The sequence below is a fragment of the Pristiophorus japonicus genome, chromosome 12, assembly GCF_044704955.1.
Source record: "Pristiophorus japonicus isolate sPriJap1 chromosome 12, sPriJap1.hap1, whole genome shotgun sequence".
NCBI lineage: Eukaryota > Metazoa > Chordata > Chondrichthyes > Pristiophoridae > Pristiophorus > Pristiophorus japonicus.
The window spans coordinates 144,738,741-144,882,919 of record NC_091988.1 but is presented as its reverse complement, the minus strand read 5'-3'; the positions used below and the strand labels follow the sequence as shown (position 1 = coordinate 144,882,919).

At 48.9% G+C, this 144,179-nt stretch overlaps 1 protein-coding gene across 1 annotated transcript; it reads left to right on the top strand.

The window, feature by feature from the left end:
- The first annotated feature begins 34,944 nt into the window (after positions 1 to 34,944).
- Positions 34,945 to 143,498, top strand: LOC139276876 (cadherin-like protein 26). The gene is made up of 17 exons (XM_070894874.1): positions 34,945 to 35,145; positions 39,057 to 39,185; positions 53,419 to 53,577; positions 56,283 to 56,427; positions 61,799 to 61,965; positions 64,815 to 64,946; positions 82,350 to 82,535; positions 83,587 to 83,849; positions 95,977 to 96,119; positions 103,161 to 103,394; positions 103,647 to 103,868; positions 106,029 to 106,144; positions 106,634 to 106,729; positions 118,784 to 118,840; positions 128,599 to 128,655; positions 135,617 to 135,673; positions 142,410 to 143,498. The coding sequence occupies exons 1-17, from the start codon at positions 34,945 to 34,947 to the stop codon at positions 142,623 to 142,625; spliced, it is 2,580 nt and encodes an 859-aa protein (XP_070750975.1). The 3' UTR covers positions 142,626 to 143,498.
- The last annotated feature ends 681 nt before the right edge of the window (positions 143,499 to 144,179 follow it).

The window sequence follows — 144,179 nt, the reverse complement described above, 5'->3', positions numbered from 1 at the left end:
TGCAATGGTGGAGCGGCTTCCCTTAAAGGGGAGGACCTATTTCCGCTGTCGCCATGTTTTATTTTTTGTCGGCCGACTGCCATGTCGGCCTGACAATTATGCCCCTGGGTTCGGCCGGGCCACCAACTGGCAGCCTGGCACCCCTCTTGAGTGCCAGGCCCCTGGCCCAGCTGAAACCCTCCCTGGTGGCCCAGTGGACCGAAGTTTTAATGTCGAGAATGCTCTCCCCTTGAAGTGAAGTGGAGAGCAGTGGTGACACGGCGCCGCAATGGCGTCATCACAGCGATGACTCTGCACCGCCCCCAACTTCCGCCCCTCAGGTGTTGCCACCGCCGCGTATTTGCCCCTCTCATGTACTCACCGCCCCCATTAAGAGCGACTTCCCGATCTGAATAAAAAAAAACAACGAAGAGCAGGATTATGTTCAAGAGGCGACCTCAATCACAGCTGCGGTAAAAGCCATTGAACCGGGATGCGTGCGTGCGCCCCATTTCGGGCGGGGGGGACAATATCTACCCCTCTGTTTTTCGCATGTGACCCCATGTGCTTCTGCAATCTTTCCAAAGCTGGAGTGAAACACTTTAGTTAAGCTACTTTATTTTATAGATACAAAGTGAACAGAGTAACAGATATTACCAAGATTCATCTAAAAATGATAAAAACTACACCACATGATCCTTATCAGTTGGCTCATTTAATTTTTCCTAGTTAGCCTTCTGATTCTGACTGAGTCTGGGCTTCAGATAGCTGAGTTACATCTCACTGGGCGATGGCTCCTCCCCAGACCAAGCTGACTGTTCCAGTGTTCTGTTGTCCTACACTTTGTGTTCCCAGCAAGTGGGAGAGCAGTCCCTTTGACTTCTCCCTGCACAGTGATTTGTAATTTGTCTTGTCAATAAAACTTCAGAGTGATTATTTGCAACAACTTTTTTGTGTCCTTCAACGATTGCGCATCTTGGACCCCGACCCCTTTGTGCGCATGCGCGCTCCTTCCGGCCACGCATGCACAGGGCGATATACGAGGAAGCAGGAAGTGGGGCTGAATCACAAACCACATGGAGCTCATTGCTGCTGGAGCTGGTTCTAGGGCTTTTATATTATCTCCAGGACTGTTGCCTAAACTAAAGCTGTGATTATCTGCACAAGGATTGTCACAGCCTTCTGTGGAAGAGAAAAAATCGGGGAGAGAGAGAGAGAAAGACTGGGAGGAGGGGGAGAGAGAGAGACTGGGGGGAGGGAGAGAGAGAGAGACTGGGGGGAGGGAGAGAGAGAGAGACTGGGGAAAGAGAGAGAGAGACTGGGGGGAGAGAGAGAGAGAGACTGGGGGGAGAGAGAGAGAGATACTGGGGAAAGAGAGAGAGAGAGTGGGGAGAGAGAGAGAGAGACTGGGGAGACAGAGAGAGACTGGGGGGAGAGAGAGAGAGAGAGAGAGACTGGGGAGAGAGCGAGAGACTTGGGGGGGGGGAGGGAGAGAGAGAAACTGGGGCAGAGAGAGAGAGAGACTGGGAGAGAGAGAGAGAGAGAGAGAGAGAGACTGGTTGAGAGAAACCTACCTGTTTGCTGCGATGTCTTGTCCTGTCCTGTCCAGCATTCCCTGCCCAACTGGAAACCAGCCTGTCAATCAGGCTCACTCACGGGCGGGGAATTTGTCCATGATGTCACACACTCGCTGGGGAAACCTGGATATTAGGGTCGGGGTTAGCTTTAGGGGCTTTTACCCGCAGTTTACCGCACCATCACCACCGCCCCTTCCCCTCCCCCCCTCCCACCCATTCCTCTCCCGCCCGTTTCGGGCGAGTCGGAAACTTCAAAATTCAGCCCAATGTTTTCGGTGACCTTTCATCAGAACGTGAAACGTTAACATAAGAACATATGAACATAAGAATTAGGAACAGGAGTAGGCCATCTAGCTCCTCGAGCCTGCTCCGCCATTCAACAAGATCATGGCTGATCTGGCCGTGGACTCAGCTTCACTTACCCGCCCGCTCCCCGTAACCCTTAATTCCCTTATTGGTTAAAAATCTATCTTTCTGTGATTTGAATACATTCAATGAGCTAGCCTCAACTGCTTCCTTGGGCAGAGAATTCCACAGATTCACAACCCTCTGGGAGAAGAAATTCCTTCTCAACTCAGTTTTAAATTGTCTCCCCCGTATTTTGAGGCTGTGCCCTCTAGTTCTAGTCTCCCCGACCAGTGGAAACAACCTCTCTGCCTCTATCTTGTCTATCCCTTTCATTATTTTAAAAGTTTCTGATTCTCTTTCTGTAAATGCTGCCTGTTTTTTAAAAATTTGTTCATGGAATGTGGGCGTTGCTGGCAAGGCCAGCTTTTATTGCCCATCGCTAACTGCCCTTGAGAAGGTGGTGCTTCCAGCAATTTATATCATTTTTCCAGCATCTGCAGTATTTGGCCCTGAAATTCTGGTCGGAGGCTTCCATCGGATGAACACCTCCGACCCATGTTCAAATAAGGGTTATGGGGAGCGTGCGGGTAAGTGGAGCTGAGTCCACGGCCAGATCAGCCATGATCTTGTTGAGTGGCGGAGCAGGCTCGAGGGGCTAGATGGCCTACTCCTGTTCCTAATTCTTATGTTCTTATGTTCTTATGTTAACGTTAATGTACCTGATGATCCCGGAGATGCCTTCGATTCTGGTCGGAGGCCACCTTTCCACGCGGATCGCAGGGCGCCCCTGTCTTCGAGGCACGCAAGTCCAAGTTGGAGTCACGTGGGCCTGGACAACCAATCACGATGCAGTATTCTCATTGAGCGTAATGGGAACTCCGTTTTTCCGAGTTCCCATTACTCTCAATGAGAAAACCCCCTAAAACACCTAAACACCACATAATAAATAAATAAAACACCTCACATATTTAAAATTAATTGAAATTAAAGTTAATTAAATGTTTTAAAAAATAAAGATTTTTTTTGAATTTTTTTAATGTGTTTTAATCGGGTTTAAAATAAACTTACCTTAATGGACAGAGTTTTTAACATAAAAATGTATGATTAAATTTAATTTTTATATGTTTTAAAACTCTTACGCTGGTAAAAGTAAGCCATGTGCCTGTTTTGACCAGGCGTAAAAGTTTCAAGGACATTTACTGGGCAAGACATGGGCAAATAGCCCAATCTTACCCGCGTGGATGTTCTTCCGAGGGGATGCTGAAAACCGGCTTTTGCGAGGTCTCGCTGGGTCCGTGCGTATTCCATATGGACCCAGCAAGGCTGGGATTTTATGGCCATTAAATCAGCAGAGTGATGGTGGGAATCAGTAATGGTGCCATCAGGCGACACCTGCACACTGCTGAGCTATTCACAAATGCTAAGTTCGAGTTGATTTGTGGGCCCCTTCAAAAATGAGACCCCATGAATGGGTGATGCAAGATCATGCAGAGTTCTATGGCCGTTTCTCTAAGGCTGAATTTGACACATCCACAGCATTGACTATTTTACATAATTTGAGCTGAAAGCTTGGTTTCGTGAGGCACATTTCATTCAACAAGAACAGGTGAGAGTGACATCATTCAAAGTGACATCACTTGCAGCATGGAAGATTTTTAGCATGCACTGAGAATGACATAATCAAGTGGCTTTGCTCCTGCACAGGACGGGTCACCAAAAACCGGAAGTACCCACACTGTCGCTAATCATTCCATCAAACTAAACATTCTGGGTGGTAGCTGCAGTGACTGATGGGGCACTGTGCGGGTCACGGATTGTTAACAGGTTTATCAGGTACGAAGCGAATAGTGACAGTGTCACGTCTTCAGGATTTTGTTCAGTCCAATGATGCCACTTGTCGCACATGGCAAGAAATCCAAGAAATCAACTCACTGCCGTTCATAGTCAAGAGCGTGAACCAGGTCGAGAGGGGAGGAGAGGGAGAATGTGGACGTGGCGGTGGGGTTGGAAGAACGTGATCCACGTCTAACAGAGGTGGAGAATGTGATCTTTCTTCCCATCTAGATCCTGTTCTCACTCTCATCTCCCCCGACCTTTTGACTTGGAAGGCGTTCTCCGCAATCCCAACTGTTCTCTCCATGCAACCCCCACCACATGTTCCTGACCTTCTCTCCCATGAGCTCCTGATCTCTCCCCCCGAGCTCCTGATCTCTCCCACTGAGCACCTGAACTTCTCTCCCCAGGAGCTCCTGACCTTCTCACCCCCCGAGGTCCTGACCTTCTCACCCCCCCGAGGTCCTGACCTCTCCGCGAGCTCCTGACCTTCTCTCCACCCGAGCTCTTGACCTCTCCCTGAGCTCCTGACCTTCTCTCCCCAGAAGCTCCTGATCTTCTCACCCCCCGAGGTCCTGACCTACTCACCCCCCGAGGTCCTGACCTCTCCCCCCGAGGTCCTGACCTCTCCCCCCGAGCTCCTGACCTCCCCTCCGAGCTCCTGACCTCTCCCCCCGAGCTCCTGACCTCCCCTCCGAGCTCCTGACCTCTCCCCCCGAGCTCCTGACATTTTCTCCCCCCGAGCTCCTGACCTCTCCCCGAGCTCCTAACCTCTCCCCCCGAGCTCCTGACCTTCTCTCCCCCTGAGCTCCTGACCTTCTATCCCCCCGAGCTCCTGACCTTCTTTCCCCCCGAGCTCCTGACTTTCTCTCACCCCGAGCTCCTGAACTTCTCTCCCCCCGAGCTCCTGACCTCCTCGCCCCCCGAGCTCCTGAAATTCTCTCCCCCCGAGCTCCTGACCTTCACTCCCACAAGCTCGTGATCTCTCCCCCTGAGCTCCTGACCTCTGCCCCATGATTTCCTGACCTTCTCTCCCCCGAGCTCCTGACCTCTCACCCCGAGCTCCTGACCTTCTCTCCCCCCGAGCTCCTGACCTCTCCCCCTGAGCTCCTGACCTTCTCTCCCCCCGAGCTCCTGATCTCTCACCCCGAGCTCCTGACCTCTGCCCCCTGAGCTCCTGACCTTCTATCCCCCCGAGCTCCTGACCTTCTCTCCCCCCGAGCTCCTGACCTCTCCCCGCGAGCTCCTGACCTTCTCTCCCCCACAGCTCCTGATCTCTCCCCCCGAGCTCCTGACCTCTGCCCCCTGAGCTCCTGTCATTCTCTCCCCCTGAGCTCCTGACCTTCTCTCCCCCCGAGCTCCTGACCTTCACACACCCCACAGCTCCTGACCTTCTCTCCCCCCGAGCTCCTGACCTTCTCTCCCCCGAGCTCCTGACCTCTGCCCCCTGAGCTCCTGACCTTCTCTCCCCCCGAGCTCCTGACCTTCTCTCCCCCCGAGCTCCTGACCTTCTCTCCCCGCCGAGCTCCTGACCTCTCCCCCGAACTCCTGACCTTCTCTCCCCACGAGCTCCTGATCTCTACCCCCTGAGCTCCTGACCTTCTCTCCCCCCGAGCTCCTGACCTTCTCTCCCCCCGAGCTTCTGACCTCTCCCCCCGAGCTCCTGACCTTCTCTCCCCCAGAGCTCCTGATCTCTCCCCCCGAGCTCCTGACCTCTGCCCCCTGAGCTCCTGACCTTCTCTCCCCCCGACTCCTGACCTTCTCTCCCCCCGAGCTCCTCACCTCTCCCCCCAAGCTCCTGACCTCTCCCCCCGAGCTCCTGACATTCTCTCCCCCTGAGCTCCTGACCTTTTCTCCCCCCGAGCTCCTGACCTTCTCTCCCCCTGAGCTCCTGACCTCTCCCCGAGCTCCTGACCTCTCCCACCGAGCTCCTGACCTTCTCTACCACCGAGCTCCTGACCTTCTCTCCTACGAGCTCCTGACCTCTCCCCCCGAGCTCCTGACCTTCTCTCCCCCCGAGCTCCTGACCTCCCCCACCGAGCTCCTGACCTTCTCTACCACCGAGCTCCTGACCTTCTCTCCCCCCGAGCTCCTGACCTCTCCCCACGAGCTCCTGACCTTCTCTCCCCCCGTGCTCCTGACCTCTCCCCCCGAGCTCCTGACCTTCTCTCCCCCCGAGCTCCTAACCATCTCCCATCCCGAGCTCCTGACCTCTCCCCCGGAGCTCCTGACCTTCTCTCCCCCAGAGCTCCTGATCTCTCCCCCCGAGTTCCTGAGCTCTCCCTGAGCTCCTGACCTTCTCTCCCCCCGAGCTCCTGCCCTTCTCTCCCCAGAAGCTACTGATCTTCTCACCCCCCCGAGATCCTGACCTTCTCTCCCCCCGAGCTCCTGATCTCTCCCCGCGAGCTCCTGACCTCTGCCCCCTGAGCACCTGACCTTCTCTCCCCCCGAGCTCCTGACCTTCTCTCCCCCCGAGCTCCTGACCTCTCCCCCCGAGCTCCTGACCTTCTCTCCCCCCGAGCTCCTGATCTCTCCCCCCGAGCTCCTGACCTCTGCCCGCTGAGCTCCTGACCTTCTCTCCCCCTGAGCTCCTGACCTTCTCTCCCCCCGAGCTCCTGACCTTCTCTTCCCCCGAGCTCCTGACCTTCTCACCCCCTACAGCTCCTGACCTTCTCTTCCCCCGAGCTCCTGACCTTCTCACCCCCCACAGCTCCTGACCTTCTCTCCCCCCGAGCTCCTGACCTCTCCTCCCGAGCTCCTGACCTTCTCTCCCCCCGAGCTCCTGACCTCTGCCCCCTGAGCCCCTGACCTTCTCTCCCCCCGAGCTCCTGACCTTCTCTCCCCCCGAGCTCCTGACCTCTCCCCCCGAGCTCCTGAGCTTCTCTCCCCCCGAGCTCCTGATCTCTCCCCCCGAGCACCTGACCTCTGCCCCCTGAGCTCCTGACCTTCTCTCCCCCCCGAGCTCCTGGCCTTCTTTTCCCCTGAGCTCCTGACCTTCTCACCCCCCACAGCTCCTGACCTTCTCTCCCCCCGAGCTCCTGACTTTCGCTCCCCCCGAGATCCTGACCTCTGCCCGCTGAGCTCCTGACCTTCTCTCCCCCCGAGCTCCTGACCTCTCCCCCCGAGCTCCTGACCTTCTCTCCCCCCGAGCTCCTGACCTCTCCCCACGAGCTCCTGACCTTCTCTGCCCCCGAGCTCCTGATCTCTCCCCCCGAGCTCCTGACCTCTGCCCCCTGAGCTCCTGCCTTCTCTCCCCCCGAGCTCCTGACCTTCTCTCCCCCCGAGCTCCTGACCTCTCCCCCCGAGCTCCTGAGCTTCTCTCCCCCAGAGCTCCTGATCTCTCCCCCCGAGCTCCTGACCTCTGCCCCCTGAGCTCCTGACCTCTGCCCCCTGAGCTCCTGACATTCTCTCCCCCTGAGCTCCTGACCTTCTCTCCCCCCGAGCTCCTGACCTTCTCTCCCCCCGAGCTCCTGACCTTCTCACCCCCCGAGGTCCTGACCTCTCCCCGAGCTCCTGACCTTCTCTCCCCAGAAGCTCCTGATCTTCTCACCCCCCGAGGTCCTGACCTTCTCACCCGCCGAGGTCCTGACCTCTCCCCCCGAGCTCCTGACCTGTCCCCCCGAGCTCCTGACCTCCCCCCCGAGCTCCTGACCTTCTCTCCCCCCGATATCCTGACCTCTCCCCGAGCTCCTGACCTCTCCAACCGAGCTCCTGACCTTCTCTCCCCCTGAGCTCCTGAACTTCTCTCCCCCTGAGCTCCTGACCTTCTCTCCCCCCGAGCTCCTGACCTCTCCCCCCGAGCTCCTGACCTCTGCCCCCTAAGCTCCTGACCTTCTCTCCCCCCGAGCTCCTGAACTTCTCTCCCCCCAAGCTCCTGACCTCTCCCCCCGAGCTCCTGACCTTCTCTCCCCCCGAGCTGCTGATCTCTCCCCCCGAGCTCCTGACCTCTGCCCCCTGAGCTCCTGACCTTCTCTTGCCCTGAGCTCCTGACCTTCTCTCCCCTCCGAGCTCCTGACCTTCTCTTCCCCCGAGCTCCTGTCCTTCTCTGCCCCTGAGCTCCTGACCTCTCCCCGAGCTCTTGACCTCTCCCCCCGAGCTCCTGACCTTCTCTACCACCGAGCTCCTGACCTTCTCTCCCCACGAGCTCCTAACCTTCTCTCCCCCCGAGCTCCTCACCTCTCCCCCTGAGCTCCTGACCTCTCCCCCGAGCTCCTGACCTTCTCTCCCCCTGAGCTCCTGACCTTCTCTCCCCCCGAGCTCCTGTCCTTCTCTCCCCCTGAGCTCCTGACCTCTCCCCGAGCTCTTGACCTCTCCCCCCGAGCTCCTGACCTTCTCTACCACCGAGCTCCTGACCTTCTCTCCCCCCGAGCTCCTGACCTTCTCTCCGCCCGAGCTCCTGATCTCTCCCCCCGAACTCCTGACGTCTGCCCCCTGAGCTCCTGACCTTCTCTCCCCGCCGAGCTCCTGACCTTCTCTCCCCCCGAGCTCCTGACCTCTCCCCCCGAGCTCCTGACCTTCTCTCCCCCAGAGCTCCTGACCTTCTCACCCCCCACAGCTCCTGACCTTCTCTCCCCCCGAGCTCCTGACTTTCGCTCCCCCCGAGATCCTGACCTCTGCCCGCTGAGCTCCTGACCTTCTCTCCCCCGGAGCTCCTGATCTCTCCCGCCGAGCTCCTGACCTCTGCCCCCTGAGCTCCTGACCTTCTCTCCACCCGAGCTCCTGACCTTCTCTCCCCCCGAGCTCCTGACCTCTCCCCCCGAGTTCCTGAGCTACTCTCCCCCAGAGCTCCTGATCTCTCCCCCCGAGCTCCTGAACTCTGCCCCCTGAGCTCCTGACCTTCTCTCCCCCCGAGCTCCTGACCTTCTCTCCCCCCGAGCTCCTGACCTTCTCTCCCCCCGAGCTCCTCACCTCTCCCCCCGAGCTCCTGACCTCTCCCCCCGAGCTCCTGACCTTCTCTCCCCCTGAGCTCCTGACCTTCTCTCCCCCCGAGCTCCTGTCCTTCTCTCCCCCTGAGCTCCTGACCTCTCCCCGAGCTCTTGACCTCTCCCCCCGAGCTCCTGACCTTCTCTACCACCGAGCTCCTGACATTCTCTCCCCCCGAGCTCCTGACCTTCTCCCCCCCCGAGCTCCTGATCTCAGCCCCCGAGCTCCTGACCTCTGCCCTCTGAGCTCCTGACCTTCTTTCCCACCGAGCTCCTGACCTTCTCTCCCCCCGAGCTCTTGACCTCTCCCCCTGAGCTCCTGACCTTCTCTCCCCAGAGCTCCTGATCTCTCCCCCCGAGCTCCTGACCTCTGCCCCCTGAGCTCCTTACCTTCTCTCCCCCCGAGCTCCTGACCTTCTCCCCCCCCGAGCTCCTGACCTTTTCTCCCCCCGAGCTCCTGACCTTCTCTCCCCCCGAGCTCCTTACCTTTTCTCCCCCTGAGCTCCTGACCTTCTCCCCCACGAGCTCATGTCCTTCTCACCCCCCGAGGTCCTGACCCTCCCCGAGCTCCTGACCTTCTCTCCCCAGAAACTCCTGATCTTCTCACCCCCCGAGGTCCTGACCTTCTCACCCCCCGAGGTCCTGACCTCGCCCCCCGAGCTCCTGACCTCTCCCCCCGAGCTCCTGACCTCCCTCCCCGAGCTCCTGACCTCTCCCCCCGAGCTCCTGACCTTCTCTTCCCCAGAGCTCCTGACCTTCTCTCCCCCCGAGCTCCTGACCTTCTCTCCCCCCGAGCTCCTGATCTCTCCCACCGAGCTCCTGACCTTCTCACCCCCCACAGCTCCTGACCTTCTCTCCCCCCGAGCTCCTGACTTTCGCTCCCCCCGAGATCCTGACCTCTGCCCGCTGAGCTCCTGACCTTCTCTCCCCCCGAGCTCCTTACCTCTCCCCCCGAGCTCCTGACCTTCTCTCCCCCCAAGCTCCTGACCTCTCCCCCCGAGCTCCTGACCTTCTCTTCCCCCGAGCTCCTGACCTTCTCACCCCCCACAGCTCCTGACCTTCTCTCCCCCCGAGCTCCTGACTTTCGCTCCCCCCGAGATCCTGACCTCTGCCCGCTGAGCTCCTGACCTTCTCTCCCCCCGAGCTCCTGACCTCTCCCCCCGAGCTCCTGACCTTCTCTCCCCCCGAGCTCCTGACCTTCTCTCCCCCCGAGCTCCTGACCTCTCCCCCCGAGCTCCTGAGCTTCTCTCCCCCCGAGCTCCTGATCTCTCCCCCCGAGCACCTGACCTCTCCCCGAGCTCCTGACCTCTCCCCCTGAGCTCCTCAACTTCTCTCCCCCCGACCTCCTGACCTTCTCTCCCCCCGAGCTCCAGACCTCTCACCCCGAGCTCCTGACCTCTGCCCCCTAAGCTCCTGACCTTCTCTCCCCCGAGCTCCTGAACTTCTCTCCCCCCGAGCTCCTGACCTCTCCCCCCGAGCTCCTGACCTTCTCTACCCCCGAGCTGCTGATCTCTCCCCCCGAGCTCCTGACCTCTGCCCCCTGAGCTCCTGACCTTCTCTCCCCCTGAGCTCCTGACCTTCTCTCCGCTCCGAGCTCCTGACCTTCTCTTCCCCCGAACTCCTGACCTTCTCTCCCTCCGAGCTCCTGACCTTCTCTCCCCCCGAGCTCCTGACCTTCTCTCCCCCCGAGTTCCTCACCTCTCCCCCTGAGCTCCTGACCTCTCCCCCGAGCTCCTGACCTTCTCTCCCCCAGAGCTCCGGACCTTCTCTCCCCCCGAGCTCCTGTCCTTCTCTCCCCCTGAGCTCCTGACCTCTCCCCGAGCTCTTGACCTCTCCCCCCGAGCTCCTGACCTTCTCTACCACCGAGCTCCTGACCTTCTCTCCCCCCGAGCTCCTGACCTTCTCTCCCCCCCGAGCTCCTGATCTCTCCCACCGAGCTCCTGACCTCTGCCCCCTGAGCTCCTGACCTTCTCTCCCCCCGAGCTCCTGACCTTCTCTTCCCCCGAGCTCCTGACCTTCTCACCCCCCACAGCTCCTGACCTTCTCTCCCCCCGAGCTCCTGACTTTCGCTCCCCCCGAGATCCTGACCTCTGCCCGCTGAGCTCCTGACCTTCTCTCCCCCCGAGCTCCTGACCTCTCCCCCCGAGCTCCTGACCTTCTCTCCCCCCGAGCTCCTGACCTCTCCCCCCGAGCTCCTGACCTTCTCTTCCCCCGAGCTCCTGACCTTCTCACCCCCCACAGCTCCTGACCTTCTCTCCCCCCGAGCTCCTGACCTCTCCCCCCGAGCTCCTGACCTTCTCTCCCCCCGAGCTCCTGACCTCTGCCCCCTGAGCTCCTGACCTTCTCTCCCCCCGAGCTCCTGACCTTCTCTCCCCCCGAGCTCCTGACCTCTCCCCCCGAGCTCCTGAGCTTCTCTCCCCCCGAGCTCCTGATCTCTCCCCCCGAGCACCTGACCTCTGCCCCCTGAGCTCCTGACCTTCTCTCCCCCCCGAGCTCCTGACCTTCTCTTCCCCTGAGCTCCTGACCTTCTCTCCCCCTGAGCTCCTGACCTTCTCTCCCCCCGAGCTCCTGACCTTCTCTCCCCCCGAGCTCCTGACCTTCTCTCCCCCCCGAGCTCCAGACCTTCTCTCCCCCTGAGCTCCTGACCTTCCCCCTCCCCGAGCTCCTGACCTTCTCACCCCCCGAGGTCCTGACCTCTCCCCGAGCTCCTGACCTTCTCTCCCCAGAAGCTCCTGATCTTCTCACCCCCCGAGGTCCTGACCTTCTCACCCGCCGAGGTCCTGACCTCTCCCCCCGAGCTCCTGACCTGTCCCCCCGAGCTCCTGACCTCCCCCCCGAGCTCCTGACCTCTCCCCCCGAGCTCCTGACCTTCTCTCCCCCCGAGATCCTGACCTCTCCCCGAGCTCCTGACCTCTCCCCCCGAGCTCCTGACCTTCTCTCCCCCCGAGCTCCTGAACTTCTCTCCCCCTGAGCTCCTGACCTTCTCTCCCCCCGAGCTCCTGACCTCTCCCCCCGAGCTCCTGACCTCTGCCCCCTAAGCTCCTGACCTTCTCTCCCCCCGAGCTCCTGAACTTCTCTCCCCCCGAGCTCCTGACCTCTCCCCCCGAGCTCCTGACCTTCTCTCCCCCCGAGCTGCTGATCTCTCCCCCCGAGCTCCTGACCTCTGCCCCCTGAGCTCCTGACCTTCTCTTGCCCTGAGCTCCTGACCTTCTCTCCCCTCCGAGCTCCTGACCTTCTCTTCTCCCGAGCTCCTGACCTTCTCTCCCCACGAGCTCCTAACCTTCTCTCCCCCCGAGCTCCTCACCTCTCCCCCTGAGCTCCTGACCTCTCCCCCGAGCTCCTGACCTTCTCTCCCCCTGAGCTCCTGACCTTCTCTCCCCCCGAGCTCCTGTCCTTCTCTCCCCCTGAGCTCCTGACCTCTCCCCGAGCTCTTGACCTCTCCCCCCGAGCTCCTGACCTTCTCTCCCCCTGAGCTCCTGACCTTCTCTCCGCTCCGAGCTCCTGACCTTCTCTTCCCCCGAACTCCTGACCTTCTCTCCCTCCGAGCTCCTGACCTTCTCTCCCCCCGAGCTCCTGACCTTCTCTCCCCCCGAGTTCCTCACCTCTCCCCCTGAGCTCCTGACCTCTCCCCCGAGCTCCTGACCTTCTCTCCCCCAGAGCTCCGGACCTTCTCTCCCCCCGAGCTCCTGTCCTTCTCTCCCCCTGAGCTCCTGACCTCTCCCCGAGCTCTTGACCTCTCCCCCCGAGCTCCTGACCTTCTCTACCACCGAGCTCCTGACCTTCTCTCCCCCCGAGCTCCTGACCTTCTCTCCCCCCGAGCTCCTGATCTCTCCCACCGAGCTCCTGACCTCTGCCCCCTGAGCTCCTGACCTTCTCTCCCCCCGAGCTCCTGACCTTCTCTTCCCCCGAGCTCCTGACCTTCTCACCCCCCACAGCTCCTGACCTTCTCTCCCCCCGAGCTCCTGACTTTCGCTCCCCCCGAGATCCTGACCTCTGCCCGCTGAGCTCCTGACCTTCTCTCCCCCCGAGCTCCTGACCTCTCCCCCCGAGCTCCTGACCTTCTCTCCCCCCGAGCTCCTGACCTCTCCCCCCGAGCTCCTGACCTTCTCTTCCCCCGAGCTCCTGACCTTCTCACCCCCCACAGCTCCTGACCTTCTCTCCCCCCGAGCTCCTGACCTCTCCCCCCGAGCTCCTGACCTTCTCTCCCCCCGAGCTCCTGACCTCTGCCCCCTGAGCTCCTGACCTTCTCTCCCCCCGAGCTCCTGACCTTCTCTCCCCCCGAGCTCCTGACCTCTCCCCCCGAGCTCCTGAGCTTCTCTCCCCCCGAGCTCCTGATCTCTCCCCCCGAGCACCTGACCTCTGCCCCCTGAGCTCCTGACCTTCTCTCCCCCCCGAGCTCCTGACCTTCTCTTCCCCTGAGCTCCTGACCTTCTCAACCCCCACAGCTCCTGACCTTCTCTCCCCCCGAGCTCCTGACTTTCGCTCCCCCCGAGATCCTGACCTCTGCCCGCTGAGCTCCTGACCTTCTCTCCCCCCGAGCTCCTGACCTCTCCCCCCGAGCTCCTGACCTTCTCTCCCCCCGAGCTCCTGACCTCTCCCCACGAGCTCCTGACCTTCTCTGCCCCCGAGGTCCTGATCTCTCCCCCCGAGCTCCTGACCTCTGCCCCCTGAGCTCCTGCCTTCTCTCCCCCCGAGCTCCTGACCTTCTCTCCCCCCGAGCTCCTGACCTCTCCCCCCGAGCTCCTGAGCTTCTCTCCCCCAGAGCTCCTGATCTCTCCCCCTGAGCTCCTGACCTCTGCCCCCTGAGCTCCTGACCTCTGCCCCCTGAGCTCCTGACCTTCTCTCCCCCTGAGCTCCTGACCTTCTCTCCCCCCGAGCTCCTGACCTTCTCTCCCCCCGAGCTCCTGACCTTCTCTCCCCCCCGAACTCCAGACCTTCTCTCCCCCTGAGCTCCTGACCTTCCCCCTCCCCGAGCTCCTGACCTTCTCACCCCCCGAGGTCCTGACCTCTCCCCGAGCTCCTGACCTTCTCTCCCCAGAAGCTCCTGATCTTCTCACCCCCCGAGGTCCTGACCTTCTCACCCGCCGAGGTCCTGACCTCTCCCCCCGAGCTCCTGACCTGTCCCCCCGAGCTCCTGACCTCCCCCCCGAGCTCCTGACCTCTCCCCCCGAGCTCCTGACCTTCTCTCCCCCCGAGATCCTGACCTCTCCCCGAGCTCCTGACCTCTCCCCCCGAGCTCCTGACCTTCTCTCCCCCCGAGCTCCTGAACTTCTCTCCCCCTGAGCTCCTGACCTTCTCTCCCCCCGAGCTCCTGACCTCTCCCCCCGAGCTCCTGACCTCTGCCCCCTAAGCTCCTGACCTTCTCTCCCCCCGAGCTCCTGAACTTCTCTCCCCCCGAGCTCCTGACCTCTCCCCCCGAGCTCCTGACCTTCTCTCCCCCCGAGCTGCTGATCTCTCCCCCCGAGCTCCTGACCTCTGCCCCCTGAGCTCCTGACCTTCTCTTGCCCTGAGCTCCTGACCTTCTCTCCCCTCCGAGCTCCTGACCTTCTCTTCCCCCGAGCTCCTGACCTTCTCTCCCCACGAGCTCCTAACCTTCTCTCCCCCCGAGCTCCTCACCTCTCCCCCTGAGCTCCTGACCTCTCCCCCGAGCTCCTGACCTTCTCTCCCCCTGAGCTCCTGACCTTCTCTCCCCCCGAGCTCCTGTCCTTCTCTCCCCCTGAGCTCCTGACCTCTCCCCGAGCTCTTGACCTCTCCCCCCGAGCTCCTGACCTTCTCTCCCCCTGAGCTCCTGACCTTCTCTCCGCTCCGAGCTCCTGACCTTCTCTTCCCCCGAACTCCTGACCTTCTCTCCCTCCGAGCTCCTGACCTTCTCTCCCCCCGAGCTCCTGACCTTCTCTCCCCCCGAGTTCCTCACCTCTCCCCCTGAGCTCCTGACCTCTCCCCCGAGCTCCTGACCTTCTCTCCCCCAGAGCTCCGGACCTTCTCTCCCCCCGAGCTCCTGGCTTCTCTCCCCCTGAGCTCCTGACCTCTCCCCGAGCTCTTGACCTCTCCCCCCGAGCTCCTGACCTTCTCTACCACCGAGCTCCTGACCTTCTCTCCCCCCGAGCTCCTGACCTTCTCTCCCCCCGAGCTCCTGATCTCTCCCACCGAGCTCCTGACCTCTGCCCCCTGAGCTCCTGACCTTCTCTCCCCCCGAGCTCCTGACCTTCTCTTCCCCCGAGCTCCTGACCTTCTCACCCCCCACAGCTCCTGACCTTCTCTCCCCCCGAGCTCCTGACTTTCGCTCCCCCCGAGATCCTGACCTCTGCCCGCTGAGCTCCTGACCTTCTCTCCCCCCGAGCTCCTGACCTCTCCCCCCGAGCTCCTGACCTTCTCTCCCCCCGAGCTCCTGACCTCTCCCCCCGAGCTCCTGACCTTCTCTTCCCCCGAGCTCCTGACCTTCTCACCCCCCACAGCTCCTGACCTTCTCTCCCCCCGAGCTCCTGACCTCTCCCCCCGAGCTCCTGACCTTCTCTCCCCCCGAGCTCCTGACCTCTGCCCCCTGAGCTCCTGACCTTCTCTCCCCCCGAGCTCCTGACCTTCTCTCCCCCCGAGCTCCTGACCTCTCCCCCCGAGCTCCTGAGCTTCTCTCCCCCCGAGCTCCTGATCTCTCCCCCCGAGCACCTGACCTCTGCCCCCTGAGCTCCTGACCTTCTCTCCCCCCCGAGCTCCTGACCTTCTCTTCCCCTGAGCTCCTGACCTTCTCAACCCCCACAGCTCCTGACCTTCTCTCCCCCCGAGCTCCTGACTTTCGCTCCCCCCGAGATCCTGACCTCTGCCCGCTGAGCTCCTGACCTTCTCTCCCCCCGAGCTCCTGACCTCTCCCCCCGAGCTCCTGACCTTCTCTCCCCCCGAGCTCCTGACCTCTCCCCACGAGCTCCTGACCTTCTCTGCCCCCGAGCTCCTGATCTCTCCCCCCGAGCTCCTGACCTCTGCCCCCTGAGCTCCTGCCTTCTCTCCCCCCGAGCTCCTGACCTTCTCTCCCCCCGAGCTCCTGACCTCTCCCCCCGAGCTCCTGAGCTTCTCTCCCCCAGAGCTCCTGATCTCTCCCCCTGAGCTCCTGACCTCTGCCCCCTGAGCTCCTGACCTCTGCCCCCTGAGCTCCTGACCTTCTCTCCCCCTGAGCTCCTGACCTTCTCTCCCCCCGAGCTCCTGACCTTCTCTCCCCCCGAGCTCCTGACCTTCTCTCCCCCCCGAGCTCCAGACCTTCTCTCCCCCTGAGCTCCTGACCTTCCCCCTCCCCGAGCTCCTGACCTTCTCACCCCCCGAGGTCCTGACCTCTCCCCGAGCTCCTGACCTTCTCTCCCCAGAAGCTCCTGATCTTCTCACCCCCCGAGGTCCTGACCTTCTCACCCGCCGAGGTCCTGACCTCTCCCCCCGAGCTCCTGACCTGTCCCCCCGAGCTCCTGACCTCCCCCCCGAGCTCCTGACCTCTCCCCCCGAGCTCCTGACCTTCTCTCCCCCCGAGATCCTGACCTCTCCCCGAGCTCCTGACCTCTCCCCCCGAGCTCCTGACCTTCTCTCCCCCCGAGCTCCTGAACTTCTCTCCCCCTGAGCTCCTGACCTTCTCTCCCCCCGAGCTCCTGACCTCTCCCCCCGAGCTCCTGACCTCTGCCCCCTAAGCTCCTGACCTTCTCTCACCCCGAGCTCCTGAACTTCTCTCCCCCCGAGCTCCTGACCACTCCCCCCGAGCTCCTGACCTTCTCTCCCCCCGAGCTGCTGATCTCTCCCCCCGAGCTCCTGACCTCTGCCCCCTGAGCTCCTGACCTTCTCTTGCCCTGAGCTCCTGACCTTCTCTCCCCTCCGAGCTCCTGACCTTCTCTTCCCCCGAGCTCCTGACCTTCTCTCCCCACGAGCTCCTAACCTTCTCTCCCCCCGAGCTCCTCACCTCTCCCCCTGAGCTCCTGACCTCTCCCCCGAGCTCCTGACCTTCTCTCCCCCCGAGCTCCTGTCCTTCTCTCCCCCTGAGCTCCTGACCTCTCCCCGAGCTCTTGACCTCTCCCCCCGAGCTCCTGACCTTCTCTACCACCGAGCTCCTGACCTTCTCTCCCCCCGAGCTCCTGACCTTCTCTCCGCCCGAGCTCCTGATCTCTCCCCCCGAACTCCTGACGTCTGCCCCCTGAGCTCCTGACCATCTCTCCCCGCCGAGCTCCTGACCTTCTCTCCCCCCGAGCTCCTGACCTCTCCCCCCGAGCTCCTGACCTTCTCTCCCCCAGAGCTCCTGACATTCTCACCTCCCACAGCTCCTGACCTTCTCTCCCCCCGAGCTCCTGACTTTCGCTCCCCCCGAGATCCTGACCTCTGCCCGCTGAGCTCCTGACCTTCTCTCCCCCGGAGCTCCTGATCTCTCCCGCCGAGCTCCTGACCTCTGCCCCCTGGGCTCCTGACCTTCTCTCCACCCGAGCTCCTGACCTTCTCTCCCCCCGAGCTCCTGACCTCTCCCCCCGAGTTCCTGAGCTACTCTCCCCCAGAGCTCCTGATCTCACCCCCCGAGCTCCTGAACTCTGCCCCCTGAGCTCCTGACCTTCTCTCCCCCCGAGCTCCTGACCTTCCCTCCCCCCGAGCTCCTGACCTTCTCTCCCCCCGAGCTCCTGACCTCTCCCCCCGAGCTCCTGACCTCTCCCCCCGAGCTCCTGACCTTCTCTCCCCCTGAGCTCCTGACCTTCTCTCCCCCCGAGCTCCTGTCCTTCCTCCCCCTGAGCTCCTGACCTCTCCCCGAGCTGTTGACCTCTCCCCCCCGAGCACCTGACCTTCTCTACCACCGAGCTCCTGACATTCTCTCCCCCCGAGCTCCTGACCTTCTCCCCCCCCGAGCTCCTGATCTCAGCCCCCGAGCTCCTGACCTCTGCCCCCTGAGTTCCTGACCTTCTTTCCCACCGAGCTCCTGACCTTCTCTCCCCCCGAGCTCTTGACCTCTCCCCCTGAGCTCCTGACCTTCTCTCCCCAGAGCTCCTGATCTCTCCCCCCGAGCTCCTGACCTCTGCCCCCTGAGCTCCTTACCTTCTCTCCCCCCGAGCTCCTGACCTTCTCCCCCCCCGAGCTCCTGACCTTTTCTCCCCCCGAGCTCCTGACCTTCTCTCCCCCCGAGCTCCTTACCTTTTCTCCCCCTGAGCTCCTGACCTTCTCCCCCACGAGCTCATGTCCTTCTCACCCCCCGAGGTCCTGACCCTCCCCGAGCTCCTGACCTTCTCTCCCCAGAAACTCCTGATCTTCTCACCCCCCCGAGGTCCTGACCTTCTCACCCCCCGAGGTCCTGACCTCGCCCCCCGAGCTCCTGACCTCTCCCCCCGAGCTCCTGACCTCCCTCCCCGAGCTCCTGATCTCTCCCCCCGAGCTCCTGACCTTCTCTCCCTTCGAGCTCCTGACCTCTCCCCGAGCTCCTGACCTCTCCCCCCGAGCTCCTGCCCTTCTCTCCCCTGAGCTCCTGACCTTCTTTCCCCCGAGCTCCTGACCTTCTCTCCCCCCGAGCTCCTGACCTCTCCCCCCGAGCTTCTGACCTTCTCTCCCCCCGAGATCCTGACCTCTCCCCGAATTCCTGACCTCTCCCCCCGAGCTCCTGACCTTCTCTCCCCCCGAGCTCCTGAACTTCTCTCCCCCTGAGCTCCTGACCTTCTCTCCCCCCGAGCTCCTGACCTCTCCCCCCGAGCTCCTGACCTCTGCCCCCTAAGCTCCTGACCTTCTCTCCCCCCGAGCTCCTGAACTTCTCTCCCCCCGAGCTCCTGACCTCTCCCCCCGAGCTCCTGACCTTCTCTCCCCCCGAGCTGCTGATCTCTCCCCCCGAGCTCCTGACCTCTGCCCCCTGAGCTCCTGACCTTCTCTTGCCCTGAGCTCCTGACCTTCTCTCCCCTCCGAGCTCCTGACCTTCTCTTCCCCCGAGCTCCTGACCTTCTCTCCCCACGAGCTCCTAACCTTCTCTCCCCCCGAGCTCCTCACCTCTCCCCCTGAGCTCCTGACCTCTCCCCCGAGCTCCTGACCTTCTCTCCCCCTGAGCTCCTGACCTTCTCTCCCCCCGAGCTCCTGTCCTTCTCTCCCCCTGAGCTCCTGACCTCTCCCCGAGCTCTTGACCTCTCCCCCCGAGCTCCTGACCTTCTCTACCACCGAGCTCCTGACCTTCTCTCCCCCCGAGCTCCTGACCTTCTCTCCGCCCGAGCTCCTGATCTCTCCCCCCGAACTCCTGACGTCTGCCCCCTGAGCTCCTGACCTTCTCTCCCCGCCGAGCTCCTGACCTTCTCTCCCTCCGAGCTCCTGACCTCTCCCCCCGAGCTCCTGACCTTCTCTCCCCCAGAGCTCCTGACCTTCTCACCCCCCACAGCTCCTGACCTTCTCTCCCCCCGAGCTCCTGACTTTCGCTCCCCCCGAGATCCTGACCTCTGCCCGCTGAGCTCCTGACCTTCTCTCCCCCGGAGCTCCTGATCTCTCCCGCCGAGCTCCTGACCTCTGCCCCCTGAGCTCCTGACCTTCTCTCCACCCGAGCTCCTGACCTTCTCTCCCCCCGAGCTCCTGACCTCTCCCCCCGAGTTCCTGAGCTACTCTCCCCCAGAGCTCCTGATCTCTCCCCCCGAGCTCCTGAACTCTGCCCCCTGAGCTCCTGACCTTCTCTCCCCCCGAGCTCCTGACCTTCTCTCCCCCCGAGCTCCTGACCTTCTCTCCCCCCGAGCTCCTGACCTCTCCCCCCGAGCTCCTGACCTCTGCCCCCGAGCTCCTGACCTCTCCCCCCGAGCTCCTGACCATCTCTCCCCCTGAGCTCCTGACCTTCTCTCCCCCCGAGCTCCTGTCCTTCCTCCCCCTGAGCTCCTGACCTCTCCCCGAGCTCTTGACCTCTCCCCCCGAGCTCCTGACCTTCTCTACCACCGAGCTCCTGACATTCTCTCCCCCCGAGCTCCTGACCTTCTCCCCCCCCGAGCTCCTGATCTCACCCCCCGAGCTCCTGACCTCTGCCCCCTGAGCTCCTGACCTTCTTTCCCACCGAGCTCCTGACCTTCTCTCCCCCTGAGCTCTTGACCTCTCCCCCTGAGCTCCTGACCTTCTCTCCCCAGAGCTCCTGATCTCTCCCCCCGAGATCCTGACCTCTGCCCCCTGAGCTCCTTACCTTCTCTCCCCCCGAGCTCCTGACCTTCTCCCCCCCCGAGCTCCTGACCTTTTCTCCCCCCGAGCTCCTGACCTTCTCTCCCCCCGAGCTCCTTACCTTTTCTCCCCCTGAGCTCCTGACCTTCTCCCCCACGAGCTCATGTCCTTCTCACCCCCCGAGGTCCTGACCCTCCCCGAGCTCCTGACCTTCTCTCCCCAGAAACTCCTGATCTTCTCACCCCCCGAGGTCCTGACCTTCTCACCCCCCGAGGTCCTGACCTCGCCCCCCGAGCTCCTGACCTCTCCCCCCGAGCTCCTGACCTCCCCCCCCGAGCTCCTGACCTCTCCCCCCGAGCTCCTGACCTTCTCTCTCTTCGAGCTCCTGACCTCTCCCCGAGCTCCTGACCTCTCCCCCCGAGCTCCTGCCCTTCTCTCCCCTGAGCTCCTGACCTTCTTTCCCCCGAGCTCCTGACCTTCTCTCCCCCCGAGCTCCTGACCTCTGCCCCCTGAGCTCCTGACCTTCTCTCACCCCGAGCACCTGACCTTCTCTCCCCCCGAGCCCCTGACCTCTCCCCCCGAGCTCCTGACCTTCTCTCCCCCTGAGCTGCTGATCTCTACCCCCGAGCTCCTGACATCTGCCCCCTGAGCTCCTGACCTTCTCTCCCCCTGAGCTCCTGACCTTCTCTCCCCCCGAGCTCCTGACCTTCTCTCCCCCCGAGCTCCTGACCTCTCCCCCCGAGCTCCTGACCTCCCCCCCGAGCTCCTGACCTCTCCCCCCGAGCTCCTGACCTTCTCTCCCTTCGAGCTCCTGACCTCTCCCCGAGCTCCTGACCTCTCCCCCCGAGCTCCTGCCCTTCTCTCCCCTGAGCTCCTGACCTTCTTTCCCCCGAGCTCCTGACCTTCTCTCCCCCCGAGCTCCTGACCTCTGCCCCCTGAGCTCCTGACCTTCTCTCACCCCAGCTCCTGACCTCTCCCCCCGAGCTCCTGAACTTCTCTCCCCCTGAGCTGCTGATCTCTACCCCCGAGCCCCTGACCTCTGCCCCCTGAGCTCCTGACCTTCTCTTCCCCTGAGCTCCTGACCTTCTCTCCCCCCCCGAGCTCCTGACCTTCTCTTCCCCCGAGCTCCTGACCTTCTCACCCCCCCCCCCAGCTCCTGACCTTCTCTCCCCCCGAGCTCCTGACCTTCTCTCCCCCCGAGCTCCTGATCTCTCCCCCCGAGCTCCTGACGTCTGCCCCCTGATTTCCTGAACTTCTCTCCCCCCGAGCTGCTGATCTCTCCCCCCGAGTTCCTGACCTCTGCACCCTGAGCTCCTGACCTTCTCTCCCCCCGAGCTCCTGACCTTCTCTCCCCCCGAGCTCCTGACTTTCGCTCCCCCTGAGATCCTGACCTCTGCCCGCTTAGCTCCTGACCTTCTCTCCCCCCGAGCTCCTGATCTCTCCCCCCGAGCTCCTGACCTCTGCCCCCTGAGCTCCTGACCTTCTCTCCCCCCGAGCTCCTGACCTTCTCTTCCCACGAGCTCCTGACCTTCTCACCCCCCACAGCTCCTGACCTTCTCTCCCCCCGAGCTCCTGACTTTCGCTCCCCCCGAGATCCTGACATCTGCCCGCTGAGCTGCTGACCTTCTCTCCCCCGGAGCTCCTGATCTCTCCCGCCGAGCTCCTGACCTCTGCCCCCTGAGCTCCTGACCTTCTCTCCCCCCGAGCTCCTGACCTCTCCCCCCGAGCTCCTGAGCTTCTCTCCCCCAGAGCTCCTGATCTCTCCCCCTGAGCTCCTGACCTCTGCCCCCTGAGCTCCTGACCTTCTCTCCCCCCGAGCTCCTGACCTTCTCTCCCCTTGAGCTCCTGACCTTCTCTCCCCCCGAGCTCCTGACCTTCTCTCCCCCCGAGCTCCTCACCTCTCCCCCCGAGCTCCTGACCTCTCCCCCCGAGCTCCTGACCTTCTCTCCCCCTGAGCTCCTGACCTTCTCTCCCCCCGAGCTCCTGTCCTTCTCTCCCCCTGAGCTCCTGACCTCTCCCCGAGCTCTTGACCTCTCCCCCTGAGCTCCTGACCTTCTCTACCACCGAGCTCCTGAAATTCTCTCCCCCCGAGCTCCTGACCTTCTCTCCCCCCGAGCTCCTGATCTCACCCCCCGAGCTCCTGATCTCTGCCCCCTGAGCTCCTGACCTTCTCTCCCACCGAGCTCCTGACCTTCTCTCCCCCCGAGCTCTTGACCTCTCCCCCTGAGCTCCTGACCTTCTCTCCCCAGAGCTCCTGATCTCTCCCCCCGACCTCCTGACCTCTGCCCCCTGAGCTCCTGACCTTCTCTCCCCCCGAGTTCCTGACCTTCTCTCCCCCCGAGCTCCTGACCTTCTCTCCCCCCGAGCTCCTGACCTTCTCCCCCACGAGCTCATGTCCTTCTCACCCCCCGAGGTCCTGACCTCGCCCCGAGCTCCTGACCTTCTCTCCCCAGAAATTCCTGATCTTCTCACCCCCCGAGGTCCTGACCTTCACACCCCCTGAGGTCCTGACCTCGCCCCCCGAGCTCCTGACCTCTCCCCTCGAGCTCCTGACCTCCTCCCTCGAGCTCCTGACCTCACCCCCCGAGCTCCTGACCTTCTCTCCCTTCGAGCTCCTGACCTCTCCCCGAGCTCCTGACCTTCTCCCCTCCCGAGCTCCTGACCTTCTCTCCCACCGTGCTCCTGACCTCTCCCCCCGAGCTCCTGACCTTCTCTCCCCCTGAGCTGCTGATCTCTACCCCCGAGCTCCTGACCTCTGCCCCCTGAGCTCCTGACATTCTCTCCCCCTGAGCTCCTGACCTTCTCTCCTCCCCGAGCTCCTGACCTTCTCTTCCCCTGAGCTCCTGACCTTCTCACCCCCCCAGCTCCTGACCTTCTCTGCCCCCGAGCTCCTGACCTCTGCCCCCTGAGCTCCTGACCTTCTCTCCCGCCGAGATCCTGACCTCTCCCCCGAACTCCTGACCTTCTCTCCCACCGAGCTCCTGATCTCTCCTCCCGAGCTCCTGACCTCGGCCCCCTGAGCTCCTGACCTTCTCTCCCCCCGAGCTCCTGACCTTCTCTCCCCCCGAGCTCCTGACCTCTCCCCCCGAGCTCCTGACCTTCTCTCCGCCAGAGCTCCTGATCTCTCCCCCCGAGCTCCTGACCTCTGCCCCCTGAGCTCCTGACCTTCTCTCCCCCCGAGCTCCTGACCTTCTCTCCCCCCGAGCTCCTGACCTTTTCTCCCCCCGGGCTCCTCACCTCTCCCCCCGAGCTCCTGACCTCTCCCCACGAGCTCCTGACCTTCTCTCCCCCTGAGCTCCTGACCTTCTCTCCCCCCGAGCTCCTGACCTTCTCTCCCTCTGAGCTCCTGACCTCTCCCCGAGCTCCTGACCTCTCCCCCCGAGCTCCTGACCTTCTCTCCCCCCAAGCTCCTGACCTCTCCCCCCGAGCTCCTGACCTTCTCTGCCCCCGAACTCCTGATCTCTCCCCCCGAACTCCTGACCTCTGCCCCCTGAGCTCCTGACCTTCTCTCCCCCCGAGCTCCTGACCTTCTCTCCCCCCGAGCTCCTGACCTCTCCACCCGAGCTCCTGAGCTTCTCTCCCCCAGAGCTCCTGATCTCTCCCCCCGAGCTCCTGACCTCTGCCCCCTGAGCTCCTGACCTTCTCTCCCCCCGAGCTCCTGACCTTCTCTCGCCCCGAGCTCCTGACCTTCTCTCCCCTTGAGCTCCTGACCTTCTCTCCCCCCGAGCTCCTCAACTCTCCCCCCGAGCTCCTGACCTCTCCCCCTGAGCTCCTGACCTTCTCTCCCCCCGAGCTCCTGTCCTTCTCTCCCCCTGAGCTCCTGACCTCTCCCCAAGCTCATGACCTCTCCCCCAGAGCTCCTGACCTTGTCTACCACCGAGCTCCTGACCTTCTCTCCCCCCGAGCTCCTGACCTTCTCTCCCCCCGAGCTCCTGATCTCTCCCCCCGAGCTCCTGACCTCTTCCCCCCGAGCTCCTGACCTCTCCCCCCGAGCTCCTGACCTTCTCCCCCCCCGAGCTCCTGACCTTCTCTCCCCCCGAGCTCCTGACCTTCTCTCCCCCCGAGCTCCTGACCTTTTCTCCCCCTGAGCTCCTGACCTTCTCCCCCACGAGCTCATGTCCTTCTCACCCCCCGAGGTCCTGACCTCTCCCCGAGCTCCTGACCTTCTCTCCCCAGAAATTCCTGATCTTCTCACCCCCCGAGGTCCTGACCTTCTCACCCCCCGAGGTCTTGACCTCGTCCCCCGAGCTCCTGACCTCTCCCCTCGAGCTCCTGACCTCCCCCCCCGAGCTCCTGACCTCAACCCCCGAGCTCCTGACCTTCTCTCCCTTCGAGCTCCTGACCTCTCCCCGAGCTCCTGACCTCTCCCCCCGAGCTCCTGTCCTTCTCTCCCCTGAGCTCCTGACCTTCTCCCCCCCGAGCTCCTGACCTTCTCTCCCCCCGAGCTCCTGACCTTCTCTCCTCCCGAGCTCCTGACCTCTCCCCCGAGCTCCTGACCTCTCCCCCTGAGCTGCTGATCTCTACCCCCGAGCTCCTGACCTCTGCCCCCTGAGCTCCTGACATTCTCTCCCCCTGAGCTCCTGATCTTCTCTCCTCCCCGAGCTCCTGACCTTCTCTTCCCCCGAGCTCCTGACCTTCTCACCCCCTCCAGCTCCTGACCTTCTCTCCCCCCGAGCTCCTGACCTCTGCCCCCTGAGCTTCTGACGTTCTCTCCCACCGAGCTCCTGACCTCTTCCCCCGAGCTCCTGACATTCCCTACCACCGAGCTCCTGACCTTCTATCCCCCCGAGCTCCTGACCTCTCCCCCCGAGCTCCTGACCTTCTCTCCCCCCGAGATCCTGACCTCTCCCCCGAACTCCTGACCTTCTCTCCCACCGAGCTCCTGATCTCTCCCCCCGAGCTCCTGACCTCTGCCCCCTGAGCTCCTGACCTTCTCTCCCCCCGAGCTCCTGACCTTCTCTCCCCCCGAGCTCCTGACCTTTTCTCCCCCCGGGCTCCTCACCTCTCCCCCCGAGCTCCTGACCTTCTCTCCCCCTGAGCTCCTGACCTTCTCTCCCCCCGAGCTCCTGACCTTCTCTCCCTCTGAGCTCCTGACCTCTCCCCGAGCTCCTGACCTCTCCCCCCGAGCTCCTGACCTTCTCTCCCCCCAAGCTCCTGACCTCTCCCCCCGAGCTCCTGACCTTCTCTGCCCCCGAACTCCTGATCGCTCCCCCCGAGCTCCTGACCTCTGCCCCCTGAGCTCCTGACCTTCTCTCCCCCCGTGCTCCTGATCTTCTCTCCCCCCGAGCTCCTGACCTCTCCACCCGAGCTCCTGAGCTTCTCTCCCCCAGAGCTCCTGATCTCTCCCCCCGAGCTCCTGACCTCTGCCCCCTGAGCTCCTGACCTTCTCTCCCCCCGAGCTCCTGACCTTCTCTCCCCCAGAGCTCCTGATCTCTCCCCCCGAGCTCCTGACCTCTCCCCCCGAGCTCCTGACCTTCTCTCCCCCCGAGCTCCTGACCTTCTCTCCCCCCGAGCTCCTGACCTTCTCTCCCCCCGAGCTCCTGACCTTTTCTCCCCCCGAGCTCCTGACCTCTCCCTCCGAGCTCCTGACCTCTCCCCCCGAGCTCCTGACCTTCTCTCCCCCTGAGCTCCTGACCTCTCCCCCCAAGCTCCTGACCTTCTCTGCCCCTGAGCTCCTGACCTTCTCTCCCTCTGAGCTCCTGACCTTCTCTCCCCCCGAGCTCCTTACCTCTCCCCCCCGAGCTCCTGACCTTCTCTCCCCCCGAGCTCCTGACCTTCTCACCCCCTGAGCTCCTGACCTCTCCCCCCGAGCTCCTGACCTTCTCTCCCCCTGAGCTCCTGACCTTCTCTCCCCCCGAGCTCCTGACCTTCTCACCCCCTGAGCTCCTGACCTCTCCCCCCGAGCTCCTGACCTTCTCTACCACCGAGCTCCTGACCTCTCCCCCGAGCTCCTGACCTCTCCCCCGAGCTCCTGACCTTCTCTCCCCGAGCTCCTGACCTTCTCTCCCCCTGAGCTCCTGACCTTCTCTCCCCCCGAGCTCCTGACCTTCTCACCCCCCCCCAGCTCCTGACCTTCTCTCCCCCCGAGGTCCTGACCTCTCCACCCGAGCTCCTGAGCTTCTCTCCCCCAGAGCTCCTGATCTCTCCCCCCGAGCTCCTGACCTCTGCCCCCTGAGCTCCTGACCTTCTCTCCCCCCGAGCTCCTGACCTTCACTCGCCCCGAGCTCCTGACCTTCTCTCCCCTTGAGCTCCTGACCTTCTCTCCCCCCGAGCTCCTCAACTCTCCCCCCTGAGCTCCTGACCTTCTCTCCCCCCGAGCTCCTGACCTTCTCACCCCCTGAGCTCCTGACCTCTCCCCCCGAGCTCCTGACCTTCTCTACCACCGAGCTCCTGACCTCTCCCCCGAGCTCCTGACCTCTCCCCCGAGCTCCTGACCTTCTCTCCCCGAGCTCCTGACCTTCTCTCCCCCTGAGCTCCTGACCTTCTCTTCCCCTGAGCTCCTGACCTTCTCACCGCCCCCCCAGCTCCTGACCTTCTCTCCCCCCGAGGTCCTGACCTCTCCACCCGAGCTCCTGAGCTTCTCTCCCCCAGAGCTCCTGATCTCTCCCCCCGAGCTCCTGACCTCTGCCCCCTGAGCTCCTGACCATCTCTCCCCCCGAGCTCCTGACCTTCACTCGCCCCGAGCTCCTGACCTTCTCTCCCCTTGAGCTCCTGACCTTCTCTCCCCCCGAGCTCCTCAACTCTCCCCCCGAGCTCCTGACCTCTCCCCCTGAGCTCCTGACCTTCTCTCCCCCCGAGCTCCTGTCCTTCTCTCCCCCTGAGCTCCTGACCTCTCCCCAAGCTCATGACCTCTCCCCCAGAGCTCCTGACCTTGTCTACCACCGAGCTCCTGACCTTCTCTCCCCCCGAGCTCCTGACCTTCTCTCCCCCCGAGCTCCTGATCTCTCCCCCCGAGCTCCTGACCTCTTCCCCCCGAGCTCCTGACCTCTCCCCCCAAGCTCCTGACCTTCTCCCCCCCCGAGCTCCTGACCTTCTCAACCCCGAGCTCCTGACCTTCTCTCCCCCCGAGCTCCTGACCTTTTCTCCCCCTGAGCTCCTGACCTTCTCCCCAACGAGCTCATGTCCTTCTCACCCCCCGAGGTCCTGACCTCTCTCCGAGCTCCTGACCTTCTCTCCCCAGAAATTCCTGATCTTCTCACCCCCCGAGGTCCTGACGTTCTCACCCCCCGAGGTCCTGACCTCGTCCCCCGAGCTCCTGACCTCTCCCCTCGAGCTCCTGACCTCCCCCCCTGAGCTCCTGACCTCAACCCCCGAGCTCCTGACCTTCTCTCCCTTCGAGCTCCTGACCTCTCCCCGAGCTCCTGACCTCTCCCCCCGAGCTCCTGCCCTTCTCTCCCCTGAGCTCCTGACCTTCTCCCCCCCGAGCTCCTGACCTTCTCTCCCCCCGAGCTCCTGACCTTCTCTCCCCCCGAGCTCCTGACCTCTCCCCCCGAGCTCCTGACCTTCTCTCCCCCTGAGCTGCTGATCTCTACCCCCGAGCTCCTGACCTCTGCCCCCTGAGCTCCTGACATTCTCTCCCCCTGAGCTCCTGATCTTCTCTCCTCCCCGAGCTCCTGACCTTCTCTTCCCCCGAGCTCCTGACCTTCTCACCCCCCCCAGCTCCTGACCTTCTCTCCCCCCGAGCTCCTGACCTCTGCCCCCTGAGCTCCTGACCTTCTCTCCCACCGAGCTCCTGACCTCTCCCCCCGAGCTCCTGACATTCCCTACCACCGAGCTCCTGACCTTCTATCCCCCCGAGCTCCTGACCTCTCCCCCCGAGCTCCTGACCTTCTCTCCCCCCCAGATCCTGACCTCTCCCCCGAACTCCTGACCTTCTCTCCCACCGAGCTCCTGATCTCTCCCCCCGAGCTCCTGACCTCGGCCCCCTGAGCTCCTGACCTTCTCTCCCCCCGAGCTACTGACCTTCTCTCCCCCCGAGCTCCTGACCTCTCCCCCCGAGCACCTGACCTTCTCTCCGCCAGAGTTCCTGATCTCTCCCCCCGAGCTCCTGACCTCTGCCCCCTGAGCTCCTGACCTTCTCTCCCCCCGAGCTCCTGACCTTCTCTCCCCCCGAGCTCCTGACCTTTTCTCCCCCCGGGCTCCTCACCTCTCCCCCCGAGCTCCTGACCTTCTCTCCCCCTGAGCTCCTGACCTTCTCTCCCCCCGAGCTCCTGACCTTCTCTCCCTCTGAGCTCCTGACCTCTCCCCGAGCTCCTGACCTCTCCCCCCGAGCTCCTGACCTTCTCTCCCCCCAAGCTCCTGACCTCTCCCCCCGAGCTCCTGACCTTCTCTGCCCCCGAACTCCTGATCTCTCCCCCCGAGCTCCTGACCTCTGCCCCCTGAGCTCCTGACCTTCTCTCCCCCCGTGCTCCTGACCTTCTCTCCCCCCGAGCTCCTGACCTCTCCACCCGAGCTCCTGAGCTTCTCTCCCCCAGAGCTCCTGATCTCTCCCCCCGAGCTCCTGACCTCTGCCCCCTGAGCTCCTGACCTTCTCTCCCCCCGAGCTCCTGACCTTCTCTCCCCCAGAGCTCCTGATCTCTCCACCCGAGCTCCTGACCTCTCCCCCCGAGCTCCTGACCTTCTCTCCCCCCGAGCTCCTGACCTTCTCTCCCCCCGAGCTCCTGACCTTCTCTCCCCCCAAGCTCCTGACCTTCTTTGCCCCTGAGCTCCTGACCTTCTCTCCCTCTGAGCTCCTGACCTTCTCTCCCCCCGAGCTCCTTACCTCTCCCCCCCGAGCTCCTGACCTTCTCTCCCCCCGAGCTCCTGACCTTCTCACCCCCTGAGCTCCTGACCTCTCCCCCCGAGCTCCTGACCTTCTCTCCCCCTGAGCTCCTGACCTTCTCTCCCCCCGAGCTCCTGACCTTCTCACCCCCTGAGCTCCTGACCTCTCCCCCCTAGCTCCTGACCTTCTCTACCACCGAGCTCCTGACCTCTCCCCCGAGCTCCTGACCTCTCCCCCGAGCTCCTGACCTTCTCTCCCCGAGCTCCTGACCTTCTCTCCCCCTGAGCTCCTGACCTTCTCTCCCCCCGAGCTCCTGACCTTCTCTTCCCCTGAGCTCCTGACCTTCTCACCCCCCCCCCCAGCTCCTGACCTTCTCTCCCCCCGAGGTCCTGACCTCTCCACCCGAGCTCCTGAGCTTCTCTCCCCCAGAGCTCCTGATCTCTCCCCCCGAGCTCCTGACCTCTGCCCCCTGAGCTCCTGACCTTCTCTCCCCCCGAGCTCCTGACCTTCACTCGCCCCGAGCTCCTGACCTTCTCTCCCCTTGAGCTCCTGACCTTCTCTCCCCCCGAGCTCCTCAACTCACCCCCGAGCTCCTGACCTCTCCCCCTGAGCTCCTGACCTTCTCTCCCCCCGAGCTCCTGTCCTTCTCTCCCCCTGAGCTCCTGACCTCTCCCCAAGCTCATGACCTCTCCCCCAGAGCTCCTGACCTTGTCTACCACCGAGCTCCTGACCTTCTCTCCCCCCGAGCTCCTGACCTTCTCTCCCCCCGAGCTCCTGATCTCTCCCCCCGAGCTCCTGACCTCTTCCCCCCGAGCTCCTGACCTCTCCCCCCAAGCTCCTGACCTTCTCCCCCCCCGAGCTCCTGACCTTCTCACCCCCCGAGCTCCTGACCTTCTCTCCCCCCGAGCTCCTGACCTTTTCTCCCCCTGAGCTCCTGACCTTCTCCCCCACGAGCTCATGTCCTTCTCACCCCCCGAGGTCCTGACCTCTCCCCGAGCTCCTGACCTTCTCTCCCCAGAAATTCCTGATCTTCTCACCCCCCGAGGTCCTGACGTTCTCACCCCCCGAGGTCCTGACCTCGTCCCCCGAGCTCCTGACCTCTCCCCTCGAGCTCCTGACCTCCCCCCCTGAGCTCCTGACCTCAACCCCCGAGCTCCTGACCTTCTCTCCCTTTGAGCTCCTGACCTCTCCCCGAGCTCCTGACCTCTCCCCCCGAGCTCCTGCCCTTCTCTCCCCTGAGCTCCTGACCTTCTCCCCCCCGAGCTCCTGACATTCTCTCCCCCCGAGCTCCTGACCTTCTCTCCCCCCGAGCTCCTGACCTCTCCCCCCGAGCTCCTGACCTTCTCTCCCCCTGAGCTGCTGATCTCTACCCCCGAGCTCCTGACCTCTGCCCCCTGAGCTCCTGACATTCTCTCCCCCTGAGCTCCTGATCTTCTCTCCTCCCCGAGCTCCTGACCTTCTCTTCCCCCGAGCTCCTGACCTTCTCACCCCCCCCAGCTCCTGACCTTCTCTCCCCCCGAGCTCCTGACCTCTGCCCCCTGAGCTCCTGACCTTCTCTCCCACCGAGCTCCTGACCTCTCCCCCCGAGCTCCTGACATTCCCTACCACCGAGCTCCTGACCTTCTATCCCCCCGAGCTCCTGACCTCTCCCCCCGAGCTCCTGACCTTCTCTCCCCCCCAGATCCTGACCTCTCCCCCGAACTCCTGACCTTCTCTCCCACCGAGCTCCTGATCTCTCCCACCGAGCTCCTGACCTCGGCCCCCTGAGCTCCTGACCTTCTCTCCCCCCGAGCTACTGACCTTCTCTCCCCCCGAGCTCCTGACCTCTCCCCCCGAGCACCTGACCTTCTCTCCGCCAGAGTTCCTGATCTCTCCCCCCGAGCTCCTGACCTCTGCCCCCTGAGCTCCTGACCTTCTCTCCCCCCGAGCTCCTGACCTTCTCTCCCCCCGAGCTCCTGACCTTTTCTCCCCCCGGGCTCCTCACCTCTCCCCCCGAGCTCCTGACCTTCTCTCCCCCTGAGCTCCTGACCTTCTCTCCCCCCGAGCTCCTGACCTTCTCTCCCTCTGAGCTCCTGACCTCTCCCCGAGCTCCTGACCTCTCCCCCCGAGCTCCTGACCTTCTCTCCCCCCAAGCTCCTGACCTCTCCCCCCGAGCTCCTGACCTTCTCTGCCCCCGAACTCCTGATCTCTCCCCCCGAACTCCTGACCTCTGCCCCCTGAGCTCCTGACCTTCTCTCCCCCCGTGCTCCTGACCTTCTCTCCCCCCGAGCTCCTGACCTCTCCACCCGAGCTCCTGAGCTTCTCTCCCCCAGAGCTCCTGATCTCTCCCCCCGAGCTCCTGACCTCTGCCCCCTGAGCTCCTGACCTTCTCTCCCCCCGAGCTCCTGACCTTCTCTCCCCCAGAGCTCCTGATCTCTCCACCCGAGCTCCTGACCTCTCCCCCCGAGCTCCTGACCTTCTCTCCCCCCGAGCTCCTGACCTTCTCTCCCCCCGAGCTCCTGACCTTCTCTCCCCCCGAGCTCCTGACCTTTTCTCCCCCCGAGCTCCTGACCTCTCCCTCCGAGCTCCTGACCTCTCCCCCCGAGCTCCTGACCTTCTCTCCCCCTGAGCTCCTGACCTTTTCTCCTCCCGAGCTCCTGACCTTCTCTCCCCCTGAGCTCCTGACCTCTCCTCGAACTCCTGACCTTCTCTCCCCCCAAGCTCCTGACCTTCTCTCCCCCTGAGCTCCTGACCTTCTCTCCCCCCGAGCTCCTGACCTTCTCTCCCCCCGAGCTCCTGACCTTCTCTCCCCCCGAACTCCTGACCTCTCCCCCCAAGCTCCTGACCTTCTCTCCCCCTGAGCTCCTGACCTTCTCTCCCTCTGAGCTCCTGACCTTCTCTCCCCCCGAGCTCCTTACCTCTCCCCCCCGAGCTCCTGACCTTCTCTCCCCCCGAGCTCCTGACCTTCTCACCCCCTGAGCTCCTGACCTCTCCCCCCGAGCTCCTGACCTTCTCTACCACCGAGCTCCTGACCTCTCCCCCGAGCTCCTGACCTCTCCCCCGAGCTCCTGACCTTCTCTCCCCGAGCTCCTGACCTTCTCTCCCCCTGAACCTGACCTTCTCTCCCCCCGAGCTCCTGACCTTCTCACCCCCCGAGCTCCTGACCTCTCCCCCCGAGCTCCTGACCTTCTCTACCACCGAGCTCCTGACCTCTCCCCCGAGCTCCTGACCTCTCCCCCGAGCTCCTGACCTTCTCTCCCCGAGCTCCTGACCTTCTCTCCCCCTGAGCTCCTGACCTTCTCTCCCCCCGAGCTCCTGACCTTCTCTTCCCCTGAGCTCCTGACCTTCTCACCCCCCCCCCCCCAGCTCCTGACCTTCTCTCCCCCCGAGGTCCTGACCTTCTCTCCCCCCCGAGCTCCTGACCTTCTCTCTTCGCGCTGAATTGATGTCCTTCTCCCCTATGAGTTCCTGTCCTCTCCCAGCCCCATCTCTGATACCCTCTCCTCTCCCTGCTCTGATATCCTGATTGTCTCCACCCAAAAAATGGTTGGCAACTGGGTGGAAACGTGGTTCAGGCCACAGCTCTGTGGCTACGTGAACATCGGCAGCTCCAGTGTGTCGGGATGGTGTTTAGGCTCCTCTCCCTCTAGAGCTGCGCTTGCACAGACCGAGTCAAACTTGTTTGTGAAAATAATCACTTTGTAAATAGATTGTGAAACATGATGTTGCATAAATTGGTTCACCAAGCTTTAATACACATCTTCAATGCCTAGCCTATCAACAAACCCATTACCTAACTGTCTTCCGCATGACAATTTAAAAACTTATACGAGATTACTTTGTTTTAAAAGATAATGCTTAAAAATATCTGATTCCCAAATCCTTTTCATGAAGACCAAGAAATAAATAAATCTCAAAACATGACGGGAGGCAATGAACTCCTCAACTATTTTTCAGATCATTTTCCTGGAAAAAAAAGACTATGGGCTTCTTTTGCCTGCTTAACTCCCACTTAATGCCCATTTTACCGCTGAAATGACGTATAATGCCCAGATATCAGCCATTTAGCCACAAAATGGAAACTGACGTCCTTTTTTAGGAAACTTATTGCCAAACGTTACTTTCCCCACGTGCTTAACGCCGGGAAAAAATATTACTGCCCGCCCACTTTTTGGGGGCGGAATCATCAGAATGGGCGAAATCAACGGCCATAATATCGCCCAGCGTTAATTTCCGCACTGATTTAACGCCGAAATTCAATAATACCGCCCGCCCACTTTTTTTTGTCGTAAAGAGCATATTTACAGAAACTAACGGCCATGAAATCGGCCAGCGTCAATTTCACCACCTCGCACACATATCGCCCACAATATCGCTCGCCCAAAAAACCGCCCATAAACAGTGGAACTGTTCTGAATGAACACCAGCGGTGTGGCTGGCATTTTTAAAATCCCACTCTTAGGTGAGGAGCTGATATCTGATCGATTTGCCTGAAAGAGCGTTGATGTCAGTGACAATGCTGACACACTGAACACGATGTGGGTACTGCCTGCAAAGCTGCCTCGTTCTTCACCGTCTTTCAGATGAGACATTAAACCAACTGCTCTTTCAGCTGGTTGTAAAAGATCCCATGGTACTATTTTGAAGAAGAGCAGGGGAGTTTTCCCTATGTTCCTGGCCAATATTTATCCCTCCATCACCATCACTAAAAAACAGATGTTTTGGTCATTTACTGCATTGCTGTTTGTGGGACCTTGCTGTGCGCAAATTGGGTGCCGGGTTTCCTACGTTGCAACAGTGACTGCACTTGAGAAAAAAAAATGAAGTTAGGTTACAAGTAGAGTTTCAGAAACCCTGGGCTAGGAAAATTCAGGCCTATAGGATTCTAAACCGGCTGTAATCAATCAATCCTAATATTTCATGGCACAGCATGCAGATGCATCACACTGATAAGAGTTCACTTTGCCACCAACAAACAATTAATCAGAGGAATCTCAAAATTCTTGCTGCTAAATTTTTATGCTTAGATAATTTTCTTTGCAGACATAGCGACAGTTTGACAATCCCTATATTGAAATGTTTGCAAAAACTTAAAATCTAATTGCTAATTTTCTCCACTGAAGTCACTGCGATGTGGAATAATTTAAGTGGCAGTCTTTCATTATTACTAAAATGTCACTGCAATAAAGGCAGGTATATTATGTACTGGAAATACCTCTCGATAAAGGTTGTAGAAACACAAGTATGTTTAAACTATTAAAAAAAATTATATTTATATAGTGTCTAACCTCATTTTTCTTTACATAGAATTACATAAATTGTACAGCACAAACATTTTCTGATCTTTTTTCTGCCCAGCCAGAACGGGGACCAATTCAGCCTGGGCTGTTATAGTACATATAGTATTGTGGCGGAGGTGCGGTGAATGTTTGTGGCGGAGGTGCGGCAAATGAGGGTGCAGGGCCCAGAAGAGCCGAGCAGGTCTCCAGTTGTCCTGGTTAACTCTTGCCACTGGATAAAGGCCTAGCTCTGTCAAGCCCGTGTGGTGGCTGATATGCAACGGTCATCACATGTTAAAAAAATCCATGCACAGGCATCTTCCACGCCTTTAACTGGGGTTGAGGACTGGAATATTGGGTCCTTCATTGAAACATCTGTGAACTCATGTGGAAGCAAGTCATCCTTGTTCGAGGGACCGCCTATGATGACACTGCTGTGTGTGTGCAGCTCAGACATCAATGGTGCCCATCAACTTGATGCCAGTTAAAGTTTACGTTGATTGATTATATTTAACCCTTTCATGTTAAGGAATCACCAGTGTGTCATGGTGCAGCTGTCTGAGACAATGCACAATAAGGTTGTGTTCAACAACAAAAATTTGACACCATCATTGGTCTGAAATCATAAGTATCACAGGTACTAACACCCAACCCCTGCCCACACCCCACTTTTTCCACCATTGACATAAATCACATCTTCAACATGTCCAGTAACACAGAACACAAAGGCAAAGCAGGAGCGTGGTCCCCAGCCCCCATACATTGAAACAAATTGCATACACCCAGATAGAAATATAACACAGCCATCACCTGCTGACATGCACCTCACTTTCCTTCCTCCCTCCCCTTCTTCTCTCCACCTCAACCCCTTCCCCTCCTTGCTCCACTGCGCCTGGCCGAGGAGCTCCTCAGGCGGTGCCTCATTGTGGGGGATGAAGGCAGATGCAGTGGTTGCACGGGTACGGGAGCGGGGCGAGGAGGAGGGGGATGCCAAGGGGGCAATATTCTCTGATGCAGAAGCAGGATCTTGGTCCTTGCTCTCATCTGTCGTTCGCAGTGGTGGTGCGGAACCTAGGGGTGGAGTGTCGCACTCGGGGACCACTGGGAGGGCTGTGGCAGCAGTGTTACTGGCTATCGCATCCAGGGCCTCCGCCATCCGCAGAATGTACTCGGTCATGGTGGCCAGCTGTCAGGATATGCCCCCCAATGCTTCGATGAGCTGGTCTCCAATGTCTACAGACCACCTGGACAACTGTACCATCTCTCCGCTGTCATGTGGCACTCGTGGAATAGACCTGCCGCACCCATGTGCCTTTCGCGGGGACGGCGCTGTCCTGGGGACAAATGGGGTGCCCTGTGGTGAGGTACTTGGGGCCGGTACCTCCAGAGTGGAGGCGGGAATGACTGGAGGACCACTATATGGCCTTGGGGTGGAATGGCTTCTGGAGTATGGCGATGCAGGTTCCTCGAAGTCCACGCTCTCATCCGTGGAGAACAGACCCAGCGGATTGATGGGTGAGAATCGGAGCTCCTCAGCACCAGATGTAAGATCGTCTGCCGACTTCTGCTTCGTGCCCCCACCTTCAGGCCTCTGTGGCGTTGCCTGGGGCCGCGCTGCTGGCTGAGCTGAAAAACACAAATTAGGTTATTAGAGGAGAAGGGGGTGCTAGGGTCACAAGGTGAGTCCATCGATACACACAGCATATGCACGACAAAAGCACCACCGCTCTCAAAATCATCGCAGACATCACATTTCATGACCATCAACACACTTGCATTGCAATGATTTTCATTAGGTCATCATTGTTTATATGACAATTTTAGAAATCATCTATCATATATGATTGTTCAGATATGAATGGGTGTAGCATCTATTGACTTTACATCACGCAATGGTGTAAGCTTTACTCACGTGGCATCACTTCAGGGTCTGCAGATGCGTCTGTGGCTGTCCGGGTGTGCTTCCCCACGAGTGCAAGCACTCGCTCCTCCATCTCAGTGATGTCGCTGGGGACTGGTGGCCCCTCACCCGTTCACCTCTGCACAGACCTCATCGTCGATAGCTTCTTCTGTAAAAGGTGACAGGACGACATGGCATGAGATCATTGCGTGATATCATTGCTAGGTACTGTCACAGACACTGATACAACACATAATCGACAGATGTAACCATGATTATTATGATAATTATCATTCTTTACCTAAAGATGTACACCATGACCGCAGGCTTTGAGTAAAACATTCCTGGTAAAAGTGAAAGACCTCACATCTGCTGATAGTCACTCATGACTTTTACAAATCAAATTATATAAATACATAAGTACATGTAAATAATGTAATATTTACTCGTGCGGATCCCACAAAGTCGTTCCATCATTTGCAGCATTGGTTGCCCTCACGCACCTCGTTGGTTGCCGACGAGACCATCTCTGCTATCTCGGTCCATATCTTCTGGTATGCCTTTGGGGTAGGCTTCCCACATCCTCCCTGTGTCAAATCACCCCAGCGTGACTTGACCTCCTACAGGAGGGAGGCATTTGCCTCATCCGAGAACCTCCTGGCTCTTTTGCGGCCTCCAATGTGCTCTCTCCCACCTCACTGTTCTCTCCAGCATCAGTCCCCACAGCGTGCTGTGATGCCTCCTCCTCTCTCTCCATTATAGACCAAATTCGGTCAAATATGTGGCTGGTAACAGCTACTTTTTGTTTGCCTACTTGCTGTGAAGCTCTAAAGTCTGTCTCCTTCCTCCCAAAGCAGCCACACCACACCCAGCCATGTCTTCAGTCCCTCTGAGCTTCCTCTCTCTCTGTCTCCTCTTCTACGCATATCATGATGACCCTTGACCTCCTGAATCGCGGGAATCGAGCATTGCCATACCGTTGCTAAGGACAGCCACATTTTACGACAGAAGGTCAAAAAAATGTAATGCTACCACCCATTTTCTATCGCTCAAGGTAAAGCCCATTTTCAAAAGTGGAGACTAGGTGCTTTGAGAATGGGCGAGAAGCCGGCGATCTGAAAAAACTTTATTCCCGCCCACGCCGGAAATAACCACAAAAGTGGAGGTTTTAGCCCTATATCCAAATCAAAGTCTTTTTTGCATCATATTATGTTGTGACAAATGAAACTTTAAAAATGTCAAATTTCAGAGTGAAGTATTTATATTTTGTAATGTATCCTAAATAGTTGCAACAATCACCTTTTAAAGAACTTGCATTTTTATAGTGCCCTTCATAACCTGATGATGCCCCAAAGCACTTCACAGCCAATGAAATACTTCTTTAAACTGATTATTCATATAAATAAATAGGTTTGGAAGGATTGCACCATTATTCAAGGTTGGAGGGATTCTGAATACACAGTTTGATTTTTAATGGGGTGAATTCCACTTGCAGTGATATTTGATAAAGAATGTCAGTCTAATAGATGAACAGTAAAGAGCTTCTCCCCACCCCACTACAAGTGGAAACTTATTCAAAATAGTTGCGGTATTTATTTATCTACTTGCAATGAGTAAGGAAAGCTGGTAATTTCCAGGAATGAATCAAAAACCCTTCATTGTCGTTGGGGAAATCGCTTACAAACTTTTGTTCCAAATTCTTTCACTGGAGATGTGTATCTTCCCACAGTTCCTGCCTCACTCTCATTTTCCTTGCAATAGCATCATCTCTGATTCACTGGGGAGGGCTGCGAGATTTCTGGGACTCTGTTCCATCATTGGAGTATGCTCAACTTGATTTACTTCAGTAAATAAAAGTTATTTTAGGCAAACTTGGCTGACTCTTATGCTTAACTGCGAAAGAAACAAAACTACAGATGAAGCAGAAATACAATGCAGAATATCCATTAGAACTGGCTAGATTTATATCAGAAAGTCAGGAGCCTAATTCTCCTGTGGCATTTGTGAATCTACCTATAAACATGTATCTTTTTTCTTGTTTTCTTTTTGAGTTCACTTCTAATATCAAGGACTATTTTCACCCCCCAAGGTTACAGTGGTCAACTGTACAATCCACAATGCGGAGAACTATCCAACTGCCTTGGTATGTATGTATAGAAAATTTGATTCCTGTTTCATCTGTAAGCACTGGCCATCATATAATTATTTTCCTTCCAAGGAAATCAGGATCCTATGTTATATCTTGTCAGGTCCTGGTGATTTGTGCTCCTATAGCCTAACTAACATATCTAGAATTTTAATTTTATACATCATAATAACATAAGAACATAACAAATAGGAGCAGGAGTAGACCATACGGCCCCTCGAGCCTGCTCCACCATTTAATGCGATCATGACTGATCCGATCATGGACTCAGGTCCACTTCCCTGCCCACTCCCCATAACCCCTTATTCCCTTATCAGTTAAGAAACTCTCTATCTCTGTCTTACATTTATTCAATGACCCAGCTTCCACAGCTCTCTGAGGCAGCAAATTCCACAGATTTATAATCCTCTGAGAGAAGAAATTCCTCCTCATTTCAGTTTTAAATGGGCAGCCCCTTATTCTAAGATTATGCCCTCTATTTCTAGTCTCCCTATCAGTGGAAACATCCTCTCTGCATCCACCTTGTCATAACATCACTCATGTCATTCTCAACCACCTCTTCACTATATTTAGCTTTTTTGTAATGAAAGAAGGATTTGCATTTGCATAGCACCTTTTACAACCATCAGGTATTCCAAAGTGCTTTACAGCCAATGAAGTATATTTGAAGTGTGGCATTGTTGTAATGTAGAAAAGACCAATGCAAAGTACTTATTAAATACTTCCATCGTTTTCTGATCATGATCTACAAATTAACAATCGATTACTCTCTATGTACAAAGCAGGACCACTGGGATGTCATTTTTTTCCCATCCCACCAGACCTCCTCTGCAGCATTACGTGAAAGCCCTCTACTTTAAATCATTTTTTCAATCTATAGTAAGTCTTGTGCGCATCCACTGAGTGTTGTGCACAGGCTCGCAGTGCTCCAGTTGCTGGATGGCTGCATTGGGACACACTAGGTGCACTGGGCTTGATGTCTGATATATGGGGAGCCATACTATAATGTATCCACGAGTGTCATAGTTGGGGGTCTATCAGAAAGGGGAGCAGGTATTCACCTATTCCAATGAAGATATCTAAGAATTGATTACAAATCCAAGAGGATTATGAGTAGTGTCTGGTTTGCACTCCCTTGATCGGTTCTATCAATGGTTTCACTGAAAATCATGACAGCTATTATGATTTGAGAATAATATAGAGTTAAATAGCAAGATGCTTTATTTCAGGACCTTGGCACACAACAAGCTGAAGAAGTGAAGCCGGTTATATTACACCGCCAGAAGAGAATGTGGATTCTAGGTACTATTAATATTGTGGAAGAAGATGAAGGACCTTTTCCTAAATTTGCTGTAAGAGTAAGTCACCGTTTTCCACAAAGTTCTTTTTATGTGATGGTTAAACTTAAACTTAAAAGAATGTGGTCACTTAAAGATAAGTGGCTCCATATGGAGATAAAATGTTGGTAGCCTTTACATTATTAATATGTTGTTGGCAATTTTAATGTATATTTCAACCATAAAAAGGCTATTTGCACAACAAAAGTGGCTGGCCAAGTCCAATAGCTGTGGCTCAAAGATGGAGCAGTATAACACTCCAACCTCCAGTTGATGGCTGACAAAGAGGAGATAGAAACATAAAAACATAGAAAATAGGTGCAGGAGTAGGCCATTCAGCCCTTCGAGCCTGCACCACCATTCAATATGATCATGGCTGATCATGCACTTCAGTACCCCATTCCTGTTTTCTCTCCATACCTCTTGACCTCTTTAACTATAAGGGCCACAGTATTGCTACCAGTTTGGTTAGCCCAATCTATATGTAGATTAAAGTCGCCCATGATAACTGCTGTATCTTTATTGCACGCATCCCTAATTTCTTGTTGGATGCTGTCCCCAACCTTACTATTACTGTTTGGTGGTCTGTACACAACTCCCACTATCGTTTTCTGCCCTTTGGTGTTCTGCAGCTCTACCCATACAGATTCCATCTCATCCACGCTAATGTCCTTCCTTACTATTGCGTTAATCTCCTCTTTAACCAGCAACGCTACCCCACCTCCTTTTCCTTTCAGTCTATCTTTCCTGAATATTGAATACCCTTGAATGTTGAGTTCCCAGCCTTGGTCACCCTGGAGCCATGTCTCTGTATACTCAATTATATCATATCCGTTAACAGCTATCTGCGTAGTTAATTCATCCACCTTATTACGAATGTTCCTCGCATTGAGACACAGAGCCTTCAGGCTTGTTTTTTTTAAACACCCTTTGTCCTTTTAGAGTTATGTTGTAATGTGGCCCTTTTTGATTTTTGTCTTTGATTTTTCTGCCCTCCACTTCTACTTTTCTCCTTTATACCTTTTGCTTCTGACCCCATCTTACTTCCTTCCCTCTTTCTCCCTGCATAGGTTCCTAGCCCCCTGCCCTAATAGTTTAAGTCCTCCCCAACAGCACTAGCAAATCCTCCCCCTAGGACATTGGTTCCAGTCCAGCCCAGGTGCAGACCGTCCGGTTTGTACTGGTCCCACCTCCCCCAGAACCAGTTCCAATGTCCGAGGAATTCGAATCCCTCCCTCTTGCACCATTCCTCAAGCCACCTATTCATCTTAACTATCCTGCTATTTCTACTCTGACTAGCACATGGCACTGGTAGCAATCCTGAGATTACTACCTTTGAGGTCCTACTTTTTGATTCAACTCCTAGCTCCCTAAATTCAGCTTGTAGGACCTCATCCTGCTTTTTACCTATATCATTGGTACCTATATGCACCACGACAACTGGCAGTTCACCCTCCCCCTCCAGAAGCACTGCAGCCACTCCGAGACATCCTTGACCCTTGCACCACGGAGGCAACATACCATCCTGGAGTCTCATCTGCGGCCGCAGAAATGTCTATCTATTCCCCTTACACTAGAATCACCTACCACTGTAGCTCTCCCACTCTTTTTACTGCCCTCCTGTGCAGCATAGCCACCCACGGTGCCATGAACATGGCTGCTGCTGCCCTCCCCTGATGAGCCATCTCCCCCAACAGTACCCAAGGTGGCATATCTGTTTTGGAGGGAGATAACCACAGGGGACAACTGCACTACCTTCCTTCCACTGCCCTTCCTGATGGTCACCCATTCCCTATTTGCCTGTGTAACCTTTACCTGAGGTGTGACCAACTCACTAAACGCGCTATTCACGACATCCTCAGCATCGCGGATGCTCCAGAATGAATCCACGCGCAGCTCCAGTGCCACAATGCAGTTTGTCAGGAGCTGCAGCTGGAGACGCTTCCTGCACACATAGTAATCAATGACACTGGAATCATCCCTGATTTCCCACATAGCTCAGGAGGAGCATGAGACGGGTCTGGGCTCTCCTGCCATGACTTAACCCTTAAATTACTTAATTTGGCAACGATGATAAGGTTTATTATTGCTAAGAAAAAGAAAAAAGATAAAGAAAAAGAAAACTACTCACCTCTCAACCAGCCAATCACTTACCCTCTTGGCTGTGATGTCACACTTCGATGACTCTTTACTTCTTTCTTACTTTTGACTCTGCTGCAGCTGCAGCTAGCTGCTCCTCCGGCTGCTGCTCCCTGACTGCCGCTGAACCCGGACTGCCGCTGAGCCTTTATAGGCCGCCGCTGCTCCTCCACCGGCCGCTGCTCCTCCACCGGCCGCTGCTCCCCGATGGTGCAGAATGAGATGGTACTAAAAGGGATAGCTCTGCTTGCCACTCTAGGTTACATCTCTCATAGAACAACACTGCAAAGTGCTTGCAAAAAGGTAGAAGAAGAGGATTTGAAGGTACAGGCAGTACCAATACCACAGGAAGGGCTCAATTTTCCCCAAAGCTTTCTTTTTGTATACTTGAAGAGTTACGCCCGTTTTTTGGGGGCCCAAGTATGTCAAAAAAAAATGTTCTAAATTTCCCCATTGGATTTCTTCATTTTGGCGCAGCCTAAACTGCCCTTTAGTTTTGTGGGCGGAGCTTTGTTCTGCGCCAATAATGTCATGTATTCAACCAGCAATGTAACCCATGTATAAACTGACCTAAGTTGTACACTGTGAGAACACTGACCACTAGGTGGTGAACTTGTGGGAGACACTTCTATCCTGGACCTTCAGAGATAAAAGGGGAAGCTCCAACCACTTCCTTCACTTGAGTGCGAAGGAATAAAGGACAGGTCACAGACTGACCTTCTCTCAAGCATGGGCCTCGTGTGCATTTATACTGTATAGTAAGGACGTATCAATGGCGATGAGAAACTGAGATTTAAACCACGCGAGCATGGCCACTAGCAGAACAGACGAGAGGTATTGTGTTAATGAATGGTTTGGACAGAGATTCAACATTGTTAAAGCAGCACACAGTTCTCCAGGAAGACAAGAGCAATCGGGCATGCCCCAACATGTAGTCGAACCCAGAGGGGGAGTTTAACAGAGACAATGGCAAGCTGAACACCGATTCACGCCATTGCAAGGGACAATGCGGCCAGTAATGGGGCCATCAACACCTGTTAATGGCACACTCAAGGACAATAACAGGGGCAGTCAGGGACGATCGACTGGCAAGGGACCTTTTGTTTCCAACAGCAGCTCATGTTGGAGGCGTGGAGGCGTGGAGGCACACACTCTGCCGGAGTTTGCAGAGAAGAGCAAAATACCTGCAGAAATTGCAGAAATGAACGCTGGGGGAAATCGCTGGAAGCTGAAGTTCAGCGAGTTCATGTGGAGCACGTAAACAGTTCATACACCAGGACGCCACCGATAATGATGAAAGAGCTCCTCAATGGCATCGCAGTATCAATGGAGCTAGACACGGGGGCCTGGCAGTCCCTGAGGGGTATCAAACAGTTCGAAAAGTTGTGGGTGTCCAAGGCCAGGAGGCCATAATTATCGCCGATTGACGCACAGCTGTGGACATACACAAAGGAGATCATTCCGGTGCTAGGCAGCGCCACGGTAGTCGTGACCCACAAAGATTCGGAGAACAGACTGTCATTCTGGGTTGTCCCAGGGGACGGTCCTGCACTACTGGGGAGGAGTTGGCTTGCTGTCATGAACTGGAAATGGGGCGATGTCAATGCAATTTCCTCTGTGGAGCGAGTATCATGCTCACAGATCCTGGAAAAATTTGACTCATTATTTCAACCCGGCATTGGCACTTTCATGGGGGCCAAGGTAGTGATTCACATAAACCCGGACACCAGGCCAGTACACCACAAGGCCAGGGTGATGCCGTACGTGATGCGGGAAAAGATAGAAGGCGAATTGGACCGCCTGCTGAGGGAAGGCATCATCTCGCCAGTCGAATTCAGTAACTGGGCGAGCCCAATTGTGCTGGTGCTAAAGGTGGATGGGTCGGTCAGGCTATGTGGTGATTACAAGGCCACCATCAATCGGGTGTCACTCATAAGAACATAAGAACATAAGAATTAGGAACAGGAGTAGGCCATCTAGCCCCTCGAGCCTGCTCCGCCATTCAAAAAGATCATGGCTGATCTGGCCGTGGACTCAGCTCCACTTACCCGCCCGCTCCCCGTAACCCTTAATTCCCTTATTGGTTAAAAATCTATCTTTCTGTGATTTGAATACATTCAATGAGCTAGCCTCAACTGCTTCCTTGGGCAGAGAATTCCACAGATTCACAACCCTCTGGGAGAAGAAATTCCTTCTCAACTCAGTTTTAAATTGTCTCCCCCGTATTTTGAGGCTGTGCCCCCTAGTTCTAGTCTCCCCGACCAGTGGAAACAACCTCTCTGCCTCGATCTTGTCTATCCCTTTCATTATTTTAAATGTTTCTATAAGATCACCTCTCATCCTTCTGAACTCTAATGAGTAAAGACCCAGTCTACACAATCTATCATCATAAGGTAACCCCCTCATCTTCGGAATCAGCCAAGTGAATCGTCTCTTACCCCCTCCAAGGCTAGTATATCCTTCCTTAAGTAAGGTGACCAAAACTGCACGCAGTACTCCAGGTGCGGCCTCACCACTACGCTGTACAGTTGCAGCAGGACCTCCCTGCTTTTGTACTCCATCCCTCTCGCAATGAAGGCTAACATTCCATTCGCCTTCCTGATTACCTGCTGCACCTGCAAACTAACTTTTTGGGATTCATGCACAAGGACGGAGGGGAGCGGGTAGGTCCGAGGGCCTCCTCGTAGGACTGCTCCTGGGCACGGCCAAGGGTGCCATCAGCCGGTCCAGGCAGCGGGCGGTCGAGGGGGTCGTTCAACCTGACTGCCTGCCTCTCTTCCGCTCTTACATCCGATCCAGGGTGTCCTTGGAGATGGAGCACGCGGTGTCCACCGGTACGCTCGCGGCCTTCCGCGAGAGGTGGGCACCGGAGGGACTGGAGTGCATCATCACGCCCGGCAACCAAATTTTAATTTGATTTTACGTTTTAAAGTTTAATTTGTTTTAATTGCCGGTGCTTTTAGTGTCCCCCTTCCCTTTTATAGGGGGCACTGGGGAAAATTGTGAATTTAGTGCCCAAAAAAAAAAAACCAAAAAAGAAAAACACAAAAAAAAAACAAAAAAAAAAAGGGGGGAAAAAAAAGGGCCTTGTAAATGTCTGGAGTGTCACCCAGGTTGGGTGGCACCGTTATTGTTTTATGTTTTCACAGGTAGACTCTAAAAGAGTTTCATGCACAAGGACGGAGGGGAGCGGGTAGGTCCGAGGGCCTCCTCGTAGGACTGCTCCTGGGCACGGCCAAGGGTGCCATCAGCCGGTCCAGGCAGCGGGCGGTCGAGGGGGTCGTTCAACCTGACTGCCTGCCTCTCTTCCGCTCTTACATCCGGTCCAGGGTGTCCTTGGAGATGGAGCACGCGGTGTCCACCGGTACGCTCGCGGCCTTCCGCGAGAGGTGGGCACCGGAGGGACTGGAGTGCATCATCACTCCCGGCAACCAAATTTTAATTTGATTTTACGTTTTTAAGTTTAATTTGTTTTAATTGCCGGTGCTTTTAGTGTCCCCCTCCCCTTTTATAGGGGGCACTGGAAAAAATTTGTTTTAGCGCCAAAAAAAAAAAGGGGCCTTGAAAATGTCTGGAGTGTCACCCAGGCGGGTGGCACGGTTTAATGTTTATGTTTATTTTCAGGTAAACTCAAAAGAGTTTCATGCACAAGGACGGACACGCCATGGCGTACCATCTTGCCGTCCGGAGGAGGCGGGGGTCCCCGATGGAGGGCACTCTACGCAGGGGTCCTCCCACTATTCATCGGGGACTTGGCCTGGAGGGTGGTGCACGGAGCAGTGCCGTGCAACAAATTTTTAAGCCGGTTCACGGACTCCCAGGCCGCCTGCAATTTCTGCGGTCTGGAGGAGTCCGTGTTCCATGTTTTTATCGAGTGCACGAGGTTGCAGCCCCTGTTCCATTATTTGAAGGGGCTGCTCCTGAAATTCTGGCTGCACTTCAGTCCCACTCTCCTGATCTTTGGGCACCCTGTGCGGAGGGGAGCGGGTAGGTCCGAAGGCCTCCTCGTAGGACTGCTCCTGGGCAAGGCCAAGGGTGCCATCAGCCGGTCCAGGCAGCGGGCGGTCGAGGGGGTCGTTCAACCTGACTGCCTGCCTCTCTTCCGCTCTTACATCCGGTCCAGGGTGTCCTTGGAGATGGAGCACGCGGCCTTCCGCGAGAGGTGGGCACCGGAGGGACTGGAGTGCATCATCACGCCCGGCAACCAAATTTTAATTTGATTTTACGTTTTAAAGTTTAATTTGTTTTAATTGCCGGTGCTTTTAGTGTCCCCTTCCCTTTTATAGGGGGCACCGGAGAAATTGTGATTTTAGTGCCCAAAAAAAAAAAAACACAAAAAAAAAACACAAAAAAAAAAACCCAAAAAAAGGAAAAAAAAGGGCCTTGTAAATGTCTGGTATGTCACCCAGGTCAGGTGGCACAGTTTAATGTTTATGTTTTGCAGGTAGACTCTAAAAGAGTTTCATGCACAAGGACGGACACGTCATGGCGTACCATCTTGCCGTCCGGAGGAGGCGGGGGTCCCCGATGGAGGGCACTCTACGCAGGGGTCCTCCCACTATTCATCAGGGACTTGGCCTGGAGGGTGGTGCACGGAGCAGTGCTGTGCAACAAATTTTTAAGCCGGTTCACGGACTCCCAGGCCGCCTGCAATTTCTGCGGTCTGGAGGAGTCCGTGTTCCATGTTTTTATCGAGTGCACGAGATTGCAGCCCCTGTTCCATTATTTGAAGGGGCTGCTCCTGAAATTCTGGCTGCACTTCAGTCCCACTCTCCTGATCTTTGGGCACCCTGTGCGGAGGGGAGCGGGTAGGTCCGAAGGCCTCCTCGTAGGACTGCTCCTGGGCACGGCCAAGGGTGCCATCAGCCGGTCCAGTCAGCGGGCGGTCGAGGGGGTCGTTCAACCTGACTGCCTGCCTCTCTTCCGCTCTTACATCCGGTCCAGGGTGTCCTTGGAGATGGAGCACGCGGTGTCCACCGGTACGCTCGCGGCCTTTTCACATGCCTCTATTATTCCCTTGATTATTGTCCGCCCCACCTTGAAGTTATTATTTGGGGGCCTATAAACTATGTCCGCCAGTGACTTTTCCCCTTACTATCTCTAATCTCCACCCACAATGATTCAACATTTTGTTCATTCGAGCCAATATCATCTCTCACAACTGCCCTGATATCATCCTTTATTAACAGAGCTACCCCACCTCCTATCCCTTCTTGTCTATCCTTTCAGATTGTCAGATACCCCTGTATATTTAATTCCATTCTTGGCCACCTTGCAACCACGTTTCTGTAATGGCCACCAAATCATACCCATTTGTAATGATTTGTGCCGTCAACTCATTTACTTTATTTCGAATGCTGCGTGCGTTTAGGTAGAGTGTTTTAATACTAGTTTTTAAACCGTAATTTTTAGTTTTGACCCCTCCTGCAGCCCCTTTATATTCATACATATTGTCCCTTCCTATCACCTTGTGGTTTACACTTACCCCAATGCTACTCTGCTCTGTTGCCTCCTGCCTTTTGCATTCTTCCTTGGGGTCCTGTTCATCTGCGCTCTCACCCACTCTAACTAGCTCAGAGCCCTCTCCTGGGTTCCGAATACTCCTCGCATTGAGACACCGAGCTTTCAGGCTTGCCTTTTTATTACACTTTGACCCTTTAGAATTTTGCTGTACATTGGCCCTTTTTGTTTTTTGCCTTGGGTTTCTCTGCCCTCCACTTTTACTCATCTCCTTTCTGTCTTTTGCTTCTGTCTCCCTCTGTCTCCCTGCATTGTTTCCCATTCCCCTGCCATATTAATTTAACTCCTCCCCAACAGCACTAGCAAACACTCCCCCTAGGACATTGTTCCGGTCCTGCCCAGGTGCAGAGCATCCGGTTTGTACTGGTCCCACCTCCCCCAGAACCGGTTCCAATGCCCCACGAATTTGAATCCCTCCCTGCTGCACCACTGCTCAAGCCACGTATTCATCTGCGCTAACCTGCAATTCCTACTCTGACTAGCATGTGGCACTGGTAGCAATCCCTGGATTATTATTTTTGAGGTCCTACTTTTTAATTTAGCTCCTAGCTCATTAAATTCGTCTCGCAGGACCTCATCCCTTTTTTTTTACCTATGTCGTTGGTACCAATGTGCACCATGACAACTGGCTGTTCTCCCTCCCTTTTCAGAATGTCCTGCATCTGCTCCAAGACATCCTTGACCCTTGCACCAGGGAGGCAACATACCATCCTGAAGTCTCGGTTGCGGCCGCAGAAACGCCTATCTATTCCCCTTACAATTGAATACCCTATCACTATTGCTCTCCCCCTATTTTTCCTGCCCTCCTGTGCAACAGAGCCAGCCACGGTGCCATGAACTTGGCTGCTGATGCCCTCCCCTGATGAGTCATCCCCCTCAACAGTACTCAAAGCGGTGTATCTGTTTTGCAGGGGGATGACCACAGGGGACCCCTGCACTACCTTCCTTGCACTGCTCTTCCTGCTGGCCTTCCATTCCCTATCTGGCTGTGGACCCTTCACCTGCGGTAAGACCAACTCACTAAATGTGCTACTCACGTCATTCTCAGCATCGTGGATGCTCCAAAGTGAATCCACCCTCAGCTCCAGGGCTGCAACGCGGTCCGTCAGAAGGTGGAGGCGGATACATTTCCCGCACAGGTAGTCGTCAGGGACACCGGAAGTGTCCCTGAGTTCCCGCATGGTACAGGAGGAGCATATCATGTGACCGAGCTCTCCTGCCATGACTTAACCCTTAGATACACTTAATTTGTCGACAACAATGTTAACAGGTTACTTACTGATATAAAAAAGAAAAAGAAAAGCTACTCACCAATCACCAGCCAATCACTTACCCCTTTGGCTATGAAGTCACTTTTTGATTTCTTTCGACTTCTTTTTTGCTTTTTCTCCCGGCTGGAGCTACACAAGCCACGCCTTTATAGGCCTCTCCACGCATCTCGAGCTCTAGCCTCCGATCTGCCGCCTCCTCTCGCAGCCACTGGGCCTTTATCTCCAATACCAGTACCCGCTACCGAGAGCAGAGGACCTCTTTGCGACGCTATCCGGTGGCAAACTTTTTTCAAAATTTGACCTGACCTCAGCTTACATGACCCAGGAGCTGGTGAGTGAGTCGAAGAAGCTGACCACCATCACGACACACAAGGGGTTGTTTGAGTACAAGAAATGTCTGTTCGGGATTCGCTCGGCCGCCGCAATCTTCCAACGGAATATGGAAAGCCTCCTCAAGTCGGTTCCAGGGACGGTGGTTTTTCGGGACGACATCCTCATTACGGGTTACGATACTGAAGAACACCTCCACAACCTGGAGGAGCTGCTCCGGACACTGGACCGGGTAGGACTGCGACTGAAAAAGACGAAGTGCGTCTTCCTAGCTCCAGAGGTAGAATTCCTGGGGATGAGGGTAGCAGCAGACGGGATCAGCTCTACTGCGTCCAAGACGGAAGAGATCCAGAGAGCACCCAGACCCCGTAACACGACAGAGCTGCGTTCGTTCCTGGGGCTCCTGAACTATTTTGGTAACTTCCTTCCCAAATTGAGCACGCTGCTAGAGCCGCTACACGTGCTCCTATGCAAAGGTCGCGAATGGGTCTGGGGGGACAGCCAGGAAAGGGCTTTTAATAGAGCACGCAATTTGTTATGTTCCAACAATCTGTTAACGCTATATGACCCATGTAAGAAACTTGTGTTAACGTGCGATGTGTCGTCCTATGGTGTCGGGTGTGTGTTGCAGCATGTCAATGCTAAGGGTCAGTTTCAGCTGGGAGCTTATGTCTCCAGAAGTCTGTCCCAGGCAGAAAGGGGCTACAGGATGGTAGAAAAATAGGCACTCGCATGTGTATATGCGGTAAAGAAAATGCACCAGTACCTGTTTGGCAGGAAATTTGAGCTGGAGACAGATCACAAACCCCTAACGTCCCTTTTGGCCGACAACAAGGCCATAAATGCAAACACACCGGCCCGCATACAGAGGTGGGCACTCACGTTAGCCGCCTATGACTGCACAATTCGGCACAGACCGGGCACCGAAAACTGCACCGATGCACTCAGCAGGCTCCCACTAGCCACCACTGAGAGGGCTACCGAGCATGCTGCTGAGATGGTCATGGCTGTTGAAGCTTTCGGAAGCGAAGGCTCACCCGTGACAGCCCATCAGATTAAAGTCTGGACAAATAGAGACCCGCTATTGTCTTTAGTCAAGAAATATGTCCTGAATGGGGACTGGGCAGCCACGTACTGGGCATGCCCTGAGGAATTTAAACCATTGCACAGGTGCAGGGATGAACTCTCGATTCAGGCCGATTGTCTACTGTGGGGAAACCGCGTAGTCATGCCCCAGATGGGCAGAGAGGTGTTCATCAGAGAACTTGACAATAAGCACCCGGACATTGGCATAATGAAGGCAATTTCCAGGTCACACCTTTGGTGGCCAGGGATAGACGCAGATCTGGAACTTTGTGTTCGCAGGTGTAACACGTGTGCCCAGCTGGGCAATGCGCCCAGGGAAGCGTCCCTTAGCGTCATGGGAAAACTGTTTTTGGTTGTAGTAGACACCTACTCCAAATGGATCGAGTGTGACATTCTTAATTCAAGCACATCCTCTGCCACGGTAGAAAGTCTACGGGCAATGTTCACCGCCCACGGTCTACCGGATATCTTGGTCAGCGACAATGGCCTGTGCTTCACAAGCACTAAATTCCAGGAATTCATGGCAGGCAATGGAATTAACCATGTCAGAACGGCACCGTTCAAGCCGGCCTCAAATGGCCAGGCAGAACGAGCAGTGCAAATAATCAAACAGGGGATGCTCAGAATCCAAGGGGTTTCCCTACAAAGCCATTTATCACGCTTCCTGTTGGCCTACAGATCCCAACCACACTCGCTCACAGGGGTTCCACCTGCAGAGCTGCTAATGAAAAGGATGCTCAAAACCCGGTTATCCCTTATACACCCCACCATGATAGAAATTGTCGAGAGCAGGCGCCAGTCACAATATGACTACCATGACAGGAATGCGAGGGCGCGATGTATTGATGTAAATGACCCTGTTTTTGTCCTCAACTACGCTGCAGGGCCCAAATGGCTCGCAGGCACTGTGATTGCCAAAGAGGGAAATAGGATTCTGGTAGATAAACTTACCAATGGACAAATCTGCCGCAAACATGTGGATCAACCAAAAAGGAGGTTCAGCAACCCCATAGAAGAAGCAGAGGAAGAACACAATATAGAGTTCACTCTTCCATAGGTGACCGAACACAGGGACCTGTTAGTGTTAGTGTTTTATCAGAAGAATCACTCAACACTCAGAGTCGGTTCCAACGCAAATGCGGCCTTTATTAACGCCAGCGGGGAGGAAGCCTGTGACACAGTGGAGTGGGCACCTCTAATTTACCTGTGCAGGTGCAGGCTGCTCATCCTAATAATAGAAATGTCCCCACCCCTTGGAACCAGGTCTATGTCAATGTCCTAGAAGTCCCGCTCTGGCTAACATTTTGGGGACAATATATTTTCACCCAAATCTCAAAAGAAGCCCCTCACTTCTTACTATACCAGCGTGATTTTATTTTTACTTTTCATATCAATCAAATATATTGTTTCTCTGAGTAAGAGTGATAGTGTGTGCCTAATTACGGGGACAAGAAAAGTAAAAAAGCAAGACTTGGCATTTATATAGCGACTTTCACGACCACTGGATATCGCAAAACAATTTACAGCCAATGAAGTACTTTTTGAAGTATAGTCACTATTGTAATGTAAGAATTGCAGCAACCAATTTGCATACAACACAGAAAAAAACTCTCTCCCAACTCCCTTGCAATGGCATTTACAAAATCCCAACTGTCCAGCCTTTGGCCCTCCATTCATCAGGACATTTCTGCAGCTACTGATCTGCTCAACCACACCCTCACCACCACTTTTGATGCCCTAGTACCTATTAAAACAATTACTCTCTCTCACCCTGGCCATTCTCCCTGGCCCTCATCTTCACTCCCTTAAGTCCAAGGGATGCAGACTTGAATGGATATGGTGGACAACTGGTTTAGCCATTCACCAACAGGTCTCGTTGGACCACATAAAGCATTAGCAGGTCTTTCTCTCATCTGCCAAAATCGCTCACTATTCCAGAATCATTCTAGAATGCAAAGTTAAACCCCGGCTTCTATTCTCTACTGCTAACCATTTTCTTAAACCCCTCCCACCTGTCTCCTTCACCCTCACCTCCAACAACAAGTATGGGGAGCTCATGGATTTCTTTATCTCTAAGATTGAGACCATCCATTCAGCTGCCTCTACCACTTCTCTTCCTTTCCCTAGCCCACCGGGCCAAACTTCCTCTAAGATTCCCCCTGCCCTAGCCCTGAATTAGCATCTTTCTGCACTTTCTCTCTGATCTTCTCTCATGATCTCGCCGTGCTCATCTTGTCCATGAGATCAACTTCCTACTCCATAGACCCTATTCCAACCAAACTGCTGATCGCTCAACTTACTTTTCTGGCTTCCATGTTAGCTGACATTATTAATGGTTCTCTCTCCTCGGGTACTGTCCCCCTCTCCCTCAAAACTGCCATCATTGACCCTCTCCTCAAAAAAACAACCCTTTACTGCTCCGTCTTTGCAAACTACCGCCCCATCTCCAAACTCCCTTTCTTCTCCAAAGTCCTTCAACTTGATGTGGCTTCCCAAATCCGAGCCCATTTTCCCACAACTCCATGTTTAAATCTCCCAAAGGTAAACTATCCCTCCTCGTCCTTCTTGACTTGGCTGCAGCCTTTGACACGGTTAACCACTTTATCCTCCTCCAACATCTCTCCATGTTGTCCAGCTGAGTGAGACTGCACTCGCCTAGTTCCATTCTTATCTATCTGATCATAGCCAGAGAATCACCTGAAATGGCTTCTCTTCTCACTCCCCATATTGTTACCTCTGGTGTCCCCGAAGGATCTATCCTTGGCCACCCCCTATTCCTACATGCTTCCCCTTGGCGACATCATCCAAAAACACAGTGTCAGTTTCCATGCGTATGCTGACGACACCCAGCTCTAACTCACCACCACTTCTTCTCTCGACCCCTCCTCAGATTCAAAGTTGTCAGACTGCTTGTCTGACATCCAGTTCTGGATGATCAGAAATTTTCTCCAATTAAATATTGGGAAGACTGGAGCCATTGTTTTCTGTCCCGCCACAAACTCCATTTCCTAGCCACTGACTCCATCTCTCTTCCCAACTTCTTTCTGAGGCTGAACCACACTGTTCGCAAACTTGGTGTCATGTTTGACCCTTAAATGAGCTTCCGACCACATATCCATGGCATAACTAAAACCGCCTATTTCCACTTCTGTAACGTTGTCCGTCTCCCCCTTTGCTTCAGCTCATCCGCTGCTGAAGCCCTCATCCATGCCTTTGTTAACTCTAGACTTAACTATTCCAATGCCTCCCACATTCTACCCTACGTAAATTTAAGGTCATCCAAAACTCGGCTGCCTGTGTCCTAACTCACAACAGGTCCCGCTCACCCATCACGCTTGTGCTCGAGAACCTACATTGGCTCCTGGTTAAGCAATGCCTCGAATTGAAAATTTTCATCCCTGTTTTCAAATCCTTCCATGGTCTCGCGCCACCCCCCGCCCCCGCCCCACCCCCATTCTCTGCAATCTCCTCCAGCCCCACAAATCCCCAAGATATCTGCGCTCCACTAATTCTTCCCTCTTGAGCATCCCTGATTATAATTATTCAACCATTGGTGGCTGTGCCTTCTGTTGCTTAGCCTCCAAGCTCTGGAATTCCCTCCCTAATCCTCTGCCTCTCTATCCTTACACTATCCTTTGAATCAAACTGAATAGCAAAGCCCAAGATTGTTCCCTTCACTGTGCATGTTGTGGTTAACTTCTACATGTATTGCTCTTTTTACTGATGGTAGGTTATATGAAATGATACAGTACATAATTTAGCATCAACTAATCTGACAACTGCTCTGTTATAACTAGTTTCCATTTATTGAGCTTTGAGACTATAGAAACTAATCATTTTGTATTGTGTGATAGCAAAGAAATTGATTTTATTTGTAATATTTTTGGATTTTTATTTTATTTTGGCAGATCAACAATGACAAAGCAACCGAGGGGAACATTAAATACCGACTGATTGGCAATGGAGTTGACAAACCACCAGAAATAGGCTTGTTTTATTTAAACGAAAGCTCACGATCAATAATGGTGAATCACAAAATTGACCGTGAAAAAACACCAATATTCAAAGTACAGTTTAACTTTCCTTGCATCTGTTCATGTTTACTGATTGCACATTATAACATTGTTGAGATAGTTAAAACATTTAAATGAATGATGTGGGTTAAGATTATACAATAACCATGTCCACAAATGTTTATCTGAACAGTCAGCTCCTCATGTAACTTAAAATATATATTTATTTGCATTGAATGCTTTTTCAAATTTATCATGATTGGAGATGTTGTTCTTCACTTTATTCAGACACTGGATGTGGAAACGCGCTACTTTTTCCACATTGTTTTGGTTTCCAGTGGTCCACCCCATTTTCTGGTTCCTTCCTGGCGATCCTCCTCAGTTTATTCTTAATTCGGATCAAACATTTGTGCCCTGGGTGTATTACAAGAGACTACTAGCACTTTAAAGAGTTGTTCTGTGTGAAGAAGATGTGCCTCCCGTGGAAGCCTCTAAAATGAGATAAGCAGATTCATTTCACCAGCCTGCTGTCACAGTTGGTCACCTGGACTGCATTACCTATGGCAGTGAAAGTCACCATGGGCACCAATTTCTACATCACAAGTATATTCTGGGTAGAGTAATGGAAGAAAGACCTGGGAATCATTTCATCATCATTATAGGCAGTCCCTTGGAATCGAGGAAGACTTGCTTCCACTCTTAACATGAGTTCTTAGGTGATTGAACAGTCCAATACGAGAACCACAGTCTCTGTCACAGGTGGGACAGATGGGGTGTGGGACTGATTTGCCACACTCTCCTTCTGCTGCCTGCACTTGATTTCTGCACACTCTTGGCAACGAGACCCGAGGTGCTCAGCGCCCTCCTGGATGCACTTCCTCCACTTAGGGCGGCCTTTGGCCAGGGACTCCCAGGTGTCAGTGGGGATGTTGCACTTTATCAGGAAGGCTTTGAGGGTGTCCTTGTAACGTTTCCGCTGCCCACCTTTGGCTCATTTGTCGTGAATAATAGTTGGATGACATGATGGGTAGACTGTTGGCTCTCTCTTTATGAGTGAGCTCAAATTGGCTGAAAGAACTTCTTTGTCTGTATCTACGTAGTGATATATTTTAATCAATAAATCTAGCTTGAGGGACAACTTTCCTAAGCAAGAGTGTTTTTATCTTTGGAAGCACTCCCTCACTCAGGAATGTGTGATCTTTTGCTTAAATCCACAGCTAAATGAGAGAGTAGCAGTGGATGGAATGTTAGTGCATCGTGAGCAGCATAAGATTCATAATTTCTCATCATGCTTCATGTTGTGAATTATCTGTATCTATGCAGCTGCTTAACTTAAGTATGTGTGCTGGCAGTGTCGTGCCCAGTGTCTATTCTTCTGTGGCTGCATGCTGAAGACCAATGTGTTTTGCTTTTTTTTTTAATGAGAGCAGATGGGAAATAAACATATCAATCTCTTCGAGAACAGCCTACCACCTGTTCAGTTTCTTGCCCTCCTATAATGTGTGTCTTTAAACTTTAAAGGTAACCCCCATTTATATAGTGTTTTTCACATCATCGGGAAACCCAAAGTGCTTTAAAGCCAACTGATTTCAAGTGTAATCACTGTTGTTATGTAGGCAAACACAGCAGCCAATTTATGCAAAAGGTCCCACAAACAGCTGTATTTTCAAACCAATGAATTTGGTTTAATGAGATCGATTGCGGAATAAATTCTGGCCAGAACACCAGGGCAAATCGGTATCTTCAAAAAGTGCCATGGGATGTTTTAAATCCACTGAATAGGCAGGTGGGGCCTTGGTTTAATATCTCACCTGAAAGACAGTAACTCAGACAATGTAGTATTCTCTCTGTCCTACACTGTCAACCTAGATTATGTGCTGAGCACTGGAGTGGGGCTGGAACTCATAACCTTGTGTCTCAGAAGTAATATTCTTGCCTTACCAATGGTGCTATTTTTCAAGTTACAAAACGTTTGCATCTCCCTGATACTTTTCACAATAATTGACAGTGAATTTACATGATCTTTGGTGTATTATCATGCAGCAATATATCTCAGTCCCAATTTCAGAACATGTTTCTGAGCCACCTTAAACAAAAACGGCATCATATTTCTTTATTATGCGGCCAACAAGGAACTACATAGGCCCAATTGATGAAATAGGCTTTACAAATTCATCTCTGAGCTATTTCTGCAAAGTCATTGCACTGTACAACTGTATTCACAAACTTGTCATAATTTATGCTGGTCAGACAGCTTGTTAGTTCCTTATAAACTGTTGAAGGATCACCGTCACAAGCGTGTTGTGACTGGCTGCTTTTAACACTTCTCAGGCAGCTGACGCCAAATTTCATAAGCAATGAAATTGTGTGTCATGAAATCAGCCATAGCAAAATTGCACACAACTGTCATTTTGATTGTGGGTTGCTAAAATCTATGAAAATGACAGTTAATCTGTTTTGTGAAAAAAGTTGAAAGCAGACTTTTCTGTTCCGTTGCTTGGACCGATTGGATTTTCTGTGTGCAGTGCACAGCACAGATAAATTGGGCCAGGAGGACTGCACACCCATAAGGGAGACCATCCAATTTTCCAACTTTCCATCCATTTTGGACAGAATCTTATTCTAAAATGCTATCGTACAGGACGAAGAATATCTGTTCCTTTAAGTTAATTATTCAAAATAGAATAGACTTTGATTATGATTTCATCATATGTACCTTATTTTAATGCTCATTTATCTCAATTTTCATTTTTATTCAGTTGAATGTTCAGGCTCTGGATAAAAACACTTTAAAAGAAATAGATCAAGCACTGAAGTATGTTATTAAAGTGAAAGATATCAATGATCATGCACCAATCTTCAATCAATCAGTATATAAAGTAAATGTACCTGAGAATATTGATGGTAAGTTGTTGTTTTAAGTCCATCCTTCAAAGGATGTAATTAGTCTAAAATCAAATGATGAAAACTCTCAGTAAGCAGTAATTTTTAAAGTGTAGAGCAACATGGCTCCTTAGAGGAAGCTCCATTCTAGTAGGGTGCACCGTCACCAGACCCAAGCGCACCCAGCACCAGCACAGATACGTGCACGTCGGTGGGTCCAGCGAGACATAGAGAGGTGTTGTCACCTGATGGCTCCCACATCGCAAGTGAGCAAGAGCAGGTGGTGGAGACAGGGACAGCAGTGGAGAGTCCCCGCCGGAGGGCACAGGACACTCCAAGTTCTGCTTAGCTGCATACAGGTGCTGAACCTTGGGGGTGTCTCCATAGAGGTTGATCTCGGAGGAGCAGCAACAAATGCGCGAGGCTCTGGCAGCTTTTCCAGCCTCGATGTGCGTGATTGTCGAGAGAATGGAGAAGTCCATCTCCAACATGAGCAGCACCATCTCGCAGGCGATGGTGACGATGTGCCGTTCCATGGAAAGGATGGCCACCTGCATGGAGCAGCTAATGTGCCAGTCACATGAGAACATGCTTGCTGTGAACAACACATTGCAGACCCTCATTGACCTCATCTCGAGGAGGGACAGCAATGTAGACTTGGGCATTGGTCACTCCACTGCTGTGCAGCAAGGTGTTCTCCAGCTCCTTGCTAGCAGGTAAGTGCGGGTGGCCCATGAGAGGGATGATTGTGAGAGGGTACACAGAAGTGGGAGCTTTGCTTAAAGCGCTCCCACTTCTCGCTCGTTGCCTCCCCCACATGATGCCTTGAATCCTGATGGCTGAGATCTGTCAAAGCATCATTTAAAAAAAATTCGTTCATGGGATGTGGGCATCGCTGGCAAGGTGATTTATTGCCCATCCCTAATCGCCCTTGAGAAGATGGTGGTGAGCCACCTTCTTGAACCGCTGCAGTCCGTGTGATGAAGGTACTCCCACAGTGCTGTTAGGGAGGGAGTTCCAGAATTTTGATTCAGCGCATGTTCCACATGCTGATTGCTTGCTGTATGACACATCTGATGGACATGTGGCTTTAATTATAACGCACCTCGGCCTCATTGCTTGACCTTCTTAAGGGTGTTATGAGCCATGTCTTCATTGGATAGCCCTTGTCTCCAAGCAGCCAGCCGGTATGTCTGTTTGGAGGAGCGAAGAACAGAGAGAGGGTGGACTGCTGCACAAGGAAAGAGTCATGACAGTTCCCTGGGAATCTGGCACACATATGTATGATGATCTTCCTATGGTTGCAGATGGGCTGCACATTAAGGGAATGAAAGCTCTTCCGGCTCACGCACACTCCTGGTGATCTGGGGATGCCGTGATGGCCAGAGGTGTGCAATCAATGACGCCCTGCACCTGTGAGAAGCCAGCCAGAGCCACAAAGCTGAGCGCCCGCTTAGTAACTCTGGCAAAGTTTACAAAAGTGGCCGACTTGTCAAATATGGCACCGGTCACCTGGGTGATGCACCTGTGAGCGGCCGACTGCAAGATCCTACAAATGTTTGCTGCAGATCCCTGGAAGAAGCCTGAGGCAAAGAAGTTGAGGGTCGTGGTAACTTTGACAGTAAAGCATGTCCACCAGGTCCTCTGGGCAGCAGGTCTTCTTCCAGAAAGCTACAAATGTCTGCGTTAGCCTGAGCGTCCTGAAATTAGTCATGTCCAGGAAGCTCTTCCTCTACCTGTATACTGTGTTGGGGGTATCATCTCTGGTGCAGTGCACCCCTGTGCTGAACCCCTCTCTCCTGTGGAGCATCAGTTCAGCTGCTGCTGTTGTTGATGCTGGTGTGGCTGTTTTTGTTGGTGTTGGTCCGAATCTGAGGTCAAAGGTAAAACAGCATAAGCAGCACACATGCTGATCTGATAGGTGGCAGGTAAAGTGGAGATCAGAGGCACACTCCTCCAATCATCATCATCATAGGCAGTCCCTCGGAATTGAGGAAGACTTGCTTCCACTCTTAAAATGAGTCCTTAGGTGGCTGAACAGTCCAATACAAGTGCCACAGTCCCTGTCACATGTGGGACAGATAGTCATTGAGGGTAAGGGAGAGTGGGAGAGGTTTGCCGCATGCTCTTTCCACTGCCTGCGCTTGATTTCTGCATGCTCTTGGCGATGAGACTTGAGGTGCACAGCGCCTTCGGAGATGCACTTCCACCACTTTGGGCGGTCTTTGGCCAGGGACTCCCAGGTGTCGGTGGGGATATTGCACTTTATCAGGGAGGCTTTGAGGGTATCCTTGTAATGTTTCCTCTGCCCACCTTTGGCTCATTTGCCGTGAAGGAGTTCCGAGTAGAGCGCTTGCTTTTGGAGTCTCGTGTCTGGCATGCGAACAATGTGGCCTGCCCAGCGGAGCTGATCAAGTGTGGTCAGTGCTTCAATGCTGGAGATGTTGGCCTGGTCGAGGTGCTAATGTTGGTGTGTATGTCCTCCCAAGGGATTTGTAGGATCTTGTGGAGACATTGTTGGTGGTATTTCTCCACTCTTCCAATATATTGAGAGTGAGTAGCAATGGTGAGAGTGGCTTACGAGGTTGCAGAAATCACCTGAAAACTCCTGAAAGCAAAATATCTGCACAAAATGGTGTCAGCAAGAGCCTTTCCCTTCGGCAAGTAAGCAGCTGTAAAGTATGGGTATTTATGTGCTTTTCCGAGCTGTCACTTAATGAACAAGCTCAATGGACACTCAGCTCCCGCCTTGCCTTCACAGGCGAGGTTCCTGAGGTCTGTGAATCACGTGCGTAACCAGTTAAAGTTGAAACCTCATGTTAAAAATGCTGTAAAGGGTCTGTAAATGAGCAGTTAACTAACTCAATAAGGTCACCCACCTCTCCCAAGCAGTTCCGTGCCCTAGTTAAATGCAAAAGTCGGTGGTATGATAGTGGGTTACAACAATTGTGCAACCAAGACTTTAAGCTCACAGGTGTGCCGATCAAACACAGTGCAATGGCCCCCATGTATTGTTTTTGATACTTTTACAGTTTTTAATGCTAGCGTGGTTACAGGCTCATGTGAAATGCAGTTATAACATAAGAACATAAGAAATAGGAGCAAGAGTCGGCCATTCGGCCCCTCAAGCCTGCTCCGCCTTTCAATAAGATCATGGCTGAGCTGGTCTTGGGCTCAGCCCCACTTCCCTGCCACTCCCCATAATCCTTCACTCCCTTATCATTCAAAAATATGTCTATCTCCCTTTAAATATATTCAATGACCCAGCCTTCACAGCTCTCCGGGGCAGAGAATTCCACAGATTTACAATCCTCTGAGAGAAGAAATTCCTCCTCATCTCGGTTTTAAATGGGCGACCCCTTATTCTGAAACTGTGCCCCCTAGTTCTAGATTATCCCCACAAGGGAAAACATCCTCTCTGCATCCACCTTATCGAACCCCCTCAGTATCTTATATGTTTCAATAAGATCACCTCTCATTCTTCTAAACTCCAATAAGGCCCAACCTACTTAACCTTTCCTCATAAGTCAACCCCCTCATCTCCGGAATTAACCTAGTGAATCTTCTCTGAACTGCCTCCAATGCAAGTATATTCTTCTTTAAATATGGAGACTGCAAATTTATGCAGTACTCTAGGTGTGGCCTCACCAATACCCTGTACAGTTGTAGCAGGATTTCTCTGCTTTTATACTCTATCCCCCTTGCAATAAAGGCAAACATTCCATTTGTCTTCCTGATTACTTGCTGTACCTACATACTAACTTTTGTGTTTCATGCACAAGAACCCCCAGGTCCCTCTGTACTGCAGCATCTTGCAATTTATCTCCATTTAAATAATAATTTGTTTTAAAATTTTTCCTGCCAAAGTGGAAAACCTCACATTTTCCCACATAATACGCCATCTTCCAAATGTTTGCCCACTCACTTAGTCTGTCTATATCCCTTTACAGACTCTTTGTGTCCTCCTCACTACTTGCTTTTCTACCCATCTTTGTATCATCAGCAAATTTGGCTACATTGCATTCGATCCCTTCATCCAAGTCATTAATATAGATTGTAAATAGTTGAGGCCCCAGTACCGATCCATGTGGCACCCCACCAGTTACTGTTTGCCAGCTGGTAAATGATCCATTTATCCCAACTCTCTGTTTTCTGTTAGTTAGCCAATCCGCTATCCATGCTAATATATTACCCCCAACCCCGTGAGCTGTTACCTTGTGCAGTAACCTTTTATGTGACACCTTAGCGAATGCCTTCTGGAAATCCAAATACATGACATCCCCCTTATCCACCCTCCTCGTTACATCTTCAAAGAACTCCAGCAAATTTGTCAAACATGATTTCCCTTTCATAAAACCATGCTGACTCTGCTTGACTGTATTATGCTTTTCCAAATGTCCTGCTACTGCTTCCTTAATAATGGACTCCAGCATTTTCCCAATGATGGATGTTAGGCTAACTGGTCTATAGTTTCCTGCTTTCTGTCTGCCTCTTTTTTTAAATAGTGGCGTTACATTTGCAGTTTTCCAATCCACTGGGACCTCCCCAGAATCCAGGGAATTTTGATAGATTACAACCAATGCATCCACTATCTCTGCAGCCACTTCTTTTAGGACCCTAGGTCCATCTTTAGTCCCATTATTTTAGCGAGTATTTCTTTAGTGATAGTGATTGTTTTAAGTTCCTCCCTCCCTATAGCTCCTTAATGAACTGTCAAAACCGATGTCACAAATTATAAAAGTTGCAATGTCCTTACCAATGTACTTGCACTATCTATTTTAAATATTTTTGCATTGATTTCAGTGTTATAAATGTAAAGACTTCAGCTGTGTATAAAAAGCTGAATGGGACAGGCACAATAAGCACTGCAAAATACTGCCAGATCATTACAACAGTAACGCACATGTCCAGGATTGTGAAGAAGAGGTTTATTTATTTATACAGAGTGTAATCAAGAGTTGGATGTGTTGCCAGGAGGCTTGTAGAAACTAGGACACTTGATTCATTTGAGAAACAGCTCGATGCTGTCATGGGAAGATAATGGGTCTAGTAATTGTGGAAGGATGAGATCAGTTAGCCTGAAAGGCCTTCTTCATCGAAATCTATCTTGTGAACATTAAGATCAGACTTGTCCCTTGTGCACCATATCTCATTTATATCCAACGGAGTCTGACGGTATTTGGACAGTCTGAAAGCCTAGAATAATCAGCAGTTGTTTTTAGCAATGTAAGTTTATTGCAATGAGGTTTCAAGGGTGTATAATAGAATAATAGAGACATCAAATTAAGATGTTACTGTAATGCTCAAAGTAACATAGAGCAGTGCTGTTAATGAGAAATATGACCAAATATTATACAAGCATTTGTTTCATAAAATGTATTGTGCTGTTTAGGTAAAGAATTTTTCAGAGTTACTGCCACAGATGCAGATGAGAAAAACAATCACAACTCACTTATTTCGTACATGTTGATTTCTCAAAAGCCCTCGGAAATTGGCAATCAGTTTCATATCAATAACGAAACTGGAGCAATAAATTTTACAGGATGCATGGATGCAGAGGTATGCCAATATTTTAAAAATGCATATAAGAAAATGACAGCTTTTAAAATTGTGAAAGCAAAGTGAAGTATGTAAATGCTAGTACAGGACTTTAGAAAGAGATGCAGTAAATCAGAGGCACCCAGCATGGGTTTTAAAAACTTGAAGATTGTGTGAGGAAGAAATGACTGAGCGGGGTTAGGAATTACACATGGAAAAAGGAGATTCATCTTGATTTCAACATAGGGAGGATGCAAGAGGGAGAAGGGTGTAAAACATATTCGCAGTTTAGAAGAAATAGGAGAAGAAATTTCAAAGGAGCACTAACCATAATAGTATTAATAAAATAGAGGAAGACAAGAAAAGTTTCAATGGAGAAAAGTTGGAGACGATTTGTCGATCCGACAATAACCTCTTTCTTGTATTCTATCTGGGAGTAGGAGCAAGATGCTTGAAGAGCCTTCCCAGATAGGGACTAGTAATCATGTCTTAGACAGACGAGCTTTATAAAGATTCCAGAGTTGTTAAAGGCAAAAGATGTATTTGAATAAAAAGGCAGAAATTAAGCTTCTTGGAGGTAACCTTGAGTGCTGATTGTTAACAGGTTTATTGGGTATGAAGTGAATAGTGACAGTATCATGACTACCAGATTTCATCCACTCCAACGATGTCCTTTGTCACACATGCACCGAGCTTTCCGAGAAATCGGGTGTGGGTGTAAAGGGGGCTGGAAGAACGTGATCCGTCTTCCCTGAGTTCCCTCTCTCCCCTCCAATCCACTCCACAGGTGTCTCTCTCTTCCCCGCTGCCCCCCATGTGTATCTCTCTCTCTCTCTCTCTCTCCCCACCGTGCCTCACTCTTCTTCGCCTCCCCCGCCCCCACCCCCACCCCACCACCCCAGGCTCTCTCTCTCTCTCTTCCCCCTCAGGCTCTCTCCCCCTCTCTCTCTCTCTTCTCCCCCCCCCCCCCGCCCCCCAGCTCTTTCTTAATCTCCCCCCCGCCCCCCCCCACTAGACTTTCTCTCTGTACCCGCCCAGGCTCTCTCCCCCACCCCCCCTCCCCCAGGTTCTCTCTCTCTCCCTCTCTCTTCTCCCCACCACCGCTGCCTGCCGCCCGCCCCGCCAGCACTGCCTCTTTGTGGCTCAGGGCTTGGATGGAGACTCCGGGCTCGGCGAGGGGCTCCGGGCTCGGTGGGGGGCTCAGCGGGGGGGGGGCTCTGGGCTCGGTGGGGGCTCGACGGGGGGATCTGGGCTCGGCGGGGGGCTCCGGGCTCAGGGGGGGCTCGGTGGGGGTCTCTGGGCTCGGCGGGGGGCTCCGGGCTCGGCGGGGGCTCCGGGCTCAGGGGGGGCTTGGTGGGGGTCTCGGCTCGGCGGGGGGCTCCGGGCTAGGCCGGGGGCTCCGGGCTTGGCGGGGGCTTGGGGCGGGGCTCAGCGGGGGCTCCGGGCTCGGCGGGGGGCTCCAGGTTTGGTGGGGGGCTCGACGGGGGGCTCCGGGCTCGGCGGGGGCTTGGGGCGGGGCTCGGCGGTTCAGTTGGGCAATGTGGTCAGAATTAACGTGGCCTATTGTGGGGCCCCACATCCGGTTCAGAGCCCCACTTCCAGTTTCGGGTGGGGGGTACAGTCCAGAGGACGCAGGCGCAGAAGGACGAGAAAATCGTTTGTACAAATAGTCACAGTTCAGTGAGGTTTTCAAATAATTCATTAGCTTTATTCCTTTTTAATAAATTCTGCGTTATGGAATGTAATTTTAAGAACATGTGGGCTTTAATTGCATATTCTTGCGCTATTTGAGGACATAAAGGTTGGTAAATCAATAATTAAAATAATTGCAAATGATACAGACGGGAGATGAGGAGAATTTTATTATGCAGCGAGTTGGGTTACACGGCTTGAAAGGCTGGTGGAAGCTGATTTAATACTTTCAAAAGGGATTTGGATATATACTTGAAAAGAAAAACATTTGCACGGCTATCGGGAAAAGGCAGAGGAATGGGACTAATTGGAAGCTCTTTCAACTAGCCTGCACAGCCACAATGAGCCATATGGCTTTTTTTTGTGCTATATGATTCTATGTTCCTAAAGATATCAGACAGGAAATTCTCCTGTAGTTACCTCAGCTCCCTGGCGTAACTTGAGCAGAGTGCAGTGGAAAATTCTTCAGCAGCTCTTCTGCTGGCTCCCGGCTTGCCCATGCCACTTCTGGAACTTTCTGCAGGAAGTGGTGTTGAACAAATCACACATCTGCTTAAGTATGATTATAGTGTTAGTGTGGAAACCTCCCATTTATAGTCTAACATTTCTGTGACCTATTAAACTTGATTAAAACAAATCTATAAACTGTCTCTGGTACAATACTCAGTGCTCAATTTTTATTCAATAGATGTAATTATTGCTAACTTACAGTGTTCCAAGCTGCAGCATATACTGAGTGGTTAGAAATTTCTACAGTATTATAAGAAAAAAAGTACTTGCTGAATGATGGTTTCACCTTCAGGCAAATTTAAAACTCATTTTTATCACTGAACTTCAGCCTCCAGTCCACCAAATCTTCTCACAACTTATTTTGACAGTTTCCATGAACTTATCAGAAACCCTTCCCCTTTTCATGGTTTCTGACATGCTCAAAACCTCCTCAGTGAAAGAAGATCAGAAAATATAGGAGACAAACAGCAGATCACACAGTATCCAAAAAAAGACATTTTGTTTGGGATCCTTTATCAGAAATGTTCTGGTTTCCTTCGAATTTTCTGGATTTGTAGTTTTCTTCTTGTCTCTTGATTGTTCTATAGCTTTCAAAAGTCATTTTCACATGTCTACTGTTCTAAATGCAAAATATATTTTGTTTCATGTGTATATCTTTTCTGTTTTAGAAGGTTCAATCTTACACCCTTATTGTTAAAGCAAAAGACAATGGCAAGAAAAGCCTCAGCAGTACTGGAACAGTGCAGATTAATGTCATGGATGCTAACAATAATCTCCCTACTTTTATTAGAACTGGCGACGTAAGTAATGTTTACCTTTGTAGATGTCGTTGTAACCCTTTAATTCTATCAGGATATTTCACTAACATCAGAATTGTTTTCCATTGATTAAAGAGAAGCTATACATTTAAAAGGTCTAACCGGACAGGATTAGAAAGTTGCAAAATCTTATTTACAAAGCACTTTCTGTGTTATTTTTCAGATTCTGAAAAAATTGCAGAATTTAAACACATTTGATGAAAAACAATAGCAAGATTCCTGGATAAGAATCATTTTTGCACAATTTCAAAAAATCACACTGTGCATTATGTTTTATATTTAGAAAACCAAAGTGACTCAAGGCTAGAGTACCGAAAAAAGCATGTTAAAATTTCAGTTGCTTTAAATTGGAACCAGATAGGTTAAGTAGAATGGGCCGGATTTTGTGATGGATAATAACAACGAACTACCAGTGTTCGCCATCATTACCCCTCTGAAACTGACCATAACTCCAGGATGTAGCTCATGCGCATCTAAAGGCGGAAATCCTGATGTTGCAGTCAGTTATTCAGTGCTCCGACATAGGCTGTGCTGTAGACCTCCATCTCTACCCCCATAGCCGGCAGTCCATAAAATCAATGAAATCAGTGGAACTGATGAAAACTTGAGCTAATATTGCTGAGAAATACCCCATTATATGTTAAGCCTGTTGGAATAGGTGTGACTGGGGTTTTAACAGAGTGTTGACTGATAAACAACCACTTTGACTCTGAAATACTAATTTTATATTGGTGGAATATCAAGTTTCTCCATTATGATAAAAATTACTATAATTTGAAAATAATAATTTTTTTCTTTAAAAAAAAAAGTTTGTTCATATGATATTTCAGCTTCTAGCTTAACCCTGTGTGTATGTCCCGATCTTTATTTCAATCTCTGTAAAATTTTTAAACAGTGCTATTTTATTTCCTGGTTTGCTGTCGGTGAGAATTCTTCAATGTGGTTGGCTACTTAGACAGCCTTTTGACATCACTGCAGCTCTACACTGGGGATTCCCATTACACTGCGCTACAATCAATTGCATGTCGAGAAAGGTAAACGTCTCACCACAGAGATAATGTAATCTTTGTGGGCAGCTTTCTATGAGGTCAGCGCAAGTTCCTTGGCTTCACCGCTGACTGCAAATTACAGGCCAATAGATACTTTTTGGCCATTAATATATTCAGTTGAATACTGTTCAACATCTGCACAAGAGTATGATATTTTGCAAATCTCTAATCTTAGTGTAATGGGGTTCTGTTACACCAAATGAAGAAAATGATCACAGCCTCCCTTATATTTCCATATATCGGCAAAGACTAAAAACCACACCCATTAAGATGGAAATAAATTTGAATTTGCGAACATTTTGCTATATATTGAATCTCCTTATGTACAATATATATACCTCTAGTTGTATTCTCATAAGTTAGTGAATTCCTGTTGCAAATATTTCATGGGTTTCTTTGTTGCAACTGGCAGCTTTCGCTAGTTTCGTCTCACAAAAGACTGAGACTTGAGTTTCAAAATATTTGCACTTTTGGAAAACCATATGTGAAATGTAACCTTTCCATAAATGACAGTTTTTTTTATTCGTTCCTGGGATGTGGGCATCACTGACAAGGCCAGCATTTATTGCCCATCCCTAATTGCCCTTGAGAAGGTGGTGGCGAGCTGTTGCCTTGAACTACTGCAGTCCTTGTGGTGAAGGTGCTCCCACAATGCTGTTAGGGAGGGAGTTGCAAGTTTTTGACCCAGTAACGATAAAGGAATGGTGACATATTTCCAAGTCAGGATGGCGCGTGACTTAGAGGGTGTAATGTCTGTAAGCTTGTAATGTTTGTAGCTCCACACTGTGGATGTGGATGTATTGTGTACTGCAACTACAGAGTTAATAACTAAACAGAACCAGGCATGTTCCGGAGGCTTCCATGTGAGCAGCCTGCCATGTTAGAAAGTTGTGTGTGCTGTGCTCTGTGAATATATCACATTTGGTGGCGAGATGGGATTTTTTTGATGATTTAAAGCTGAAATTTTGTTGGTGAAGGATTCAGCCAGCCGACAGAGAGACTTTGGAAGCTTCACTGTCTTTGGAAAAAGCTACAAAATCCGAGGTAAAATACAGCACACTGTGTGAACAGCTAGAATTTAAAATGGCAGCAGCCGCAGGTGTAATGGGACATTTGGGTGAATATAAACACGTTTTAAAGCATATGTGGATCAGCTAGAAATGTATTTCACTGCAAATAACATAATCAAAGTTCCAGAAAATGCAATCCAGAATCAGGTGATATTGGAATGGAAGAGAGCAATCTTCTTATCGGAGGCAGGTCCAGCATTGTATGAAACCCTTGTAAATCTGCTTGTGACTGACGAGCCAAAGGACACAACACTTAAAGAGATTTTAAAGAAGCTGGAGCAGCACTACAACCCCAAGCTGTTAGGAATTGCTGAAAGCAATTGTTTTGGTATATGAAATCAAAAGTCTGATGAAGGTATCAGTGATTACATTGTAACATTAAAAAAGCTACTTATTCACTGTAATTTCGGAAATTTTCAAAACCGAGCATTGCGGGATCATTTTGTTTGTGGGGTGAAAAGTGATGCGCTCAGAAGGAAGTTATTGATGACGGATGACTTGACTTTTGAGATTGCTTGTCAGACAGCAAGGTTGTTGGGCATGGTGATCAATATTCCTGAGAATTTCATAAAAATTATGGTCGTCAGCCAACCGAGGTGAATCACCTGCAAGTTCAAAATAAAAGGCGGTGGGGGCCCAAAGTCTCAGAAACTGGAAATTCTAACAGAGCATCGAAGTCGTGCTATAGGTAACTGGGACAACACATTTCTCAAAGTTGTCCATATGTAAAGGCAGAGTGTTTCTTCTGCAGAAAGACTGGGCATCTTGCGAAGGCATGTCGACTGAAAGGTAAACCAGCTTTCAAAGCTATGAGTAGAAATCCCCAGAGACTACATAGCATGGAAGAGCAACAACAGGACGAGGAGATGTTAGAGTTACACATCATCAGGAGCACGAGGTTAATGGACAGCAATTCGAAAAGTATAAAAATCCAATAGATGTTGCAGGAGTCAAGATACCAATGGAAATCGACACGGGTGCATCCATGAGTGTAGTACCGGGGTCGCTATACCGCTACAAATTGCGTGATTTCCAACTGGAGAAATCTAAGATAGAGCTGCGAGGCTACTCGGGAGAGAAAATTCCTGTGGTCGGTCGTATCACCGTACTGGTGAAATATAAGGATCAATTTCAAAACTTGCCTCTAATAGTCGTGAAAGGAGTCAAGCCTGCCTTACCAGGGAGAAATTGGTTGAGATCACTGAAGTTGGATTGGAGTGAGATTTTCCGTGTGGATGCAAGATTTGCATCAACAGATGACGTCATCAAGAAGTATCCGAAGGTGTTCTGTGAAACTGGCAGTCCGATCCAAGGCTTCAAGGCGAGTGCCAGGGTACAGAAGGATGCTAGATCGGTTTACTACAAGCCACGTTCCGTACCATATGCACTCAAGGAGAAAGTTGAGCAAGAACTCAAAAGACTAGAGACTGAGAACATTATTTGTAAGATAGATCAATGTAATTGGGCTACACACATTGTTGTGTTACCTAAGTCCGATGGTAAGGTAAGATTGTTTGGTGATTATAAAGTAACCGTAAACCAGGTTCTAGAGGGTAATCTCCCCAATACATTGTCGAATATAAAAGATTTTTTCACAACACTGACAGGTGGTCAGATCTTCTCAAAACTGGATCTTACGAATGCCTACTTACAGCTTGAATTAGATGAGGAGTCCAAGTCATGTTTGACTATAAATACTCATCTAGGCCTATATTAATTTAATAGGCTACCGTTTGGAGTGTCTTCCACCCCTGCCATATTCTAAGGGGTAATGAACCAGATTTTGCAAGATATTGAAGGGGTAGTATGTTATTTAGATGACATACTAATTTCAGCACCAAATAGGCAAATTCATAATAACATATTGAATGAAATCCTCAAATGGCTAGAGAAGCACAGAGTACGAGTGTCTGCTCGTAAGTGTGAGTTATTTTAAAACTCAGTGGAGTACTTAGGGTACAGAGTAGACAAAGATGGTTTATATCCAACCATGGGAAAGCTGGATGCAATCAGAAATGCACCCACTTCCAGGAATGTCACTGAACTTCGTTCATTCTTGGGTCTTTTGAACTAATATGGGAAGTTCCTAACAAATTTGGCTACAGTCTTACATCCACTGAATGAACACTTGAAAAAACAGGTCCATTGAAGTGGTCAAAAGAATGCAATACAGCATTCAAGGAATGTAAAAACAAATTGGTAGAGAGCACCATGTTAGTTCACTATGACATATCTAAGGAGATTAAGCTAGCATGTGATGCATCTCCGTATGGAGTTGGGGCAATGATCGCTCATGTATCACGTAGCGGGGAGGGGAGACCAATTGCTTTTGCTTCACGCACTCTCAGTGCCAGTGAGAGTAATTATGCGCAAATTGAAACATAGAAACATAGAAAATAGGTGCAGGAGTAGGCCATTCAGCCCTTCGAGCCTGCACCACCATTTAATAAGATCATGGCTGATCATTCACATTAGTACCCCTTTCCTGCTTTCTCGCCATACCCCTTGATCCCTTTAGCCATAAGGGCCATATCTAACTTTCTCTTGAATATATCCAATGAACTCTCTGCGGTAGGGAATTCTCTGAGTGAAGAAGTTTCTCCTCATCTCAGTCCTAAATGGCTTACCCTTTATCCTTAGACTATGTCCCTTGGTTCTGGACTTCCCCAACATCGGGAACATTCTTCCTGCATCTAACCTACCCAGTCCCGTCAGAATTTGATATGTTTCTATGAGATCTCCTCTCATCCTTCTAAACTCCAGTGAATACAGGCTCAGTCGATCCAGTCTCTCCTCATATGTCAGTCCTGCCATCCCAGGAATCAGTCTGGTGAACCTTCGCTGCACTCCCTCAAAAGCAAGAACATCCTTCCTCAGATTAGAAGACCAAAATTGAACACAATATTCCAGGTGAGCCCTCACTAAGGCCCTGTACAACTGCAGTAAGACCTCCCTGCTCCTATACTCAAATCGCCTAGCTATGAAGGCCAACATACCATTTGCCTTCTTCACCGCCTGCTGTACCTGCATGCCAACTTTCAATGACTGATGTACCATGACATCCAGGTCTCGCTGCACCTCCCCTTCTCCTAATCTGCCGCCATTCAGATAATATTCTGCCTTCGTGTTTTTGCCACCAAAGTGGATAACCTCACATTTATCCACATCATACTGCATCTGCCATGTGTTTGCCCACTCACCTAACCTGTCCAAGTCACCCTGCAGCCTTTTAGCATCCTCCTCACAGCTCACACTGCCACCCAGCTTAGTGTCATCTGCAAACTTGAAAGGGAAGCTTTGGCATTAATTTTTGGGGTCAAGAAGTTTCACAAATACTTGTATGGTTGTAAGTTTACCATTGTTATGTACCATAAGCCCCTAACAGCAATTCTCCATCCAAAGTCCCCAGTTCCAACATTAGCTGCAGCCCGAATGCAGAGATGGGCTTTGATTTTGTCAGCATATACATATGATATTGAATACAGATGATCAGCTGATCACAGTAATGCTGATGCAATGTCTAGATTGCCTTCCCCATCACAAGTTACACCTGATAGGGAAGAAGTGTTTTATTTTTCATACATTGATGACCTGCCAGTCACAGCTGAAGAGATTGGTGGAGCAACCAAACGTGACCCAGTGATGTCAAAGGTATATGATTATATTGCAAATGGATGGCTAAACCATGTAACAGACAAAGATATTCATCCATTCTTCATTCGAAGGAATGAATTATCAGTCGATAAAGATTGTATCATGTGGGGTGAAAGAGTGGTTATACCAAATAAATTCAAAGCCAAATTATTAGAAGACCTCCATGACCAGCACCTGGGAATGTGCTTGACCAAGAGTTTTGCACGCAGTTATTTATGGTGGCCAGGTCTTGATAAAGATATAGAGTACATCGTGAATCAGTGTACGACATGTCAATCGGTAAGCAAGCAACCACCATCAGTACTATTATAGGCATGGAAATGGCTTCCCAGTGCGTGGCAAAGGCTACATATTGATTTTACTGAGTTAGAAGGACAACAATTGTTCATTGTGATTGATAGCCATTCAAAGTGGCTTGAGGTGTTTCCAATGTGGAAAATAACAAGTAAAACATTGGACATTTTACGAAGATTATTTTCCTCATTTGGCCTCCCTAAAGAAATTGTTTCAGATAATGGACCACAATTTAGTTCAGACGAATTTGCACGATTCACGAGCAAAAATGGTGTGAAATATACCAAGGTTCCACCATACCATCCCTTCGAATGGAGCAGCAGAGCACACTGTACAAATTGTAAAACGTGCCCTCATAAAACAAATGTTAGATCCAAAACCAAGGAAATGACAGTTGTCATTGGATCACAACGTGGCTAATTTTTTGATTACATATCATAATACTCCTCGCACAACTACTGGTAGAACTGGTAGAACACCAGCAGAGTTGTTTCTCAAATGACAGCCACGAACCAGATTCTCGTTGTTAAAACCAAATTTGGCACAGTCCGTAGAAGAGACACAATTAAGACAGAAAGAGAATCATGAAAAAGGTAGAGTAAAAGAGAGACGTGTGAAATTAAACCAGAAGGTGAGAGTGAAAAACCATCGGCATAAATGGGTAAAATGGTTACTAGGAAGAGTGGTGAAGATATGTGGTCCTCGCACATATTTGTGAAAGATGTTTGATAATGGACAGGTTAGGTTTGTTCATATTGATCATATTTTACCTATAGACATGGAAGGAGTTGAAGGTGGGAATGATTCAATTATTTATGACTCATCAGATAGTTTTGATACACCAGTAGCAAATCCTACATCCAATGTACTGGAAACAAATCCAGGAGAGAATCAGAATGAAAGTCTGAGTTCGAGTCAGGAAAACAAAGAGCCTGAAGTTAGAGTGAGTTCAAATGAAAATCAAGGAAATTCTGTGGAGGAAAACATTTCTCAGGATGAGTCTCGAATGAGTATAAATTCAACACCATGTTTGGAAGGTTCTGTTTGAGAGCGAAGGTATCCTCTTCGAAACAGAAAACAAGTGGTAAAGTTAAATTTGTAAATATGGAAAAAAAAAGTGCTAAGGTGGAAAATGCTAATGTTTGGTCTTTACATCAATGGGAAATCAGTTTCATATCCTCCACAATTGCCCACAGTTGCTAGACCCCTCCGCCCTTGCAAACTACTGCCCCATCTCCAACCTCCCTATCCTGTCCAAAGTGTTGTTGCCTCCCAAATCCGTGCCCATCTTTCCCGCAATTCCATGATTGAATCCCTCCAATCCAGTTTCCACGCCTGTCACAGTACAGAAACGGCTCTCATCAAAGTCACAAATGACATCCTTTGTGACTGTGACAAAGGAAAACTATCTCTCCTCACCCTTCTTAACTTGTCTGCAGCCTTTGACATGGTGGACCACTCTATCCTTCTCCAACGCCTCTCCACCGTCAGCCCACTGGTTGGGACTGCACTCGCCTGGTTCCATTCTTATCTATCTAATCGTAGGCAGAGAATCACCTGCAGTGCCTTCTCTTCCCTTTCCCGCATCATTACCTCAGGTGTCCCCTAAGGATCTGTCCTTGGCCCCCTCTTATTTCTCATCTATATGTTGCCCCTTGATGATTAAAACACAGCATCAGTTTCCACGTGTACGCTGATGACACCAGTTCAACCTCACCACCACTTCTCTCGACTCCTCCACGGTCTCTAAATTGTCAGACTGCTTGTCCGATGAGCAGAAATGTTCTCAAATTGAATATTGGGAAGACTGAAGCCATTGTTTTCGGGACCTGCCACAAACTCCGTTCCCTAGCCACTAACACCATCCCTCTCCCCAATTTCTGTCTGAGGCTGAACTACACTGTTCACTAACTTGGTGTCATATTTGACTCTGAACTGAGCTTTCGACCACATAACCACAGCATAACTAAGACCGCCTATTTCCACCTCGTAACATCGCCCATCTCCGCCCTTGCCTCAGCTCATCCGCTGCTGAAGCCCTCATCCATGTCTTTGATAACTCTAGACTTGACTATTCCAACCCACTCCTGGCTGGCCTCCCAAGTTCTACCCTATGTAAACTAGAGGTCATCCAAAACTCAGCTGCCTGTGTTCTAACTCATACCAAGTCGCGCTCACCCATCACCCCTGTGCTTGCTGACCTACATTGGCTCCAGGTTAAGCAACACCTCGATTTCAAAATTCTTATCCTTGTTTTCAAATCCTTCCATGACCTCACCCCTCCCTATCTCTCTAATCTCCTCCAGCCTCACAACCCCCTGAGATATCTATGCTCCTCTAATTCTGCCCTCTTGAGCATCCCTGATATTAATCGCTCAACCATTGGTGGCCATGCCTTCTTTTGCCTAGGTCCTATGCTCTGTAATTCCCTGCCTAAACCTCTCCACCTCTCAACCTCGCTTTCCTCCTTCAATACGCTCCTTAAAACCTGCCTCTTTGACCAAGCCTGCCCTAATTTCTCCTTATGTGGCTCGGTGTCAAATTTCTTGTCTCATAATACTCCTGTGAAGCGCCTTGAGATGTTTCACGACATTGAGGGCACTATATAAATACAAGTTGTGGTTGTTGTTGTTATAATCTCTCTCATTCCAGCCAGGACAGCACTTGAAATGCCTCAGATCTTAAATTATATCTGTAAAAGGGATGCAGTTTCATGCTATTTCAGTGCTATTTTCCAGGCAGGAGGCAGAGCTCATTTAAACACTGGCTGGATAATTCTGCAGGGGTAGTCTCAATACTTCCCATATCAGCAGTCCAAAGTAGAGTCCAGTTGGAACACATGGGATAATCATGTATATTAATGGCCCAGAACTTGCAGTAGTAATAATGGTGAGGCTTTGTGAGCAGCTTTTTTTGAGTTGAATGACGAGCGCTGTTCCTTCGCCACTGACCGCAAAATCTGGGCCGTTATTTATATGGCAAGTAAGGCTGAAGCTGGAACTAAATTGAGTGAATCAAGTTGAGAAATCGCCCTTTTTCAGAGGCCTGTTAGTGTTACTATATGAGGATGCAGTTCAATTTGGGCCTCTGCCAAGTGGAGATGAGGAAAATGAGGCAGGTTGCGTGACACACGCTTTTATTTTAAATTCTGAGGTCCTGCCAACATAGATGCTGGCAGATTGCATAATCCAATTTATGGCAGTAAGTTTAAACTGGGAGGACCAGCGCCAGGTATCCTATTTTTTGCACTTACCTAACCCGAAAACAATTGCACGGGTACCTACTTTTCTTACTCCGCTTCATGGGAAATAGATTAAATTGTAGTACAGTTGACGAACAGTGGTGTACATTTAAGGAGATATTTCACAACTTTCAAGAAAAATATGTTCCAGTGAGGAGGAAAGGGTGTAAGAGAAAAGATAGCTATCCGTGGCTAACTAAAGAAATAAAGGTACTGTATCCAATTAAAAACAAAGGCATAAAAAATGGCCAAAACTAGTGGGAGGACAGAAGATTGGGAAGCTTTTAAAAGCCAGCAAAGAATGACTAAAAAAATGATTAAGAAAGGGAAGATAGACTATGAAAGTAAACTAGCACGAAATATAAAAACAGTTAGTAACATTTCTATAGGTATATAAAAAGGAAAAGAGTGGCTAAAGTAAATGTTGGTCCCTTAGAGGCCGAGACCGGGGAATTAGTAATGGGGAACATGGAGATGGCAGAAACTATGAACAAATATTTTGTATCAGTCTTTACGGTAGGGGACACTAACAATATTTCAACAGTGGATAGTCAAGGGGCTATAGGGGGGGGAGGAACTTAACACAATCAAAATCACTAAGGAGGTGGTCCTCAGTAAGATAATGGGACTAAAGGCAGATAAATCCCCTGGACCTGATGGCTTGCATCCTAGGGTCTTAAGAGAGGTAGCGGCAGGGATAGTGGATGCATTAGTTGTAATTTACCAAAATTCCCTGGATTCCCGGGAGATCCCAGCAGATTGGAAAACTGCAAATGTAACACCCCTATTTAAAAAAGGAGGCAGACAAAAAGCAGGAAACTATAGACCAGTTAGCTTAACATCTGTGGTTGGGAAAATGTTGGAGTCCATTATTAAAGAAGCAGTAGCAGGACATTTGGAAAAGCAAAATTCGGTCAGGCAGAGTCAGCATGGATTTATGAAGGGGAAGTCATGTTTGAAAAATTTGCTAGAATTCTTTGAGGATGTAACGAACAGGGTGGATAAAGGGGAACCAGTAGATGTGGTGTATTTGGACTTCCAGAAGGCATTTGGCAAGGTGCCACATAAAAGGTTATTGCACAAGATAAAAGTTCATGGGGTTGGGGTAATATATTAGCATGCATAGAGAATTGGTTAACTAACAGAAAACAGAGAGTCGGAATAAATAGTTCATTCTCTGGTTAGAGTAACTAGTGGGGTGCCGCAGGGATCAGTGCTGGGACCCCAACTATTTACAATCTATATTAACGACTTGGAAGAAGGGATTGAGTGTAACGTAGCCAAGTTAGCTGATGATACAAAGATGGGAGGAAAAGCAATACGCGAGGAGGACACAATAAATCTGCAAAAGGACATAGACAGGCTAAGTGAGTGGGCAAAAATTTGGCAGATGGAGTATAACGATGGAAGGTGTGAGGTCATGCACTTTGGCAGAGAAAACCAAAGAGCAAATTATCATTTAAATGGAAAAAGATTGCAAAGTGCTGCAGTACAGCGGGACCTGGAGTATGTAGGTACAGCAAGTGATCAGGAAGGTTAATGGAATCTTGTCCTTTATTGCAAAGGGGATGGAGTATAAAAGCAGGGAAGTCTTGCTACAGCTATACAGGGTATTGGTGAGGCCACACCTGGAATACTGCGTGCAGTTTTGGTTTCCATATTTACGAAAGGATATACTTGCTTTGGAGGCAGTTCAGAGAAGGTTCACTAGGTTGATTCCAGAGATGAGGGGGTTGACTTATGAGGAAAGGTTGAGTAGGTTGGGCCTCTACTCATTGGAATTCAGAAGAATGAGAGGTGATCTTATCAAAACGTATAAGATTATGAGGGGGCTTGACAAGGTGGATGCAGAGAGGATGTTTCCACTGATGGGGGAGACGAGAACTAGAGGGCATGAACTTAGAATAAGGGGCCACCCATTTAAAACAGAGATGAGGAGAAATTTCTTCTCTCAGAGGGTTGTAAATCTGTGGAATTTGCTGTGGAAGCTGGGACATTGAATAAATTTAAGACAGAAATAGATAGTTTCTTAAACGATAAGGGGATAAGGGGTTATGGGGAGCGGGCAAGGAAGTGGAGCTGAGTCCATGATTGGATCAGCCATGATCTTATTGAATGACCTACTCCTGATCCTATTTCTTATGTTCTTATATACTGTTGTACCATAGAGCAGAAAAAAAAACTTTATAAATATTTGAGCTTCCTTACTGCCGGCTGCTTCAGATTCATTCCTGATTATGGGAGCCAGCTGATCTTGTTTTGCCATGCATTATTCTGGGTTGTTCGTGAGAAGTTTAAATTCATCTGAATTTTGTCCGCAAGCGCTGATAAGCAGATACCAGTAGAGAAACACTGCCCGTCAATGTGAAATGCTGATGTTTACTATGTATGCTAACCCTGACTACAGCACCAACCATTTTTCATGGCTATGGTTTTAAACATTTTTTGGATTGTTTGTGGAATTGAAGAAAGGAGTGTTTACAATTAGTGATTGCAGATCAGGAGGTGGAGAACTGCAGCACATTTTTGTATTCCTCTTTGTGCAGTTACCTGATTCCAGAAAATCTATACTTAAATGATTTGTTGCAATTTCTCATCCAAACCCAAATCCTGTTGCATTCACACCACAGTTGCAGCTTTTCAACCATAATGCTGACAGTAATACCTTACAATAGATAGGCTGCAATCTGTGTTATGATTGGAAAACATAGGCTACCAACTGACACTGCAGTTACAGTATGAATGCAACTTGAATCAGAATGTTTGAAGCTCCCATCTGTAGCTTCATTAGTCTATTCAAAAGGAGGAAGAGAAGGGCATAATTCCATCTCCTAGCCTGCAAACGTGCTGGACACGAAGTCCCAGTATGCCCATGGAAACCAAACAGGAAGGAGGCCGTGGGTTTGTTATATATGTGGACTTATATTTACTCTGTACAGCCACAAGAGGGCTCATCCCCTGGAGTCCCAAGGATCCTTTAATCCCTTGAGAGCACAGATATTTAAGGAGGCTTCACAAGTTGGAGAGGCAGTCTGGAGACCTGCAATAAAAGACTACGGTCACACATTACTTTGAGCTCACAGTGTTCAGTCTGACTCTTTCTCCATACACAACAACTGGCGTCGAGATACAGATATTGAACCCAAAGATGCAGAGAACAGTGGGCATCCTGGAGAAATTTTCGGAGGGAGGTGATTGGGAAACTTTTGTGGAGCGACTTGACCAATACTTCGTGGCCAATGAGCTAGATGGGGAAGAGAGCGCTGACACATGAATGGCGATCCTCTTCATCGTCTGTGGGGCACCAATGTATGGCCTCATGAAGAACCTGTTCACTCCAGTGAAACCCATGGAGAAACTGTATGATGATTTGTGCACACTGGTCCGAGAGCATTGGAACCCGAAGGAAAGCATTCTGATGGTGAGGTACCGGTTCTATACCTACAAAAGGCCTGAAGGCCAGGAAGTGGCGAGTTATGTCGTGAGCGAAGATGCCTTGCAGGACATTGCGAATTTGAAGGACATTTGGAGCACATGCTGAGAGAATTTTTCGTACTTGGCATTGGCCATGAAACCATACTTCGCAAACTTTTGACTGTAGAGACCCCAATCTTGAGTAAGGCCATAGCGATACCCCAGGCGTTCATTGCCACCAGTGACAATACGAAGCAAATCTCTCAGCACATAAGTGCTGCTACAAGTACTGTGAACAAAGTGATGTTGGTTTCGAATCGTAACGTACAGGGCAGGTCACACATACCTGCAGCTGCACGTCCACAGATGACTCAGAGTCCACCATCAAGGGTGAGTAATGCAAGACTATTAACAGCTTGTTGGTGCTGCAGGAGTGATCATCATTTCCATGCATGCCGATTCAAAGAGTATGTTTGCAAGGGCTGTGGAACAATAGAACACCTCCAACGAGTGTGCAGGCGAGCTGCTAAGCCTGTTAAACCTGCAAACCACTATGTTGCAGAGGACAGATCCACGGAGGATCACGACGAACCAGAGCCTCAGATAGAGGAGGCAGAGGTGCATGGGGTGCACACATTCACCACGAATTGTCCCCCGCTAATGCTGAATGTTGAACTAAATGGACTCCCGTGTCAATGGAGCTGGACATGGCGCGAGCCAGTCCATCATGGGCAAAAAAACTTTTGAAAGTTTGTGGTGCAACAAGGCCTCAAGGCCAGTCTTAACTCCAGTTCGCACGAAACTAAGAACTTACACGAAAGAACTGATTCCTGTAATCGGCAGTGCTACTGTAAAAGTCTCCTACGATGGAGCGGTGCTCAAGCTACCACTCTGGGTGGTACCGGACGATGGTCCCACGCTGCTCAGCAGGAGCTGGTTGGGAAAGATACGCTGGAACTGGGATGACGTCCGAGCGCTATCGCCCACTGACGACACTTTGTGTGCCCAGGTCTTAAACAAATTTTGTTCGCTGTTCGAACCAGGCATCGGGAAATTCCAAGGAGCAAAAGTGCAGATCCACCTAATTCCGGGGACGCGACCCATCCATCACAAGGCGAGAGCAGTACCATACATGAAGAGAGAAAGCGTTGAGATCGAGCTAGACCAGCTGCAAAGAGAGGGCATCATTTCACCGATCGAGTTCAGCGAGTGGGCCAGTCCTATTGTCCCAGTCTTCAAGGGAGATGGCACTGTCAGAATCTGTGGCGATTACAAAGTAACTATCAATCGTTTCTCCCTGCAGGACCAATACCCACTACCAAAGGCTGACGACCTCTTTGCAACACTAGCGGGAGGAAGTTCACGAAGCTGGATCTGACTTCAGCCTACATGACGCAGGAACTGGAGGAATCATCGAAGGCTCTCACCTGCATCAACACACATAAAGGTCTTTTTGTTTATAACAGATGCCCGTTTGGAATCCTATCAGCGGCGGCGATATTCCAGAGAAAGATGGAAAGTTTACTGAAGTCAGTCCCGCACACCGTGGTCTTCCAGGACGACATCTTGATCACAGGTCGGAACACAGTCGAGCACCTGCAGAACCTGGAGGATGTTCTTAGTCGACTCAACCGCGTGGGGCTCAGGTGCATTTTCCTGGCACCTGAAATGGAGTTCTTGGGAAGGAGGATTGCGGCAGATGGCATCAGGCCCACCAACGCGAAGACGGAGGAAAGTGAGAACGCACCGAGGCCACAGAACGTGACGGACCTGCGGTCATTTCTGGGACTCTTGAACTACTTTGGTAACTTCTTACCGGGTCTCAGCACCCTGCTAGAACCACTACATGTCTTACTATGAAAATGGGGCAAATGGGTTTGGGGCAAAGCCAACAAAATGCCTTTGTAAAAGCGAGAAAATTGTTATGCTCAAACAAAATGCTTGTGTTGTATGATCCATGTCAGCGTTTGGTACTAGCTTGTGATGCGTTGTCATAAGGCGTCCGGTGTGTATTGCAACAAGCTAATGATTTCGGGAAACTGCAACCGGTTGCTTATGCATCCAGGAGTCTGTCTAAGGCTGAGAGAGCCTACAGCGTGATTGAAAAAGCAGCGTTAGCGTGTGTCTATGGGGTAAAAAGAATGCATTAATACCTGTTTGGGCTAAAATTTGAATTGGAAACTGACTATAAGCCACTTATATCCCTGTTTTCCGAGAGTAAAGGGATAAATACCAACGCATCAGCCCGCATCCAGAGATGGGCGCTCACATTGACTGCATACAACTACGCCATCCACCACAGGCCAGGCACAGAAAACTGCGCCGATGATCTCAATAGGCTGCCATTGGCACCACGGGTGTGGAAATGGCGCAGCCCGCAGATCTAGCCATGGTTTTGGAAGCATTTGAGAGTGAGCAATCACCCATCACTGCCCGGCAGATCAAAACCTGGACAGGCCAGGACCCCTTATTATCTCTCGTCAAAAGCTGTGTGCTTCACGGGAGCTGGTCCAATGTCCCAGTGGAAATGAAGAAAGAGATAAAGCCGTTCCAAGGGCGCAAAGAAGAAATGTCTATACAGGCAGACTGCCTTCTGTGAGGCAATCAAGTAATGGTCCCCAAGAAGGGCAGAGACACCTTCATCAATGACCTCTACAGTACCCACCCAGGCATTGTAATGATGAAAGCGATAGCCAGATCCCAAGTGTGGTGCCCCGGTATCGATGCGGACTTAGAGTCTTTCATTCACAGATGTAATACATGCTCGCAGTTAAGCAATGTATCCAGGGAGGCATCGCTAAGTTTATGGTCTTGGCCCTTCAAACTGTAGTCTAGGGTACATATCGACTATGCAGGCCCATTCTTGGGTAAAATGTTCCTTGTGGCTGTAGACGCGAACTCCAAGTGGATTGATTGTGAGATAATGTCGGCTAGCACGTCCGCTACCACTACTGAAAGCGTGCGGGCCATGTTTGCCACACACGGCTTACCCAATGTCCTGGTGAGCGACAACGGGCCATGCTGAGTTCAAAGAATTCATGACCCGTAACGGGAAACATGTCACATCTGCCCCATTTAAACCTGCATCCAATGGTCAGGCAGAGAGAGCAGTGCAAATCATCAAGCAAGGCTTGAAGAGGGTAACTGAAAGCTCACTGCAGTCTCACCTATCCCGAGTCCTGCTTAGCTACCGCACGAGATCCGACTCACTCACTGGGATCCCACCTGCTGAACTGCTCATGAAAAGAGCACTTAAGACAAGGCTCTCGTTAGTTCACCCTGATCTACATGAACAGGTAGAGAGCAGGCGGCTTCAACAAAGTGCATACCATGATAGCGCAAATGTGTCACGCGAGATTGAAATCAATGATCCTGTATTTTTATTAAATTATGGACAAGGTCCCAAGTGGCTTCCCGTCACTGTCGCGGCCAAAGAGGCGAGCAGGTTGCTTCGGGTCAAACTTTCAAATGGACTCATTCACCGGAAACACTCGGACCAAATCACACTCAGATTCACGGACTATCCTGAGCAATCCACCTTGGACCCTACCTTTTTTGATTCCCAACAACACACCAGTGGCAACCGGCACCACGGTTGACCACGAAGCAGAACCCACCATCCACAGCAGCTCTGCAGGGCCCAACACATCAGGCAGCACAGCAAGCCCAGCTGCACAGCAGCCCAGCGAGGGCCCAACAAATGATTCAACAACACCAGCTTTCACATCGAGACGATCAACCAGGGCAAGAAGGATCCCAGATCGACTCACATTGTAAATAGTTATACTATTGACTTTGCGGGGGAGTATTGTTATTTCTGTGGACTTGTATTTACTTTGTACAGCCATCAGAGGGCTCATCCCCTGGAATCCCAAGTGATCCCTTAATCTCTTGAGAGCACAGGTATTTAAGAAGGCTTCACAGGTTGGAGAGGCACTCTGGAGACCTGCAATAAAAGACTAAGGTCACACTTTACTTTAAGCTCACAGTGTTCAGTCTGGCTCTTTCTCCATACACAACAGGGTGGACCTTCAGGCCTTTAAAAGACCTACATATTTTCAAGATCAGTGTTTTAGGCTTTTTAAGGCTGTCTTGTTAAAGTTTTTTTTTCCTGCTGGCATTTATGCTTTGTGTCAATTGTCATTAATGATATTTGTTGTCCCTAGTTCCCTTTACCAGAACCAATGTATTTGCTAATGTTGATCTTCTGGGTTGACCTGTTTAAAGATAGAGAAGGACCTATTGGAGGGATGCTCTGTTACTCAAGCAACCCATGAGATGTCCTGTGCCCCTCCCCCCCTCCCCCACGCCCCACCCACTTCCTGAGCTGGCACTCAAATCTGCAGAGAAAGCTGATATTGCCTTACTTAAATTACACATATGCAATTTTCCTCTCTCACCACTCATCGCTAGATGCATCTGAGTTTGCACCTGGAGTTATGCAAATAGTCTTGAACTGGAAAATTGATTTGAGATTTGTATTTGATGTGCACTTTTGAATATCAAAGCTATTTAGAATGGACAAAGATCTGAAGACAAAAATTGGCCCCATACGTGAAATGCACCATTAGACTTTAATTGGTTTGGTTACTGACCATTAGAATTTTTACTTATGAAAATCAAAAGAGATGAAGTTTTAATAAATGCTTATTGCAATCTTCAGTTTTCAGCTAAAGTAGAGGAAAATGATGAACATGTAGTTATGCTTAGAGTAAGTGTCACTGACAAAGACACTCCCAATACACCAACCTGGAGAGCAAAGTATACAATAATTGAAGGAAATGAACATGGGCATTACAAGATTGAAACTGATCCAGAAACAAATGATGGAATTTTATCTCTTGTTAAGGTAAACAGTTGACATTATTTAGTAGTGTTAATATTTACCACTGTAATATTAATTTATAATCCATGTTTTTTGCTGAACCAGGAATAGGTAAGATTGTGCATACAATGTATTGGGACTTAACATTTTGCTTTAGAGATACCTACCAGATTTTATTCGTCAAATTACTTTATGGGAAAAACGACACTTAGCTTCTTCTATCCCCCAGAAAATAGATATCCCAAAGCACTTCACAGCCAATTAAATACTTTTTAAAGTGTAATCATTGTAGGAAACGTGACAGCAAAATTGCACATATTAAGGTCCCACTAACAGCAATGTAATAATAACCAGATAATCTGTTTTTAGGTGTTGGTTGAGAGTTAAAAATTTTGGCCAGGACACCAGGGAGAATTCCCCTGCTCTTCTTCAAAATAGTGCCGTGGGATCTTTTGCATCTGCCTGAGAGAGCAGGAAGTCAGTTTAACATCTCGTCTGAAAAATGGCACCTCCAACAGTGTAGCACTCTCTCATTACTGGAGTATCAGCCTAAATTATGTGTTTGAGTCTCAGATGTGGGACTTGAATCCACAAACTTATTACCTAGAGGCGAAGGTGTTACAACTGAGCCATGATTATCACCTAGATCACTTATGTGATAGAAGTGAGTTGAGCTTGCTGCCTGATGAAGGATTTATGCAATATATTTGCACTCAGCTCCTTCATGGTTATATTTCAGGTTCCAAATTAAAAACTGCACTTGAGCTAGCTGGTAAATTTAATTTGAAGTAATAAATGATGTTGGTCTCAGTTTGAAGAACAACATGCTCTACAATTGCAAATGATATTTTCTATTAGAGGAATATGGACAGTGCCCAGCATTGTTGTTTACCTGCTTTGCTACCCATCCGAACACATACACTGCTGTCACAAGCCAGGAACTGAAAAATATTGCAGTGCCTAATATTTACGTTAGGCACCTCGTGGAAAATGTTTTTTGTTCGAACAAGATAACTTTTTATTGAACTACCTGAACAGATATTGCTGAGTGGTATTTTGTTTTCTTATATTACAGCATTTAGATTATGAAGGTGGTCCTAATAGAAAACTGAAGATCTCTGTCGAAAATGAGGAACCATTTTTTACTTGTTCAAAAATGATCGATGAACAAAAAGCAGACAGTGTGTCTGTAGTTGTCACTGTGCATGACACCAATGATCCACCTGTGATCTACCCTTCAGAAGTAACTGTTACTGTAGTAGAAGGTCTCAAGTCAGCCATTGAGTTGACAAAATTTAATGCTACTGATCCTGATAAATACTTTAAAAATAAAATCAGGTAAGAAGCAACTCAATCTGAACCATACAATATGACAATGTTAACTTTTGAGAAGTTGTCTTTTTTCATTCCTTCCTCTTTAGAATTACTGCATCTTCCATTTCTTCTATCCCGAATGAGAAACATGTAGAACACAGTCACAAGTTGCTCTATTATTTATTTTTAATGTAACTGATATACCATAGATTAGTGAACCAAAGACAGGCTGCTGTAAATGTTCCCGTCAGTCATTAAAACCTAAATTAATATTTACAAATGTATTAACATAGAAATTCAGCTGCACTGTGCCCATTTTTATAGCGCTAAATGGCCTCCAATATGGCGGGCAAGAAGCATGCACACATTTCCAGTTGGAAGTGCGCCGCCCGCCATATTGGATCAGGTATATGCACTGGCAGCAGGTGCACACATCGGGAACATTTTAAGTACGGAATAATTTGTTCAAATTATGATTCTACATGTCACACTGCACCCAATTCTGACTTACGCACACAATCTCTACCCCCTGCTGAGGGGGTTACAAGGGTACAGTGGTTTGCCATCATGAAAGATGGTACCATTTTCCATTCACATTACACAACTGCCCTTGTTTCTCAACTGCAGTTCAGCACTCCTACTGATCTGTGGAAGGGCAGACTCCCCGAGGTCACTGACCAAATGAAGCACCCATCTATTTGACCTTCACCCTGCCTGAGTCTCGGACTTGTATGGCTTCAGTATGAACATCTCTGAGAGATGCTATTACTGGTACAGTGACTCATTCAGAGGGCTTGCAGCTACAGTAGACCCCACAGTAGCTGATTGACTGAAAGAGGTTGAGTCCATGTACGAGATCCCCACACAAGCATGTAGTATGCTCCACCATATTATCCAATGTGTTTTGGAAGCTTTTGGCAGACAATTAGAAACAGAAACATGGAAAATAGGTGCAAGATTAGGCCATTCGGCCCTTCTAGCCTGCACCGCCATTCAATGAGTTCATGGCTGAACATGCAACTTCAGTACCCCATTCCTGCTTTCTCGCCATACCCCTTGATCCCCCTAGTAGTAAGGACTTCATCTAACTCCTTTTTGCTATCTTCAGCGATTGCTCGTGTACAGAATCATCCTTTTTTTAAATGTTGAGCTCCAAAGTCTGCATCTCTGTCCTCTTCTAGGCTAGGATTTGAGCTAGCCTTCCATTGATCTTTCCTGTCACCTTCACCTGTCCCTTTTCATGTGTGCTCACTGAATTCTCAGAGCACTCCTTTCAACTTGCTAAGCCATATGGGATATCAATTTCTGTGTTGGTGCTCAGCATAGTATAAGTGAGTAATGTTGTATCACTTATTAGGCTTTCATCTTCAATCAGCCTGGCACTAATATCTAAGTTGTCTGATAGCCCTAGAAAAAGAGGAGCGGTTCAAGAGTTAGGGTGTGGTGTCAATACCAAATCACTGGCAGCATTATGGCACATGAGGTTGTGGTATTCAGGAGGTGAGTGAGAGGTATAAGCTTTTACAGATATATAAAATGGAAAAGAGTGACTAAAGTAAATGTTGGTCCCTTAGAAGATGAAAAGGGGGATTTAATAATGTGGAAATGGCTGAGACCTTAAACAATTATTTTGCTTCCGTCTTCACAGTGGAAGACACAAAAACCATGCCAAAAATTGCTGGTCATAGGAATGTGGGAAGGGAGGACCTTGAGATGATCACTATCACTAGGGAGGTAGTGCTGGACAGACTAATGGGACTGAAGGTAGACAAGTCCCCTGGTCATGATGAAATGCATCCCAGGGTATTAAAAGAGATGGCGGAAGTTATAGCAGATGCATTTGTTATAATCTACCAAAATTCTCTGGACTCTGGAGAGGTACCAGCGGATTGGAGAGCAGCTAATGTAATGCCTCTGTTTAAAAAAGGGGGCAAGCAAAAGGCAGGTAACTATAGGCCGGTTAGTTTAACATCTGTAGTGGGGAAAATGCTTGAAACTATCATTAAGGAAGAATAGCGGGACATCTGGATAGGAATAGTGCAATCAAGCAGACGCAGCATGGATTCATGAAAGGGAAATCATGTTTAACTAACTTACTGGAATTCTTTGAGGATATAACGAGCAGGGTGGATAGAGGTGTACCGATGGATGTGGTGTATTTAGATTTCCAAAAGACATTCGATAAGGTGCCACACAAAAGGTTACTGCAGAAGATAAAGGTACGCGGAGTCAGAGGAAATGTATTAGCATGGATAGAGAATTGGCTGGCGAACAGAAAGCAGAGAGTCGGGATAAATGGGTCCTTTTCCGGTTGGAAATCAGTGGTTAGTGGTGTGCCACAGGGATCAGTACTGGGACCACAACTGTTTACAATATACATAGATGACCTAGAAGAGGGGACAGAGTGTAATGCAACAAAATTTGCAGATGACACTAAGATTAGTGGGAAAGTGGGTTGTGTAGAGGACTCAGAGAGGCTGCAAGGAGATTTGGATAGGTTAAACGAATGGGCTAAGGTTTGGCAGATGGAATACAATGTCGGAAAGTGTGAGGTCATCCACCTTGGGAAAATAAACAGTAAAAGGGAATATTATTTGAATGGGGAGAAATTATAACATGCTGTGGTGCAGAGGGACCTGGGGGTCCTTGTGCATGAATCCCAAAAGGTTAGTTTGCAGGTGCAGCAGGTAATCAGGAAGGCAAATGGAATGTTGGCCTTCATTGCGAAAGGGATGGAGTACAAAAGCAGGGAGGTGTTGCTGCAACTGTATAAGGTATTGGTAAGGCCGCAACTGGAGTACTGTGTGCAGTTTTGGTCACCTTACTTAAGGAAGGATATACTAGCTTTGGAAGGGGTACACAGACGATTCAATCGGCTGATTCGAGAAATGAGGGGGTTACCTTATGATGATAGATTGAGTAGACTGGGTCTTTACTCCTTGGAGTTCAGAAGGATGAAGGGTGATCTTATAGAAACATTTAAAATCATGAAAGGGATAGACAAGATAGAGGCAGAGAGGTTGTTTCCATTGGCGGGGGAGACTAGAACTAGGGGGCACAGCCTCAAAATACGGAGGAGCCAATTTAAAACCGAGTTGAGAAAGAATTTCTTCTCCCAGAGGGTTGTGAATCTGTGGAATTCTCTGCCCAAGGAAGCAGTTGAGGCTGGCTCATTGAATGTTTTCAAGTCAAAGATAGATAGATTTTTAAGCAATAAGGGAATTAAGGGTTACGGGGAGAGGGCGGGTAAGTGGAGCTGAGTCCACGACCAGATCAGCATGATCTTATTGAATGGCGGAGCAGGCTCGAGGGGCTAGATGGCCTACTCCTGTTCAAAATTCTTATGTTCTTATGTTCTTATGTTCTTAGGTAGGGGAGAGGCCCACAATCTCTGCTGTGAGCCCAGGCCTCCAGCTTCACCTTCTCGAAAGCTGACTGCCTTGTCTAGTTACACTATCAATGTTGGCCTTTTTTTATAGGAGGCAGGACCACCATCTGTGCTGGTTGTCTCCCTCCTTTGTGTGATAGCTTCCCCTGCAAGAAGAGTTGAAGTGGTTAAATATGTGCCCTGAGCAAGGGCATTCAACCATTGCTATGCATGAGCTAACTTACCACAGTGTGCATGATGACAGAATGAAGTAGCCAAGAGAGAGATGTAAGTAAATGGAGTAGCAGTTTTGATGATGTGAGTGACAGCAGAAAGGAGGTACGATGAAATTTTCCCAGCTAACTTATGGACAACCATGGAAGCAGAGAAGGAAACGATGAAGTGTGAAGTGACTTAAGGTAGGGTCACATGGGGCTGAATAGGAAAAGTAGGAGATGTAAGGAGATTTCCTACATTGGTGCGATTATTACATTGGTTTCTGCAGCCAGGTCCTGATGTAAATATTGATCTCGTTCACACGCTGTGACACCTCTCGCTCGACCCATTCACCAATTCGCATTGCAACTCGCCGAGGGGAAAGGACATCCTTCTCTCACAAACTTGCTTCACAAGCATCTCCACAGCTGAAAGCGCAAAGCTTTTGGAATTCACCTTGCCACTGGACATCTTCCTGCTGCTGCAGAATGTTGCCCCGGCCCCACTTTGGAAAGAAAGACTATAAAGCCACTTTACTCTGCTGCAGGCCTGTAATAATCTGCTGCGGCACTTGATTTGACATTCCCTAATTGGCAAGCTCTCTGCAGCGAGCATGTTTTATGCTGGCAGCTAACTTGACTCATGCAATAAAGGGTGGCCCAGAATGTCAGGCATGTCCCCCTGACTCCACCTGCGACCATTCATTTTGCTCTGCCCACTTGCTCATCCTACATCAGGAGACTAAAGTCGATCCCCATGTTTCAACCCATGCACAATTCGCCCATAGTTACCATGGACTACATACTTTGTTGACAGATGTGACCATTCAATTACTACACCTTACCTAGACATGGAGGGAGGGGAAGAAACAGAAGATCTGGAAATAAATAATTGGGGACAATATTGCTGAGCCCCATTCCACTGACGGAATGGGTACCAGTGTCCGCTGCACCAGAAGAAAGCCTGGCGTTCGTAAAGGTCACCTAATTACAATGGTAAAGGTGGGCAACAGTAGGTGTATCACTGTCCAAACCATTTCTCCTGCACCAGGGCACGCCACTCGCTCCATGGAAATCGAAAGCTATTGTTTCCACATGGCCGATTTTCATCTCTGATTCCAGTTGGAATAAAGTAATAGCAGGCTGTAAAATTGTGGCGTAGCACTTTCCGTCCCATTCCCACCAAATTCAACTGCTGCGATCGGGATAGAAAACAAACTACAGTGTGCAAATCAGGGTTACACACCATAAGTAGGATCCCAATTCTATTTTGTTGTCCGACAGTGGAGCATTTAATGGACAAACCAGCCGTTAGTAAAGGGACCGCTGCAGGCGGCTCTATAAACAGAAGAAAAACCTCGCTGTGGCACTGATTTTCGTGGGGCCCAGAGGTGCAAGAGTGCTCCTCCTACCCATCAGCTGACATTCCTTGTGTAGTGTCCCCCCCCCGCCCCTTCGAGATTGTTCACCCCCCTTGAAGGTCCCACTTTCAGCTTGATTCAGCAGAGGAGTTCACTAGACTACCTCCCCGCACTGCCCCTCCCGCCACCCCCCCCCCCCCCACAACCAGCCCCACATCTACCCACCCTCGATTAGTGAGCTGCCTGTCAGCATTTATACTGCCGAAAGTATTTGACTGAGGCCTGATCATAAAGGTGATCAGGCCTCACACTGAATCCATCCGGCGTTCGGTGGGCTCACAATTCCCACCTCCCGCCCATTGGAATTGGACGTAAAAATGTGCCCTCTTACCTCGCTTCAGAATGCAAAAAATAATTACATCAGTATTTGGGTGTTGTTCCACTGTCGTCATTGGTTTCAAATTTGCATTGTTCAAGACTGGAAGTGATATGTCCTTACTAGATAGTATAAATGCACATGAGGCCCATACTTGAGAGAAGGTCACTCTGTGACCAATTATCTTTATTACCAAGACCTCGAGTGATGAAGGTGGGTGGAGCTTCCCCTTTTATACCTGAAAATCCAGGTTAGGACTGTCTCCCACAAGTTCACCCCCTTGTGGTCAATGTTCTCAAGGTGTACAACTTAGGTCAGCTTATACATGGGTTACAATGATAGTTGAATACATGACATCACCTCCCCCCCAAAGTCTTATTGGGATCACAGGTTAGGTCTCTCTGGTAGGGCACCTGAGTTGGGGCTCCGGTTGTTGGGCGCTGGCCTGAGTATCTGCTGTTTGCGATGCCTCAGGCCTGTCCGGACTGCCCACAGTGACTGGGCTCTCCTCCACTTGGTTCCGGTGTTTGGTCACCTGTGGTGGAGTAAACTCTACGTTGTGTTCTTCCTCTGCTTCTTCTATGGGGTTGCTGAATCTCCTTTTAGTTTGATCCACGTGTTTGCGGCAGATTTGTCCATTGGTAAGTTTAACTACCAAAACCCTATTCCCCTCTTTGGCAATCACAGTGCAAGCCATTTGGGGCCTGCAGCGTAATTAAGGACAAAAGCACAGCCATTGACATCAATACATCATGCCCTCGCATTCCTGTCATGGTAGTCACATTGTGACTGATGCCTACTCTCAACAATTTCTTTCATAGTAGGGTGTATAAGGGATAACCTGGTTTTGAGCGTCCTTTTCATTAGCAGCTCTGCGGGTGGAATCCCTGTGAGCGAGTGTGGTCGGGATCTATTGGCCAACAGGAGGTGTGATAAGCGGCTTTGTAGGGAACTCCCTTGGATTCTGAGCATCCCCTGTTTGATTATCTGCACTGCTCGTTCCGCCTGGCCGTTTGAGGCCGGCTTGAACGGTGCCGTTCTGACATGGTTGATTCCATTGCCTGCCATGAAGTCCTGGAATTCAGTGCTTGTGAAGCACGGGCCATTGTCACTGACCAAGACATCCGGTAGACCATGGGCGGCGAACATTGCCCATAGACTTTCTACCATGGCAGAGGATGTGCTTGAATTTAAAATGGCACACTCAATCCATTTGGAGCAGGCGTCAACATTTTTCCCGTGAAAGGACCTGCGTAGTCCACATGGATGCATGACCATGGCTTGGCGGGCCAGGACCAGGGGCTAAGAGGGACTTCCCTGGGTGCATTGCCAGCTAAGCACACGTGTTACACCCGTGAACACAAAGTTACAGGTCTGCATCTATCCTTGGCCACCAAACGTGTGACCTGGCAATTGCCTTCATCATGACAATGCCCGGGTGCTCATTGTGAAGTTCTCTGATAAACACCTCTCTGCCCATCTGGTGCATGACTACTTGGTTTCCCCACAGTAGCCAATCGGCATGAATCAAGAGTCCATCCTTGCACCTATGAAATGGTTTAAATTCCTCAGGGCATGCCCTGTACGTGGCTGCCCAGTCCCCATTCAGGACACATTTTTAACAAAGGCAGTAGCGGGTTTTTATTTGTCCAGACTTTAATCTGACGGGCTGTCACAGGTGAGCCTTTGCTTTTGAAAGCTTCAACAGCCATGACCATCTCAGCATCATGCTCAGTTGCCCCCTCAGTGGTGGCTAGTGGGAGCCTGCTGAGTGTATCAGCGCAGTTTTCAGTGCCCGGTCTGTGCCGAATTGTGTCGTCATAAGCGGCTAACGTAAGTGCCCACCTCTGTATGCGGGCCGATGCGTTCGCATTTATGGCCTTGTTGTCGGCCAAAAGGAACGTTCGGGGTTTGTGATCTGTCTCCAGTGCAAATTTCCTGCCAAACAGGTACTGGTGCATCTTTTTTTACTGCATTAAACATGCTAGTGCTTCCTTTTCTACCATCCCGTAGCCCCTTTCTGCCTGGGACAAAATTCTGGAGGCATAAGCTTCCGGCGGCAATTGACCATTGGCATTCACATGCTGCAACACACACCTGCCCCCATAGGATAAAGCATCACACGTTAAAACAAGTTTCTTACACGGGTCATATAACGTTAACAGTTTGTTGGAGCATAACAAACGTGCTCTATCAAAAGCCCTTTCCTGGCTGTCCCCCCAGACCCAATCGCGACCTTTGCGTAGGAGCACGTGTAGCGGCTCTAACAGCGTGCTCAAGTTGGGATGAAAGTTACCAAAATAGTTCAGGAGCCCCAGGAACGAACGCAACTCCGTCGTGTTGCGGGGCCTGGCTACTCTCTGGATCGCTTCCGTTTTGGACGCAGTAGGGCTGATCCCGTCTGCTGCTACCCGCATCCCCAGGAATTCTACCTCTGGAGCTAAGAAGACGCACTTCACCTTTTTCAGTCGCAGCCCTACCCGGTCCAGTCTGCGTAGCACCTCCTCCAGGTTGTGGAGGTGTTCTTCAGTATCGCGACCCGTGATGAGGATGTCGTCTTGAAAAACTACTGTCCTTGGAATCAACTTGAGGAGGCTTTCCATATTTCGCTGAAAAATCGTGGTGGCTGAACGAATCCCAAACGGACATCTGTTGTCCTTAAACAACCCGTTGTGTGTCGTGATGCTGGTCAGCTTCTTCGACTGACTCGCCAGCTCCTGGGTCATGTATGCTGAGGTCAGGTCCAATTTTGAAAAAAGTTTGCCACCGGATAGCGTCGCAAAGAGGTCCTCCGCTCTCGGTAGCGGGTACTGGTCTTGGAGTGACACCCGATTGATGGTGGCCTTGTAATCGCCACATATCCTGACCGACCCATCCGCTTTGAGCACCGGCACGATCGGGCTCGCCCAGTCACTAAATTCGACTGGCAAGATGATGCCTTCTCTCAGCAGGCGGTCCAAATCACATTCTATCTTTTCCCGCATCACGTATGGCACCGCTCTGGCCTTGTGGTGTACTGGGCTGGCGTCCGGGTTTATGTGAATCACTACCTTGGCCCCCATGAAAGTGCCGATGCCGGGTTGAAACAATGAGTCAAATTGTTCAGGACCTGTGAGCATGATACTCGCTCCACGGAAGAAATTGCATTAACATCGCCCCATTTCCAGTTCATGACAGCAAGCCAACTCCTCCCCAGTAGTGCGGGACCGTCCCCGGGGACAATCCAGAGTGGCAACCTGTTCTCCGAATCTTTGTGGGTCACGACCACTGTGGCGCTGCCTAGCACCGGAATGATCTCCTTTGTATTTGTCCGTAGCTGTGCGTCAATCGGCAATAATTTTGGCCTCCTGGCCTTGGACACCCATAACCTTTCAAACTGTTTGATACTCATCAGGGACTGGCTGGCCCCCGTGTCTAGCTCCATTAATACTGGGATGCCATTGAGGAGCACTTCCATCATTATCGGTGGCGTCCTGGTATATGAACTGTATATGTGCTCCACATGAACTCGCTGAACTTCAGCTTCCAGCGATTTCCCCCAGTATTCATTTGACCTCGTAGGGCTTATATCGGGCCCGTCCTCCTCATACATCAACCTGGCTGCAGGCTTCCTGCACATACGCGCCAAGTGACCGCTGACGTTGCAGTTTCAGCAGGTATATTGCTGATACCTGCAAGCTCTGGCTGGAGGTGTGTTTGCCTCCACACCTCCAGCATGAGCTGGAGGCCCCGTTGTTGGAAACAAAAGATCCATTATCAGTCTATCATCTCTGACTGTCTCTGTAACTGTCCTTAAGCGCACCATTAACAGGTGTTGATGGCCCCATTACTGGCCGCATTGTCCATTGCGATGGCGTGAATCGCCGGTCAGCTAGCCATTGTCTCTGTTGAATTCCCCCTTTGGGTTCGACTACATGCTGGGGCATGTCCGATTGCCCTTGCCTGCCTAGAGAACTGTGTGCCGCATTAACAATTTTGACTCCTTGGTCGTTTGCCGCATTTGAGCCAAGATTTTTGTCATACATCATTCTGGTCTCTTCCTCCTCTGAGATAAATGCCTGGGCTATCAGAGCCGCCAATTCCAAGGTCAAGTCTTTGGTCCCAATCAGTTTCCTGAAAACCCTAGCGTGTCCGATGCCCTCAATAAAAAAGTCTCGCAGCATCTCCACTCTGCATGCATCTGGGAACTTACATAGGCTCGCCAGTCGCCGGAGGTCTGCCACGAAGTCTGGAACACTTTGCTCTTCTCGCCGCCGGTGCATGTAAACCCGATGTCTCGCCATATGCATGCTGCTCGCTGGTTTAAGGTTTCCCCGATCAACTTACTGAGCTCTTCGAACATCTTATCTGCCGGCTTCTCTGGCACTAGGAGGTCCTTCATCAGGGAGTACGTTCTGGATCCACAAACCATCAGGAGATGAGCCCTGCGTTGTCGGCCGAATCCTGTCCCAACCATTCCTTAGTGACAAAACTTTGCTGTAGTCTCTCAATAAAGTCGTCCCAATCATCACCAACACAGTACCTCTCTTCTGTGCTGCTAGTGGCCATGCTCGCGTGGTTTAAATCCCAGTTTCTCATCGCCAATGATATGTCTTTACTATACAGTATAAATGCACACGAGACCTATACTTGAGAGAAGGTCACTCTGTGACCAGTTACCTTTATTACCAAGACCTCGAGTGATAAAGATGATTGGAGCTTCCCCTTTTATACCTGTAAGTCCAGGTTAGGAGTGTCTCCCACAAGTTCACGCCCTTGTGGTCAATGTTCTCAAGGTGTACAACTTAGGTCAGTTTATACATGGGTTACAATGATAGTTGAATACATGACAGGAAGCACAACACAAAGCAGAAACTCAAACACGCAAGGCCAGCTCACACTGTGTACATTGACCAACAGATCGAGCATGATATTCATTCCAGAGTGAAACCAGGTTGAAAAGATACATTGGACCAACCATGATTGCCTAAACTTAAAAAACGGCAGCGAGGTTTTGTCCATGGATATGCAGAGTTCTCTTCTGCTGGGCATAGTGAGTTGTAGTTGACATTATGGGGGGGGATTTTAACTCCAAAAAGCAGTGGGGTTGGAGTCAGGTGGGTGTTTAAAGTGTTAAAAATGTGAATCCCGATCCCAAACTCATCATAGGTGATCCCTCAAAACAAGGATGACTTGCTTCCACGCCAAAAAAGGATGAGTTCACAGGTGTTTCAATGAAGGACCTAATATTCCAGATCCAAAATTACATGTTGAAGGATGGAAGATGCCTGTGCGTGGATTTTTTTAATGTGTGGTGGTCATTGCACACCAGCCAGCACATGGGCTTGTCAGAGCTAGGTCTTGGTCCAATGGCAAGTATTAGCCAAGACGACTGGAGACTAGCTCTGCTGCACGGACCTAGTGCGCAGACATATTACAGTATGGGTAGGCCCGTGCTGCCCCAGGGATCCCAAACCATCTCCAACTCGCTCACATCTGGGTTAACAGAGGCGGGACAGTGGGTGGGGCGGGGGGCGGCAGCCAACCCATTCCCAGGAGGTGTGTCAGCACTTCAAATATTATAATGAGGCAGGAAGCCTCGGGTTTACAGCAGGTTTCACTGCGGCTGGCTGGAGATCCCAGGCCTCAGGATTCCCAGCAACTGCAGCGAGGCGAGGACAGCTCTGGGAGCAATCCTGTGGGCCGGGAGGAGCAGGCGTGCATCTTTCTGGCCCCCCAAGTTCCCCCGCCCCCCTCCCCGGGCTTGGGGCTGGCATCTACCTGGGGTTGCAACCTCTTGTCCAGCGTTCCCCGCCCGCCTGACAGCCCAGCCTGTCAACCAGTCCTACTTGCAGCCGGTAGCCTGCCCGAGATGTCACATGCAGCCTTTGGGTCTAGAATTCAGACCTGGCCAACTATGCTTTGTAATCCTCAGCTGCCAGAATTTAGGCAGTTGTGCAGTATCATTGCAGCCTCTACTAAATTAACATTTCAGATAGTACTTCTATTTATCTGAAATATCTGTACATGTAAAGGTGGTCCAAGTCTCTAGAGCATGGTAAATGTCCACAGGACAAAACATTTTGATTGCCGAATTGTGACTGTGGTTGCCAAAGTCCCAATTGGCAAATTTCTCAGGAACCTGTCAGAACTTTAATTCCCTTCACATTGGCTGAAATTTCCCAGGAAATAATCAAAACAAAGGCATTAGCATTTCACTGTCTGTCAGACATCTTTCCCAAACTGCTACCCTATCTTCCAACTCTCCACTAATAATGCTGCTGAAGATCTATTAGGAATATTTAACTTTCTGGATAGAGTTATAAATATACTGACATCGGGATTGCCGGTCGCTGCAGTGAGGCGAGCAGAGCCTCGGGGAGCAATCCTCGTGGGCTGGGAGGGGCTCTTTGCTTAAGAATTTATAGCAACACATAGCTATTAAAAATGAGTTGATTTATTAACAAAGGTTTAACAATCACGCTGCACATTACCAGTTCATCCACTAGGATCACAACTGCATACCCCATTAGAGATGACCTAGAACTGATTGGGGTGCTGTTGAGTCTTGTGAACATCATGTGACTGGCTAATCCACTCACAGTGCAACAGCTCCACAACTATTTTTGTGAACCTATAATCAAGTGCCCCTTGTTAAAGGGTTACTAAAACTGGCAAATTAAACAAATTAAACTTTAAACTTTAAACGATCAAATTAAAATTTGGTTGCCAGGGGTGATGATGCAGGCATGCTTCATCCCGGCCTCCCCCCCACCGCAAGCTAGTGATCGTCGTGTTTTGTTAAGTTTGTAATACTGAAGAATTTGTTCTGTCAATGATTATTGTTTAAAAGGTTTGTCAAGGCATATGATCCAGAAGGCTGGGTCACTGTACACGAAGAGACAGGTGTCGTTACAACAGTACATGAATTAGATCGCGAAGCTCCTTCTGTGAATGAGAACCTTTATAAAGTAATTATTCATGCAGTTGATGATGGTAAGTCTGTATATACCAATTGCCTCTGTAGTATGTATGAAAATATTAGATCCGGTTTTCCACCCTTCAATTCTATTAGTTCATTTCATTGAGTGAATTCTAATGGTCCGGGATATCAGTAATAAGGATCAGATCACTTTTCTATTATTGTGATTTTACTGCCACCATTAAGCGTTCACAAGTTAGGTACACGTTATTAGGTGCAAAGAAAAGTTCCTAATTTGCCTCAGGTACATGGCTTAACCTCAAAAGAACAGTTCCAATTGCCAGTGTTACTATTCTCCACAGCAACCATCCCTGACCGAGGCTGCCAATTATTGCAGATTTGTTGGCAATTTGTATTGTGGATTTGCGTCAATTGGGGACTTTTAAATTTTTTTATGAGGCCTTCCTACTAACATGAGTCTAATTATAGCTCCTAATTTGATATAAATCTATGCAATTTCGGCTCACCTAAAATCTACACATTTACCCAGATCAATATTCCATTAGCTCCCCCGTATCAAATGGGCACAGGAGGAATTTAACTGACTGCCCTTGGGGAATTGTTTCCTTAAAGCTGTGATGCTTTAGTTACCGTTGATGGCAAGGTGTTATTTTCTGCCCTATTAGATCTGCCATTTGAGAATTGCATTATTTCCTACAGTTGTTCATATCTAATTTCTTGCATTATGAGATTTTTTTCTCCCATTTCTTTTTCTCTATCATTCTTGCAGTCCACTTGTATATTTTTCACTTTAAGCCAGTATATTGGGCACCATGGGAATTTGTTTGTGGATTCTAATAGTGATTCTAGTTTTGGATGAAGAAGGGAAATTTCTATGAGGCAAGAAAGGCAAGTGGGATTACACCTGAAACATTTAACTTCCAATTACCCTTGGCCCAGAAATTGCAAGTACAGACCTAGGAATATGCACCTGACTATAACAGGAGGAACCTGCCTTTGCTATCTGTATTTGAACAGGGAGGCAGTCGCTGAGCCAATATATTTTCTTAAACCTGACATGCAGGTAATTTCCACCACAGTAAAGTCTCTGCCCATGGTTGTGAAAGTGGCCGTTATTGGATTTCTATGCCACTAGATTCTTCCAAGCCATAACCAGGGATACTTGCCAAATCCATCAGTCGTCTGTGCACAGATACACCAACAAAGTGATGGAAGCAACAATTTTATCATTGAAAGGAGACAACAGAATGAGAGGGCCTGGCACTTTTACCATCTGGCAGATTTCCCAACTGCAGAGCCACATTTATGAGCATGATCACCTTGAAGAGCATGCAAGCTGCAGCCCTTTTATAGATCCATGGTTGCAAGGTTCAGGCGCCATATAATCATGCTCCTTGTGCATACCCCGAACAGCATAAGATCATGGTTAATTCGTATTCATGAGCTGGGCTCACAGAATCCAATAGACCCAGCTCTTCAGAGAGTGCAGCAGGAAAGAAAGACTTGCAAGGGCTGGATTCTCGGTTGGAGGCTTTTTTGGGCGTTAATGGCGGTGGGGCGGTAAAGTTTGCGCCGGGAAATGGTTTGCATCGGCAGCCACAAAATTCAGCAGCTGGGCCCTGAGTGTGGCGGGAGTGCTAAAGGAGGCGTTCCACACCTCTCTTAGGGCGCTAGGCCGCTGAGTAACTGGAAATCTGGAGCTAAAGAGCCGGTCTTGGAGCATCCTAAAAGAGGCTTCCCTGGAAAACAAAATCGCCAAAAATACACAAAAATATTTCTCAATGTCTTGCTCATCCCACAAAAAGATAAATCGCAAAAATAAATCAAAAAAAAAATCTCACTTACCTCATGTTCCTTCCCTCACAGCCACCAGAACAGCTCAGACTGCCTGCTTTCCCAGGTGGTCCCACTGTGGATCCCGCTACGGGTCCCACTTGAAACAAATGCCAACACGCTGTCGCAACCAGAGATGTTGCACACGGGTTCAATGCTCCCAGGCGGTATTGCTCAGCGCCCCCACAAAACCGGCACCAAATTTCCCGGCCGGGGGGCCGGAAGCTGGCCGGAAATCATTTGCATACCCATTACCGCCCCTCTGGGGCATCAATAGAGGCACAACTTCAACAAAAATCCAGCCCTTGCATTTATATTGGCCCAAAGCACTTTACAGTCAATGAAGTACTTTTAGCAGGACATCTAGATAGGAATAGTGCAATCAAGCAGACACAGCATGGATCCTTTTCCGGTTGGAAATCGGTGGTTAGTGGTGTGCCACAGGGATCAGTGCTGGGACCACAACTGTTTACAATCTACATAGATGACCTGGAAGAGGGGACAGAGTGTAGTGCAACAAAATTTGCAGATGATACAAAGGTTAGTGGGAAAGCAGGTTGTGTAGAGGACTCAGAGAGGTTGAAAGGAGATTTGGATAGGTTAAGTGAATGGGCTAAGGTTTGGCAGATGGAATACAATGTCGGAAAGTGTGAGGTCATCCACCTTGGGAAAAAAAACTGTAAAAGGGAATATTATTTGAATGGGGAGAAATTACAACATGCTGTGGTGCAGAGTGACCTGGGGGTCCTTGTGCATGAATCCCAAAAGGTTAGTTTGCAGGTGCAGCAGGTAATCAGGAAGGCGAATGGAATGTTGGCCTTCATTGCGAGAGGGATGGAGTACAAAAGCAGGGAGGTCTTGCTGCAACTGTATAAGGTATTGGTAAGGCCGCACCTGGAGTACTGCATGCAATTTTGGTCACCTTACTTAAGGAAGGATATACTAGCTTTGGAAGGGGTACAGAGACAATTCACTAGGCTGATTCCAGAAATGAGGGGGTTACCTTATGATGATAGATTGAGTAGACTAGGTCTTTACTCGTTGGAGTTCAGAAGGATGAGGGGTGATCTTATAGAAACATTTAAAATCATGAAAGGGATAGACAAGATAGAGGCAGAGAGGTGTTTCCATTGGTAGGGGAGACTAGAACTAGGGGGCACAGCCTCAAAATACGGAGGAGCCAATTTAAAACCGAGTTGAGATAGAATTTCTTCTCCCAGAGGGTTGTGAATCTGTGGAATTCTCTGCCCAGGGAAGCAGTTGAGGCTAGCTCATTGAATGTTTTCAAGTCAAAGATAGATAGATTTTTAAGCAATAAGGGAATTAAGGGTTACGGGGAGAGGGCGGGTAAGTGGAGCTGAGTCCACGACCAGATCAGCCATGATCTTATTGAATGGCGGAGCAGGCTCGAGGGGCTAGATGGCCTACTCCTGTTCCTAATTCTTATGTTCTTATGTTCTTATTAAAGTGTCGTCACTATTGGAATGTAGGAACCATGGCAGCCAATTTACACCCAGCATGCTTCCACAAACATGGGATCTTTTATATCCGCCTGAGAGAGCAGACAAGGCCTCAGTTTAACATTTCATCTGAAAGACAGCATGTCTGACTGTGCAGCACTCCTTCAGTACTGCGTCAGTACTACTCAGTATTTTGTGCTCATGTCTCTGGAGCGGGACATGAACCCCACAAACTTCTGACTCAGAGGCAAGACTGTTACCACCTGAGCCATGGTTGACAGCAGTCCTAGAAGTGCTCTTGCTGGGATTGTTGAATTGTCCCAGTATTGCTAAACGTTCCTGCTTTCCTCTCATCTTGCACACTGCGTAAACTTGATCTCATCCAAACTCTACTTCCCATATCCTAACTTGCACCAAGTCCCGTTCACCCATCATTGCTGTGCTCGCTGACCTTCATTGGCTCCTGGTCTGGCAACACCTCAATTTTAAAATTCTGATGAAAGCTCATCGTTATCTCTGAACTGTTAACGTTGTTTCTCTGTCCACAGATGCTGCCTGACCTGCTGAGCATTTCCAGCATTTTCTGTTTTTATTTCAGATTTCTAGCATCCACAGTATTTTGCTTTTGTTTTAAAACTCTCATCCTTGTTTTCAAATCGGTCCGTGGCCTCGGCCCTCCCTATCGCTGTGACCACTTCCAGCCCTACAACTCTCCGAGTTCGCTGTGTTCCTTTAATTCTGGCCTCTAGCACACCCCTGATCATTCCAGCATTGGTTGGCACGCTTTCAGAAGCCTCGGTCCTAAGGTCTGGAATTCTCCCCTAAACCTCTCCATCTCTCTCTTCTCCTTTAACATGCTCCTTAAAACCCATCTCTTTGACCGAGCTTTTGGTTACTTGACCTACTATCTCCTTTTGTCGCTCAGTGTCAAAGTTTGTTTGATAACGCTCGTTGGGCCATATTAATACAGTAAAGGTGCTTTATAAAACGCTAGTTGTTATTGTGATGACAGTACAGAGAGATAACAACTCTTTTCACTTCAGTTGTATACAATGGTAAGTGTAGTGCATGCACCTCACAGATCCTTAATATAGCAATAATTGGAAAGAGAGTAGTTTCACACCATATGGAGTACAATGCCGTGTCGCATTGTGGGCCATGCTGTACAATATTATAGCTCTATCTGTGACCCATAGTCCCTTTCAGTTTGGCCTTCCCACTGGGAGTGCAGGATCATGGAATTTTCGTTAAATATTTTAAATATTTTGATATCCTGTGATATTTTCTCAAGTGGTTTCATGTTTTTAAGTTTGGGGTAACTGGCTCCCTTTTTGAAATGAACTTTGTTATAGCTAACAGTTTAGCAGGCTCTTCAAGATTATTTTTAATTTGGAAAAAAAGAGTGAGTGAAAAGGTTATTGTATCACTAATGTACTATAATTTCTATGAGCCTTGACCATATTAGTATAATTCCTATCAATATCTGTTTCTTTCTGTGTATGTTCTTAGTTTTTCTGTTGTCTGATTTATTTGTTTATTATTTTTCTGTAAATTATGAAAAAATCATTAAGGATGGAAGTACATAGATATCCACAGTATCAAAAGGATTAGTCGAGCTTTGAAAACAGAAGTTAAGATGTTATTATACTACTTCAAACATTGAAATAATTCATGTACATGACACTTGAACAGTTTTTTGAACGAATGGACCTTCCATGGCTGTGCCCATGAAAAGTCAGGACAAAGCAGGTTCCCTCAGTGTATTAGTGATACTATAGGTATAGGTGTGAAGACCTGTTGCTTCTTGAGCTTATGAAGCTTCATCTAGTTGTAGAAATATACAACTTCAGGAAAGAATCTGTCACTGAATGATGATGCCCAAATAAGGTGTGTGTGGCATAAATAGCAAATTTACTATATTATAGATATAGACAACAAAGGAAGGGGCTTAAGGCCAATGTGACAGACTGCCAAGGATGAAAGGATAAAGAGAGGGAAAGAATCAATCTGCAATGATTAGGTTGACACCAAGCTTAAGTTTTCAAAGCCTGATCAAGAGGAAGGAAAGGTTGAGATAGATGTGGAATTCTAGGGGTAGAAATTGCCCCCCACCCCCTGCCCGAAACGGGGTGCATGCAACCAGTTTCGATTATTTTTACTGTAGCTGTGGTTGAGGTCGCCTCTTGAGTGAACTTCCGCCCTTTGTTGTTTTTTCTTAATTCGGATCCGGAAGTTGCCCTTAAAGAGGGGCGGATACATGACGGTAGCAACACTTGAGGGGCGGAAGTTGGGGGTGGTGCGGAGTGGCCGACGCAATGACGTCATCATGGCACTGCGCCACCATGGCTCTCCGCTTTACTTAAAGGGGAGAGCATTCTCGATGTTAAAATTTCAGTCCACTGGGCCACCAGGGAGTGTTTCGGCCGGGCCAGCCTGCTGGCGACCCGGCTGAACCCGGGGGCATAATTGCTGGGTCGGCATGGTAGTCGGCCGACAAAACAAAAAACATGGCGGCAGTGGCAGTGCGCCCTCCCCTTTAAGGGAAGCCGCACCGCCATAGCAGAAGGCCACAGCCTCACTGGACCCACGGGGAAAAAACAGGTTTTGGCACCGCCGTGCATGCCGAAGATTTTCAGAGGGTAATATCGCTGTTGGTGGGGGGGGGTGGGGGGGGTTAGATCGGCGGTGCGCACGTGCTTAACACAGCTCAGCAGCAGCAGAGCGGTTGGAGGTGGGGGGGGGGTGGGTGATCGGGACACTGCCAGGAAAACTCGGAAAGGCAATTGGGCTATCAGCGGACATTTCACGAAAAGTCGGCAGCCGCTTCACTGTGCAGTGTGGCCGCCGATTTGCGGTGGTAACAGGCCTGAAGGAGAGGGGCAATTTCGGCCCCTTACAGTTTTAAAGTCCTGCAAAATCATTACTTAGAGCTGGAGACTGATGAATCTTGAGGCTGATTCTTGGATGGGGCGATTTGGTTAGGAGTGACACTTACAGGGAGTACTTTCACAGCACCTGATTTTTCTGTTCATTGATATTAATGGTTGGAAATTGAGCAGTGGGCCCATCATTTCGCCATTTTGCGTCTCGTCAGAAAAGTCTGATCTGAGCAACAGCCCTTGAATTTCAACACAGTCAGGGTGTAAGGTGGAGGAAGATTGTGCAGGTGAATGGGGGAGAAATTCAGTCACGCCTCATTTGGGGCAGTAACCCAGACGTTGCAGTAATTTTAGCGCCTTGAAAAAGTTTACGCCCTCCGCCCAGAAGTTCGTCAGAATCAGCCGTTGCTGGGGGGGCGATAACAAAAGTTTGGTCGGTACATTTTGCTGATGCATTGTATATGCGCGGAACTCCGAATCAGATCCCAGAAAAAAACAAGTCTTAAAGGCGTGGCATCGTTATGCATCCATTAAAGTTTTCAAAATCACTTGATTTCAATCTGTACTGTTATGTCTGAGACGTTAGTTAACGGCCAGAGTGAGCGGTAATGGGAGCGTAAGAGGTTACCAACCAGGAGTGCAGCTTCTTGCATCCCGACCGAAAATTCATTAGAGGCTCGCCGGGGGCACAAACCAGTAGCGTCCGGCTGCTGATCAATGTGATCCACACGTTAGTTAGGCAACCGAAAATCCATCCCAATGTGTTTAAGGTTAAAAAGAATGACGGGGTAATTTAGATGAGCATTGACACCATATTAATATTGATTAAAGTAAGACGAGTCAAAAATGTGACTAACTACTAACTGTACAGCTCAATTATTGCAAACACAATTCATTGTTTATACAATTTTCTTTTCTCTAGGGATACCTCCTCAAACAGGAAGTTGTACTTTAAATATTTTGTTGATAGATATCAATGACAGTGAATCACATTTGATTTCTACATATGAAGAGATATGTGATGATGGAGATACTCAGCATGTCACACTCACAGCTGAAGACAATGACATGATTCCATTCGGTGGCCCATTTCATTTTGAACTTCTAGGCAATGAACAAAATATAAAGGAGAAGTGGAAATTAGATCAAAATGTTGGTAGGTTCTGAATCTGAATCTATTAACCTGGTTGATCACATATCTTTAACTTCAGAAGAATTGACAAATTTGTTCTGATCTATTAGTAATGATTTGTATTTGTGGGAGCTTGCTGTGCGCAAATTGGCTGCTGCTTTTCCCAAATTACAACATCAACTACACTCCAAAAGTACTTCATTGGCTGTAACGCACTTTGAGACGTCCAGTGGTCAAGAAAGGTGCTATATAAATACATGTCTTTCTTTATGACAGGTTATTCTGTTAAACTTGAATTAATGAAGAAAATTCCCATTGGAAACTATACCATACCTTTAAATATTCGAGACCGACAGGGTGTTGCAACAGAGAACATGCTGCATCTATGGGTCTGTCACTGTTATGATGGAAGTACATGCCCTGAACCAAAGCCACCGACAGCTATCTTGGGTGGTGTTGCTATTGGTCTTCTCTTTGGAGCTTTGCTGTTTTTGTTACGTAAGTGAACACATGCACCCTACTCACAGGCACATACATCTATCCACACAAAAAGAAAGCAGTGGAACTTTATTTGAAGTACCTTAAAATTCTGTTCAGAAGGAAATGTCATTACTTCTCTAATTTAACTTTTCATTCAAAAAATTAAGGTTAGTGCTGTGTGCTTTATAAATTTATGGGTAAATGTAGCAAGTTTTGCTGATCTTGGAATCCGATTCTTCACTCTGCATTCTCGTTGACCAAAACTCCATGTCAGGAAGCATGGCTTGCAAAGTTTATGCTTATACATTTTGAATAGGTTGATAATTAAATTTCACAATGATGATAAAGATAAATGCATATGAGCAAGTCTATTTGGCCATCTGGCTCATCCTTCCAGAGAAACCATAGAATCCAACTGCCTCTTGAATGGTTGCAGATAACTTTGCTGATGATCATTTCAGCCAACAATCATTCGAGGAAGAATTGCTTCTGACATCGGTCTAAAAATTCATAGTAATTTATAGGGAGATAACTAAATAATAAAGACTTGAATGAAAAAGAACAAAATGCTTTTTTAAACAGCCAAAATATTCAAATTTATGTACAGATTTCTTGCAGTGCTTACTTCATGGTGATGCAGATATCAAATTCTAAGATCACTATCTACCCATAACATTGGTATAATTATCTTAGTTAACTTAAAGGGCTGGATTTTTGTCTCATCTGCACCTCAGTTAGCACCCCGGTGGGACGTTAAATGTTATTTCTGGGCGCTATGTCGAGCGTCCAGGATTTAGCGCCCGGGCGGAAGATTCGGCTATTGGTTTGCACCAGCGCAAAAAGTTTCCGCGCTCCCCTCCATTTTTAGCGTGATGATGGCATCAATTGTCGTGCAACGCTGCGCTAGCACCCTGGATGGAATATTTGGCCCTAATGCCTCATTTAACACCTGCCCCAGGAAACGCCTGAAAAATCCAAACAGTCCCAGGATGCGGCAGGTGGTATTGACAGCATATTTAAATGGAGGGATGAGGATCCTATATCGCTGGTCATATTGACTATAGTGGTTGCACACATAATACTGTGTGAAGCTCCAACTTGCAAACTTCACTTTTATCTGCCATTACAGTGCCCCTATAACTTCAGTGAGAGAATTTAATGGGGGCATTACTAGTTCGCCAGTGTATCATGCTCGATGCTATTGCCAGGTGGTGTCAAGGTAAAGAATGGACTCTTGGCCATGTCGGCCCACGGATGATGAGAGGCCGAAGATATCCAGGGAGGAGGGCTTACCCCCCATGGGTTTACACGCACCAATGCTTAAACCTACAGCTCTCTGAGAAGCAGTGTATGAGAAGGTTGCGCTTCCGAAAGGAAGTGCTGACAAAGATATGCCATCTCCTGCAGGCAGATCCATACCTGCACTGCTCTGGAGGCAGCCTTCAATACTCCCCGAATTCATTGTGGGGTGCTGCACGTTGCACAGCTTGGCCATCATGAGGGGCCAGGCATTGCCAATGCGGATTGGTTGTCCACCTCATGAAGACAAGGAGAACTAAGAGGAGCCTGGCGAAGCTCTTATTGGATAGCCACACCATCTACGGGGGAGGCAGCATGGAGATGTGCCAGACCAACACTCGCACGTCACCAACTAGTAATGGACCGGCTCTCCTGATTATGGAGGAAACTGAGGGATGGAGCTAATACTGGGCACGTTATGTGTCCCCGTAAAGGCATATCCTCGGTGAACATATGCCTTGGTGTCTTGTGCATCATTCATATTGGAATGATGCACAAGACACCAATGGCAAATGAAGAGTTATAAATTTTACTGCAACAAAGTCACAAAAACATCCTTCACCGAAATAAAACCATACAATATACAATGTTATGTTGCAGGGCACTAAACAACAATGAAACCTCTTCACCGCCGCAAATTTAGGCTCAGGTGCACAAAGTTCATTGTGTAATACCTGACTTTACGCCAACGCTCCTCCAACTTACATTTTCGACCAAAACTTGCAGTCGGAAGCGCAAACTATTTTCAGGCGCTAACTTTAATGCCCCGCCGCGATTAATGCCTTGAAATCCAAAAAGCCCAAAGTTCAGCCCAATAACTATTAAAAAATACTTGAAGACTTGGATCAAGAATGTTTCTGTTACTTTGCTTTTTTATAGTTGGCCTTTGTCTGATTTTGTTTATGGAAAAGAAACGTTTCCAGGCATTACCTTTTGAGTTTTTCAAGGGGACACTGATAAGCTATAACCAAGAAGGACCTTGTGCAGCACTCAATGTAAGTAGATAAACCATACTATAGTGAAATCTTTTGTGAAGGAACACCTGAACTAGTGACACCTATTACAACATTGTTCAGTAGATGATTCTTGTGAAAGACGATTTCCCCGCCATGGTTTTCCAGTGGTGCATTCACCAGCTGACGATTTTCACTTCATTCATTTTCTTTATCCATGTTCAGTAGAAAATATAACACATTCTAAATTCAACTTAAATTTATGCAAAAAAATCATAATAAAGACAACGTAGTAACATATCATTGAAAGCAAAACAAATGCTAATATTACTGTAGTAAGACTGTTTTAGGATTCATTTTATTTCAGATTTCCAGCATCTGCAGTATTTAGCTTTTGCTTTTATATTTTAAGGTTGTTGTTTCTTTTTTATGATGACAGGTGCAATTAATAACTGTATCTACTAAATGTACAATTATGGATTCATCCTTAAAATAATATGAGGATGCATTATGGAATTTGTTTAATTTCAGAAAATTCCCAGCAACTTGTCTATTCGAACTTTCAACAGTGAAGCAGAGGGTTACTTCAGAAACCCACACTCTGATAATAAGTACAAAAAAAGTAAAGTAAGTAATTATGTGTTTAAAATCCATTCCCCCAAAGGAATATTAAGATAGTCAGAAATAGCAGTGAATATTTTATCAGCTTCATTTTACATAAATGCATCTTCCTTTAAGTTTGACCTAAGAGGACTGGAAAATGATAAGGTAATGTAAATGCATGGCTAGTACCATCATTTGAAAGCTGAAAAACAGTTAGCCCCTTCTCCTCACAAGGTCAGGTTTGTTATACTGCACCAAATGGTACACTATGTGGTGCATTTTTGGGAGTGATGCAAGTGGGCAAGCATCTTTCCAGCCTCCACAGTGCTGTGGGTTCTGGAAAAGCAGAGCTCCACACATACACATGAGTGTACATGCACAGTTCTGTATTGCAGTTTTACTACAGTGGAACCATGGTGTTAGCAATGTATTGATTTCTGCTTCAGCACTGCTGATTTCTGGGAATTATACCTCATAATTTATATTAGTGTGGCACAAAATGAATCTATGCAGAAAAAAACCCAAATGTATAATGTTACAGAGGCATAGCATTCAAAGAAAAACATACAAGCATATAAGCAGCACATTATGTTCAATGAAAAACATGCTGCTTGTCTACAGACATTGTCGCTATGTACAATTGCTACCTGCACAATAAGAGAGCTTTAGCGTTATCTTTCGCATGTTACTGCCTGTACAAAAACATAATAACAAAGCTTGCTATATATAGCATGTTATGTTATGTTGAAGCTATTTTGTTTGGTTTGGTACATCACAGGTTATTGAACTTAATTGCTGATTCATATCGTTAAAGCTATAAAAGCAAAATATATTTTTTGTTTGTCAGGTGCAGATGTGAAATTTCTGGTCTTCACAAGTGACTTTTGTTTTCTAATAAATCTGGATAAAGCCAATTAAAGATTTGCTTCAGTTCATCCCAGTCAAGTACAGGGGTGTTTGAGGAATTTGAGATGTTTTGATGCCTTAGCTTTGTGGCATACTTCCCATATTCATCATCATTATGTTTTGGTGAACTGTGGCTGTTTATCTCTGGAACCCCTTTTGTGACCACGTTGGTATCGAGCTTTCCCAGGTCATCTATAGCACAACCAGCTATAGAGTACAACTCTTTTTACTCTGTCTCAACAATGTGCTTGAACCTAAATCTCAGACTAGTATACACTTCTAGACTATATGAACAACAATAACTTGTATTTAGATAGCGCCTTTATCATAGTAAAACATCCCAAAACGCTTCACAGGAGCATTATCAAAAACATTTGATGCCGAGCCACATAAGGATAAGGACACCAGGGATTGTAACAACAACAACTTGTATTTATAAAGCACCTTTAATGTAGTGAAAGGTCCCAAGGTGCTCACATGAGTATTATGAGACAGAAAATTTGACACCGAGCCGCCTAAGGAGAAATTAGGGCAGGTGACCAAAAGCTTGGTCAAAGAGGTAGATTTTAAGGAGCATCTTGAAGGAGGGGCAAAAGGTGATTACAGAGATAGGGAGGAGTGAGACCATGGCGAGATTTGAAAACAAAGATGAGAGTTTTGAAATTGAGGCATTGCTTAACCGGGAGCCAAGGTAGGTCACCGAGCACAGGGGTGATAAGTGAGTGGGACTTGGTGTGAATTAAAACACAGGCAGCCGAGTTTTGGATCACCTCTAGCTGGAATAGTCAAGTCTAGAGGTAACAAAGGCATGGATGAAGGCTTCAACAGCAGATGAGCTGAGGCAAGGGTGGAGACTGACGATGTTACGGATGGGAAATAAGCAGTCTTAGTTATGCTGCGGATATGTGATCTAAAACTAATTTCAGTGTCAAATATGACGCCAAGGTTTGGCCTCAGACAGAAGTTGGGGAGAGGGATAGAGTCAGTGGCTAGAGAATGGAGTTCATGGTGGGGACCGAAACAATGGCTTCGGTCTTCCCAATACTCGATTGGAGAGCATTTCTGGTCATCCAGAATCGGACAAGCAGTCTGAAAATTTAGAGACTGTGGAGCGGTCGAAAGGAATGGTAGTGAGGTAGAGCCGGTTGTCGTCAGCGTACATGTGAAAACTGACGCTGTGTTTGCGGATGATGACGCCAAGGGGCAACATGTAGATGAGAAATAAAAGGGGGCCAAGGATAGATCCTTGGTGGGCACCAGAGGTAACGATACAGGAGTGGGGGTGGGAAGAAAATCCATTGCAGGTGATTCGCTGGCTACGATTAGATAGATAAGAATGGAACCAGGCGAGAAAAGTCCCACCCAGCTGGACGACAGTGAAGAGGTATTGGAGGATGATGGAATGGTCACCCATGTCAAAGGCTGCAGACAAGTTGAGAAGAATATGGAGGGATAGTTTATCTTTGCCACAGTCACAAAAATGTCATTGATGAGAGCCGTTTCGGTACTGTGGCAGGTGTGGAAACCTGATTGGAGAGATTCAAACAGGGAGTTGTGGGAAAGGTGGGCACGGATTTGGGAGGTGACAACACATTCAAGGACTTTGGAGAGGAAAAGCAGGTTGGAAATAGGGCGGTGAATGGATAAACCAGTTGTCCGCCATATCCATTCAAGTCTGCGTCCCTTGGACTTAGGGGAGCGAAGATGAAGGCCGTACAAGGGGAACAGCCAGGATGAGAGAGAGTAATTGTTTTAATAGGGACTAGGGCATCAAAGGTGATGGTGAGGGTATGGTTGAGCAGAATGGTAGCTGCAGAAATATCATGGTGAATGGAGAGCCAAAGACTGGATTTCGTAAGTGCAGTTATAAGAGAGTTGGGAGAGAGTTTTTTCCAGGGGTGGACACAGAAGGAAGTAGGGTAGGAGGGGTTGGAAGGGGGCTGTATGTGGAGAACGATACAAGGAAGTGGTCAGAGATGGCCTTACCTGCGATTGACACAATGCGAGTAGTGAGGCCATGAGAGATGGCAAGGTCGAGGGGGTGCGTGTGAATATGGGTTGGGAAGTTTACATGGAGGGAGAGATTAAGGGAGGATAAGAGGCTAGTGAACTCAGAGGAGTGAGATCATGATGAATTGGGATGAGGTTGAAATCACCGAGGTTGATAAGTTAGTTGTTGTAGAGTCTGAGGGAGGAAAACAGTGACGATATCTCGGTAATAACATTTTTATGGTACTTAGGTGGGTGGTAAAGAATGAGAATTTGAAATGAGAGGTGAGAGGGGTGGTATAGGGTGAGATACTCAAAGGCGGACAAAGTGCCTGAGGTGTAGGGGACAGACCGAGGTGTGATTTGGTGACCACGGTGGTCTTGGCGGAGAAAGAAGTAGAAGGTATAGTCAGGCGGGCAGGCTTTATTTAAGAGTAAGTTGTCAACACCCCTCAGCCAAGTTTCCATCAGGGCCATGATGTCGATGCAATCATCCACGATAAGCTCATGGATGGCAAGGGCCTTGTTCGCAAGTGAACGGACATTGTGGAGGGAGACGTGGAGAGGATTGGTGATGTCTGACCCACTGTCAGTGCTAACAGGGTCAGCACTGGGAGGGGTGAGTTGAACATGCAGGAGATTGGCAAGGTTAGCCTCCAGCAGCAAGCTGGGAAGAAAGGTTGGCGAGAGAGTAGGATGGGACAGTTAGGGTTGCTGCTCGTAAGGAGGCAGCGACGAGTGCGTTGGATGCTAAGAGAGGCACAGATAAAAGCTGTAGGCATATCTAAGAGGGAGTCAAGCCTGGGACGGCAGCAGCAGAGTAGATAGGTCAAAATTTAATGAAGGATTTGGGTAGGGATTTTAGAGTATCTGACAGAGGAGAGATGAAAGGAGGCATGATGACAGGAGAGACCAGTCAGGGAGGAATAGGGAGGAAAGGAAAAGGGGAGGGGAAAAAGAAGTGAATGGCTCAGGTCCAGAGTGGCAGCCAAAGTGTGCACGTGAATGGACTCTCGGAAAAGCTCAGGGTTATATAGGCCTGTTAACATAGTAATTAATGGGATACATATTTCCTTAATGGGAAATAAAGAACTGAACACGTTACCCACTATAAGATCTTCTTTACGACCTCATAAACATACAGACTACCGGATAGCTCTACAGAAAATTTGTTTTTATTGTATTTACAGCAGCAGTTGCATTACCACAGTAGTCCACTAGGTGCAGCTGTAGTTAACTAGGTGGAGCTATATTATACTTCTCCCTCCTTAATAAAGAAGTAATTATAACAAAATAATCATCATGCATAACTTGCATAGTTATATGCAACAAAAGATATGGACTTATTTTGCCATATTTACAAATCAAACTTTACTTATTCAAAGAGGATACCTTTGCTCTCAAACAGAACCTTCCAAACATGGTGTTGAACTTCGACTCATTCTAGGCTGAGCCTGAGGAGAGGTTTTTCTCCAAGGGCAGCCCTTGATCTACATTTGAACTCTCTACAACTTCAGACTGTTTGTCTGCCTGACTCGGACTCGGACTTAAATTCTGACTTTCTCTTGATCTTGTTTCTAGTACATCTGATGTAGGATTTGCTATTGGTATTGTACTTGTAACAAGACTATCTGACTCATCAGAAATAATCAAATCATTTTAACTTTCAACTCCTTCCACATCTGTAGGTAAAATATGATCAATGTGAACAAAACGAACCTTTTCTTGATCAAACATCTTGACCAAATATATGCGACGGCCACATATCCTCACTACTCTTCCTGGTAACCACTTTAACCATTTATGGTGATAGTTCTTCACTCTCACCTTCTGATTTAATTTCACACTTCACTCTCGCTCTACCTCTAACATGATTCTCTTTCTGTCTTAATTGTTTCTCTTCTACTGACTGCCAAGTTTAGTTTTAACAACGAGAACCTGGTTCGTGGCAGTTGTTTGAGAAACATCACTGCTGGTGTTCTACCTATAGTTGTATGAGGAGTATTATGAAAAGTATTTAGAAAATTTGCCAATTTGTGGTCCAACGACAACTGCCATTTCTTTGGATTTGGATCCAACATTTGTTTGATGAGGGCATGTTTTACAATTTGTACTGAATGCTCTGCTATACCATTTGAAGCAGGGTTGTACGGTGGAACCTTGGTATGTTTCACACCATTTCTGCTTATAAACTGTGCAAATTCTTCACAACAAAAATGCGGCCCATTATCAGACACAATTTCTTCTGGGAGGCCTTAGAAAGAAAACAATCTTTGCAAATTATCTAGTGTTTTACTTGTTATTTTCTGCATCGGAAACACCTCTACCCATTTCCAATTGGAGTCAATCACAATGAACAATTGTTGTCTATATATCTCAGCAAAATCGATATGTAACCTTTGCCACAGCTGGGAGGCCATTTCCTTGGCTGTAATGGTACTGATGGTGGTTTCTTGCTTACCTATTGACAAGTTGTACACTGATTAGCTCTACTCTACGGAGCCAAAATTGTCCCTTTCCTTAAGGCCTGTTACCACCGCAAATTTATGGCCATGCTGCAGAGTGGAGTGGCTGCCGACTTTTGGTGGAATGGCCGCTGATAGCCCAATTGCTCTCCCGGGTTTTCCCAGCAGTGCCCCGATCCCCACCCTTACCCATCTGTTGGTGCCAATTCGTTATATGCGTGTCATCAACGTGTGCACCGGCGATCTAACACACACACCCCCACGCTCGCCCACCTGACGGCGACATTTCCCTCTGAAAATCCTTGGCCCATCCGGCGGAGCCAAAACAAGCTTTGGCCGGTGGTCCAGTGAGGCTGTGGTCTTCTATAGCAGAGCTGCAACATCTCTTAAAGGGGAGGGCTTGCTACCACTGCTGCCATTTTTTTCATTGGCCGACTGCCAGATTGGCCCGTGAAATATGCCCCCAAGTTTGGCCGGGCCACTAACCCCTCTTGTGTGCCAGGCCTCTGGCCCGGCCAAAACTCTTAACTGGTGGCGCAGTGTTCCGAAGTTTTAAAAGCATGGAGGCTCTCCCCTTTAAGTGAAGGAGAGAGCTGTTGTGACACGGCGCCATGATGACATCATCGCGGCGGTGACTCCGCTTCCGCCCCCAACTTCCTTCTCAACAGTTACTGTCACCGCCGCATTTTTGCCCCTTGGGTGTAGTCACCGCCTCCCATTATGACCGACAATTTCGCGAAAGAGTCGACCTGAACCACAGCTGCGGTAAAACCCACTGAAATGGGGTGGGAGCGCCCCATTTCTGACAGGGGTCAATTTCTACCCTTATAACTTTATCTGGACCATGCTACCATAAGTAACTGCATGCAAAACTCTTGATCAAGCATATTCCCAGGTACTGATCATGAAGATGCCTAATAATTTGAACCTGAACTTATTTGAAATAAAAACTCTTGCACCCCACATGATGCAATCTTTATCTACTGATAATTCATTCCTACGAACAAAGTATGGATGTACATCTTTCTCTGATACCTGATTTGGCCAGCCATTTGCTATGTAATCATACACCTTTGACATAACTGAGTCACACTTGTTTGTTCTACAATACTCTTCAGCTGTGGCTGGCAGTTGATCAATGTAATCAGTGTATGAAAAATAGAACACTTCTTCTCTATTGGGCGTAACTTGTGATGGGGATGGCAAACTGAACATAGCATCAGCATTACTGTGATCAGCTGATTGTCTGTACTCAATGTCATACGTATATGCTGACAAAATCAAAGCCCATCTCTGCATTCGGGCTTCAGCTAAGGTTGGAACTGGGGACTTTGGATGGCGGATTGCTGTCAGGGGCTTATGGTCAGTAATGATGGTAAATTTACGACCATACAAGTATTTGTGGAACTTCTTGACCCCAAAAATCAAAGCCAAAAGTTTTCTTTCCCGATTTGCATATAATTATGCTCTCTGAAACTAAGAGTGCATGAAGCAAAAGCAATTGGTCTCTCCTCCCCACTATGTAATACATGAGATATCACTGACTCAACTCCGTACGGAGAGGCATCACGTGCTAGCTTGATCTTCTTAGATCATCATCATCATCATTGGCGGTCCCTTGAAGCGAGGATGACTTGCTTCCACACAAAAAAGGGATGAATTCACAGGTGTTTCAATGAAGGGCCTAATATTCCAGATCCCGAACTACTTCTTGAAGGGTGAAAGATGCCTGTGCGTGGATTTTTTTAATGTGTGGTGGCTGTTGCACATCAACCACCACACGGGCTTGACAGAGCTAGGTCTTGGTCCTGTGTCAAGGATGACCCAAGACAACTGGAGGCCAGCTCTGCTGCACGGACCTAGTGCGCACACATAGCGCAGTGTGGGCTGGCCCATGCTGCTCCAGGGCCCTCCTTAGAAACGTCATCGTGAACTAACATGGTACTCTCTACCAACTGGCTTTTACACTCTTTGAATGCTGTATCGCATTCTTCTGACCACGTCCAATGAACCTGTTTTTCAGCAGCTCATTCAGTGGATGTAACACTGTTGCCAAATTTGGTCGGAACTTCCCATAATAGTTCAAAAGACCCAAAAACGATCGAAGTTCAGTGACATTCTTGGGAGTGGGTGCATTTCTGATTGCATTCAGCTTTCCCTTGGTTGGATGTAAACCATCTTTATCTACTCTGTGCCCTATTTAATCCACTGAGTTTTGAACTAACTCACACTTGGTAGCCGTCACTCGTACTCTGTGCTTCTCTAGCCGTTTGAGCTCTTCATTCAATACATTATTTTGGATTTGTCTGTTTATTGCTGAAATGAATATGTCATCTAAATAACATACTACCCCTTCAATGACTTCCAAAATCTCGTTCATCACCCCTTAGAATATGGCGGGGTGGCAGACACTCTAAATTGTAGCCTATTAAATTGATAAAAGCCTAGATAGTATTTATAGTCAAGCTTGACTTGGACTCCTCATCTAGTTCAAGTTGTAAGTAGGCATTTGTGAGATCTAACTTTGAGAAGATCTGACCACTTGTCAGCGTTGTGAACAAATTTTCTACATTTAACAATGTATTGGGTAGATTACCCTCTAGAACCTTCTTTACTTTATGATCACCACACAACCTTACCTTACCATCTGACTTAGGTACAACAACAATGGGTGTAGCCCAATTACTTAGATCTACCTTAGAGATAACGTTCGCAGTCTCTAGTCTTCTGAGTTCTTGCTCAACTTTGTCCTTGAGTGCGTATCGTATGGGACGTGGCTTGCAGTAAACTGGTGTAGAGTCCTTCAACACTCTGACACTCGCCTTGAAACCTTGGATCGGACTGCCTCTTTCACAGAACACCTTCAGATATTGCTTGATGACATCATCCTTCAATGCAAATCTTGTTTCAACACGAAAAATCTTGACCACTCCAGCTTCAGTGATCCCAACCAATTTCTACTTAGTAAGGCAGGCTTGTCTCCTGACACTACTTACAGAGGCAGGTCTGAAACTGATCCTTGTATTTCACCAGTATAGTTATATGTCTTACCACACGAATTTGCTCTCCTGAGTAGCCTCGCAGCTCTACCTTAGATTTCTTCAATGGAAAATTTGTCGAGATTTAGCGATTTCGGTACTATGCTCACAGATGCACCAATGTCGATTTCCATGGGTATCCTGGTTCCTGCAACGTCTAATTGGATGACGATAGGACCCCTTGTACTCCTGATGATGGGTATCTCCTCATCCTTTTGCTTCTCTTCCATGCTATGTAGTTTCTGGGGATTTCTACCTCCAGCATTCAAAGTTGGTTTACTCTTCAGTCGGCATGCCTTCGCAAGATGCCTAGTTTTCTTGCAGAAGAAACACTCTGCCTTCACATATGGACAGTTTTGAGCAATGTGTTGTCCCAGCCACCTATAACACGACTTCCATGTTCTGTTCCCTTGGCCTGTTGCTGAGGCCTTGAGACTCAACAGCCTTTTTCTTTTAACCTTGGCGATTCACCTTGGTTGTCTGATGAATGGAAATGGTATGAAATTCTCAAGAGTATTGAGTGGCCATATCCATTGACATAGCTGTCTGACAAGCTAAATCAAAAGTCAAGTTAGGAGTTGTCAACAACTTTCTTCTGATTACTTCACTTTTCATCCCACAAACAAAGCGGTCATGCAATGCTCGATCCTGAAAGTTTCCAAAATGACAGTGAATGGATAGCTTTTTTAAAGCTGCAATGTACTCACTGATACTCTTGTCGGATAACTGATCTCGTGTTCCAAAATGATAACTTTCAGCAATTTCCAGGGGCTCAGTGCTGTTTTAACTTGGTTAGAATCTCCGTCAGTGGCGTGTCCTTCAGCTTGATGGGAACAAGCACATTTTTCAAGGTTTCATACACCTCGGGGCCTGATTCAGTCAGGAAAATAGCCCCTTTTCTTTCTAACACCACCCGATTACGGTTTTCTTCATCAAGAACTTCGATGAAACTATTCACGGTGAAAAACATTTCTAGCCGCTCCACATATGCTCCGAAAGTATCTCGGTCATGTTGGAACACACCCCAGCACCTTATTATTCCCATAGCCATGGCCATCTGGACTCTTCAATTCAGCCATGTGTAATTTACCTTGGATTTTTAGCCATTCTGCAAAACAAAGATGCTCTCAAATTCTCTCTGTCAGTTGGCTGAATCATCCACCAACAAAAGTTCCCATCCCACCCTACATTGCCAACGTGATATCTTCTTTATGACATCATAAACACCCAGACCACAAATGGCTCTACAGAAAACTTGTTTTTATTGTATTTAAAGTGGCCATTGCATTACCACAGTAGTCCACTATGTGGAGCTATATTACACCCACCAATCCACTTGCTCTGAGGCAGTGACGTCACTTTTGAATTTCTTTCTGAGATTTCTGCTTTCAACTCGTGCTCTCATGATCTCACTGTCACCAGTTCTCCCGCTTTTATCTCATCCTCTCACACTGTTGCCCCTCAGGCTCGCTCTTTCTGCTCTCATGTGAAAGGTGACTTTGGACCTATGATTTCAAAGCCCTCCACCACTGGGGTTTTTCTCATGTCATTTCTGGGTGTGCTGTTGGTTAAGTTATTGCCAGCATTAGTCAACAACTCCATTATCATTGTACCATGTGACTACTAGGATGGCAGAAGGCGAACCAAATGGCCTTTGAACATTTGGAGTCCAGAAATTCCTAGCATCCGTAAAGAGAAGAGAATGCATATAGTAGCACTTGTAATATTACAGTAGCTGATATGTGGAGGAAGGGGTCTATGCTATGATCCATGGGTTATGCTATCCTTTAACTAGATGATGGGAAGTTAAACGTGTACTTTGGATCATAAGAAATGTGATTTCTCTTTACGGGATTAATTGCTGGTGCTGTACTCGACAGAATATCTTGTGCAAAATCATGAAAGTATTACAACTTGAAAATACCATTAGGCTCATATGTGTTCTACCCATCCTCCTTGGAAAGGAGAGGGAACAGACATCTGTTGCTAATTCTGAAGTTCTCTGTCATAATTTCCTTTCTGACCCATCATGGGTGTTCAGCGAAGTCCCAGTTGCCCCAAATCTAGCAATTATTTGTCTGAACAATTGTCTTTTCCATTCCATATGCTGTGATCACCTCTTTTTTCCCCAAATGTCCATTATTATATTATAAAAAAGGCCCAAACCATATTCTTAGGTAAAATACAAATTGACAATAAATTCACTCTTCCCACATCCCAAGAACAAATTAGTAACAGTCGAATGAGTTTAAAAAAAATGATAGTTATCCTGTTATAAATTGCTGAAAAGCTTAATAATGCTAACATTTTCACATAGTATTCTGAAATAATTTATTCCATATAACAATTTGAATAGGTTCTCCTGATGGCTTAGTGCAGGGTCATTCAACAAAAATTGGTGTCTAGCCAGAAGTGGGGCTATAGCAATACCTTTTTTAGTCACATGCACTAATTTTAGTACAAAAATTCTTACATGCACTTGCTTACAAGTCTTCCAAGCACTTATCTTGTTGAATGCGTCCTGCATGGTCTCTTTAAGGTGGACCTGCAACCCAATATTGCAGAGAGGGCTTCAAACAGGCCCTAGGACCCTAATTTAAATATGCAAAGGGCCTACAATCGATTTTATGTACCTACACCAATATGACGGGTGGCGTAATTCTAGCCCGCCAATTTGTAGGCTGAGGAGGCCATTTAGCACCCAAACAATGGGTGCTGTGCAATCAGAATTCTAGGCCAGTCAGTTCGAGAGGGCAAAATTCCCCAGCATCCCATTTGGGGACGGTAACTAACTCAATCACCCGGCGTGGAAGTCCCGTCCTGGCCGCAAAATTGTGGCTACCGCCCCCTCTAACAAGAATTGGAGCACAATGCCACGTGCTCCACCTCCTGTTGGGCCGGTTTGGGCGGTACTACTCGGGCGCGTTCATCACTGCTACGTGGCTTCTCCGTGTAGCGCTGATGCGTTTCAATGCACAGCCCCATCTGTTAAAGGGGAGGGCCACTGACCACTCTGATAGGCCTCTGATGGGCTCCACAGGGCCACCAGTGCGACATGGAGCTGAGGCCACAGCCTGGCACACAACCAGAGTGCTGGGCTTCACGATGGCGGCCCGGACCATGCCAAAGAAACACAGAAGGAGCCGACGGGTGAATTGGCTGGAAAAAAACATGGTGGCTCCGCGCCTCCCTTTAACTTCCGGGCATTGGCCCGGTTCACGACCCGCAAGGCTGGTGCTAACTCCGCCAGTTTCCGCCACTGGACGGAAAGAGATCGTGCGCGATGCTAAGGTGTCTCTGCGCACGCGATGACATAATCGCCGTTTGCAAGGCGGCTCGGGACACTACCGGCAGATTACGTCGCTACATGTCAGCTCCCCCGCTAACTCTCATGCAATTTTGCGGTACTGGTAGCGCACCCCCCGTGCAACAGTTTCACGCCCCGGAGGCGCTAACGGAAGGAGCAAAACAGGGCAATTTTTGCCCCCGAGTGTCTTGACTGAGTAAGCCAAGATGTTCCATGGTGTTCAGGTTCTGAGAAAGAATGATCTATGGTAGGAGATACTTCACTGAGTCTGGATTTGAACATTGAGTGTGCTGGTAGAGAATCCTCGACATGCAGCATTTTGTGATTAAATTCACATAAATTTGATATCTATGATATGTTATCTCTCTTTCAGGGTAATTCAACACTCTACGATATTGATATGGAAAAAATAGGATTTATGCAGCATCCGGTAAGAGAGGAATTACTGGCTTTTCATGAGAAATGGTAATATTTTCAAATCGCGTAAAGGGTCGGAATTTCCTGAATCGTACTTACGTTAAAATTATAGCAAAATTTATATCCGTTTTTAAGACAATCTTGCCGACTGCAACTTGCAGTGAAATTACCCGAGAATTTTAGCATGGTAAAACTGGCGGAAATCAATGGGTAATCAGCATTATTAATTGGGGCCCAAGGAAGCATGGATCATACGGCATCTTTCCTCTTTATTTATTGATGTTAAGAAGATTAAAGTTTGAAGCCATTAAACCATTATTTATGCAAATTAAAAATAGCGGCCTGGCGTTTCGGCTCAATTGCGCAGAATTTTAAGCGTAATTTGCATTCAGCGCAATTCGAGGTTCCGCAATCTTTTGAGCTAGTTTTAAAAACATCGCACTGGAAGACAGCCCCACCCATAAAGCTGTCTACGCCTCAAAGTGAATCAATCACCACTGGGAGTTTGCACTAATTGTGCTCATTTGCAGAGCTTCAGGGAGGCTGGCGCTAACTCCACCCATTTCCGCCACTGGACAGAAAGGAGTCGCGCGCGATGCTAAGCGGTCTCTGCGCACGCGATGACATCATTGCCGGTTGCAAGGCGGCCTTGGACACTACCGGTGGGGTACGCTGCTATATGTCAGCTCCCCTGCTAACTCCCGCGCAATTTCGCGGTACTGGTAGCGCATCCCCCCATGCAACAGTTTCACGCCCCAGAGGCGCTAATGGGAGGAGCAAAACAGGACAATTTTGGACCCCAAGTGTCTTGGCCGAGTATGCCAAGGAGTTCCATGAGGTTAGAACCTCCACTTTTGAACTTAGCATCCAAAAATGGGCATAATTTCTGGCATGGGGGTTAAAAAACGGTTTTCAGATTGCCGGCTTCTCGCCCATTCTCAAAACACCTGGTTTACGTTTTTGAAAATGGGCATTACCGCGAGCGATATCAAATGGGCGGTAGCGTTAAATTTTTCTGTCCTTCTACCATAAAGTGTGGCCATCCTTAGCAACGGCATAGCAACGCTCGATTCCCACGATTCTGGAGGTCAAGGGTCACCATGACATGCGCAGAAGAGGAGACAAAGAGAGAGGGAGCTCAGAGGCATTGAAAGCATGTGTGGCTGTGGTGTGTACTTGTTTGGCTGTTGTGGGAGGCACGAGGGAGATTCACCAGCAGCAAAAAGCCTACTAAGCACCAAGAACATATTTGGCACCGAGTTTTTGTCCAACAAATAAGATATAACATGGAAGGGATGGAGGAGGCCCTGGAGCTGGTAGCCAGGAACACTGGTGGCAGAGGGCTCCCAGTGGTCCTGGAGCGCCACAAGGTGATGCACCCCCATTGCCAACCACACATGGGAGCCAGCAGCAACATCTTGCTTCTGGCTTGGAGCAAGTTCCCACCTTGGGACCGTCCTCTCCGTTATCTGTCCAAACAGCGCTTCGGCCGTAACCCCGCCCCACCATCCACCCCCCCAATGAAGCATCACCTGAGGAGCTCCTCAGCCAGGCGGCTTGGAGTCGGGAGGGGAAGGGGAAGGGGTAGAGGTGGGGAGGAGAAGCGGGGCGTGAGGGGGGTGTGTGGGGAAGGGTTGGTTTGTACAGAAATACTGATGATTTCAGACTAATGTTCGGTTTAAATGATTTTTATTTAACAAAACCTTGCAGCACATTGGCTCAGGTAGCTGTACCTTTACACTCTTAATTTCAATCAACGTAAACTTTAACGGTCACCAAGGTGATGGCCACCATTGTGGTATGACCTGCACACCCAGCAGTGTGTCAGCCATGGAAATAACACTAATGTTCTCAACATCCAGGGGTATTCAACATTCAGGGAGCATAGACAGAAAGGAAAAGGAGGTGGGGTAGCATTGCTGGTTAAAGAGGAAATTAACGCAATAGTAAGGAACGACATTAGCTTGGATGGTGTGGAATCTGTATGGGTAGAGCTGCGGAATACCAAAGGGCAGAAAACGATAGTGGGAGTTGTGTACAGACCACCAAACAGTAATAGTAAGGTTGGGGACAGCATCAAACAAGAAATTAGGGATGCATGCAATAAAGATACAGCAGTTATCATGGGCGACTTTAATCGACATATAGATTGGGCTAACCAAACTGGTAGCAATACTGTGGAAGAGGATTTCCTGGAGTGTATTAGGGATGGTTTTCTAGACCAATATGTCGAGGAACCAATTAGAGGGCTGGCTATCCTAGACTAGGTGATGTGTAATGAGAAAGGACTAATTAGCAATCTTGTTGTGTGAGGCCCGTTGGGGAAGCGTGAACATAATATGGTAGAATTCTTTATTAAGAGGGAAAATGACACAGTAATTCAGAGACTAGGGTCCTGAACTTAAGGAAAGATAATTTCGATGGTATAAGACGTGAATTGGCTAGAATAGACTGGCAAATGATACTTAAAGGGTTGATGGTGGATAGGCAATGGCAAACATTAAAAGATTACATGGATGAACTTCAACAATTATACATCCCTGTCTGGAGTAAAAATAAAATGGGAAAGGTGGCTCAACCGTGGCTAACAAGGGAAATTAAGGATAGTGTTAAATCCAAGGAAGAGACAAGGAAAAGCAGCAAACCTGAGGATTGGGAGACATTTAGAATTCAGCAGAGGAGGACAAAGGGTTTAATTAGGAGGGGGAAAATAGAATATGAAAGGAAGCTTGCTGGGAACATAAAAACTGACCGCAAAAGCTTCCATAGATACGTGAAGAGTAAAAGATTAGTGAAGACAAACATAGGTCCCTTGCAGTCAGAATCAGGTGAATTTATAATGGGGAACAAAGAAATGGCAGACCAGTTGAACAAATACTTTGGTTCTGTCTTCACGAAGGAAGACACAACTAACCTTCTGGAAATACTGGGGGACCGAGGTACTAGTGAGAAGGAGGAACTGAAGGAAATCCTTATTAGTCAGGAAATTGTGTTAGAGAAATTGATGGGATTGAATGCCGATAAATCCCCAGGGCCTGATAGTCTGCATCTCAGAGTACTTAAGGAAATGGCCCTGGAAATAGTGAATGCATTTGTGATCATTTTCCAACAGTCTATTGACTCTGGATCAATTCCTATGGACTAGAGGGTAGCTAATGTAACACCACTTTTTATGAAAAAAGGGAGAGAGAAAACGGGGAATTATAGACTGGTTAGCCTGACAACAATAATGGGGAAAATGTTGGAATCAATTATTAAAGATGAAATAGCAGCGCATTTGGAAAGCAGTGAAGGATCGGTCCAAATCAGCATGGATTTATGAAAGGGAAATCATGCTTGACAAATCTAGAATTTTTTGAGGATGTAACTAGTAGAGTGGACAAGGGAGAACCAGTGAATGTGGTGTATTTGAACTTTCAAAAGGCTTTTGACAAGGTCCCACACAAGAGATTGGTGTGCAAAATTAAAACACATGGTATTGGGGGTAATGTATTGACGTGGATAGAGAACTGGTTGGTAGACAGGAAGCAGAGAGTAGGGATAAACTGGTCCTTTTCAGAATGGCAGGCAGTGACTAGTGGAGTGCCGCAGGGCTCAGTGCTGGGACCCCAGCTATTTACAAATGTACATCAATGATTTAGATGAAGGAATTGAGTGTAATATCTCCAAGTTTGCAGATGACACAAAGCTGTGTGGCAGTGTGAGCTGTGAGGAAGCTGCTAAGAGGCTGCAGGGTGACTTGGACAGGTTAGGTGAGTGGGCAAATGAATGGCAGATGCAGTATAATGTGGATAAATATGAGGTTATCCACTTTGGGGGCAAAAACACGAAGACAGAATATTATCTCAATGGCGGCAGATTAGTAAAAGGGGAGGTGCAACGAGACCTGGGTGTCATGGTACATCAGTCATTGAAAGTTGGCATGCAGGTACAGCAGGCGGTGAAGAAAGCAAATGACATGTTGGCCTTCATAGCTAGGGGATTTGACGATAGGAGCAGGGAGGTCTTATTGCAGTTGTACAGGGCCTTGGTGAGGCCTCACCTGGAATATTATTTTCAGCTTTGGTCTCCTAATCTGAGGAAGGACGTTCTTGCTATTAAGGGAGTACAGCGACGGTTCACCAGACTGATTCCCGGTGATACGTCCTTACTATACAGTCTAAATGCACACGAGGTCCATGCTTGAGAGAAGGTCAGTCTGTGACCTGTCCTTTATTCCTTAGCACTCAAGTGATGAAGGTGTGTGGAGCTTCCCCTTTTATACCTGAAGGTCCAGGTTAGGAGTGTCTCCTAAAAGTTCACCACCTAGTGGTCATTGTTCTCACAGTGTACAACTTGTCAGTTTATACATGGGTTACAATGCTGGTTGAATACATGACATCACCTCCCCCCACCAAAGTCTTATTGGGATCACAGGTTGAGTCTCTCTGGTGGTTTATGCTCTCTTGTAGGGCGTCTGAGTTGGGGCTCCGGTTGTTGGCGCTGGCCTGAGTGTCTGCTGTTTGTGGTGCCTCAAGCCTGTCCGGACTGCCCACAATGACTGGGTTCTCCTCCCTTTGGTTCCGGTGTTCGGTCACCTGAGGTGGAGTGAACTCTATATCGTGTTCTTCCTCTGCTTCTTCTATGGGGTTGCTGAACCTCCTTTTTGTTTGATCCATGTGTTTGCAGCAGATTTGTCCATTGGTAAGTTAACTACCAGAATCCTATTCCCCTCTTTTGCAATCACGGTGCCTGCGAGCCATTTGGGCCCTGCAGCGTAGTTGAGGACAAAGATAGAGTCATTTACATCAATACATAGCGTCCTCGCATTCCTGTCATTGTAGTCACATTGTGACTGGCGCCTGCTCTTGACAATTTCTTTCATGGTGGGGTGTATAAGGGATAACCTGGTTTTGAGCGTCCTTTTCATTAGCAGCTCTGCGGTTGGAACCTCTGTGAGCGACTGTGGTTGGGATCTGTAAGCCAACAGGAAGCGTGATAAGTGGCTTTGTAGGGAACCCCCTTGGATTCTGAGCATCCCCTGTTTGATTATCTGCACTGCATGTTCTGCCTGGCCGTTTTAGGCCAGCTTGAACGGTGCCGTTCTGACATGGTTAATTCCATTGCCTGCCATGAAGTCCTGGAATTCATTGCTTGTGAAGCACGGGCCATTGTCGCTGACCAAGATATCCGGTAGACCGTGGGCGGCGAACATTGCCCGTAGACTTTCTACCGTGGCAGAGCATTTGCTTGAAGTTAAAATGTCACACTCGATCCATTTGAAGTAGGTGTCTACTACAACCAAAAACAGTTTTCCCATGAAAGGACCTGCGTAGTCCACATGGATGCGTGACCAAGGCTTGGCGGGCCAGGACCAGGGGCTAAGGGGGGCTTCCCTGGGCGCATTGCACAGTTGGGCACATGTGTTGCACCTGCGAACACAAAGTTCCAGATCTGCGTCTATCCCTGGCCACCAAACGTGTGACCTGGCAATTGCCTTCATTATGGCAATGCCCGGGTGCTCATTGTGGAGTTATCTGATGAACACCTCTCTGCCCATCTGGGGCATGACTATGCGGTTTCCCCACAGTAGGCAATTGGCCTGAATCGAGAGATCATCCCTGCGCCTGTGAAATGGTTTAAATTCCTCAGGGCATGCCCCATACGTGGCTGCCCAGTCCCCATTCAGGACACATTTCTTGACTAAAGACAATAGCGGGTCTCTATTTGTCCAGACTTTGATCTGACGGGCTGTCATGGGTGAGCCTTCGCTTCCGAAAGCTTCAACAGCCATGACCATCTCAGCAGCATGCTCGGTAGCCCTGTCAGTGGTGGCTAGTGGGAGCCTGCTGAGTGCATCGGCGCAGTTTTCGGTGCCCGGTCTGTGCCGAATTGTATAGTCATAGGCGGCTAATGTGAGTGCCCACCTCTGTATGCGGGCTGATGCGTTTGCATTTATGGCCTTGTTGTCGGCCAAAAGGGACGTTAGGGGTTTGTGATCTGTCTCCAGCTCAAATTTCCTGCCAAACAGGTACTGGTGCATTTTCTTTACCGCATATACACATGCGAGTGCCTCCTTTTCTACCATCCCATAACCCCTTTCTGCCTGGGACAGACTCCTGGAGGCATAATCTACCAGCTGTAACTGACCCTTGGCATTGACATGCTGCAACACACATCCGACACCATAGGACGACGCATCGCACGTTAACACAAGTTTCTTACATGGGTCATATAGCGTTAACAGATTGTTGGAGCATAGCAAATTGCGTGCTCTATCAAAAGCCCTTTCCTGGCTGTCCCCCCAGACCCATCCGCGACCTTTGCGTAGGAGCATGTGTAGCGGCTCAAGCAGCATGCTCAATTTGGGAAGAAAGTGACCAAAATAGTTCAGGAGCCCCAGGAACGAACGCAGCTCCGTCGTGTTGCGGGGTGTGGCTGCTCTCTGGATCGCTTCCATCTTGGACGCAGTAGGGCTCATCCCGTCTGCTGCTACACTGATCTCCAGGAATTCTACCTCTGGAGCTAGGAAGACGCACTTCGCCTTTTTCAGTTGCAGCCCTACCCGGTCCAGTCTGCGTAGCACCTCCTCCAGATTGTGGAGGTGTTCTTCAGTATCGCAACCCGTGATAAGGATGTTGTCTTGAAAAACCACTGTCCCTGGAATCGACTTGAGGAGGCTTTCCATATTTCGTTGGAATATCGCGACGGCCGAGGGAATCCCGAATGGACATCTGTTGTACTCAAACAACCCCTTGTGTGTCGTGATGGTGGTCAGCTTCTTCGACTCACTCGCCAGCTCCTGGGTCATGTAAGCTGAGGTCAGGTCCAATTTTGAAAAAAGTTTGCCACCGGATAGCGTCGCAAAGAGGTCCTCCGCTCTCGGTAGCGGGTACTGGTCTTGGAGTGACACCCGATTGATGGTGGCCTTGTAATCACCACATATCTTGACCGATCCATCTGCCTTGAGCACTGGCACAATCGGGCTCGCCCAGTCACTGAATTCGACTGGCGAGATGATGCCTTCCCTCAGCAGGCGGTCCAATTCGCCTTCTATCTTTTCCCGCATCACGTACGGCACCGCTCTGGCCTTGTGGTGTACTGGCCTGGTGTTCGGTTTATGTGAATCACTACCTTGGTCCCCATGAAAGTACCAATGCCGGGTTGAAACAGTGAGTCAAATTTGTCCAGGATCTGTGAGCATGATACTCGCTCCACAGAGGAAATTGCATTGACATCGCCCCATTTCCAGTTCATGACAGCAAGCCAACTCCTCCCCAGTAGTGCGGGACCATCCCCCGGGACAATCCAGAGTGGTAACCTGTTCTCCGAATCTTTGTGGGTCACGACTACCGTGGCGCTGCCTTGCACCGGAATGATCTCCTTTGTGTAAGTCCATAGCTGTGCGTCAATCGGCGATAATTTTGGCCTTCTGGCCCTGGACGCCCAGAACTTTTTGAACTGTTTGATACTCATCAGGGACTGACTGGCCCCCATGTCTAGCTCCATTGATACTGGGATGCCATTGAGGAGCACTTTCATCATTATCGGTGGCGTTCTGGTGTATGAACTGTATACGTGCTCCACATGAACTCGCTGAACTTCAGCTTCCAGTGATTTCCCCCAGCGTTCATTTCTGCAGGTATTTTGCTCATTTCTGCAAACTCTGGCTGAGTGTGTGCCTCCACACCTCCAACATGAGCTGTTGTTGGAAACAAAAGATCCCTTGCCAGTCGATCGTCTCTGACTGCCTATGTGACTGTCCTTAAGTGCGCTATGAACAGGTGTTGATGGCCCCATTACTGGCTGCATTGTCCCTTGCGATGGCGTGAATCGCCGTCCAGCTAACCATTGTCTCTGTCGAGCTCCCCCTCTGGGCTCGACTACATGTTGGGGCATGCCCAATTGCCTTTGTCTGCCTGGAGAACTGCGTGCTGCTTTAACAATGTTGATTCTCTGTCCCAATGATTCCTTAACACAGTACCTCTCATCTGTTCTGCTAGTGGCCATTCTTGCGTGGTTTTAATCCAAGTTTCTCGTCGCCATTGATACGTCCTTACTATACAGTATAAATGCACACGAGGCCCATGCTTGAGAGAAAGTCAATCTGTGACCTGTCCTTTATTCCATAGCACTGAAGTGATGAAGGTGGGTGGAGCTTCCCCTCTTATACCTGAAGGTCCAGGTTAGGAGTGTCTCCCAAAAGTTCACCACCAAGTGGTCATTGTTCTCACTTGTCAATTTATACATGGGTTACAATGCTGGTTGAATACATGACACCCGGGATGGCAGGACTGACATATGAGGAGAGACTGGATCGGCTGGGCCTGTATCCACTGGAGTTTAGAAGGATGAGAGGGGATCTCATAGAAACATGTAAAATTCTGATGGGATTGGACAGGTTAGATGCAGGAAGAATGTTCCCGATGTTGGAGAAGTCCAGAACCAAGGATCACAGTCAAGGATAAGGGGTAAGCCATTTAGGACCGAGATGAGGAGAAACTTTTTCACTCAGAGAGTTGTTAACCTGTGGAATTCTCTACCACAGAAAGTTGTTGATGCCAGTTCATTGGATATAGTCAAGAGGGAGTTAGATATGACCCTTACGGCTAAAGGGAACAATGGGTTTGGAGAGAAAGCAGGAAAGGGGTACTGAGGTGAATGTTCAGCCATGATCTTATTGAATGGTGGTGCAGGCTTGAAGGGCCGAATGGCCTACTCCTGCACCTATTTTCTATGTTTCTACTTTTCTATGTTTCTATGCTCATTTGCAGACCTTCAGGGTGCTCTAAAAATTAAACTGGTTCCTTTGGGCACATTTTAAAACTTTTTAAATGCGATTTTTGTTTAAATTTACTAAAAGACTAAAAGACTTACAAAATACTTTAATATATTTTGTAAAAGTGGATTTAAGTAATTTAAAATTGGGTTACATGGAGGTGGTGAATTGACATTGTGATTAAAAATGCTAACTTTTTGTGATAAATCTATTTTCAGTTGTTTTAATGAAACTTCACCAAGTTATTATTTTTAAATATATGAAGGAAAATCATTTAAACCAGAATTCTTAAAAAGAAAAGATGAAAGCCTAGAAATTCATTGTTGCCCAGTTTGTGGGCGGTAACACCTGGGACGCACGCAACTTTGCACCAGGCCACAGCCCGGCACCTGATCAAAGTGCCGGGCTGCACGATGGCTGCCCGGACCACGCCAAAGAAACTTAGAAAGGGCCGACGGGAGAATTGGCCGGATATAATAATGGTGACGCGCTGTGCTCCATGCCTCCCCTTTAACCTCTGGACGTCGGCCCGGTTTGCGACCCGTGAAGCTGGCGGTGACACCACCATTTTCTGCCACCGGACGGAATGGGGGTGCCGCGTGATGCTGAGGGGTCTCTGCGCATGGCGATGAGATCATCGCCGGTTGGAAGGCGGCCCGGGACACTACCGGCGGGGTGCGCCGCTACATGTCAGCTCCCCCGCTAACTCCCGCACAATTTCGCGGTATTGGTAGCGCCCCCCCGTGTAACAGTTTCACGCCCCGAAGGCGCTAATGGGAGGCGCAAAACAGGGCAACTTTTGCCCCCGAGTGTCTTGGCTGAGTGAGCCAAGGAGTTCCATCTTGTTCAGGTTCTGGGAAAGAATGATCTAGGGTAGGAGATAGTTCATTGAGTCTGGATTTGAACATTAAATGTGCTGGTAGAGAATCCTCGACATGCAGCGTTTTGTGATTAAATTATCTTGAAATGTATTCACATAAATTTGTTATCTATTTATTTCCTCTCTCTTTCAGGGTAATTCAATGCACTACGATATTGGTATGCAAAAATTAGGGAATATGCAGTATCAGGTAAGAGAGGAATTACTGGATTTTTATGAGAAATGGTAATATTTTCAAATCGCGTAAAGGGTCCAAATTTCCTGAATCGCACTTACGTTGAAATTACAGCTAAATTTATATCCGTTTCTAAGACGATCTTGCCGACTGCAACTTGCAGTGAAATTACCCGAGAATTTTAGCATGTTAAAACTGGCGGAAATCAACGTTATCAACTGGGGCCCGAGCAAGCATGGATCTTATGGCATCTTCCCTCTGTATTTATTGATGTTAAGGAGATTAAAGTTTGAAGCCATCAAACCATTAGTTATGCAATTTAAACACAACGGCCAGGAATTTCCGCTCGTTTGAGCAGAATTTTAAGCGTAATTTGCATTCAGCGCACTTCGAGTTTCCGCGATCTTTTGTGCCAGTTTCAAAAACATCGCACTGGAAGACAGCCCCGCCCATAAAGCTGTCTACGCCCCAAATTGAATCAATCACTATTGGGAATTTCCACTAATTGCGCTCATTTGCAGACCTTCAGGGAGGCTCTAAAAATTAAACTGGTACTTTTGGGCGCAAGGATACGAATAGGCACATTTTAAAACTTTTATACGTGATTTTTGTTTAAATTTACTAAGAGACTGACTAATGTACCTCAATATAACTAGAAAATAGTTTTATATTTTTTTTAAGTGGATTTCAGTAATTTAAAATTGGGTTACATGGAGGTGGTGAATTGACATTGTGATTAAAAATGCTAACTTTTTGTGATAAATCTATTTTCAGTTGTTTTAATCAAACTTTACCAAGTTATTACTTTTAAATATATGAAGGAAAATCCACTATGAGAGATCACTACCCCAATTCCATATGGAGAGGCATCACATGCTAGCTTGATCTCCTTAGAAACGTCATAGTTAACTAACATGGTACTCTCTACCAATTGGCTTTGAATGCTGCATCGCTTTCTTAAGACCACTTCCAATGGACCTGTTTTTTCAACAGCTCATTTAGTGGATATAACACAGTAACCAAATTTGATAGGAACTTCCCATAATAGTTCAAAAGACCCTAAAATGATCGAAGTTCAGTGACATTCTTGGGAGTGGGTGCATTTCTAATTACATCCCGCTTTCCCTTGGTTGGATGTAAACCATCTTTGTCTACTCTGTGCCCTATGTACTCCACTGAGTTTTGAAATAACTCACACTTGTGAGCAGTCACTCGGACTTTGTGCTTCTCTATCTGTTTGAGCACTTCATTCAAAATGTTATTATGGATTTCCCTTTTTGGCGTTGATATTAGTATGTCATCTAAATAATATACTACCCCTTCAATACCTTGTAAAATCTGGTTTATCACCCCTTGGAATATCGCGGGGGCAGAAGACACAAATGGTAGCCTATTAAATTGATATAGGCCATGATGAGTATTTATAGTCAAGCTTGACTTGGACTCCTCATCTAGTTCAAGTTGTAAGTAGGCATTTGTGAGATCTAACTTTGAGAAGATCTGACCACCTGTCAGCGTTGTGAACAAATCTTCTACATTTGGCAATGAATTGGGGAGATTACCCTCTCGAACCTGGTTTACAGTTACTTTATAATCACCACATAGCCTTACCTTACCATCTGACTTAGGTACAACAACATTGGGTGTAGCCTAATTACATAGATCTATCTTAGAGATAATGTTCTCAGCCTCTTGTCTTTCGAGTTCTTGCTCAACTTTCTCTTTGAGTGCGTATGGTACGGGATGTGGCTTTAATTAAACTGGTCTAGCTTCCTTCTGTACTCTGACACTCACCTTGAAGCCTTGCATTGGACTGCCTGTTTCACAGAACACCTTTGTATACTTCTTGATGACATCATCCTTCAATGCAAATCTCGTTTCAACACGAAAAATTTCATTCCAGTCCAGCTTCAGTGATCCCAACCAATTTCTTCCTAGTAAGGCAGGCTTGTCTCCTGCCACCACCAAGAGAGACAAGCCCTGAAATTGATCCTTGTATTTCACTGATACAGTGATACGACCTACCACAAGACTTTACTGTCCTGAGTAGCCTCGCAGCTCTACCTTGGATTTCTCCATTGGGAAATCACGCAATTTGTCAAGATAAAGCGATTCCTATACTACGCTCATGGATGCACTTGTGCCGATTTCCATAGGTATCTTGGTTCCTGCAACATCTACTTGGAAGATGATACTTTTCGAATCACTGCTAGATACTCTCGTGCTCCTGATGGTGTGTCTCTTTGTCTTTATGCTTTTCTTCCATGCCATATAGTCTCTGGGAATTTTTAATTATACCCTTGAAAGTTGGTTTACTCTTTAGTTGGCATGCCTTTGTAAGATGCCCAGTTTTTTTCTAGAAGAAAACTCTGCCTTCACATATGGACAACTTTGAGCTATGTGTCATCCCAGGCACTGATGGCACGACTTGAATGCTCTGTTATCGTGGCCAGTTGCTGAGGCCTTGAGACCCAACTGCCTTTTACTTTTAACCTGCAGGCAATTCACCTCGGTTGTCTGATGACTGGAAATGGCTCGAAATTCTCGGGAGTATTGGTAGGCCATATTCATTGACATAGCTGTCTGACAAGCTAAATCAAAAATCAAGTTGTGGTTGTAAACAACTTTCTTCTGATTGCTTCACCTTCCATCCCACAAACAAAGCTGTCAGGCAACGCTCGGTCCTGAAAGTTTCCAAAATGACATTTTTTAATGGAACAATGTACTCACTGATACTCTCATCGGGTAATTAATTTTGCATTTCAAAATGCTAACTTTCAGCAGTTTCCAGGGGCTCAGGACTGCAGTGCTCTTCTAACTTGCTTAGAATCTCCGTAAGTGATGTGTCCTTTGGCCTGCTGGGAGCAAACACATTTTTCAGGGGCCTGCTTCTTTCAGGTTTTCTATCTAAAACCCCCGATTACTGGTTTCACCATCGGGGACTTCGATGATACATTTTTGCGGTGAAAAACATTTCTATTCGCTCCACATACTCCAAATGTTTCTCGGTGGCTTTGGAACTCACCCAAGTGCCCTATTATTCCCATCTGGACTCTTCAGTTCAGCCAAGTGTGCTTGTAATTTACTTTGGATTTTTAGGTGTTCTGCAACAAAAAAGAACCTCTCTAGTCTCTCTGTTGTTTGGTTGGAATCATCCACCAAGAAAAATTTCAGCTATGTTATCCAGGAATCCGATCCTACATCACCAAATGTGATATATTCTCTACGGCATCACAAACACACAGACGACAAGATGGCTCCTAACACAGGAACTTGTCAGGTGACCTGTCACCTGTTGCCTTTATTGTATTTACAGAAATGGCTGCATTACCACAGTGGTCCACTAGGTGGAACTATATTACAGTGTTCAACCTATGCTCTTGGGAAAGGGGAGAAAACAGACATCTGTTGCTAATTCTGAAGTTCTCTGCCAAATTTCCTTTCTGACCCCTCATGGGTGTTCAGCGAAGTCCCAGATGTCCCAAATAGAAACATAGAAACATAGAAACATAGAAATTTACAGCGCAGAAGAAGGCCATTTCGGGTCATCGCGTCTGCACCGGCCGACAAAGAGCCGCGCGGCCCTTGGTCAGCAGCCCTAAAGGTTACATATAAACCTATGAACAATGAAGGAAAGGCAAAGGGCACCCAGCCCAACCAGTCCGCCTCACACAACTGTGACACCCCTTATTCTGAAACATTCTACACTCCACCCCAACTGGAGCCATATGATATCCTGGGAGAGGCAAAAACCAGATAAAAACCAGGCCAATTTAGGGAGAAAAAATCTGGGAAAATTCCTCTCCGACCCATCCAGGCGATCGAAACTAGTCCAGGAAATTATGATGGCCGTATTCTATTCCCTGCAGTACTTACCATTATATCTGCACTCAATCTAATCCCAATTACCAGCTCTAGGTCCATAACCCTGCAGGTTACTGCACTTTAAGTGCCCATTCAACCATCTCTTAAAAGTGGTAAGGGTTTCTGCATCCACCACTCTTCTAGACAGCGCATTCCAAATCCCCACAATCCTCTGCGTAAAGAAGCCCACCCCCTCAAATCCCATCTAAACCTTCAACCAACCACCTTAAAACTATGTCCCCTCGTAATAGACCCCTCCACCAATGGAAATAGGCCCTTATTATCCACTATGTCCAGGCCCCTCAATATTTTGTACACCTCAATGAGGTCTCCTTTCAACCTCCTCTGTTCCAATGAGAACAAACCCAGCCTATCTAATCTGTCCTCATAACTAAGATTCTCCATTCCAAGCAGCATCCTAGTAAATCTCCTGTGCAACCTCTCTAGTGCAATCATGTCCTTCCTATAATACGGCAATTAGAATTGCACGCAGTACTCCAGCTGTGGCCTAACCAAAGTATTATACAATTTAAGCATAACCTCCCTGCTCTTATATTCTATGCCTTGGCCAATAAAGGCAAGCATTCCATATGCCTTCTTAACCATCTTATCCACCTAGCCTGCTACTTTCAGAGATCTGTGGACAAGCACTCCAAGGTCCCTTTGTTCATCAACACTATTAAGTGGCCTACCGCCTAATATTTATACTCTTTCGTTATTAGCCCTCCCAATGTGCATCACCTCACACTTCTCTGAATTGAATTCCATTTGCCACTGCTCTGCCCACCTGACCAATAGATTGATATCCTCCTGCAGCCCATGACTTTCCTCCTCATTATCAACCACACAGCCAATTTTAGTGTCGTCTGCAAACTTTTTAATCATACTCCCTATATTCAAATCTAAGTCATTGATATATACCACAAAAAGCAAGGGACCAAGAACCCTACTGGAAACATCCTTCCAGTCACAAAAACATCCATCAATCATTACCCTTTGCTTCCTACCTCCAAGCCAATTTTGGATCCAACTTGTCACTTTGCCCTGTATCCCATGGGCTTTAACATTCTTGACCAGTCTACCATGTGGGATCTTATCAAAAGCCTTGTTAAAGTCCATATATACTACATTGTACACACTATCCTCATCAACCCTCTTGGTTACCTCCTCAAAAAATTTAATCTGGTTAGTCAAGCACGATCTTTCCTTAACAAATCCATGCTGACTGTCCCTAATTAATCCTTGCCTTTCCAAATGTAGATTTATCCTGTCTTTCAGGATTTTTTCCAATAATTTTCCCACCATTGAGGTTAGGCTGAGAGGCCTGTAATTACTCAGCCTATCCCTTTCTCCCTTCTTAAACAAGGATACTACATTAGCAATCCTCCTATCTTCCGGCACCATGCCCAAATCCAGAGGACTGGAAAATGATGGTCAAGGCCTCTGCTATTTCCTCTTTTACTTCGCTCAACAATCTATCAATTATTTGCCTTCCATATGCTGTGTTCACCTCTTTTTTCCAGAGGTCGATTATTATATTATCAGAAAGGTCAAAACCATTTTCTTAGGTAAAATATAAATGGACAATAAATTCACTCTTCGCACATCCTGAGAACAATTAGGAATAGTGAATTGTAGAATGAGTTTTAAAAAACCCGTTAGCTATCCTGTTATACATTGCTAAAAAACTTAAAAGCTACAACATTTTCACATAGTATTCTGAAATAATTTATTCCATAAAACAGCAGTATTCAACACTTTGAATCGGTTCTCCTGATGGCTTAATGCAGTGTCGTTCAATAATAATTGGTATTTAGCCAGAGGTGGGGCTATAGCTATACCTTTCTCAGCCACATTCACTAATTTTAGTACAAAAATTCTTACATGCACTTGCTTATAAGTCTTCCAAGCACTTACCTTGTTGGTTGCGCCCTGCAGTAGTCCCTTTAAGATGGACCTGCAACCCAATATTGCAGAGAAGGCTTCAAACAGGCACTAGGACCCTAATTTAAATATGCAAAGGGCCTATAATCGATTTAATGTGCTTACATCAATATGACGGGTGGCGTACTTCTTGCCCGCCAATTTGTAGGCTTAGGAGGCCATCAAGCACCCAAACAACGGGTGCTGCACAATCAGATTTCTAGGCCAGTCTGTCCTAAATTGACAATTCGAGGGAGCGAAGTTCCCCAGCATCCCGTTTGGGGGCGGTAACCATCTCTTGCACCCAGCGTGGAAGTCCTGCCCTGGCCGCGAAATTGCGGCTACCGCCCCCCACAGGAATTGGAGTGCAATGCCATGTGCTCCACAAACTGTTGGGCCGGTTTGGGGGTGCTACTCGGGCGTGTTCATGAACGCTACGTGGCTTCTCCACATAGCACTGACGCGGTTCAATGCTTCAGCCCTTCTGTTAAAAGGGAGGGCCACTGAGCACTCTGACGGGCATCTAATGGGCTCCACAGGGCCACCAGTGCGACGTGGAGCCGAGGCCACAGTCCGGCACACAAACAGAGTGCTCATCTTCACGATCGCGGCCCGGACAATGGCAAAGAAATACAGAAGGGGCCGACGGGTGAGGAAATAAAAATGGTGGCGCGCTGCGCTCCCCACCTCCACTTTAACTTCTGGACGTTGTCCCGGTTCGCAACCCGTGAGGCTGACGCTAACATCGCCAATTTCCGCCTCTGGACAGAAATGGGTCGTGCGTGATGGTAAGGAGTCTCTGCGCATGGTAATGACAGCATCGCCAGTTGCAGGGCGGCCCGTGACACTACCGGCGGGTACGTGTCAGCTCCCCCGCTAACTCCTGTGCAATTTTGCTGTACCGGTAGTGCCCCCATGCAAAAACAGTTTTACTCCCCGGAGGCGCTAATGGGAGGCGCAAAACAGGGCAATTTTGACCCCTGAGTATCTTAGCTGAATGAGCCAAGGAGTTCCATGGTGTTCAGGTTCTGGGAAAGAATGATCTACGGTAGGAGATAGTTCATTGAGTCTGGATTTGAACATTGAGTGTGCTGGTAGAGAAACCTCGACATGCAGCATTTTGTGATTAAATTATTTTGAAATGTATTCACATAAATTTGTTATCTATGATATGTTATCTCCCTTTCAGGGTAATTCAACTCGCTACGATAGTGGTATGGAAATATTAGGAAATATCCTGTCTGAGGTAAGGGAGAAATTACTGTGTTTTTATGAGAAATGGTAATACTTTCAAGGCGCATATAGGGTTGGAATTTCCTGAATCACACTTACATTGAAATTATGGCAAAATTTATATCCGTTTCTAAGACGATCTTGCCAACTGCAACTTGCACTGAAATTACCCGACAATTTTAGCATGTTAAAACTGGCGGAAAACAATTGGAAATCAGCGTTATCAACTGGGGCCTGAGGTAGCACAGATCATACGGCATCTTACCTCTTTATTTATTGATGTTAAGAATTTTAAAGTTTGAAGCCATCAAACCATTATTTATGCAATTTAAACACAATAGCCTGGAGTTTCCGCTCAATTGCGCAAAATTTTAAGCGTCATTTGCATTCAGAGCACTTCGAGGTTCCGCGATCTTTTGCGCTAGTTTTAAAAAATCGCACTGGAAGACAGCCCCGCCCATAAAGCTTTCTATGCCTCAAAGTGAATCAGTCACCATTGGGAATTTCCATTAATTGTGCTTCAGGGAGGCTCTAAAAATTAAACTGGTTCTTTTGGGCACAAGAACACTAATAGGTACATTTAAAACTTTTAAACATGATTTTCGTTTAAATTTACGAAGAGACTGACTAATCTAACTAGAAGATAGTTTAATATATTTTGTAAAAGTGGATTTCAGTCATTTGAAATTGGGTTACATGGAGGTAGTGAATTTATATCGTGATTAAAAATGCTTACTTTTGTGATAAATCTATTTTCAGCTGCTTTAATCAAACTTCACCAAGTTATTGGCCCAGAAATCGCGGCCTCCCCGGGTCCGTATGGGAAGGCATCGGAAAAGCCAGTTTTCAGTGCACAATGCGCACGCGCTGAAAACCAGCTTTTCCGATCTGTCAAGTTTCTGGCTTGACATGCTCCATATCTTGGGCACGAGGATATTTACCAGGGCAAGATTACGCATATCTTGCCCAGCGAATGTCCTCACAACTCTTGCGCCTGATAAAAGCAGATGCATAGCCTACTTTTACAGGCCTAAGAGTTTTAAAATACACAAAAACATTTTAAAATAAAGTTATAAAACCACATTTTATTGTTAAAAACCCTCCCCACTACGGTAAGTTTATTTTAAAGCATAATTAAAAAAACCTTTTAAAAATTTGGGAAAATATATATTTTTTAAAAAACATTAATAACTTTCAGTTAAATTAATAAAAATATGTTGTGCATTTTTTGTATCTTTTATTCATGTTTTGGGGGTGTTTCTCATTCATAGTAATATGAGTTTCGTAAGTCTGAAACTCCTATTACTATGAATGAGAATATAATGTCCCGAGTCATGTGACTCCAGCTCCAGGCCTGTGCACGTCCTGACGGGCACGCGCTCCGATGTGCAGTCAGGAGAAGCCTCGGACCGGGATCTCACGTGGCCACAGCAGCTTCAGATAGGTGGGCATCTTTTTTCTAAAATCTATACGAACGCCTGCGGGAAGGAGAAACCAGGATTTCTGGGCCAATACTTTTAAATATATGAAGGAAAATCTTCTAAAGCAGAATTTTTAAAAAGGAAATATTGAAGCTTAGATGTACATTATCGCCCTGTTTGTGGGTGGTAACATTTGGGAGGCATGAAACATTGAGCCACAAGTCCCACCCCAGACGATAAATTTGGGTTACTGCCCCTGGAAGGAAGTGGAGCACTAAGTCGGAACGTGGGGGGGTGGCATGCTGGCGTGTACGAGGGGCTCTTCCCTCAATTAAAGGGGAGGGCGTAAGTTGCATACTCTGCCAAAGAGGAAGCCATCTACCTGGACCACCGGAGAGCGGGGGTGCCGTGCGATCAGCTTGGCACTCAAGCAGAGTGGCGGGCTGAGCGACCGCGGCCCAAACCCTGTGAAGAAACCGAATCCGGAGCAGCAACAAAAAGGTACGTTATTTTTCAGCAGTCGGCCACCTCCCCTTTTATTTTCACCTCGATAGCGGCTGGCCTTCCAGAACACGTCCCCTGAAGCTGTCGCTGTTATTGCCCCGCGCAGCTTCAGAGGACGAAACCCAATTTAGGGGCAGGGGCACTACCGGGGCGATGCGCACGATGATGACTTCACAATCTCTGGGTGCAGGAGATCGGGGCGCAAAGCCACAGCTCCATCGCTAAACTCCGCCGAATTTAATGGGATTCGTCAGCAGCTCCGCGCCCGCTCGCAAAGTTATTATTGCCCCATTAGTGCCCCCAGGGGCACTTACGGGAGGCACAAAGTAGCCCAATTTCTCCCCCTAAGTTGTAAATCGCTGCCCAATTGCTCTGGTTCATGGCTGATTTTGCCGTTGATCAGTCAAAAACAATTTTGGAAATGGAAGAAATTTGGGGCGCAGCTGTGCACAAAGCAGAAACTCTACCCCAGCATGTTTAAGAAAATGCAATTCTAGAAGCCTTTCTCTCTTTAATATAATCTATTCTGATGCCATCAAAAAATAATGATATAAAAAATATAGTGCAGCTCTCAAGAAGGAGAAATAAATTATACTACTAAGAAGTCATTCTTTTCTTCAGTTGTAAACTGGCTTCAGTCCCAGGTTAATGGCTTCCAGTGTTTTTGCTGCTTTGCTAACTCACTCCACATGTCTGTGTGGTTTTTGGACCAATGCTCTTCGGGCTAAATTTCATCTGCATAGCGCCTCATCACGTGCTGATCAAATATCTAACGTATCCTCTAAATTACGCAGAGTGTCAGTATATGAGCTGGTGGCTGGGTGTGTGAAATCAAGTGAGTTGTTTCTCCTCCTCCTCCTTCCTCCTCCTTTCCTTGTCCTTCTCCTTCCTCTTCCTCCCTCCTCCTCCTCCTCCCTTCTCCTCCTCCTTCTTCTCTTCCTTTTTCTCCTCCATTTTCTTCTCCTTATTCTTCTCCTTCTCCTTCTTCTCCTCCTTCTCTTCCTTCTCCTTCTTCTCCTCTTCCTTCTCCTCTTCCTCCTTCTCCTCTTCCTCCTCCTTCTTCATCTTCTCCTTCTCTCTCTTCTCCCTCATCTTGATACACTGGCTGGGCAGACTGGTTTTCTTGGGTGCTTGAAATGAAAAAGGCACAAGGGTAGGGTTATGATGAATGGAGTGAGTGGGGCAAGCAAGAGGTGCATGCTTACACTATGTGCAGATTATAAATCAGAAGAGATTGTGGGTTGAGGCGGAAGTGGGATGTGAAAAGGAGGATAAGGTGTGAGGATACCAGCATCTTGTATTCTTTCAGCCCTGCCACTGGCTCAGCCATGCCCCTGCCATATGCCTGCCAAGAATGGCCAGCATCATCTCCTCCAGGGAGGTGAGGTTGTGAAAGCGAGCCTGGGCCCCACCGGTTAAGTTCTGCTGGCACCGGTTATCCACCATCTTTACCTGCAAGAGAAAAGGAAGTGTGTCAGTGAGTGTGGTGCAATGTGATGGGGTGATGAGGCTGTCATGGTTGAATAGCTAGTAGCGTGTTCAAGCTGTGAGATGTGGGTGTGAGGCTTGCAGCAGTGGTAAGTGTGTGAGGGTGAGGTAAAGTTACGATGTTTGGTGTGAGTCATGTTTGGTAAACATTGTTGGTAGGTGAGTGTTGAGGCCGTGGTGCATTGAGCATTGTGTGAGGCTGGTGGTGCAGATGGTGGGATATGGCATTTGAAGATGAATTCACTGACTTTGATAATTTGTGTGTGGTCATTAAACTTCTTCGTGCACTGAGTCCAGTTCTTCGGGGCTTCACTGCTGGCATTTACCACAATGGCTATCTTCTCCCACTGCACTTTGATCTGATGCCAGGTGAGCCTCTTGACCCCCTGTGGAAAGAGGACCTCTCTCCTGGAGTTAACCTCCTGGACCAAGACCTCCAGTGCTGCATCGGAGAACCTAGGTGCATGCTCTCTCTCCTGTTGTGCCATCATTATGACTTTGTTGTCCACTGACTTCCCAACCACTTCAATCACCTGTTGCAGCCAGAAGGTGCCAACCTTTAAAAGGTGCTAACTGCCTATGTATTGCAAGCCAGTTTAATTGGAGCTAGCCTTGCATAAACTTGGGCCCCTGCTGAGCGTTCAACACTCCAACATGTTCAGCGCTTAGCTGAACGCTGCAATCATGCTAACCAGAAGGCAGGCAACTAATTTCAAACAAATAGAAACATAGAAACATAGAAAATAGGTGTAGGAGTAGGCCATTTGGTCCTTCGAGCCTGCACCACCATTCAATAAGATCATGGTTGATCATCACCTTAGTACCCCTTTCCTGCTTTCTCTCCATACCCCTTGATCCCTTTAGCCGTAAGGGCCATATCTAACTCCCTCTTGAATATATGCAACGAACTAGCATCAACAACATTCTGGTAGAGAATTCCATAGGTTAACAACTCTCTGAGTGAAAAAGTTTCTCCTCATTTCGGTCCTAAATAGCTTACCCCTTATCCTTAGACTGTGCCCCCTGGTTCTGGACTTCCCCAACATCGGGAACATTCTTCCTGCATCTTACCTGTCCAGTCCCATCAGAATGTTATATGTTTCTATGAAATCCCCTCTCATCCTTCTAAACTCCAGTGAATACAGACCCAGTCGATCCAGTCTCTCCTCATATGTCAGTCCTGCCATCCCGAGAATCAGTCTGGTGAACCTTTTCTGCACTCCCTCAATAGCAACAACGTCCTTCCTCAGATTAGGAGACCAAAACCGAACACAATATTCCAGCTGAGGCCTCACCAAGGCCCTGTACAACTGCAGTAAGACCTCCCTGCTCCTATATTCAAATCCCCTAGCTATGAAGTCCAACATGCCATTTGTCTTCTTCACCGCCTGCTGTACCTGCATGCCAACTTTCAATGACTGATGTACCATGACACCCAGATCTCATTGCACCTCCCCTTTTCCTAATCTGCCGCCATTCAGATAATATTCTGTCTTCGTGTTTTTGCCCCAAAGTGGATAACCTCACATTTATCCACATTATACTGCATCTGCCATGCATTTGCCCACTCACCTAACCTGTCCAAGTCACCCTGCAGCCTCTTAGCATCTTCCTCACAGCTCACACCGCCATCCAGCTTAGTGTCATCTGAAGTGTTCAACACTTTATACATACTATAGAAAACTATTCGACTCAGTGTTATTGGGCTCAATTTTCCCCAGTGATTTGCGCAGTTTTTTTGGAGCAGGCTGCTCTTTTTGGCTTGAAAACCCAGTTTCCCCAATCAATTTGCACCAGTGTAAGTCAGTTAGTTATGATATTTTAGGCCAGTTTTTTTTCAGCCACGTACACCAATTAGAGAAGTTTGGCCAGCTGAGAGTTACTCCAGTTGTGCTTAGGCCAGCATATGTGGCCTCTGCTGAAAAATCTTCCCTACAGTTAAGGAAATCGGCGCAGCAGCTGCCTGGACACACTAAAAGAATTGAAAAACGCATAGCAGCAACTTACCTCCAACCCCGCCCAAAGGCTGTCCGGTCCCATTCTCGGTCCCTGGTTCACTCACTCACACGCACAGAGAGAGAGAGAGAGAGAGTATGGGGACCGAGAATGGGACCGGACCCACTTCGGGTGGGGTTGGAGGTAAGTTGCTGCTATGTGTTTTTCAAATATTTGAATGTGTTGGGAGCTGACTGTATGCTTCAGCTCGCATTGTACCCCTGGTTACCATGGCGGCCCCATCTTTTTGGCGCAGATCAAGGCTCCACCCCCTAAAACTAAAGGTCAGGCTAGCCCACGCCAAAATGAAGAAATCCAACGGGGAAACTTAGAATCTTTTTTTTTGTGAACTAGGCCCCCAAAAATCAGGCATAACTCTTCAAGTACGCCAAAAAAATGCTTTGGGGAAAATTGAGCCAGTTATATCTATAATATATTAAAGATCTTGCATATAGCCTGCATTTCCTATGTGTCACAATTACCTTCCTGCAACAATGCGCCTTTGTACTCTGTTGCCAATAGCTTCCTTGTTATGAAACAATATATCCTGTGACTCACTATAAACAACACCACAGGAGATCAGTTACAATAATAAATGCAGGGTAAAATAATCTGGCAAAATATATGTTGCCATTATGTCTACACCTTTCTCATTACCTCAATTCCTGAATTTAGTTTTGCTTCTATACCAACTCTGTCATATAACAATTTATTGCATTGTTTGAATGTGTGATAAATATGCCATGGTCTTTCCATGTGAAGCCATTGTACTGCTTCTCTCTCTATAGTTTTGTATATATGGCCATGCCTTTTGTGTCAGCAGTAGCACCATTGATAGAAGTTTGTTTGCCAACTGATGACTTTCAGAGAGAGAGGTGAAATAACCAATGGTACATTCTACTAGTGGAACGTTAGGGAAAAGAGTGCCTCAAACATATGTAGCCAGGGCTCCTTGACATCAATATTCTGCCTTTAAAAACTGTTATATAGGCAACTCTGGTCAGGATCTGTTCTTGGCTGCCAATAATGGGGAAACAGGCTTTTTGCATAACTTTGGATCATAGTTTTGAAGTTTCTTATCAGCAAATGTTTCTTATAGATGTCTGATTTGGTGACTTAACTTCATGAATGGCTGGTACCATAGTGTCATTAACAGGAACTTAAGTAAGATCTTACTATCCATAATTATGTTCATCTAGCACAAACAATTGCTCTTTTAAAGATGTGTAAAGAGCTTACCGTAAAGTGTACTCATTTGGAATTGTAAAATAAATCACACAAGTGTAATGATTAAAACGGCCTGTATTGATGAATGCTGATTTTACTTGTTTTACTTTCCAGAGGCTGAATGCTTGCAGTGCATGGGAAGATGCACAAGGACATTATCAGCCCCGTGTTTATCAGTATGAGGGTGAAGAAAGCAAAATTACATCTCTTGATCGCATCTCGATGGTTGAAAGTGATGCTGGATTCAGCTACCTGGACAACTTGGAGGAACATTTCGTTACATTAGCAAAGATCTGTCAACAAAAAAAATCAAGTTTGAATTGCAAATAAAAACAGAAAATGAAGGTACTATTTAGCAGGTCAGACAGCATCTGTGAAGAGAGAAACTGAGTTAACGTTTCAGGTCGATGACCATTTATTAGAAACCCCTGTGCTAATTTATTTCGTTCACCTAAAACTTAACTCTGTTTCTCTCTCCACAGATGCTGCCTGACCTGCTGAGTATTTCAAGAATGTTATGTTTTTATTTCAAATTTCCAGCATCGACACTATTTTGCTTTTGTAAGATAGAATTGCCGTTGAATTTCCTCCAAATTGAAATACATTCAAAATCAGCAAATATCACATTAGATGGTATCACAAATCTATATAAATGGCAATTTAAAGAAATTTAGGCGGCGAAATTCCCTTGTTGTGCACCTCCATTAGTGCCTCTGGGGGGCGCTAATGGGGCGTGTAAGTGTTTTCGCCCAGGGTAACGCTTATACATGAGCCACATTATATAGCCATCATACATGAGGGGGCTTGACAAGGTGCATGCAGAGAGGATATTTCCACTCATAGGGGAAGCTAAAACTAGGGGATACGGTCTCAGAATAAGAGGCCGCCCATTTAAAACTGAGATGAGGAGGAATTTCTTCTCTCAGAGTGTTGTAAATCTGTGAAATTCTCTGCCCCAGAGCGCGATGAAGGCTGGGTCATTGAATATATTTAAGGTGGAGATAGTCATATTTTTCAGCGTTAAGGGAGTAAAGGGTTATGGGGAGCGGGCAGGGAAGTGGAACTGAGACAATGATCAGATCAGCCATGATCTTATTGAATGGCGGAGCAGGCTCAAGGGGCCAAATGGCCTACTCCTGCTCCTATTTCTTATGTTTTTATGTTCTTATTAAAACTCCAGATTTGATGTTAAATTATGTAAATAAACACCTAGCACAATTCCATTATAGTTCTGTTGGGTTTGCACCTTTTTCCTTAGGTCTGAATTTACTGAAAACTTTCATCATAGTAATGTTGCACCTATGGCATGCAGCATTATTACAGTTTGAGTGACTAATGCCATTATCTATGGCGCGCCATAATTTGCTGGGTCTTTTACTCTGCTACACAGAGACCCTTGATGACGAAGTTGAACAGCTAATTATCATAGCTTCGCCCTCATTAAACAAATGATTTTTCCAGCAAATTATGGTGTAAATTTGCCACTGGAGGTTCAGGGAGTACAACGATTTAACTTATGGCTTTCCTCGCTAATATTGCCTTTGCAGCGAATTCCAGGCCATCATGTACCGTTTAGAATGGGAGCAAGGGAAGCTTCAAGGACACAAAGCTCATAAGAGCCTGTGTATGTTATTTCTGATGTTTAAAATACTTTTTAGTGCAGTGATTTGTGTTAGCACTGCTTCATACTTTCGCTATTTTTACTACTAATTATTTTTCAGGAAAAGAAGCAGCCATTTTTTTAACTCCTTTATTTTGGATTTTAAAACACCTCAAATATAATGTTTCATGGCTGCGATGATTCAACATCTCAAGATGGGGAAAATATTGGAATCAATTATTAAAGATGTAATAGCAGTACATTTGGAAAGCAATACAGGATCG

Bases quoted from the DNA above. Each gene is read 5' to 3' on its own strand.
- LOC139276876 (XM_070894874.1), top strand. From the start codon at position 34,945: ATGTACTCGGTCATGGTGGCCAGCTGTCAGGATATGCCCCCCAATGCT. The intron at 35,146-39,056 runs GTACTTGGGGCC...GCTTTATTTCAG, and splicing joins ATGGGGTGCCCTGTGGTGAG to GACCTTGGCACACAACAAGC. The intron at 53,578-56,282 runs GTACAGTTTAAC...ATTTTTATTCAG, and splicing joins AAAAAACACCAATATTCAAA to TTGAATGTTCAGGCTCTGGA.